The following is a 144,179-nucleotide window of genomic DNA, read 5'->3' on the forward strand; positions in this document are numbered from 1 at the left end:
TCGGGGATAGGCTACAACCCTGTCTCACTCCCTTCCCAACCACTGCTTCCTTTTCATGCCCCTCGACTCTTATAACTGCCATCTGGTTTCTGTACAAATTGTAAATAGCCTTCCGCTCCCTGTATTTTACCCCTGCCACCTTTAGAATTTGAAAGAGAGTATTCCAGTCAACATTGTCAAAAGCTTTCTCTAAGTCTACAAATGCTAGAAACGTAGGTTTGCCTTTCCTTAATCTTTCTTCTAAGATAAGTCGTAAGGTCAGTATTGCCTCACGTGTTCCAGTATTTCTACGGAATCCAAACTGATCTTCCCCAAGGTCAGCTTCTACTAGTTTTTCCATTTGTCTGTAAAGAATTCGTGTCAGTACTTTGCAGCTGTGGCTTATTAAACTGATTGTTCGGTAATTTTCACATCTGTCAACACCTGCTTTCTTTGGGATTGGAATTATTATATTCTTCTTGAAGTCTGAGGGTATTTCGCCTGTTTCATACATCTTGCTCACCAGATGGTAGAGTTTTGTCAGGACTGGCTCTCCCAAGGCTGTCAGTAGTTCCAATGGAATGTTGTCTACTCCGGGGGCCTTGTTTCGACTCAGGTCTTTCAGTGCTTTGTCAAACTCTCCACGCAGTATCGTATCTCCCATTTCATCTTCATCTACATCCTCTTCCATTTCCATAATATTGTCCTCAAGTGCATCGCCCTTGTATAGACCCTCTATATACTCCTTCCACCTTTCTGCTTTCCCTTCTTTGTTTAGAACTGGGTTTCCATCTGAGCTCTTGATGTTCATACAAGTGGTTCCCTTATCTCCAAAGGTCTCTTTAATTTTCCTGTAGGCAGTATCTAGTATAATGCAGATAATACGATGAAATTATATGGGATATTGCCAAACAGGAGCCTGGACAGCCAGTGAGTGTACACGATTAAGTGAGAATCGAACTACATGACAATGTTGTGACTGATAATTAAGAATTTTCAGATACTTTAACACTCACTTTCGGAATGTAGCAGCAAAAATAAGATTGAATGTTTCAGCAGAAGATGCAAGACAATATATTAAAATGTCATTCCACAAAACTTTAAGCAACCAGAAGTAGCAATAACATCCTTCACCAAAATTAACAGAATTATTAATATTGTAAAAAACAAAAGCTCATATGGTGTCGATGGAATTTCCGACAGAATTCTGAAAAGCTGTTCTAACTTAAGAAGTAATGTTCTTAGTGATACATGCAATGCTCCACTGGCACAGGGAATTTTTCGACACAGATTAAAATAAACAGTTGTTAAACCTCCTCATAATAAAGCTGAAAAGTAAGACTGAAATAATTACTGTCCAGTTTCCTTACAGATATCTTTTACCATAATATTCTAAAAAGTAATGCACTCAAGAGTAATCTCACATTTTCGTACAAACAATTTACTTACGATATCACAGTTAGCATTCCAGACGGGCACCTCGACTGAGAAAACTATTTATACATTCAGTCACACAATATTACAAGCCTTAAATAGTTAAATTCATGTTACACTCTTAGAAAAACTCAAGTTATATGGAATCGATGGCTTCACACACAACTGATTTGAATCTTACTTAAGAAACAGAAAGCAAAAAGTTGTGCTTAATGATTCAAAGAATGTTGGAATGGTAGAAAATTTTAGTAACTGGGGAGAAATCATAAAGAGAGTCTCACAGTGATCAATTTTGGGTGCACTCCAATTCCTTATATATATGTGAATGACCTACCACTTAAAATTCAACAAACAGAATTGGTACGCTTTGCAGACGATACTAGTGTTATGATAAACTTCATATTACCGAGAAAACACACAAGTGATTTTTAATGATATTTTACAAAGAATTAAGCGTTGCCAATAAAATTCTTCTGGGTTTGGGACCGCAATGTCAACTAAAAAATTGCAAGACACCTTCCCCAGGGTGTATGTCTTGCAGTTAGCAATACACCCTGAGGAAGGCGTCTTGCAATAGTCGCCGAAACATCGGAATTTTATAGTTGACAATGCGGTCCCAAACCCAGAAGAATTTTATTGACTGTGACAACGGCCGCGGAAGCCTACGTTTACAATTACGATGTTATCTGAAAATGGTCCCTCCCTAGAGTTCAAGAAAACACACTAAACTCTACACAACAACTGTTCGTACCAATAATAATTGATGTATCACATGAATAGTAATCAGTAAATAGAATGCTCCAAATTTTTTGGGTGTACATACCTTGGAAAACTTGAACTGCAAGAAGCAAATTACTCGGCTTGTTAAGCAGATAAGTTCAGCTACTTTTGCTCTTCGTATTATTGCTACTTTTTAGAGTAAACTAATCAACCTCCATATATTTTGTGCATATTTCTACTTAATAACGTCCTATGGAATAGTTTTATGGGGTGACTCACTTCTTAGAAAGATAGATTTCAGAAGAGCGAAGAGGTTGTATACGTGGAAGAGACCTGGAGACATCGCAAGGTTCCATGTTCGTTATATAACAGCAAGATTTCGGAACCAGATTTTAAATTGTAAGACATTTCCAGGGGAAGATGTGGACTTTGACAACAATTTAGTGGATATGAAGGGTAGTTTAAAACTGAATAAATTGTAAAAAGCAGAAAATTAAACAGATGGGGTAAAACACAGGGATCAAAATGCTATTTACAGCTTATACAGAAACCAGACGGCAGTTGTAAGAGTTGAGGGGCAGGAAATGGGACAGTGGTGTAGCTTATCCCCTGCGTTATTCAATCTGTAGATTGAGCAAGCAATAACGGAAACAAAAGAAAAATTTGGGGTAGTAATGAAAATTCATGAAGAAAAAATAAAAAGTCTGAGGTTTGCCGATTACATTGTAATTCTGTCGGAGACAGCAAAAGACTCAGAAGAGCAGTTGAACGGAGTGGGCAGTGTCTTGAAAGGAGGATATAAGATGAACATCAACAAAAGTAAGACGAGGATAATGGAACGTAGTCGAATTAAATCAAGTGATGCTGACAGAATTAGGAAATGAAACACTTATAATAGTAGATAAGTTTTGCTATTTGGGCAGCAAAATAACTGATGATGGCTGAAGCAGAGGTGATATAAAATGTAGACTGGCAATGGCAAGAAAAGCGTTTCTGAAGGAGAGAAATTTGTTAACTTCGAATATAAATTTAAGTGTTAGGGAGTCGTTTCTGAAGGTATATGGAGTCTAGCCATGTATGAAACTGAAAGATGAACGGTAACTAGTTTGGACAAGAAAGGAATACAAGCCTTTGAAATGTGGTGTTACAGACGGAGGCTGAAGATTAATTGGGTAGATCATGTAACCAATGAGGAGATACTGAACAGAATTGAGGAGAAGAGAAATTTGTGGTGCAATCTGACTTGTAGAAGGGACCGGTTGGCAGGACATGTTCTGAGACATCAAGGGAATACCAGTTTCGTACTGGAGGGAAGCGCAGGTAGTAAAAAACGTAGGGGGAGACCAAGAGATGAATACAATGAGCAGATTCAAGATTCAGAATGATGTAAGTTGCAGTAGTTACTCGGAGATGATGAGGCTTGCACATGATAGAGTAGTATGGAGAGCTGCTTCAAACCAGTCTTCGGACTGAAGACCGCAACAACAACAAGAATAATATGTGGTGTCCACCTGCGGTCATCATGTAGGTACCTCTCCAAGGAATTAAGTATTTTAATTGCACCGTCGCAGTACGTAGGTTCGGTAATGATATTCGTCATAAATAATCCATCACGATTTGAGAAGAGCAGTAATGTCCATGCCTACACACTAGAGGAAAAAATGACCTTTATTACCATTGTTAAAGAAGTCAGCGGCTCAGAAAAATTTTTGATCATTTGCGCAATAACATAAAATGTCTAACTGGTGGCAAAGTAAGTTCTAATTCTAACCTAAAATCATTTCTCCTGGCCATCTTATTCTATTCCATGGACAAATTTCTGTTTAAAAACTGTTAGCCTCGATAAAACCCTTGGTTTTAAGTGTCGATGAGTGATTAGGACTAAAAAATTGTGTGTTCATTAATTTTAACACTAATTACGTATACATCATTTATAAACTGACTCGTTCCACATCAGTTCGCTGAAATAATCGTTCATATGATCTGGACACTGCTTTGTGGCCCCGTCCAAGTGGGTAGTGGTCTAGAGACATTGACTCTTGTAGTTATTGCTTGTGCTTAGAAGTCTTGAGCAGTATGTCAGCGGATCTCTTATTGAATGCCAAACAGCATAGTTTCCCGCAGTCACAAAACCACTCTGCCCCAGAGTATAACAAAATTTGCTATCAGCTTTGACTTGGGTCTGACAACGCAGCTTAGCAGCACTTCACCTCGTCAGTCGAGGGATTCGTTAGCAACTTTGTTGTCGGCGCGTAACGCTCTCATTTCCCATACTGAAAAGAAGCAATGACTTGCTTAGAATGTTCGGTTCTAAAAGCATTCCACTTATCACAAGTGTTTAATTTGCCTCTGTCTATTGGAATCTGCAAAATTTATGTTATGTCACTTTTTTTTAAATCGTTAAAGTATCACCTTCGTTCTGCATTATCTCTCGATTAACAGAAGGGAGGGATCTCTATTTATGAAACAAGTGCTTGGGTTGTGTACGTATCTGGGGTTCATTGTCTCTAGGTATCACTTGGGACCGCTCCCCCCCCCCTCCCCCCTCCCCCCCTCCCCCCCTCCAGACACAGTATAACATCAGTCACTTGGTTTAATGACGATAGCGTTGTTATTGGAGTTGGACGTTCTGGGCTTCACATTTTTTTTAAGTCAGAGAAATATCGTTAACGTTCGTGTAGACACATATACTGCGACTACATATAAGACGTTTCTATACTTCTGTTGGACATTTCTACGATTCTGTTGATGCAAAAGTCATCTTCCTTGGAAATAATGATTGTCAACAATGAATTTCTCTGGTTAATTGTTAACAGGTAAAGATATCTCCGTCCTTGATTGGCCTGGGAGGTTATCTGTTCTCATTTATGCAGAGAATGTCTCGAGTACGTACAGAAGACGAGCTACAGCCCATAAGCTTTGTGAAGAACTCTCTCTGACACGTGTGCCTTTCTCATTAAATAAAAGTGATCGACTACAATACAAGAAAGAAAACTATTATCCATTGTCCCATGGACAACGGCTACATTAGAGACAGAACACAAACTCGGATTAGAGACTGGTGTGTAAGATAATCGACTGCGCCCTTTTCTATGGACTCATTCCAGTATTCGTCTTATGTGAGATAGGGAAGCCACAGAAATTCTCAATCTAAGTCCTCAGATGAGTATTTTACCCCCAGTTCTCCTGACTGTCAATTCAGTGTCTTAACCGCTAAGCTATGTCTCTTCATTGATTACCAGCAGAGCTCTTCAGCCACCACGTAGAGAGGTCATTATGCAGTGTGTTAAGCTGTACAAGCAGCCATATTCCCTGATAGTAGGTTTGTTTCTGTGGTAGAGATTTTTTGGTTTTGTTAATAATTGATCTATATTTTCAGTTTAAGAACAGTCGTATTTTTGATGATTAGAGCATTGCTTTGCACTACATTCTCTGCGATTAAGCTCTAATTTGTTCTGTAGAGGTCTCAACATGCTGCTTAAGTATACGCTCTCATTTCTTGATTATGTCTAACATTTAGACACTAATCTGGCCCTGTTCATCTCGATGTTTTTATCTGCGAAAGTAGTTATGGAAGGCGCTTCACGTGTATCAGCTTCAATAGAAACGCAGGCACCTTCGAACTCAGCCTTTCGTATCTTAACCATTGAAAAAGATAAAATACACTACTTAAAAACCGTCACTAGCTTTGGCTGAACTACTCTTGGCGACGAACTGAAAAACACAAATAATTTTATGACAGCACAATGTTTGTTTGTGTACTGGCACCAATTTATTACGGTGGGACAGTAGAAACGGTAGAGAAGCGGAGAGAGATACAATAATAAGCCCTGAACAGTTCATTCTTCATAGCCTAAGGCGGAACCTTGTGGTGTCACCGCCAGACACCACACTTGCTAGGTGGTAGCTTAAATCGGCCGCGGTCCATTAGTACGTGTCGGACCCGCGTGTCCCCACTGTCAGTACTTGCAGACCTAGCGCCACCACATGGCAGGTCTAGAAAGACGGACTAGCACTCGCCCCAGTTGTACGACGACTTTGCTAGCGACTAGACGTACGAAGCCTTCCTCTTATTTGCCGAGAGACAGTTAGAATAGCCTTCAGCTAAGTCCATAGCTACGACCTAGCAAGGCGCAGTTAATCATATCTGGAGAGAGTCTTACTTGTATTCACCATAAACGATGTATACCAAAAGGATGGATTAAAGTTAAGTATTCCCAAAGCAACGTACTTTTCTTATTAGCAGTCATTGAGCATCCTGTTTCAGACTTCACGATATTCTGGGTGAGCTTATAGCGTGCATAACGGCCCCCTCAAAATAACACTGTGTCGGCACTTCTGTCGACACATAACAAACCTGATGTAGGAACATTCCAAGTAGGGCCAGTCTACAGCCCAAGTATTAATACCAGAGGTAAGGGTAAACAGCAGTCCAACATTTCACTGTGAAGATTCTGTAACTGGTGTAGGGAGAAGACAGCATTCGCGTTAAACACAACACTGGCGTGTCAGATATGGATTCGAACTTTTTATGCATAGAGCGGAGGCAGAAGTGCTGCTCACGGAATGCCATGAGAGCGTCCCTTGAGAAGTTAAAACCATCGTACAATATGCATTAGATGAGTATGCGCCAAGCAAGATCGTAAGAGATGGAAAAAGGCCACCGTGGTACATCATCCGAGTTAGAAAACTGTTGCGGAAGCAAAGGGAACTTCACAGCAAACATAAACATAGCCAAAGCCTTGCAGACAAACAAAAATTACACGAAGCGAAATGTAGTGTGAGGAGGGCTATGCGAGAGGCGTTCAATGAATTCGAAAGTGAAGTGCTATATACTGACTTGGCAGAAAATCCAAAGAAATTTTGGTCTTATGTCAAAGCGGTAGGTGGATCAAAACAAAATGTCCAGACACTCTGTGACTAAAATGGTACTGAAACAGAGGATGACAGACTAAAGGCCGAAATACTAAATGTCTTTTTCCAAAGCTGTTCCACAGAGGAAGACTCCACTGTAGTTCCTTCTCTAGATTGTCGCACAGATGACAAAATGGTAGATATCGAAATAGCCGACAGAGGGATAAAGAAACAATTAAAATTGCTCAAAAGAGGAAAGGCCGCTGGATCTCATGGGATACCAGTTCGATTTTACACAGAGTACGCGAAAGAACTTGCCCCCCTTCGTGCAGCGGTGCACCGTAGGTCTGTAGAAAAGCGTAGCGTTCCAAAAGATTGGAAAAGGGCACAGGTCATCCCCATTTTCAAGAAGGGAGGTCTAACAGATGTGCAGAACTATAGACCTATATCTCTAACGTCGATCAGTTGTAGAGTTTTGGAACGCGTATTATGTTCGAGTATAATGACTTTTCTGGAGACTAGAAATCTACTCTGTAGGAATCAGCATGGGTTTCGAAAAAGACGATCGTGTGAAACCCAGCTCGCGCTATTCGTCCACGAGACTCTGAGGGCCATAGACACGGGTTCCCAGGTAGATGCCGTGTTTCTTGACTTCCGCAAGGCATTTGATACAGTTCTCCACAGTCGTTTATTGGACAAAGTAAGAGCACATGGACTATCAGACTAATTGTGTGATTGGACTGAAGAGTTCCTAGATAACAGAACGCAGCATGTCATTCTCAATGGAGAGAAGTCTTCCGAAATAAGAGTGATTTCAGGTTGCCTCAGAGGAGTGTCGTAGAACCGTTGCTATTCACAATAGATATAAATGACCTTGTGGATAACATCGGAAGTTCACTGAGGCTTTTTGCGGATGATGCTGTAGTATATCGAGAGGTTGTAACAATGGAAAATTGTACTGAAATGCAGGAGGATCTGCAACGTATTAACGCATGGTGCAGGGAGTGGCAATTGAATCTCAATGTAGACAAGTAAAATGTGCTACGAATACATAGAAAGAAAGATCCTTTATCATTTAGCTACCATATAGCAGGTCAGCAGCTGGGAGCAGTTAATTCCATAAATTATCTGGGAGTAGGCATTAGGAGTGGTTTAAAATGGAATGACCATATAAAATTAATCGTCGGTAAAGCAGATGCCAGACTGAGATTCATTGGAAGAATCCTAAGGAAATGCAGATTGCAAACAAAGGGAGCAGGTTACAGTACACTTGTTCGCCCACTGCTTGAATACTGCTCACCTATATGGGATCCGTGCCAGATAGGGTTGATTGAAGAGATAGAGAAGATCCAACGGAGAGCAGCGCGCATCGTTACTGGATCATTTAGTAATCGCGAAAGCGTTACGGAGATGATAGATAAATCCAGTGGAAGACTCTGCAGGAGAGACGCTCAGTAGCTCGGTACAGGCTTTTGTTAAAGTTTTGAGAGCATACCTTCACCGAAGAGTCAAACAGTATATCGCTCCTTCCTACGTATATCTTGCGAAGAGACCATGAGGATAAAATCAGAGAGATTAGAGCCCACACAGAGGCATACCGACCATTTTTCTTTCCAAGAACAATACGAGACTGGAATATGAACCGTGAAAATTTAATTTCAAAATCTTTTCTTAAAGAATTTATTTTATTTACTAGCGATTCATCAAGAACATTAACACACTATGTGAGCGTGGAAGTAGTTGCCAAGGAGTAACTGATGGAAACAAATTAAATTTCAACCAATGGAAATTTTATTCATAAAGCCTTTTCAAAAACAGATTTAAAATTTATAAGCAGAAAAGCAACCTCGAAATATCAAGTTATGATTTAACATATGTGAACTTTTTTCCTAAAGCCTTTTCAAAACAGTTTTAAAATTATAAGCAGAAAGCACCCTCAAAATATCAAATTACAATTACTCAGAGGCAGAACAAAAAAAAATTTGTTACAGTAGGAGCTTCCGCTCCCTTTCAACACGGCCGTAGTCACGACCGCTCACAATGACCTCTGAAAAACTACACTGGTGCAAATCTGCACCACACCAGATTACTTTAAACTAAAATTTTTAACAACTCACACGTCACATTATCGTAAGAGGGATGGAAGTGGTACAAACACTCACACTAAGAACTTATTTTCTGCCAAAAGTGCAATTTGTTTTTAAGAGGGCTCTTACGGTAGAAGGGTGGCAACTTTATAAAAATGACTATTTAAATAAAACCTATGAAATTCAGACTTACATAAAGTGTACAACATGCTTTACATTATACAAATACCGCCTCGCAAGATGATAGGCAAGATAAAAACATATTTCAGGAATTCGGCCTTTACCTTAATTCTATAAATTCGTTACCACCGAATCCGACAAACATGACAGAGGCAGCTATTAACGTATGGCAGATTGACAGGGGGGTTACTAAACAACCCGAACCGCAGATTGCTCTAAACCTCCCCAATTCCACAAGGGAAAAACGGACCACCCAGTTCACAATAACCACCTTCCCGCAGGTGGGCAAACGGAGAAGGACGGTGGGACGACCCCAAAACAAAGCGGCTGGTGACCTCGCCAAGAAAACAAGTAGAATTTAACAAGTAAATGAAACTACATATCTCCAATCACTTAACTTCTAACTGCGATTGCTGGCGAAGACCTGGCGCAGCACCCACAACGCTCTCCCGAACCGTCCGCTGCCAGCCGCTTCAACGGACGCAGAAAGGCGCGCCGATCTCCCGTCGCACGGCGTCGCAGCTCGCCCCGGCCAGCACGATGTCGTGGTTCCGCTCCTGTTTCTCTCTTGTGAACCACGAAGCCACTACCCCTTTCTATACGGTGCTGCCCACTGAACTCACGTGGGCGCCGACGCTCAAGGCGGACAAGTCATCTCGTGTCTCAGTGCGCGACCAACCCCAACCGACCAATCCAACCGCCAATGACCGTTGCCCGAGCAACTCGAGCAGACTGGCGGCCTAACGCGCAGACTCAGATGCAGAAACTCAGCCCCGACCGGGCGACCACTAACTGAGTTCTGTTACTGGCGGAGTGCCAATAGTCTCTTTTTCTGGCTTAAAGTTTGATGCAAACGACAGCCATACTCGCACTCCGACGACAGACAGACACTGACTGTCCCACACTGAGCCGGCTGACCAACTGGCTAGACTCGCCTCGACTGACCGACTCTCCTCTACAGAGCTCATAGCGCCCCTTAAATGCACGTGAACAGGCCTTTCCGCTTTCCCGCCAGAGGGAGATACCAAAGCTGCGATTACCACTGCGGCGCCACCGCCAGAAATGGAGGGTGACTGCTTCACACAACGCGCTGCGGCGCGCTCTTCAAAACAGCAAATTTTTTACCACGACTCAACCTCCTCCCCTCAAGGTAGAACATGCGCCCGACTTCAAATGGACTCGATATTCCCTACTGGTCTGATCGCGTCTGACTAACAGGTTAACCGGCCCCAACACACGGAGCACCGTGTATGGACCTATATAGCGGGGTGTGAACTTCCCTGCTCGACCCCCCATCCTTCCGCGACCCTGAACATTCTTAACATAGACTTGATCCCTCAGTTTTCCCTGATAAGGACGCCTATTGCGGTTGTACCGCACGGCTTGACGACAATGGGCAGCCGCTATATGGCGACGAGCCCGATTCCAGTTCTTTCTAATTAACCCCGGGGATACCCGCTCAGGAAGTAAGTCCTGGATGCGCCATAAGTTACACAAAGGCGAATTAATAGGATAGGCCAATAAGAGAGAGAGCGGAGTAGTCTTCAATGCCTCATGGATCGCAGTGTTAAACGCAAAATTAATCCAGGGAAAGTTAGTATCCCACTTACTCGGTTTAACTTGACGGTAAATTATTAAAGCTGATTTTAGGTTGCGATTCACACGTTCAGCAAAGGTCCCCTGAGGGTAATATGATGTTGTGTTTATGTGCTTGATGCCGTTCCCAAAACAAAAGGCCTTAAACTTATCTAACACAAAAGCAGGGGCATTATCACTAACCAAGCTCTTAGGAGGCCCAAAGATCGAAAAAATGTTAGTAAGGTGAGAAATAGTTACGTTGGCAGTACTACTTCTACTGGGAATAAGCCAAGTAAAGCGAGAAAAGGCATCAATTACCACCAAAATATACATATTCCCTTTACTGGAAAGTGGCAACGAACCCACATAATCGATATAAAGACGATCCATCGGATAATTTTCACGTTCCGAAGACAATAGACCTCGCTGTAGGGCATTGCTAGGTTTCGCGGCCCGGCACAAATGACAACTGGTTACTAATTTCAAGATGAGGCCAGGTCACATACTGCTTAATTTTCTGAATCGTTTTACATGTGCTTAAGTGACCTCCCACCGAAGAGCAAAGATAATACTGAAATATTGGCTGGATTAATATTTGTGGCAGACAAATTCGCTCTCGACCCACTGCCCTACACAGAATACCTTTCCTCAAGCTGTAACCTTCGACTACCTCACCTGACCTAATCCACTGCTTGATGGAACCCAATTCAACATCCTGTTCCTCGTTTTCTTCGAGATTACTAAACAGTTGGGGTACTTCCCCCAAAACCAAAAGCTGACCCTGAAGTGAGCCTTGGTGGTGCTCCTCCGAACAATTGGATGGTGGGTCAGACATCCGGCTGAGGGCATCCGCGACCACATTCTCGGAACCTTTGATATGCCTAACCTAAAACTCAAAGGCTGAGATTCTCACGGCCCAACGTGCGATCCGACCGGTCTTACGTGGCCTAGCCAAGACCCAACTCAAGGCTTGATTATCGGTCTCCAGCAAAAAAGGTTTGTCCTCAAGGTAAAACCGGAACTTTTCTAATGCGAATAGGACCGCCAAGGCCTCACACTCGTAGACCGAGTACTTTGCCTCAGCATCATTCAAACGGCGCGAGGCATACGCCAAAGGTTGCCGCTGACCTTGCCATTCTTGTAATAAGACGGCTGACACAGCCACACCTGACGCGTCCGTCTGAACTACAAAAGGCTTATCAAAATCAGGGACCCCAAGCACCGGTGGATTAGCGATGGCGGTTTTGATCTGTTCGAAGGCCGCCTGCTGGGTGGGACCACAAGTAAATTTAACTCCTTTTTTACGAAGTTGATTCAAAGGGGCAGCTGAGGCCGCAAAATTCGGAACGAACCTCCTGAAATAATTTGCCATACCAGTAAACTTAGCGACTCCCCGCTTGTCAGTAGGAGGTGGGAGTGCGCGCAAGGCTTTAGTACGATCTTGATCGATCCGAACCGCATCGCCTGAAGCAATATTGCCCAAGAAGGAAATATGGGGCCTCGCGAGTGTGACCTTGGAGAGTTTAACGGTTAGACCAGCCTGCTGAAGTTTAGTAAATACTTGGTGCAAATGACTCAAATGCTCTTCAAACGACTTGCTGTATACGACAAGGTCATCCAGTTTAAATTCACCCAGTATACTATCTAAAAAGCGAGTCAAAACAGTAGCTCCGGCGGCCAGGCCAAAGGGCACCCAGTAGAATTCAAATAGATTCCAATCGGTGCAAAACGCTGTGGCATGTTTACACTCCTCTGTCAACGGGATCTGGTAATAAGACTGATTTAAATCAAGAACCGTGAACCAAGATGCGCCTGAAAACCAAGTAAAGGAATTGTGTAGATCAGGCAATGGGACTGATTCCAAAATCACCTTTTCATTTAAACAACGGTAATCTGCCACCGCCCTGAAATCACTACCCTGATCCTTGGGTACCAAGAATATCGTAGAGGCATATGGAGAAGTCGAGGGACGGATAACCCCTTAATGTAACATCTTCTGTACCTTTTCCCGCAATATTTTCATCTTAGGTGGTAAGAGACGATATGGGGACTGTCTAACAGGAATATTGTCAGTCAAACGAATATCATATTCTAATTTATTCGTTACCCCAAGCTTATCACTAAATAAGCCAGGAAAGGCATCCAAAAACTCATGGACCTGTTGGCCCTGCCGCGGAGAAAGATGACGATCAATATCATTACCAAGAGTGACTGACAAGTAATGAGGCGTGGATGTTAACGCCGCTCGACATTCACAAAATCCAAACTTCTGATTCGGCGCAAACTTAAAAGAAAACTTACCCCCGGAATAATCCAAAACTAGTTGAGTTTTAGAAATGAAATCACAACCCAGCACCATATTTACCGGCAAGCTAGCAACGAGAACAAAGGTCATTGGCCACGAAAACTGCCCTACCGTAACACTACCCTTAACCCACCCCGTCAGAGGCAACACCTGACCATTGGCCACACGACATCTCCGAAGCGAGATTTTTTTAGGTTTCAGTTTGGTAAGATTGCCAAATTCCAGAAACTAAGCCTCAGTAAGCAATGAATATGTGCTACCAGTATCTAATAAAGCGCACAGAGGTTCCTGATTCAAATTAAGACAAATATAAGGTAGACAGAACCGGGAATCAGCAGCTAGGGCACGCCCCTCACTAAACAATAAGTTACTGTTGGAAACGTGCCGCCTGCCCTCATGTCGCTTAGTACTTCTTGCCCCACGTAAAACCGGACAACTCCTAACCAAATGCGTACTAGCCCCACACCGAAAACATTTCCTGTGTACGCCTTGATAATTACTACCTGGCCGATCGCTCTCCACTCCAAAATTTTCCTTCGCTTGTCCCGGCACACTAACATTCCTAGAGTCCTCGTTTAACTTTAGCGCAGATGCTGAAGTAACAGCAACAGAGAGCTCTTCCCAGGTCTTCGGGGGTGACTTGAAAATAAAATTTATTTTCAGAATGAGATTTTCACTCTGCAGCGGAGTGTGCGCTGATATGAAACTTCCTGGCAGATTAAAACTGTGTGCCCGAGCGAGACTCGAACTCGGGACCTTTGCCTTTACGCGGGCAAGCGCTCTACCATCTGAGCTACCGAAGTACGACTCACGCCCGGTACTCACAGCTTTACTTCTGCCAGTATCTCGTCTCCTACCTTCCAAACTTTACAGAAGCTCTCCTGCGAAACTTGCAGAACTAGCACTCCCGAAAGAAAGGATATTGCGGAGACATGGCTTAGCCACAGCCTGGGGGAGGTTTCCAGAATGAGATTTTCACTCTGCAGCGGAGTGTGCGCTGATATGAAACTTCCTGGCAGATTAAAACTGTGTGCCCGACCGAGACTCGAATTCGGGACCTTTGCCTTTACGCGGGCAAGCGCTCTACCATCTGAGCTACCGAAGCACGACTCACGCCCGGTACTCACAGCTTTACTTCTGCCAGTATCTCGTCTCCTACCTTCCAAACTTTACAGAAGCTCTCCTGCGAAACTTGCAGAACTAGCACTCCCGAAAGAAAGGATATTGCGGAGACATGGCTTAGCCACAGCCTGGGGGAGGTTTCCAGAATGAGATTTTCACTCTGCAGCGGAGTGTGCGCTGATATGAAACTTCCTGGCAGATTAAAACTGTGTGCCCGACCGAGACTCGAATTCGGGACCTTTGCCTTTCGCGGGCAAGCGCTCTACCATCTGAGCTACCGAAGCACGACTCACGCCCGGTACTCACAGCTTTACTTCTGCCAGTATCTCGTCTCCTACCTTCCAAACTTTACAGAAGCTCTCCTGCGAAACTTGCAGAACTAGCACTCCCGAAAGAAAGGATATTGCGGAGACATGGCTTAGCCACAGCCTGGGGGAGGTTTCCAGAATGAGATTTTCACTCTGCAGTGGAGTGTGCGCTGATATGAAACTTCCTGGCAGATTAAAACTGTGTGCCCGACCGAGACTCGAACTCGGGACCTTTGCCTTTCGCGGGCAAGTTTCATATCAGCGCACACTCCGCTGCAGAGTGAAAATCTCATTCTGGAAACCTCCCCCAGGCTGTGGCTAAGCCATGTCTCTGCAATATCCTTTCTTTCGGGAGTGCTAGTTCTGCAAGTTTCGCAGGAGAGCTTCTGTAAAGTTTGGAAGGTAGGAGACGAGATACTGGCAGAAGTAAAGCTGTGACTACCGGGCGTGAGTCGTGCTTCGGTAGCTCAGATGGTAGAGCGCTTGCCCACGAAAGGCAAAGGTCCCGATTTCGAGTCTCGGTCGGGCACACAGTTTTAATCTGCCAGGAAGTTTCAAAATTTATTTTGTCAGCCGTCGCCATCCCTTCCAAAACTACTGCAACTAATTGTTCTTCTGATAAATCATTTAGCAAGACCTGCGAAACCACCCTTACCCTTTTCACATACGTTGACAAATTCTCACTAGCGGCCTGCACCTTCCAAATATATTGACAATCTAGATGTTTCCTAAAGCCCTCTGTAAGTCTCTCAGCGATAATCAGTTGCCTAAGTTGTCGTAACGAGAACCCCTCCGAAAGAGCTCTAGAAATTAATTCGTTACACTTCTCCTTTGCTAACGGGTATAGCAAAGCTAAAAGGGTGGAGTGAGAGATTTGAAAAGCACACGAATGCTGCTCAAAATAAACCAGTAACCATAAAATTTCCTGTATCTTCGCCAACGATTCTACACTTAAGTCTCCTACATCCTTTAACAGAAGTGCAATCGGGTTAGGTAGCTTTGCGAAAAACTCCGAGTTATACTCAATTCCGCGGTTTATGCTATTTAGTTCGCTTTCTGCCTGTGCCGCATCAACTTGGACGTGCCCACTAGATTCTTCGGAGCTAGACTCTAACCCGATTAACCTAATCTGCAACGCAGCCACCTTTCGCTGTAACTCAACCACTTAGTTACGATCAGCCTCGTTTACAAGTTGTTCTAAATCAGAGACCCGGTTAAACACGTGCACCAAATGCGCGCGTAGTCTAGCTACTTGCTTGCGACTCGGTTGATCAACACAAAACCAGTCTAAATGTTGTTGGAACTCACCGACCTCTCCTGCCGCCGCTGCCATGGCTGTCGGAAAGGAACCAATAACTTCCGGTGAAATTTGGACCGGATTGAGCAAGGTATCTTTTAAATCCACAAGCAACTCAGGAACAGAGCCTTGTTTGTTTGTATTACGAATGCGCAACTCATACAGGGTGTTTCAAAAATGACCGGTATATTTGAAACGGCAATAAAAACTAAACGAGCAGCGATAGAAATACACCGTTTGTTGCAATATGCTTGGGACAACAGTACATTTTCAGGCGGACAAACTTTCGAAATTACAGTAGTTACAATTTTCAACAACAGATGGCGCTGCAAGTGATGTGAAAGATATAGAAGACAACGCAGTCTGTGGGTACGCCATTCTGTACGTCGTCTTTCTGCTGTAAGCGTGTGCTGTTCACAATGTGCAAGTGTGCTGTGGACAACATGGTTTATTCCTTAGAACAGAGGATTTTTCTGGTGTTGGAATTCCACCGCCTAGAACACAGTGTTGTTGCAACATGACGAAGTTTTCAACGGAGGTTTAATGTAACCAAAGGACCGAAAAGCGATACAATAAAGGATCTGTTTGAAAAATTTCAACGGACTGGGAATGTGACGGATGAACGTGCTGGAAAGGTAGGGCGACCGCATACGGCAACCACAGAGGGCAACGCGCAGCTAGTGCAGCAGGTGATCCAACAGCGGCCTCGGGTTTCCGTTCGCCATGTTGCAGCTGCGGTCCAAATGACGCCAACGTCCACGTATCGTCTCATGCGCCAGAGTTTACACCTCTATCCATACAAAATTCAAACGCGGCAACCCCTCAGCGCCGCTACCATTGCTGCACGAGAGACATTCGCTAACGATATAGTGCACAGGATTGATGACGGCGATATGCATGTGGGCAGTATTTGGTTTACTGACGAAGCTTATTTTTACCTGGACGGCTTCGTCAATAAACAGAACTGGCGCATATGGGGAATCGAAAAGCCCCATGTTGCAGTCAGTCCCATCGTCCCTGCATCCTCAAAAAGTACTGGTCTGGGCCGCCATTTCTTCCAAAGGAATCATTGGCTCATTTTTCAGATCCGAAACGATTACTGCATCACGCTATCTGTACATTCTTCGTGAATTTGTGGCGGTACAAACTGCCTTAGACGACACTGCGAACACCTCGTGGTTTATGCAAGATGGTGCCCGGCCGCATCGCACGGCCGACGTCCTTAATTTCCTGAATGAATATTTCGATGATCGTGTGATTGCTTTGGGCTATCCGAAACATACAGGAGGCGGCGTGGATTGGCCTCCCTATTCGCCAGACATGAACCCCTGTGACTTCTTTCTGTGGGGACACTTGAAAGACCAGGTGTACCGCCAGAATCCAGAAACAATTGAACAGCTGAAGCAGTACATCTCATCTGCATGTGAAGCCATTCCGCCAGACACGTTGTCAAAGGTTTCGGGTAATTTCATTCAGAGACTACGCCATATTATTGCTACGCATGGTGGATATGAGGAAAATATCATACTATAAAGTTTCCCAGACCGCAGCGCCATCTGTTGTTGACAATTGTAACTACTGTAATTTCGAAAGTTTGTCTGCCTGAAAATGTACTGTTGTCCCAAGCATATTGCAACAAACGGTGTATTTCTATCGCTGCTCGTTTAGTTTTTATTACCGTTTCAAATCTACCGGTCATTTTTGAAACACCCTGTATAATATTTGCTGTTTGCGCAGCAGGCCGAATCCTGGACATTCTCCGGCCGCCATGACAACCTTTAGCATGCAGCTAAACAGTCACTTGGCCAAAGCGAAATATTACTAAATTATAAAATAAGTACAACTATAATTCCATCAGTTACTCAAAGAGTAGTAGGCAGAACGCAAACCACTGTTTGCTACCAGTGTGGGGCGGCGGGTGGAATTTAATTGTTGATATATATGTAGAATGTTATGTACAAAAGATACATTTCCTGGCTGATTAACCATATGTGGGGCGGCGGGTGGAATTAATTGTTGTTAAATGTGCCTATTATTTATGCAGTCTTTTACCGTTCTCAACACTGGCTCTCTAACTACAATATTGGCAACCAGAAAGTGATTAACAAAACGTGAAGCCTGTAATTAGAATTCCTAGCGCCCACTTCATCTGATAAATACATTTATAGCTACAGCTTATAGCTCTGAGGAATTAGGAGATTGTCTGGGATTCATAATAAAAAAAAACGATTCTCTCAAAAATGTTCACTATATTCTGAAAGTCACAGACCAAAAAGAATCCACACAATCCAACTACCACAGCAGTTCAGAGTCTAATGCGCTGATGCAACTATAACTGTTCAAACCAAATGTTTAAGAGATTGCTCGCCATAATTTGATGATAATGTTCATCAAACGCCACGCTAAATAATGGTAGAATGTCTGTCCCGCAGCGGCACGTGAAAATACGACATATTAAATTTCAACCAATGGAAATTTTATTCATAAAGCCTTTTCAAAAACAGATTTAAAATTTATAAGCAGAAAAGCACCCTCGAAATATCAAGATATAATTTATCAAATGTGAATTTTATTCCTAAAGCCTTTTCAAAACAGTTTTAAAAATATAATAATTAATGTCTTCCCAAACAATTTACGTAAACTTTACACCAAAATTGCAGGCCCAAGTGCCTACTTGAGTCAAGCAGATAGAGCAAATAAATGACTAAGCATACCGCTCGAAGGGAATACTCAGTGACTAGGCATTACAAACGGTGTTTCCTTGACTCAGTCCTCAGGTTACAATCTAGTTTCAAAACACACATATTAACACAGGGAAGTCCCTTTAAAATAATTAAAAGGTGAAATTTCATACCTTACAAAACGTAAGAGTTATCTATTAAATAAAAATTTAGTTGCTACAGGGAATCATGTGACTCTCTTGGTAAATGCCTTTCCGAGGTTGTTGTCTGAAATATCATCTGTGATACAGACAAGGGGGAGACGGAGTCAATAATTAAATCACTAAGGACTCTAATGGATATGATGGAGTGCCTAGCAGGATATTAAAGTACTGTGCTGCACATGTTAGCCCTGTATTTCGCCATATTTGTAATTTTTCCTTTCGGAACGGTCAGTTTCCTGAAACATTAAAGTACTCAGCAGTAAAGCCGCTGTATAAAAAGGGAGAAAGGGATAATGTAGACAATTTTAGACCTAACTCTATGCCATCATTGTTTGTTAAAGTATTGAAAAGGCTGTGCATATAAGGATAATTGATCATTTTATCTCACACAATTTGTTATCAAATGTACAGTTCGGCTTTAGAAGTCGTTTAACAGCTGAAAATGCTATATTCTCTTTTCTCTGTAAGGTACAAAATGTTTCGAACGGTAGGTATATTTTTTTTATTTAACTAAGGTGTTTAATTGTGTTGATCACAAAATGTTGCTCCAGAAGTTGGACCATTACAGAATACGGGGATTAGCTCACAATTGGTTCATCTCTTACTTTAACGACAGACAGCAAAAGATCATTATCCACAGTGTTGAGAATGGCTGTGATGTGGGGTCTGAGTGGGGTACGGTCAAATAGGGGATGCCCAGGGATCAGTGATGGGACCACTCCTGCTCCTTATTTATATGAATGATATGCCCTCTAGTATTGTGGGTAACTCCAAAAGATTCCTGTTTGCTGATGACACTAGCTGGGGAGTAAAGCATGTTGTGTGCAACATTGGCTCGGTTTCAAATAGTGCAGTTAATGAGTTAAGTTCATGGCTTGTAGAAAATAAACTAACTCTTAATCACAGGAAGGCTCAGTTTTAACAGTTTCTAACATACAATTCAACAAAACCCGACGTTTTAATTTCACAGAATGGGCATATGATCAGTGAAACTGAACAGTTAAAATTTTTAGGTGTTTAGATAGATAGCAAAATGTCGTGGAAAGTCTACGTTCAAAATCTTGTTGAAAGACTTAATGCTGCCATTTTTACTATTCGAACGGTATTTGAAGTAAGTGATCGTCCGGCACGAAAATTACTCTACTTTGCTTACTTTCATTCGCTTATATCGTATGCTCTTCCCATTCTAAAAGGATAATGTGGTCCAACGAGTCCTGGTTTTTCGACTTTTCAAATGACATTGAGAGGTCGCGGGGACTTGTTCCCACCCATCCACATTACCGTGGACTTCAACTAGAGTGTTTAGTTCAACATTCCCAGTGAACAGGTGCTGCCCTTTTTCCTGCATCTTCCTGATGAGCTTACTGTGGCTCTTCTGTCTTCCAAGCTACCAACTGCAGTCACAAGGCTGCGCACATACCTTCCTGGTTTGGGTAATACTCAGGTATGCTACCGCACCCCGACTAGCCTGCTAAGCCACCCGATTTTAATCCATAGAAAACTGGAGTGCAGTTTCTGAGACATTCCGTTGACAGTCAACAGCGGCGTTCAGCTAAGAGTGAACTCGCAGTGCGATTATAGTTATGAATCAGCTGCAGAATATTTCAGAACAAATTAAAGTATGTACTGTACCGCGACTCGAACCCGGATTTCCTGACGGTCGAGAGCGGTCGCCTTAAGAACTTTGGCTATCCGGGCACGCTTGCAGGAGCGGCCCAAATCTCCATTTGTCCTGGTGTCTACTCTCCCTTATGCTCGCACTACATTACCGAGGTTCCTGCACAAGGTGCGACGCTGTATCCTCTCCTCACTTCCTTGTCTCAAACACTGCATTGCAGAACTTCATACCATAGCAAGCCAATGACGAAAGAAAACAGTGTCTCATCCTGTGCAGGAATCGTGGAAATGTAGTGCGAGCACAAGGGACTTGGCGGTTTCTGGTGGAAGCGTGATCGGATAGCCGAAGTAGTTTTGGCGACATTTCACGACAAGCGGGAAATCGCGTTAGGGTACCGGTCTGGCACAAATGTTCATTTGTTATGAAACATCCCCTTAGAAAAATTAAGAATGCCAGTGCTGGTAAAACTCTTATGTTATTTGATTTTCAAACAGCTGAGCAAAACTGAACGTACCCAGAAATTTCTCTCTTTATTTATTGTGATCAACAGTAAACTGACAGCCATTTTCTTTTTCTTTTTTTATCCTTTCAATGTAATCTGCCTTTCAATAATCCCTACAAAAGAACAGCTCTGACTAACAATAACCTATACCTTTCATGAATCACTTACCTCACAACAATGTTCGTTATTCAAACTACTGCAATACAGCGTGCGCCAATACTGTCAGCTAAATAAAAGATTCTAACTACTGAAAGCACTAACTACTGATAGGCCTATATATATATATCAGTACATGACATCCGGTCTTAACAAATTTCGTTTTTCTGACGGACACACGTCCAGATCGTCCGCTCTCAAAACTCTGCCATCTCTCTCCCCACATCCACCACTGCCGGCAGCTCACCTCCAACTGCACAACGCCACGCGCTGTTCACATCCAACTGCCGAACACTACAATAGCGAATATTCCAGCAATGCCGACCAGCCACAGATTGCACACAGCGCAGTCAGTGATTTTCATACAGAGCGCTACGTGGCGTTACCAACATAAAAACCTAAAGAGCCTACTTACAATTCTGCAGCTGATGCGGAACGATAATCGCATTTCTGGGGCTATTTGCAATAGTAAAAAGCGTAGCAATGACACTCCGCAATCTGGTAGCTCTGTGAAATCTAACCATCAATGTATGGCTTCAGCTGGATATGGCATACCTCGAAGGAAATTGTGAAGCCTCTTCCTCCCCAAATCACGGTCACTATCAAAGCTAGAAGTGGTATTAACACGGTATTAGGATAATGCCTCGTGGTGGAGACTTACTGTCTTGTCCGGTGAGCTTCAATATTAAATTTAAAAAATCGAAACTTTATTGTGGATGACGCAGAGATGAACACATTAGGTCAGAATAGGATCACCCCAAACACGTCGACTGGCAATGACTACAAAAACGAAATTCACGTAGGCCCCGTCTGGCTGTAGCAAACACTTTGTCGCGACAGCTGGCTGGAGGCGGCGAGGCAAAGTGTCTGGGTTATTGCGCTCCTCAGAGGCCCACCATCTGCTGTCCGGGCCAGCTGCGGCCGCCGGCGCCACTGCCGCGCATATTGACGCGCCCTCGGCTCGCCTACCTACGTGCCGCTGGGTTCGATTAAAGGCCACTTGGGGCAGATTGCATTCCTCGGACGCGAGCCCTGGGACACAATGCGTCCGCCCCCGCCTGCCCCCACCTCGCACCCGTTATGGGACGCGCCGCCGCCACGCGCTGGAGCGAAAATTTGGCACCCAGCTGCTGCTGCTGCCGAAACGAGACGGCTAGTGGACACACGACATGGGCGCGGGCAAATTTATTATACTGCGTGGCCTGAGAGCTCGTACTTGTCTCTCAGCGACGGCCCCAACCTATTTCGCCGTTGTTGCGTTTTGTGCAACAGAGTACAACCAGACGTGAACAAGACGAGACGCACAAACACCCATCGCAGCCTAACGTCACCAGGATGAGAGCGACAACATGCAAAGACATTACAGAGAAAACATTAGCAATAAAAAAAACTACAAGAAAAAGGGATCGCAGGTAGAACAAATTGGGGAGGATGCGGATGAAGAATTGTTGAGCCTACTGGCAGTCAGCCCAATTCGATAGAGCGTGCAGTACGGCCACAACACAGTCAGTCAAAAACTCAGATATTATAGTGTAAGGAATAAAGACAAAGGCATCATGATCTCTCGAAAAAACTTAGACTTATGTGTGGGACTCGCATTCGGGAGGACGACAGTTCAACCTCGCGTCCGGCCATCCTGATTTCGGTTTTGTGTGATTTCCCTAAATCGCTCCAGGCAAATGCCGGGATGGTTCTTTTGAAAGGGCACGGCCGACTTCCTTCCCCGTCCTTCCCTAATCCGATGAGACCGATGACCTCGCTGTTTGGTCTCTTCCCCCAAACAACCCAACTTATGTGTGGAAATATTGTACGAGACTGGCAGTCATTACTACTAAGGATAACTTTTTTCCATTTTATTTTCTCGTCAGTCTGCTGACTGGTTTCGTGCGACCCATCACACTTTTCTCTCATGTGCCGATCTCCTTTCGTCAGCCGTGCGGAGTGGCCGCCCGATTTAGGTTCGAGTCCTCCCTCGGGCATGGGTATGTGTGTTGTTCTTATCATAAGTTAGTTTGTGTAGTGCGTAAGTTTAGAGACCGATGGCCTCAGCAGTTTGGTCGCTTAGGAATTCACACACGTTTGAACATTTTTTTCCTTGTGTGAGAGTAGCATGTACAATCAATATTCTCAGTTACGTGTTGTAAATCCTATTGTGTGTATTCCGCTACACTTTTTTACTCTCTCTAGTACCATACGTGTAGCATGATGGGTTTGAGATTCTACAAATGTTACAACGCAGACCCAGCATTCGTAATCCTGTTAGTGTTAACACAGGAGGGGCGTTCAAAAACTAATGCGACACATTTTTTTCCACGGAAAATTTCGACTGAAAACAATGCAGAATTCGTTATGGGACATCGTGGAGTATTCCTGCTTCAGCCCCTATAGTTTCATGAAGTTCCGATACATTAAGTTACTATACGATACTCTCCAAATTGCGTCTTTAACGGAGGTGCATTCCAAGCAGAGAGATGTCACTCAGTTTCTTTTGGTGAAAAGATATCCACAGGCGCTTGCAGAATGCCTGCGGTAGCCTGGCAAAGAACAAAAGCACGGTGAGTCGTTGGGCGAGGCGTCTGTCATCATGGCAAAAAGGTCGCGCAAACCCGTCCCATCTCCCGCGTGCCGGCCGGCGGGACACAGCTGTGACCCCTGCAATGTCGGAACGTGTTTGTTTTGTTTCAGGGTGCACGAACAACTGGAGTCATACGCGCCCAAGTCAAAACTATAGAACTCGAAGAGAGAGAGGAGGTAAAAAACAACTATACGTCAGTCCCAATTGACGTAAGACAGCTAAAAACAGGGAAGTGGAGAAAGGGCTACAAAAGACACCGTATAGAAATTGAGGTCCAAAACTAAAAATTAAATGGCCTTTACCATATTGCTTAGATGGATAAAAATTAAACGCGGTCGAGAGCCCGTGCGTCATTTGCTAGAACGGTCGATAACTCAGACGGCAAACACATGCAGGAACGTAAACGGTTAAAAAATAGGCATTCCGTCAGGAAGTGGTGGACAGTTAAAACTTGGCCGCAATGTGTACAAAGTGGTGAGGGAGCGCCACTTACCAAATTGTTGTTGTTGTTGTTGTTATTGTCTTCAGTCCTGAGACTGGTTTGATGCAGCTCTCCATGCTACTCTATCCTGTGCAAGCTTCTTCATCTCCCAGTAACTACTGCAACCTACATCCTTCTGAATCTGCTTAGTGTATTCATCTCTTGGTCTCCCCCTACGATTATTACCCTCCACGCTGCCCTCCAATACTAAATTGGTGATCCCTTGATGCCTCAGAACATGTCCTACCAACCGATCCCTTCTTCTGGTCAAGTTGTGCCACAAACTTCTCTTCTCCCCAATCCTATTCAATACTTCCTCATTAGTTATGTGATCTACCCATCTAATCTTCAGAATTCTTCTGTAGCACCACATTTCGAAAGCTTCTATTCTCTTCTTATCCAAACTATTTACCGTCCATGTTTCACTTCCATACATGGCTACACTCCATACAAACACTTTCAGAAATGACTTCCTGACACTTAAATCTATACTCGATGTTAACAAATTTCTCTTCTTCAGAAACGCTTTCCTTGCCATTGCCAGTCTACATTTTATATCCTCTCTACTTCGACCATCATCAGTTATTTTGCTCCCCAAATAGCAAAACTCCTTTACTACTTTAAGTGTCTCATTTCCTAATCTAATTCCCTCAGCATCACCCGACTTAATTCGACTACATTCCATTATCCTCGTTTTACTTTTGTTGATGTTCATCTTATATACTCCCTTCAAGACACCATCCATTCTGTTCAACTGCTCTTCCAAGTCCTTTGCTGTCTCTGACAGAATTACAATGTCATCGGCGAACCTCAACGTTTTTATTTCTTCTCCATGGATTTTAATACCTACGCCGAATTTTTCTTTTGTTTGCTTCACTGCTTGCTCGATATAGAGATTGAATAACATCGGGGAGAGGCTACAACCCTGTCTTACTCCCTTCTTAACCACTGCTTCCCTTTCATGTCCCTCGACTCTTATAACTGCCATCTGGTTTCTGTACAAATTGTAAATAGCCTTTCGCTCCCTGTATTTTACCCCTGCCACCTTCAGAATTTGAAAGAGAGTATTCCAGTCAACATTGTCAAAAGCTTTCTCTAAGTCTACAAATGCTAGAAACGTAGGTTTGCCTTTCCTTAATCTTTCTTCTAAGATAAGTCGTAAGGTCAGTATTGCCTCACGTGTTCCAGTATTTCTACGGAATCCAAACTGATCTTCCCCGAGCTCGGCTTCTACTAGTTTTTCCATTCGTCTGTAAAGAATTCGCGTTAGTATTTTGCAGCTGTGGCTTATTAAACTGATTGTTCGGTAATTTTCACATCTGTCAACACCTGCTTTCTTTGGGATTGCAATTATTATATTCTTCTTGAAGTCTGAGGGTATTTCGCCTGTTTCATACATCTTGCTCACCAGATGGTAGAGTTTTGTCAGGACTGGCTCTCCCAAGGCCGTCAGTAGTTCCAATGGAATGTTGTCTACTCCGGGGGCCTTGTTTCGACTCAGGTCTTTCAGTGCTCTGTCAAACTCTTCACGCAGTATCGTATCTCCCATTTCATCTTCATCTACATCCTCTTACATTTCCATAATATTGTCCTCAAGTGCATCGCCCTTGTATAGACCCTCTATATACTCCTTCCACCTTTCTGCTCTATCTTCTTTGCTTAGAACTGGGTTTCCATCTGAGCTCCTGATGTTCATACAAGTGGTTCTCTTATCTCCAAAGGTCTCTTTAATTTTCCTGTAGGCAGTATCTATCTTACCCCTAGTGAGATAAGCCTCTACATCCTTACATTTGTCCTCTAGCCATCCCTGCTTAGCCATTTTGCACTTCCTGTCGATCTCATTTTTGAGACGTTGGTATTCCTTTTTGCCTGCTTCATTTACTGCATTTTTATATTTTCTCCTTTCATCAATTAAATTAAATATTTCTTCTGTTACCCAAGGATTTCTACTAGCCCTCGTCTTTTTACCTACTTTATCCTATGCTGCCTTCACTACTTCATCCCTCAAAGCTACCCATTCTTCTTCTACTGTATTTCTTTCCCCCATTCCTGTCAATTGTTCCCTTATGCTCTCCCTGAAACTCTGTACAACCTCTGGTTCTTTCAGTTTATCCAGGTCCCATCTCCTTAAATTCCCACCTTTTTGCAGTTTCTTCAGTTTTAATCTACAGGTCATAACCAATAGATTGTGGTCAGAGTCCACATCTGCCCCTGGAAATGTCTTACAATTTAAAACCTGGTTCCTAAATCTCTGTTTACCATTATATAATCTATCTGATACCTTTTAGTATCTCCAGGGTTCTTCTATGTATACAACCTTCTATCATGATTCTTAAACCATGTGTTAGCTATGATTAAGTTGTGGTCTGTGCAAAATTCTACCAGGCGGTTCCCTCTTTCATTTCTTAGCCACAATCCATATTCACCTACTACGTTTCCTTCTCTCCCTTTTCCTACACTCGAATTCCAGTCACCCATGACTATTAAATTTTCGTCTCCCTTCACTATCTGAATAAATTCTTTTATTTCATCATACATTTCGTCAATTTCTTCGTCATCTGCAGAGCTAGTTGGCATATAAACTTGTACTACTGTAGTAGGCGTGGGCTTCGTGTCTATCTTGGCCACAATAATGCGTTCACTATGCTGTTTGTAGTAGCTTACCCGCACTCCTATTTTCCTATTCATTATTAAACCTACTCCTGCATTACCCCTATTTGATTTTGTATTTATAACCCTGTAGTCACCTGACCAGAAGTCTTGTTCCTTCTGCCACCGAACTTCACTAATTCCCACTATATCTAACTTTAACCTATCCATTTCCCTTTTTAAATTTTCTAACCTACCTGCCCGATTAAGGGATCTGACATTCCACGCTCCGATCCGTAGAACGCCAGTTTTCTTTCTCCTGATAACGACATCCTCTTGAGTAGTCCCCGCCCGGAGATCCGAATGGGGGACTATTTTACCTCCGGAATATTTGACCCAAGAGGACGCCATCATCATTTGATCATACAGTAAAGCTGCATGCCCTCGGGAAAAATTACGGCCGTAGTTTCCCCTTGCTTTCAGCCGTTCGCAGTACCAGCACAGCAAGGCCGTTTTGGTTATTGTTACAAGGCCAGATCAGTCAATCATCCAGACTATTGCCCTTGCAACTACTGAAAAGGCTGCTGCCCCTCTTCAGGAACCACACGTTTGTCTGGCCTCTCAACAGATACCCCTCCGTTGTGGTTGTACCTACGGTACGGCTATCTGTATCGCTGAGGCACGCAAGCCTCCCCACCAACGGCAAGGTCCATGGTTCATGGGGGGGAATAATGATGGCTAAAAATGCAGTGCCCAATACCCACCCTGGTTGAAATGACCTCCTCCAGGCGTGAGAGCCACTGGTAGAGGCTTAATAATCCAGAGCTTATTCCCATAAAGGGAAGACCAATGGCGATGCCAAAGGGACACCACCTCCTGACAGACGGCAACACAGAGATCATTGGAGAGAATACACGGACGAGTGGCTGAGGTACGAGGACTGCAGCCTTGGCAGCAGCATCAGCAGCCTCGTTTCCTGGCAGACCAACATGACCAGGAACCCACATAAGCATCACAGTGGCTCCACAAAGAGTGAGCAAGTGACAGTTTTCCTGGACCCCTTGCACTAAGGGTTGGGCGATGTTCAGTGCACACAGACTTTGAACGGCGCCGAGAGAGTCTGAGCAGAGGACACAATTGAAAGGGTCTGTGTCGCCGAATATACTCCATGGCCTGATACAGGGCGAAGAGCTCGGCTGTAAATACTGAGCAGTGTGCCGGAAGCCAATGTCGAAAGACGTGGTCGCCAATGACGAAAGCACACCCGATACCACGGGCAGTCCGAGAGCCATCAGTGTACTATCGCGAAGTTCCATGCGGAGGTCGTCAATCTGAAGGCAATAGAGCGAGGCTGGGGCAGTGTCCTTAGGAAGTGAATGAAGGTCAAGGTTAACATGGGCCGCTTCCCGAAGCCAAAGTGGTGAATCGTTCACACCCACCCGCAAAGGTGCAAGTAGTGTGAAGTGAAGCCGCCGGAGCAAGTGCCGAAGGCGGACTCCGGGAGGTAACAGAGAAGAGGGACGTGCCCCATACTGGCAATCAAAGCAACCATCGAAGAAGGAGACATACGACAGGTGGCCACACATGGCAGACAAACGGCATGCATACATGCTCAAGAGAAAGTCACGGCGGTAGGGCAGTGGTAGTTCAGCATACAGGGTCTAAAAAATGGTTCAAATGGCTCTGAGCACTATGGGACTTAACGTCTGTGGTCATCAGTCCCCTAGAGCTTAGAACTACTTAAACCTAACTAACCTAAGGACATCACAAACATCCATGCCCGGGGCAGGATTCGAACCTGCGACCGTAGCAGTCGCGCGGTTCCGGACTGAGCGCCTAGAACCGCTAGACCACCGCGGCCGGCATACAGGGTCTCACCCGGGCTAGTGTAAAAGGCGCCAGCGGCCAAACGGATGCCACGATGGTGCGTAGTGTTGAAACGGCGTAAGAGGGACGGACGTGCAGACGCATAAACAACATGGTCTAGCTTCGAACGGCACAAACGGAGGAGGGTGGTTCGATCTGCACCCCAGGAAGTACCATGAGGACACGTAGGACATTGAGTGACTGCCAGGTAATACACATGGGAGGACGAAGAGTGTTTCCCATCGAGCATGAGCCCCACGAATTTCGTAGTTCCAAGTTACGGAAGAGCAACAGGCCCAAGACGTAAAGATGGTGGGAGAAACCAATTGCACCCGCCAGAAATTCATACAGACGGTTTTGTCAGTGGATAAACGAAAGCCATTGTCGGTGCCCCAGCTCGCCTCTGTCGCCAGTGCTGCCGCACTCGTCCACCAACTGAAGTACTCAAAGGCGTGTCCCGGCGGGTTCCTCAGCACCTAACAGAAGACAATAAAGACCAACGAAGGACCGTCTGTGCGGAATCGCTTGCGCATTGCGAGGCTGACCGTCACAATATTTTGTCGAACATCGTGACAGGCGATGAAGCACGGGTTCATCACTTCGAACCGGAAACAGATGTTCACAGCCGCATCCTTACCCTGTAAACTCATGGCGATGGTTTTCTGGGACTCTGACAGTGATATTCTATTTGACGTCCTTCCTTATGATGCAATTATCAACTCTGAAGTATATCGTGCCATTTCAGCGTATCGGTTGCCCAAAAAATGTACACGAACTTCCTAAATGACAGCACAAGGCCTCACATGAGTCTGTGCAACCGAGAGGAGCTCACAAAACTTCACTGGACTGTTCTTCCCCATCCATCCTACAGCCCGGATCTCACACCTTCCTACTTGTTGTGGGTTGGCAGGAGAGCCAACACCGGGTTATTAGAGGAAGCCGAAAGGCACGCGTTTTAGCTCACGCAGGCTGGCGTGAGGTCTGGAACAGGACAAGGAAATTAGAATTTAGAAAAAACGGACGTAGCTGGTGGAATACTTAACTTTAATCCATAAATGGTGCACGTCGCTCTTGACGGTACATTATTCATAATATCAATAGTAACTGAACATGGCGCCTTGCTAGGTCGTAGCAAATGACGTAGCTGAAGGCTATGCTAACTCTCGTCTCGGCAAATGAGAGCGTATTTTGTCAGTGAACCATCTCTAGCAAAGTCGGCTGTACAACTGGCGCGAGTGCTAGGAAGTCTCTCTAGACCTGCCGTGTGGCGGCGCTCGGTCTGCAGTCACTGATAGTGGCGACACGCGGGTCCGACGTATACTAACGGACCGCGGCCGATTTACAGGCTACCACCTAGCAAGTGTGGTGTCTGGCGGTGACACCACACTATTCCCATCTGTTTGGTTCAATGAAGGATGCACTCCGTGGGAAGCAGTACATGGATGATGGTGACGTTACTGATGCAGCAACGTGCTGGCTGCGACATCGACCAGTAGAGTGATGCCATGAAGGCACACAGGCCTTTCCAGTACGGTGGCGTAAGGCCGTCGCATTGAACGGAGATTATGTTGAAAAATACGGTTTTGTAGCAAAAAAGCGTGGGGAACAGTATAGTGTATTGGAATCCCGAATAAAACCAACCTGCTTTCAGAAAAAATGTGTTGCATTACTTATTGAACGCCCCTCGCACCTTTGTACCCTCTCTGATCAACTGCTTTGGATCTTGCTTTCAACTACCAACGGCGCTGCCCACTGCCAGTTGGTACTAGTACGAGGAAGACTACCCTAGGTAACCAATCGTAGGAGCACACTTAGGCACTTACCGAAAAGGAACACCTGTGGCCAGCGCTCACGAGGGCCGAATATGGTGGTGTCCTCCAGCTTAGCGAAGTCACACTGCTCCACTGCATCGTGGGCGTCGGCATCCATTCAGTGATAATCGGGTCGAACTATAGCCCAAAGAAAGGCTGTTGTTGGTGAGATTTGCTCACTTTCGAGACCAGGTTCCCTTTGACTCATCAGGTTTTAGCACAGTTACAACCATGTCCCCCTGAGGTCTCAGCCAAAGTGCCCTCAAATACATTACTACTCTTGTAGGTATGACGTCTCCAGCCATGTCTCTGTCTCAAAACGCATATTACTCCAGAAACCAAGGGCAATCACTGTACAGTCCGTTGAGGGGCTACCTTATATACAATGATTCCCACGCATAACCCAACACATCAAACGCCCCATGACTCCCTTCTCAAGAAAGTAATCACTTCGGCGAGATTCCTTTCACCACTGAGGAAGCTTATGCAGGCGTCTACCATACATTTTGCTCTGCCGAAGAATGCCTGTTGCTCTTGCAATGGAGAAGGGTATGATGAAAGAAAAATACCGACGTCAGGACATTGAAATAATTCGATGGTGACAAATGAAAATCTGTGCCGGATCAGGACTCGAACCCAGATATCGCACTTTTAAATGAGTAGTCCCCTTATCTGTTTCGGCTATCCAAGCACACTTCACGGCCTGCTAAAATTCTCAACTTGTCCCAGACAACTTCCTTAGTGACCTCCTGCCCACCATCCTTTATTGTGTGCATCAAGTTGAGAATTTGGGCAGGTCGTGAAGTATGGTCGGATAGCAAAAATGGTCAGAGAGACCGATAGGGTAACGTAGAAAATGCAGATTCCAGTCCCGGGCCAGCACAGATTTTCATTTATCGCCCTCATGCGGCTGACGTCGATATTTCTCTTTCATCAGGTATATATACGGCCGCGGAATCATGAACGTGTAATATCAATTCTTTCGGACATGTCCCTCCAATAAATTATTCTCTGATCTCTTAAGACATCTACAATCATTCTGTCAATTCTTTTAGTTACTTTTTTCTCACTTATCACTATCATCGAGAATCCTAAGTGAACCTCGTTTCCTCTCAACACTCTTAATTTTCATGATCTTCGTTTGACACGAAAACACAACGCCCCAAACACTGATTCTCTTATTTCCCAGTTTCCGCTCCATACACTATCACTTCTACAAAATGCTGTACTCCAGATGTGCGTTCTCTGAAATTTGTAGACTTTTTTTAGCAAAAAAGGCTGTCTTCCCTTGTGGTTATGGAGAGTATGTTCTTTCATACAATCTGTAGAAAATCCTCAGCTCTGACATCAGAGCCGCGCGGGGTCGCCGCACAGATTGCTCGGCCGCTCCTGCTAGAGGCTCGAGTTCTCCCTCGGGCATGGGTGTGTGTGTTGTTCTTAGCATAAGTTAGTTTAAGTAGTCCACGGGACCGATGACCTCAGCTGTTTGTTGAAAATGTTCAGATGTGTGTGAAATCCTATGGGACTTAACTGCTAAGGTCATCAGTCCCTAAGCTTACACACTACTTAACCTACATTATCCTAAGGACAAACACACACACCCATGCCCGAGGGAGGACTCGAACCTACGCCGGGACCAGCCGCACAGTCCATGAGTGCAGCGCCTCAGACCGCTCGGCTCATCCCACGCAGCAGCAGTTTGGTCCCTTAGGGATTCACACTCACACTCTGCCATCAGATACAATCGCCTTTCCTCTAATAACTTGATTTTCTAGCCTCCTATCGCTTACCACAATATCTAATATCTTGTCGGTCGTTGATATTTTTAAAAGAGAATTCCAAAGTACTAAATTCCGATTTTCAAGATCGTCGAAATGACCATGGGATGCAAAGTCGGCTAAAATTGATCAATAGAAGAAAGCTCAGTTTAATAGTAGGAGGAGGACTAATAATTTGACACCGTACATTGACATTTAATGCATATAATAATGCTGATACTTAGAAATAAAAACAGCATTCTGAAACATTTGAAGTAGCTTATGAAAGCTGTATGAAATATCACATAATGAGGATAACAGTTGTTTGATGACCAAAGAATAACCAATTGCATTCAAATTACAGCACTCTTCTATAAGTTCTTTATAAATTTCAACAAGCAGTTTACACAAATTTTATATTTAACCCATTCAGACAAGTAGTAAAGACCTGCATTAGAGTTCCAAAATCGCCTGTCTTCCGGCGACAGCATCGTGAAATCTCCTGGAAAAATTTGTTGAGGATATTTAGAACGACTGGGTTTAATATAATCCGCGATAACACCAAATTTTAACAGTCGCCATCCTCTTCTAGCAGTGACTGAAAGGAATAGTTCAAAGCACCGAAAATTTCCTCTGAGTACAGAACTTGCGATAGGCATTCATCTCCACGACTTAGATTAGCAACTACCATTTTTGCTTGGTGTTGGTAGGGTTTGGTATCAGTTAATATATGTTTCCCCCAACCGTATCAGCAATGGAATAGCTGTAATTTCCAATACATATTATTTTCTTTTACGTCCCAGTACGCATAATACAGCTCGTTCATGAGCAGAGATACAGAATGCATGATGATTCTTAAGCGAAGGTGCTGGTGGCAGGGTACGAAATTTTTCGTAGTTATATTTAAGATTTTTTCCTCAATTGTCAGAGGTGCGACGTTTTCAGCACCATCGTCATCTAAAAATGGGTAAATGTGTTGTTTATTATGCTATGTTAGAGGGCCTGTTTCAAATAGAGCACAGGTGCGTATTTTTATTCATATGACGTTGTGAGTTAGTACCAGTGTCTGGTTATACTTCTTTGAGGTACTGCATGGGCACTGTTCGGCAGTTGGAGTTTCCCAAAAGATGCATTCATCATACTGCAAGTACATCATGGAGTGTCCACACCGCACGGACCCAGTACGTTGTCCTCGATGGTGAGTGTTCATCGGAGGTGAGGGTATCATCTGGAGTGCCCCGGGGAAGTGTGGTAGGTCCGCTGTTCTATTCTATCTACATAAATGATCTTTTGGATAGGCTGGATAGCAATGTGCGGCTGTTTGCTGATGATGCTATGGTGTACGGGAAGGTGTCGTTGAGTGACTGTAGGAGGATACAAGATAACTTGGACAGGATTTGTGATTGGTGTAAAGAATGGCAGCTAACTCTAAATATAGATAAATGTAAATTAATGCAGATGAATAGGAAAAATAATCCTGTAATGTTTGAATGCTCCATTAGTAGTGTAGCGCATGACACAGTCACATCGATTAAATATATGGGCGTAACATTGCAGAGCGATATGAAGTGGGACAAGCGTGTAATGACAGTTGTGGAGAAGGCGGATAGTCGTCTTCGGTTCATTGGTAGAATTTTGGGAAGATGTGGTTCATCTGTAAAGGAGACCGCTTATAAAACACTAATACGACCTATTCTTGACTACTGCTCGAGCGTTTGGGATCCCTATCAGGTCGGATTGAGGGAGGACATAGAAGCAATTCAGAGGCGGGCTGCTAGATTTGTTACTGGTAGGTTTGATCATCACGCGAGTGTTACGGAAATACTTCAGGAACTCGGGTATCAGCGTCTAGAGGAATGGAGGCGTTCTTTTCGTGAATCGCTACTGAGGAAATTTAGAGAACCAGCATTTGAGGCTGACTGCAGTACAATTTTACTGCCGCCAACTTACTTTTCGCGGAAAGACCACAAAGATAAGATAAGAGAGATTAGGGCTCGTACAGAGGCATATAGGCAGTCATTTTTCGCTCGTTCTGTTTGGGAGTGGAACAGGGGGAGAAGATGCTAGTTGTGGTACGTGGTACCCTCCACCACGCACCGTATGGTGGATTGCGGAGTATGTGTGTAGATGTAGATGAAGGAGAGAGCCTCTGAACAAGCAATGTTAATCTTCATTTAAAAACAGTCATCAGCAATGAACATGTCCACCGTTTTGTAAAATATCAGCAGATCTTGTGTAGAGGGTGTTAACGATGCCGCCACACTGACATCACATTGTATAATGAGTGTTTAAATGAAAATGTACGAAACGTCGTAACAACCAGACCGACTGAAATTTGTAGCTTGCATATGTTTGTTTGGGATAACGCACTGAGATGCCTACGGAAGCGAATGTAGCGTCTTCACCTCTCCTAAAATATTGAAAGCTGTGCTCTCAGCAGACAAAGTGATACTCACCGTGTTTTTCGACGTCCGAGGTCCAATAGTCATCGAATCACTCGAGCACGGAAAAACCATTGACAGTGCCGTGTACTGTGAGACACTCCGTAGCCTACGAAGTCCATCAAAAACAAACGGTCTCGGCTGTTCATGGAGGGAGTGATTCCGCTCTGCGACACCGCGCGTCCACGCGAAGTGTAACGGCCAAGTTCAAGTCGGAGCAGCTCGTATATACGTTCGCCCCACAGCACGGACAAGTCGCACTGCGACGTCCGTGTACTCGCTCCGCTACACAAATAAATAAATAAATAAATTCTGGAAACAGGGAAACCTCTGACCCGTGAAACAATGGGACAGTTGTCCTCATGCTTCTGGCGATTATTTCGGAGTAATGACTTCAGCTATGCCCACAGTGTGGTTTCGTACCTTTTCTTTTGAACATCCCTCATATATGCACATAATGTACATGCTTATAAAACCCAGTGAAAACATATTTAAAGTACATAGGAGAGAAAGTAAATAACTAATATCTTGTCGCAGTCTCAGTTCGAAGACCATTTTTATGCAGTTCTCCACACTACTCTATCCTGCACAAGCCTCTTCATCTCATAATAACTACAGCAACGCAGATCACCCGTCTCTTGTTCTCACTCCACAATTCTACCCCCACCCTCGATCAAAAAAAAAATTATAGTTATATATTCAAACTAAATACACTTCAGTGTTATTATTACGATTTTGCCGCCCGGAACCCTGTTATGTGGCGACACTGGAGTAAGATACGAATCTGGAAGGAAAAAAGTTCGCATTGAAAATTAAAATACAAGACGAAACTAAATAAGAACAATTCTACTGCAATTATTTATTATGTATCAGGTCAGCACATACGCTACTGTGTATGAAGAGAGGATCGGCAGCTAAAGGATTTCGGTTCGAAGAATAGTGGAAAAGAAAAAAAATGTATGAAGAAAACTCAAACATTTAAAAGAGAAGGAACACTCTCTACAAAAATACTTTTTTTACGACTGTCTTACTCAACGTCTTTACAGCCAGTACCGCCATTAGACTGTTGTTTATTTACAGTGTTACATTTACACTTACACAGTCATGATTTCAGCTTCAAAGTATCATTGTTTGTTGTTGTTGTGGTCTTCAGTCCGGAGACTGGTTTGATGCAGCTCTCCATGCTACCCTATCCTGTGCAAGCTTCTTCATCTCCCAGTACTTACTGCAACCTACATCCTTCTGAATCTGCTTAATGTATTCATCTCTTGGTCTCCCGCTACGATTTTTACCCTCCACGCTGCCCTCCAATACTAAATTGATGATCCCTTGGTGCTTCAGAACATGTCCTACCAACCTCTCCCTTCTTCTGGTCATGTTGTGCCACAAACTCCTCTTCTCCCCAATTCTATTCAATATCTCCTCATTAGTTATGTGATGTACCTATCTAATCTTCAGCACTCTTCTGTAGTACCACATTTCGAAAGCTTCTATTCTCTTCTTGTCTAAACTATTTATCGTCCACGTTTCACTTCCATGCATGGCTACACTCCATACAAATACTTCCAGAAACGACTACCTGACACTTAAATATATACTCGATGTCAACAAATTTATCTTCTTCAGAAACGCTTTCCTTGCCATTGCCAGTCTACATTTTATATCCTCTCTACTTCGACCATCATCAGTTATTTTGCTCCCCAAATAGCAAAACCCATTTACTATTTTAAGTGCCTCATTTCTTAATCTAATTCCCTCAGCATCACCCGATTTAATTCGACTACATTCCATTATCTTCGTTTTGCTTTTGTTGTTGTTCATCTTATACCCTCCTTTCAAGACACTGTCCATTCCGTTCAACTGCTCTTCCAAGTCCTTTGCTGTCTCTGACAGAATTGCAATGTCATCGGCAAACCTCAAAGTTTTTATTTCTTCTCCATCCATTTTAATACCTACTCCGGATTTTTCTTTTGTTTCCTTTACTGCTTGCTCAATATACAGATTGAATAACATCTGTGGGAGGCTACAACCCTGTCTTACTCCCTTCCCAGCCACTGCTTCCCTTTCATGTCTCTCGACATGAAGTGTTATAAATTACCTAAGATGGCATACTGTCGTATTAAAATACACTGACACATTGTCTAATAGTGTATTTTAATACCTACTCCGAATTTTTCTTTTGTTTCCTTTATAAAACTTAAAACACTTGATACTGGCACTTTGAAGCCGACATCATGATTGTGTAAGTGTAAATGTAAAGCCGGCCGCGGTGGCCGAGCGCTTCTAGGCGCTTCAGTCCGGAACCGCGCGACTGCTACGGTCGCAGGTTCGAATCCTGCCTCGGGCATGGATGTGTGTGGTGTCCTTAGGTTAGTTAGGTTTAAGTAGTTCTAAGTTCTAGATTACTGATGACCTCAGATGTTAAGTCCCATAGTGCTAAGAGCCATTTGAACCATTTTGTAAATGTAACACTGTAAATAAACAACAGTCTAATGGCGTTACTGACTCTAAAGAAATATATTATGGCTGTGGCCCCGCATTATGAAAAAATTATTTTGTGTTACTCAAGATTGAAGAATATTTCACTGTTTCTGTGTGAAACGTGTGAATACGAATTGCTAATTGCATGTAGCATCATTACGTAGACGAGAGCTGTCACACAGTGAATAAGACGACTAGGTCACTTCATGCAATAAAATTAACTTCACTCTTTGCAATAACTTCGAGTGAAAAGTGTGTATCAAGATTAAACTTTAAGTAACGTTTGAAGCGAATTAAAGGAGTAATTGACGTTTATATTGAAGACTGTGATTATGGAGGATTATTTATATATTTACGATAATTACACCACAGAAGAGGTATCGTTATGTGCAAACGGTAAAGGCTAATTACTTACGTCAAGAATTCATTCAGTGCACTGAAAACAGTTTTTAAATACTTATTATTCTCTGCAAAGAAGAAATAAAAGCTGATTTTTCTTGACAACATAGCTCAAAAAGCTATTATCAAGTAAACCAACAATATGACAAATACGCCATTAGAGTCTATCAGGCGACTTTTGGCCTCCAACAGCAATTACAAATAAGATTTTAAATACGATCAAGCGATTATACATTGCTCTCAAGAAAAACTTAATCAAATATTGCATGTGAGAAGCAAATACAGAATATCTGCATGCACTGTGAGTTCATCAAAGGTTAGATGAATCTGCGAGAAGATTAGTTCAAAAAAGGCAATGGCAGAGTATGCAGCAGGTGGGCTCTACTAATTTAACGTCGGTTGGCAGCCAGCGATCTTCTGTCCGCAACTTCGGGGATGAGTCGGCCAGGCGGTGTAGAAAACACAGCAGCTACAAGCGGTGGGGCGTCGCAGATGACACGCAGCAGGTGATCTGCATGCACTGTAGGGGCAGCAGACACAGTCGGCGCTTAGCATACGACATCCCAGCGGAGTCCACGTTATTAAAATCCGGTGGGTTCAGTTCCTTTAAGATAAATCGCACTGTCAAGTGAGTTCTCAATTGCAAATAATGTAATCAGTTAATAGAGACAAGAGGTTATGTGAATACTTAACTACAATGAAGAGCCGAAGAAACTAGTACACCTGCCTAATATCGTGCAGGGCTCCCGCGAACACGCAGAAGTGCCGCAACACGACGTGGCGGGGACTCCACTAATGTCTGAAGTAGTGCTGGAGGGAATTGACGCGATGAATCCCACAGGGCTCCTAACACCATTTTTCGATTGTGAGCAATTGGTACAGCGTCATTTCATTATGAAGTGTTTATTCTGTATGAGTTAAGATCTCTGAATTTGCGGCGCGGCACGTTACTTTTTACTGTCCTGCCAGTGTCCAGCAATGTTAATTTGTCTAGCTAAAAGCTGTAGTAGAAAATACTAGACCACTACTGTCTATTGCAGGTCAAAACATACATATAATTGTCTGGTAAACGGGATGTGGCTAGGCTAGCTACTGAAAAAAAAGTTTTAACTTGGCAATGTAAATTTTCAGGTGTATTTTTACGATAAAGATCACAGTTAATACTGCCAAGTCCGTACTAAGTGGCAACACAATGTAAAGTTCACACGCGCACTACAATCACACACGTAGCCAGCTTATGGTATTTACACCCGTTACCGAAGTTAATAGAGTTCACCGGATCGAATGGTTCTGAGCGCTATGGGACTCAACTGCTGTGGTCATAAGTCCCCTAGAACTTAGAACTACTTAAACCTAACTAACCTAAGGACAGCACACAACACCCAGCCATCACGAGGCAGAGAAAATCCCTGACCACGCCGGGAATCGAACCCGGGAACCCGGGCGTGGGAAGCGAGAACGCTACCGCACGACCACGAGATACGGGCCACCGGATCGTTTAGTTATGAAAATGCTCCCTCTAATGTTGTGCACTCTGCTCTACACGTAATACCTGTTACAGTCTTAGATCGCACAACACGCCACGCGGTTTTAATTAACAGTCAAAAGCAATAATTTTGATATTCCGTCCGAAATTCCACACGACTTCCTCTATACCGTTCACTTAAATACACTTTTTTCTACTTTGCGAACTCGTAATTAGCATTTTTCCGCGATTTTACAGTTATTTCGTCGGAGCTGCTTTCAATGATATGTTACTAGTTCGAACCCTCAGCCCCGACCCGCCTAGATCACACCAAAGGCTTTGTTCCCAGCATAGATTGGCGCGAGCCTACATTTTTCGGATTGGCTGATATCACAAACAGCAAATCAGGTTGCAGTATTATCCCGCGCTAACCCGTGCTTTACTTCAATGACCAATCATAGTAAAACATTTCTTTCTATGGCAATTGCTAAATAAATAAATTTAGAAAAGTATCAAATATAAAATTACTCCTTCTGAAATTACCGATTAATTTGTGTCCTACTCACGATTTATTAGTACCATAAACTGACTGCACATTTAACTATAGTAAATCCCCTGTATAGTTTAACTGGTACTTCGTGAATAAACAAAACAATTTTCATTTACTTCTGTTCTTCTTCACTCATACAACACTCACACTGCTAATTACTACACATATAAAACAATTATAATTATGTAAATATATTAAATATTAATCAAACATAACTTTACAACATTGTTTTGACTACGACTGCTAGCACTGCCCGTCAACTGCTGACCTCTGCCGCCTACTAGTACAACTACGTGCAGCTTTGTAACTCAGGTCCATGTCAGCTGGTGACATCTGTCGACCACTCATGCCTACAACGATATCGACAGTTATTTCGTCGGAGCTGCTTTCAATGATATGTTACTAGTTCGAACCCTCAGCCCCGACCCGCCTAGATCACACCAAAGGCTTTGTTCCCAGCATAGATTGGCGCGATGCGAGGGCACTACGCCTCAAATTGTTGGGGGGAAGTGGAAATTTGCGATGTATACTTTGTAAATATTTAGCGGTGAGTTTAAATAGTAGAATTTTATAAAATATGTCTTTTTGTAAAAGTAGAATTGCATGTAGGAAACTGGTTCATACTTAGGGATGTTGTATTCTGATATAGAAAAGACGTAGAGAACCCCCTCCGCAACGGAAGGGGTTGGCGCGCGGGAAAAGGTGGAAGTGGCGGTAAATTTGGGCGGCAAGAGAGGGAGCACGTGAGGCAGTAGTGATGGGCTAAACTGCGATTTTCCGATATCAGTGATTTCTGTGAATGCTACTTTTGAGTATCTGTTATTCTTAATTGTGATTTGTCGCAGTTAAGAGTCGCAGTTAAGGAACATAGGTCGTGTATCCCTCCGCCACTGCTATTTCTGCGATTTCTGCTACTTCCGCGATTTCTGCTACCTCTGCGATTTCTGTGACTTCTGCTACTTCTGCGATTTCTGCTACTTCTGCGATTTCTGTGACTTCTGCTACTTCTGCGATTTCTGTGATTCCTGCGATTTCTGCTACTTACCACCGTATGAAAAAGTTACATCTGTCAACACAAAAAATTGCATCTCAACAAACCTGTCATTGGCAAGTATGTTTTACGTTTTTTCTTCCGTTGGCTTTAATTTTGTATTAAAGAAACAACTGTGAAAATATTAATAGTGTAATTAATACAGGGTGTTTCAAAAATGACCGGTATATTTGAAACGGCAATAAAAACTAAACGAGCAGCGATAGAAATACACCGTTTGTTGCAATATGCTTGGGACAACAGTACATTTTCAGGCGGACAAACTTTCGAAATTACAGTAGTTACAATTTTCGACAACAGATGGCGCTGCAAGTGATGTGAAAGATATAGAAGACAATGCAGTCTGTGGGTGCGCCATTCTGTACGTCGTCTTTCTGCTGTAAGCGTGTGCTGTTCACAACGTGCAAGTGTGCTGTAGACAACATGGTTTATTCCTTAGAACAGAGGATTTTTCTGGTGTTGGAATTCCACCGCCTAGAACACAGTGTTGTTGCAACAAGACGAAGTTTTCAACGGAGGTTTAATGTAACCAAAGGACCGAAAAGCGATACAATAAAGGATCTGTTTGAAAAATTTCAACGGACTGGGAACGTGACGGATGAACGTGCTGGAAAGGTAGGGCGACCGCGTACGGCAACCACAGAGGGCAACGCGCAGCTAGTGCAGCAGGTGATCCAACAGCGGCCTCGGGTTTCCGTTCGCCATGTTGCAGCTGCGGTCCAAATGACGCCGACGTCCACGTATCGTCTCATGCACCAGAGTTTACACCTCTATCCATACAAAATTCAAACGCGGCAACCCCTCAGCGCTGCTATCATTGCTGCACGAGAGACATTCGCTAACGATATAGTGCAGGGGGTTGATGACGGCGATATGCATGTGGGCAGCATTTGGTTTACTGACGAAGCTTATTTTTACCTGGACAGCTTCGTCAATAAACAGAACTGGCGTATATGGGGAACCGAAAAGTCCCATGTTGCAGTCCCATCGTCCCTGCATCCTCAAAAAGTACTGGTCTGGGCCGCCATTCCTTCCAAAGGAATCATTGGCCCATTTTTCAGATCCGAAACGATTACTGCATCACGCTATCTGGACATTCTTCGTGAATTTGTGGCGGTACAAACTGCCTTAGACGACACTGCGAACACCTCGTGGTTTATGCAAGATGGTGCCCGGCCACATCGCACGGCCGACGTCTTTATTTTCGTGAATGAATATCCGAAACATACAGGAGGCGGCGTGGATCGGCCTCCCTATTCGCCAGACATGAATCCCTGTGACTTCTTTCTGTGGGGACACTTGAAAGACCAGGTGTACCGCCAGAATCCAGAAACAATTGAACAACTGAAGCAGTACATCTCATCTGCATGTGTAGCCATTGCGCCAGACACGCTGTCAAAGGTTTCGGGTAATTTCATTCAGAGACTACGCCATATTATTGCTACGCATGGTGGCTATGTGGAAAATATCGTACTATAGAGTTTCCCAGACCGCAGCGCCATCTGTTGTTGAAAATTGTAACTACTGTAATTTCGAAAGTTTGTCTGCCTGAAAATGTACTGTTGTCCCAAGCATATTGCAACAAACGGTGTATTTCTATCGCTGCTCGTTTAGTTTTTATTGCCGTTTCAAATATACCGGTCATTTTTGAAACACCCTGTATGTAAGTAGCCGTACAGTACCGTAATAGTTCGTATTTAGAAAATGAATTCTAACATATTGTTATGTTCACAGGTACCTGAACTACATTTCAGTCACTCAGTAAAGTGATAACTCAAAATATCATTGTCAACAGATCTGAAGAAATTGCCACTGCGTCTTTAGACCGTTTTCGTCAGACGAGAGGTTAGTTTCTAAGCGTTTCGATGGACTTAATTACTTCAGTGAGATCGTTCTTGCAAATGTGAAATTCATCATAGCAAATATTAGCAATCTACTCTGTCAATTATATTGCTAGTAATTAATGACAGCAAAAATTGTTTAATAATCCTTGTGTTTTTGCAGACACAGTTCTGACTCTGATTACTGGTTGCTGTACGTATCTATCCACATCAAGGCTGTTTTTGAGAGAGACTCGTGAAGATTCAAGACAGTTCTTAGAGGATTTGCAGTTTAAAAGTGAAGTAATTGTGAAATAAGTGTGTGAATGATTAAACTGTGCTTTATTGAAGTTGTTGTGCGATTTTAAAGGAATAATAAATGTCAAATACAGTGAGTGAATAGTAAAAATATCATTTTCCACATGTTTAAGCCGTCCTATACCCATAATTTTCCGCCACTTACTTATTGGTAAACACTTGTTGCAGAGTGACATGCCGCCCCCCCCCCTTTCTCCACAATATTGGTGTGACACTGACCTGTAACTTATCCCGAAGTCTACAATATGCATTTTGAGGCTGTTGATATGAAAGTGGGAAGTACAGTTCTTCCAGTTAAATCAGGAATAGCTTAAGTGCATTACTTGAAAGTAACACAGGAAAAGCTTACTTATGTAGGTGGTAGTAGTGTCGGCAAAAGGTTCTTGTGTGTGAAGTTGCCATGTAGAACACCAGGTGTAAAACTTTTCTCCTGAGTCTTGAACTGTGTCGGAACAAAAGTGAGGCATTCATATGACTGTTTTCATTTCTCTACACTTATACAGATGTCTGAGTTCTGCTGTGTTAACATTGCAAAGTCCTGTAGGCATGTGGAGTATTAACCAAAACTGTCATATTGGAAGCAGAACCAACACATTTGTTACGTTACTTGATATTTTCAGGAGAAAAAGGCAATGTTGTTTCTTATTCATATAATACATTCAGAGTCACAGCAGTATTTGACCAACCATAACTGATGCTGAATGTGCATGTCGTCATATAATATGAAGGGCTTATTTCAATAGTGGTACAAGTCCATTACCTCCACTTTTCTGTCTATAATGCTTCTGAAATTAGTGATCCAAACAAACATAAATAAAGGTTCATCTCTAGCAAGAAGCCATATGCTTGAATATTTCTAGTATCTCAAATGCAGATTTGTCAGTGCTCATTTAACTTTACGACTCTGTATCTCGAAATGAACAAAAATGGACTTGTACCACTATTGAAATAAGCCCTTCATATGCACACACAGCACATCGATCTCGTGAGGCACAAGGCTCTCATAACGAAGTACGTACGTCGGTCAACAGATGACACTAGGAAAAGTATGTTAACTGCACTTTTTAGTTGCTACTTGCGACTCTTAGTTGCGATTTGTCACAGAAATCGCAGTTTGACTCGGTAGCGAATAGCGTAGTATGAACTTTGCTCAACAGATGGCAGTGCTAACTGCGCTTTTTAGTTGCTACTTGCGACTCTTAGTTGCGACTTGTCACGGAAATCGCAGTTAGACTCGATACCGTATCGCAGAGATGGACGTAGTACGAACTTTGGTCGACAGATGGCACTGTTAACCGCGCTTTCTAGTTGCTACTTGCGACTCTTAGTTGCGACTTGTCACGGAAATCGCAGTTAGACTCGATACCGTATCGCAGAGATGGACGTAGTACGAACTTTGGCCAACAGATGGCACTGTTAACTGCGCCTTTTAGTTGCTACTTGCGACTCTTAGTTGCGACTTGTCACGGAAATCGCAGTTGGACTCCATAGCGTACCGCAGAGATGGACGTAGTACGAACTTTGGCCAACAGATGCCACTGTTAACCGCGCTTTTTAGTTGCTACTTGCGACTCTTAGTTGCGACTTGTCACTGAAATCGCAGAAAGCAGTGCTAAATTCGACCAATAGATGGCTCACGTCTTTGAATATGAAATACTACTTGCGACTGCTAACTGTGACTGAAATCGCAGTTAGATTCTGTAAACTTGCTACTGTGATATCTGTGACTTCTCAGTCACTGTGATTTCTAACAGATACGCGAATTCCTGCCCACCACTATGAGGCAGTCAGTGTCCAGCAGTTGTGCAGTCAACACCGCAGGGGCCGACTGAGGCATTCAGAAACCGAATTTATGATGGAATGGCCTCGGGTGTGGTTCCGGCTGTAAAATGGTGCTCACACATTTGGAAAGGCTCTAAAGACGAGGAATACGTCGCCAAGAAGAATTAAATAGAGCTTAAAACCGCCAGAAGGAGACCTGATAGCCACCACGTGCTTGCCACCTTTATTGCGCCACTTTTATTTATTTATCGTATGATGATACAGAGCTTGGATCAAATACATAATTTTAAGAGTATACAGTGTAAGAAATGACAAGCAAAATAGAGGTACAGAACCAAATGTCCAAAGTATTATGCTAAATTATGTACACATTACACAAGTTCTTAGGTTTCTAAGTCCGATCTGTTGATCCAGTTGAGCCCTTCAGGTGACGCATGGTGGATTTATTGATCCCCCGAAGGCTCGTTTCGGACATTCACCAACAATGTGATTTATGGTGTGCAGGGCAGCTCCACAGTCACAATCTGGAAGATGTTGCCCAGCCCCATTTGTGCTTCAGATATCCGCAGTTCCCTTGTCCTGTTCGGATGCGGTTGATGGATCTTCACTGGCGTCTGGGAAGTGTGAAACCAGTAACTCGCACGGAAAGCTTTTCAACCAGATGATCGTTGAACACTGACGATTCTTCCCACTGACTTCTCCATATTTCGTTGATTTTAAAGTCGGAGGCTTCAAGATGTTGTGCAGTTCGCCAAGGTGGTTTTCCTTGACTTAAGACGCTGATGTTCTGCAATCTATCTACATAAATGATAGGTTGGATAGCAATGTGCGGCTGTTTGCTGATGATGCTGTGGTGTACGAGAAGGTGTCGTCGTTGAGTGACTGTAGGAGGATACGAGATGACTTGGACAGGATTTGTGATTGGTGTAAAGAATGGCAGCTAACTCTAAATGTAGATAAATGTAAATTAATGCAGATGAATAGGAAAAAGAATCATGTAATGTTTGAATACTCCATTAGTAGTGTAGCGCTTGACACAGTCACGTCGATTAAATATTTGGGCGTAACATTGCAGAGCGATATGAAGTGGGACAAGCATGTAATGGCAGTTGTGGGGAAGGCGGATAGTCGTCTTTGGTTCATGGTAGAATTTTGGGAAGATGTGGTTCATCTGTAAAGGAGACCGCTTATAAAACACTAATACGACCTATTCTTGACTACTGCTCGAGCGTTTGGGATCCCTATCAGGTCGGATTGAAGGAGGACATAGAAGCAATTCAGAGGCGGGCTGCTACATTTGTTACTGGTAGGTCTGATCATCACGCGCGTGTTACGGAAATACTTCAGGAACTCGGGTATCAGCGTCTAGAGGAAAGGAGGCGTTCTTTTCGTGAATCGCTACTGAGGAAATTTAGAGAACCAGCATTTGAGGCTGACTGCAGTACAATTTTACTGCCGCCAACTTATATTTCGCGGAAAGACCACAAAGATAAGATAAGAGAGATTAGGGCTCGTACAGAGGCATATGGGCAGTCATTTTCCCCTCGTTCTGTTTGGGAGTGGAACAGGGGGAGAAGATGTTAGTTGTGGTACGAGGTACCCTCCGCCACGCACCGTGTGGTGGACTGCGGAGTATTTATGTAGATGTAGAATTAATATATCGCTGTGTACTGGTAGCTGGGGGTTCTTCTGAATTTTTCTCCAGATCAACAGGAGAGCATCTGATCTTCGTAGTGCTGGAGGCTGGATGTTACTTAAAACTGGTAGCCATGCAGTTTGAGTGCTACGTATGCAGCCTGTGATAAGTCGCATTGTCTGGTTGAGTTGCACATCTATCTTGCTACGGTGAGCACTGTTCATCCAAGTTGGACAACAGTATTCAGCGACAGAGTATGATAGTGCCAAAGCAGTTGATCTTAGGGTTTGAGCGCTGCAACCCCAGGAGGTACCAGCAAACTTTTGAATGATATTATTACATGTCTTTACTTTTGCGGCCACGTTGGAGAGATGTTGTCGGAAAGTTAGGGACCTATCGAATGTTATTCTGAGGTACTTCGATGTGCTGCAGTACTTCACGGTTTGTCCTCGGAGTTTAACGTCTGGCTTGTAGTCAGAGTGTGTGTTCCGTAGATGGAATGCTGAGGTAACAGTTTTCTGAGGGCTTATGCGGAGGCACCATTTCCTGAAGTATGTGTCCAGGATTTCCATGTTGGCGGTTAATGTGCTTTCAGCAGTGGTGAAACTGGAGCTCTGGGTTACCAAGCAGATGTCATCAGCATATATGAATTTCCTTGAGGTTGTAGTTGGCAGGTCATAAACGTATAAGTTGAAAAGGAGATCCTTGAGGTAGTCTGACACTTACTTTGAGGACTTTGCTTCTGTCGTTATCAAAGTAAATCTGGAAAAGTCTGTTGCTTAGCATGTTGCTAAGTAGGATTGTGAGTTTCCGACACTGAATGATGCTCACAAATTTTAAGAGAAGGCCTTCTCGCCATACGGTGTCGTAGGCGGCGGATAGATACGAGAAAGCAGCTATGCTTACACATTTCTCCTCATATCCATTTTCAATATGGGTTATTAATGCAAACGCTTGGTCATTACACCTTCTACCAGGCCTGAATCCAGCTTTGTCTATGGGTATTTGTTTATTAATTGTTTCATAGATCGCCGGCCACGTGTGGCCGAGCGGTTCTAGGCGCTTCAGTCCGGAACCGCGCGCCTGCTACAGTCGCAGGTTCGAATCCTGTCTCGGGTATGGATGTGTGTGATGTCCTTAGGTTAGTTAGGTTTAAGTAGTTCTAAGTTCTAGGGGACTGATGACCTCAGATGTTAAGTCCCATAGTACTCAGAGCCATTTGAATTTGTTTCATAGATCCTGTTGCAGATGAGTCGTTCAAGTAGTTTGTAAGTAACGCTTAACAGGGCTATTGGGCGTTAACGTTCTACTTTTGTTGGGTCTTTGTTCGGTTTAAGGATTGCTATTAGCCTGGTTTTCTTGAATAATAGTGGGAGATTTCCAGTGGAGAAAATGTCTGAGAAGAATTTAGAAAGCCATTTGATAGCTGCTGGTCCGCAGTGTGTGAGAAATACGGGGTGTATCCCATCGAATCCAGCTGGGATGTGCCCTGAATTTCTCACACACTGTGGACCAGAAACTATCAAATGGCTTTCTAACTTCTTCTCAGACAAGGGGGCAAGGTTACTCGCGTCCGTGACATACCCTAAGTCACACGTGCCTCCTGAGTGGTGCTAAATGAGTAACAACAACAGGATGAGACCGAACTGCCGGAAAAGGCCTCCCAGTCGTAGAATGCAGAGCAAAGAACCAAAAAGTCCTTCTCAGGACGCACAAGTTCGTAGAATTGGACCATCTATTCGCCGACTTAACATCGAAGGAATAAGCAGGTCGAAATGTGACTATCTATACAAACTATCGAAAAACCATGCTGTCGATGTCATTGCGCCACTGCTTCCCCTAATTTGGGAAACAGATATGTATGCCAGTATGAATCAGTGTGCATTGTGTGCTTTTGCAATAATAATTCAAAAGTTGCAAAATTTCTGTTTGAACTTTGAAACTGTCCTCTTCATGATACCAAGTAGGGTCCTATCCTAAAAGTGGTAAAGACCGAGTATCATCTTTATGAAGAAATACAAATTTGTTTCTATTTAAATGTGCCTAAGTTTCAGTTTGAAAGTATATAAAAGTTGCTAGTTAAATCGTTTGTTTCATAGATAAAGAGAGAGGCACATTATTTGGCTCTGAATTGCTACTACTTTGATTGTGCCAAAGTTTAGTGCTAAAGGATATAAATGTTGTTAATTAAAATCACTTGCTTCTCAAGTAATTAAAAAGACACATAATGCTAAACCTATTCGAAACTTTACTTTACCTTGAATTTATTTCCGAAGCTAAATAAGAATATTGCTAGTGTAAATTGTTATAAAGCATTCAGGGCTAAATAATCTTAAGTGGGATTGTAATTCAGCATTTATGTGATGCAAATCGTTTCTGAAATATGTGCATAGCTTGCTTATAAACGAAGGGACAGTTTAAGGGTCCCCACTTTAATCTTTGTTAATAGGAAAAGGTTAATTTCAATTCCGTTTTTGCTGTTGAAATCTGAAACATTTCTACAGTGAAATGAATATGAAATGTGATATTATAGTGTTATTTTATTGCATTTGTGATGTGTCTGTCTTGGTCAAAATTGAACTCTTGTCTGGTGCCACTTAGTGCTGAATTAGTTAAAGGTTGAGCTAATGACTGTTGTTAATAAGGGGAAAGTCTCATTTATATTGCTGCAACTGATTATCTGATAACTACTGCTACCCACCGTGCAATTCGGCTGGTTGTTGTGTGTGTGTGTCCATTGCACTTTACTAAGAAATAATTTGTGAAAGTCCCTTTTGAAAGAATATATATAGAGGGTGATCAAGAAATCAGTATAAATTTTAAAAATGAATAAATCACGGAATAATGTAGATAGAGAGGTGAAAATTGACACACATGCTTGGAATGACATGGGGTTATATTAGAACCAAAAAAATACAAAAGTTCAAAAAATGTCCGACAGATGGCGTTTCATCTCATCATAACAGCAATAATTAGCATAACAAAGTAAGACAAAGCAAAGATGATGCTCTTTACAGGAAATGCTTAATATGTCCACCATCATTCTTCAACAATAGCTGATTCGAGGAATATTGTTGTGAACAGCACTGTAAAGCATGTCCAGAGTTATGGTGAAGCATTGGCGTCGGATGTTGTCTTTCAGCATCCCTAGAGATGTCGGCCGATCACGATACACTTGCGACCTCAGGTAAGCCCAAAGCCAATAATCGCACAGACTGAGGTCCTGGGACCTGGCCGCGCAAGAGATCTTTCACGCGTCTAGCAATATGGGGTGTAGCGCCATCCTGCATAAACATCGTACGTTCCAGCAGGTGTTTATCAGCCAGGCTCGGGATGATGCGATTCTGTAACATATCGGCGTACCTCTCACCCGTAACGGTAGCAGTTTTGCTGTCCAGCGCCATTTGTCGGACATTTTGTGAACTTTTTTTGTTCTAATAAAACCCTATGTCATTCTAAGCATGTATGTCAATTTTAGCTCTCTATCTACATTATTCCATGGTTTATTAAGTTTTCAAATTTACTCTGACTTTTTGATCACCCGATATATTCATTGAGATCAAGGTTTTCACCTTATTATGCCTAATTAGGTTGGCGGCCGTTTCTTTTTGTTTCATTTACGTAAATTTTTACTACTTTCATTATTTTCTAAATTATAGACTTTCTGCTGTCTACTAATTACCACAATACGAATTTCACGTTTGATACCCGCTGACCGTTAGGTTAATGCACGGTCAAACTTTCCAAAATTCCTCCCAGAGGGTAACGCTTACTGAATATTAAGGTCATATTTGGCATTTTACATTGCGCGATAGTGTTATACTTGGCTTCCCCGTGAAAAGAAAAAGTCAGTTACTCGGTAGAACCTTTTTGCCAGACAGCACGATAGCGTTATAGGCTGTCCATAAATCCGTAAGAGTACGAGAAGGTGGAGATCTCTTCTGAACAACACCTTGGACGGCATCCCAGATATGCTCACTAATGTTCATGTCTGGGGAGTGTGGTGGCCAGCGAAAGTGTTTAACCTCATAAGATTGTCCCTGAGCCATTCTGTACTAATTCTGGACGTGTGGGGTGTCGCATTCTCCTGCTGGAATTGCCCAAGTCAGTCGGAATGTACAATGGACATGAATTGATGCAGGTGATCAGACAGGACGCTTACGTACGTGTCACCTCTCAGAGTCGTATCCAGACGTATCAGGGAACCCATATCACTAACACTGCACCCGTCCCACGCCTTTACAGAGCCTCCACCAGCTTGAACAGTCCCCTGCAGACACGCAGGGGCCATGGATTCTCCAGGTTGTTTCCATAAACGGAAACGTCCATCCGCTCGATACAATTTGAAACGAGACTCATGTTGCCAGCCATCAACAGTCCAATGTCGGTCGGTGTTGATGGGCCCAGAGTAGATAGTGAAATGTATGTTCTACCCCACATCTTGGAATCGATCATTTTTTATCAATTTTTATGCTATTTTAAGGCCATTTTATATCAAAATTGACTTTTTGATCATTTTTTGGTGTTAACTACATCTGAAAATAGGGAAATGCCAAAAAGTGTCCCAAATAAGTTATAGGCCTATGAAATGATTAATCTAACACAAATATATACAATGAAAGAATATATACAATACAACATATACTATTGTAATATACATACAATATATTAATGAATAATATCTATAACAATATATACAATATGATATATGTACAATAAACAAATATAAAATATATACAATATAAAAATATATACAATATCTATAATATACAATATCTATGATATACAACTATGTAATCTGAATTAACATATACTATAATGTCCAAGTGGTAATGTATTTATTCCATCACCTATAATATGCCTTTTATCATCATGTGGACTTAATGCTATCTTATTTAGTTCAACTGTATATATTTCATGTTTAATGGTTCTAATTAAATTCATAGTTCTATATTGCTCATTCTTATTGAATAAGCAATCTTTATAGTCATCAAATGTTATTCTATTATTTACAACACATTTCTTAACACCTTTAGCTTTTTAGTTTCTTTTTCATTTACTTTATATGCATACATTTTAGATCTCAATCCAATAAATTCTTTCATAATTTTACCATTACATTCATCTTTCATTTTTCCTAATACCTTTTTGTTCATTTGTGGTATATTGTACACATTATTTGTTGCATAATCACTTGTATCAAAATGTTCAATCATATTTTTCATATCCTCATAAAAGTCATCTGTTTTTTTATTGTATATATAACTATCTGTATCTTGATAACATAATTCAATATTTGTATCATATTTAGGTTTCATTACATTCTAATGGAAATTATACATTAATTCTTTTGATAAATCTAATATACTCATACCAATATATATTGGTTTATTAAATTTAATTTCAGTTTTATTCATATGAATAGCTACTAGATTTTCATTAAATATTGTTCTATGTTTAAAATTAGGTTTAGCTATTAATTTATCATTTTCTACCATCTGATACTAATTTTATGTTAACTCTATTACGTATATTTTCCATTGTTTTTCCAAACACACTATTATTCATTAGTTTATAGAAATCTTTTTCAAATTCATTTTTTGCTTTTTTCCTCATTTCTGTATTAAAATCAATATATTTTTTCAACCAATCACTTTGATTAAATTTTAAAACACGATGTATCTTTTTTAATTTCATTCCTAATGATAGATATTGCTTTAAATTTCTATAGTGTACAACATATTTTGTTTTATCATATAATGTAGTTAATAGTTTACCCATGTTTTCTGGTGCTAATGGTACATCTTTATGTTTATCATGTAATTCAATTGGATATTCTAAATCTACTTCTAATATATATCCAGTATCAGAATCAACTTTCATATTCATTATAAATTTATTCCAATAGTTTATATAAAATTCAGGATAATTTAACCATTCAAAACCACCATAAGGTAGATATTGTGACATGGCATAACCATATAGATTATTAGCATCTAAATACATCAGATAATTTGATTCTTTATTTTTATCATAATCATTTAGATATTTATTATTTGCTTTTATATATCTTTTACAACATTGTGATATACCACCTCTTATTCCATTTTCAACCATTAAAATCATATCATAATCATGTAATAATTCTAATGGTTGATTCGTCATTTTTAACATTGAATCCCATGATAAACCAGGTGCTGTATAATACCATGCTGGATCTAAATCATATGATTTCATACATGTATGTCTAAAGTTTTCAAATACATCAGCTAATAATAACACATCTGTTTTTAGATATAAATCATGATATTCACCTAGATTTTTAATATTGAATTTATTCCATACTAATTGTGCATGTTTATAATCATCATTAGTTATATTACACTCATTCAGTTTATTATAGAATTCATTTTTAGATGGTAATTGTGTTTCATTAAATTTATTCCAATCATCCATATAATCATATGGGTACACACCTTTTCTAATAACTAAATCTATTTCATCATCATTAAAGAATTGTTTAATATTAAGCATTTTATCTTTTGATAAATTAGATGATAGTTTATCTAATGAAGATGCCATAAATCTAAATGTATCAATTAACCTCATTTTTAACTTATTTGTTTGTTTACCAAAACTAATATATTTTTCTTCATTATTCGGTATCAAATCAATATCTTTATTATCGTAACCAAGTTCTTTAATAAATAAATGTGAATCATAACCAGTTAGATTGTGTAAGAATATTGGTACAAATGTTGGTTGTTGAAGTTTAAGATTACATTCATTACACAATGGTGCTATATAATTACCAGTTAAATGATCATGATGATGTACTTTTTTATTATCTGGTGTATATACTGATTTACATAATGTACAATTTTTAGATTCATTATGTATTTTTATTTGTTCCTCTGTTAACTTATTCATTGGTTCAATTTGTGAATATATTTCACCAATTTCATCAACTTCATTTTTAATTGTTTCTATGAATGTTTTAGCTGCATTTTGTCCTCTATATACAACTGGATCTTTATAATGACCATGTATATATTTCACATAGTAACAAAATCCGGATGGTTCATGTTTTTGATATTTCACTGTATATGATTTATTTTGGTTTGGTGTAGAGTTATCCATTTTCAATAATAAGCTTTCAAAATCAGCATATATAACAAAAGGAACATGCATGGTATGATTATAGTTTTTGAATGTTATATATTCACCTTTTTGAGGTATAATAATTTTAGATGATTCATGTTTTGAACAATCGATTTTATGTATATTTAATTTATCTTCTGATCTGTAATACTGTAAACACATTTTACATATATAAATATTTTCAGTATGTTTTGTAAATTGAGATCTAACTAATCGTGATAAATTTTTAATCCAACAATAATGTGTTTGATTATTATTTTTCATGTATAATAAATCAACATGTTTTGGTTTTTCATCTTTAGTTGTCTGTAATGGATATATTTCATATTTTTCATTATATGCATATACATTAATAGTTATATTGAGCTTATTTGCATATTTAGGTATGTTATCAATTTTAACTGGATAGTCTATTTGACCAATTTTAGTTTCTAATTGTTTCATACATTCTATATAATTACTAGTTCTATCTGGGTTTTTACATTTTGTAGGGTCAACTGGATTTAATGCTGATGCTATAGACCATAAAAAGCATTTTTGATCATTATTTTTAACATTTATACATGCTTTCTTATTTCGTATTTTAAGTGGTAATTCCATATAAGATGAACCACGTAATGGTGTATATTTGTTAATGCCTAATTGTAATCCAATTATTCTATTTAACATCCAACCAGATCCTCTATCTTGAAAATCATACATACGTTTTAACATTTCACGTTTACCATTTGTATAAAATTTATTTAGATCTTTTTCATTTGTGATTGTATAGTTGTATGTTGAGAATCTAAATTCTTTCATTTCATTAGTAGTATTCAATTTGAATTCACAATACAATATTAAATTAACTTTTAATCCATTGTATATTTTAAGATTATCTTTTATTAACTTATGTATAATAGGTTTAGCTGATGTCATAATATGTTGTGGGTCTTTAATTTCAATATTGTTTTCAATGTTGTATGTTTGTAGCCTATTTTGGAATGCTTTTTCAATTGAATGATATTTATGTGTTTTTCTTTCTTTAGGTTGTTCAAATATATCTGTAGCAAATGGAAATGTTGTTTGACTATTTTGAATCAATTCTAATAGATTACTTTTACGTAATTTAGAATAGCCTGTAAGCTTTAAATGTTTAGCTAATGCTTTAAGTTCATTAACATTCATTGATGATGGATCATTATTTTCAATATTATTCAACTGTACTGTTTTAGTTGTTCTTTTTCTTTTATTATGATTGTTATCAAACACATCTGTAGTAGATGGATACAATAATTGCATCAATTCATTTTTACGCATTTTAGAGTAACCTTTAAAGTTTAAGCTTTTAGCGATAGCTTTAAGCTCATTAACTTTAATTGACTCCATTTATTAAGGAAGAAAACTATTATTTTTGTTGTCTGTATTTGTTGTCTATTTATGTATATAATTATTATTAAGTATTTTTAGTAGCTGTATTTTCACAAATAGATACAGATATATCTATTTATTGAGGATGAAAACTAAAATTTTTGTTGTCTATTTATATAGACAATATGTAACAAATAGATACAGTTAAATATATCTATTTATGTATATAATTATTATTAAGTATTTTTAGTATCTATATATATTCAGATTTATTTATGTATATTATTATTATTAAGTATTTTTAGTAGTTATATATATTCAGATTTATTTATGTATATAATTATTATTTAGTATTTTAGTAGCTATATATATAAATACTATTCAGTTATTTTCACAACTATTTATGTATATAATTATTATTAATAGTTATATATATTCCGAACTATTTATGTATATAATTATTATTCAATATTTTAGTGTCTATATATTCAGTTGTTTTCACAACTATTTATGTATATAATTATAATTCTGTATTTCTAGTAGCTATATATTAAATTAATTTCTGAACTATTTATAATTATGTATTTTAATACCTATTTGTATTCATTTGTTATCACAACTATTTATATATATTTTTATTAGTTAGTATTTTTAGTGTCTGTATATTCAGTTGTTTTCACAACTATTTCTATATATTTTTATTATTAAGTATTTTTAGTATCTATATATATTCAGATTTATTTATATATATATAATTATTATCAATAGCTATATATATTCAGATTTATTTATGTATATAATTATTATTAAGTATTTTTAGAACTATATATTCAGAACTATTTATGTATATAATTTTTAATAGCTATATATGTTCAGTTGTTTTCACAACTATTTATGTATATAATTATTATTCAGTATTTTTAATATCCATGAGTTTTTTATGAATTAATGATTTTTCATGCCTTTTAAGATAACATCTACATAAATTTCTACCACATTCACATGTTACTATTTCATATATCTTATCTTTAATATTTTCTATATACTGTCTAGTATAAAATATAGCACATAGGTTGCATGCATTACGACGACCATCTTTTCTATATTTGTCAAGATAAAATTCATTAATGTTTTTTAGATTTTTCCATCGACTGCACTTTTTGATGTATTCCATTTATTAGGTATAAAAAACTCAATTTGGTAAAAATTCAATTACATGTACTTTTTTATCTGATCTGTCAATCATTCCTTTATATACAATATTACAACCAATTATAGTTGTACAATCATCCCAACCAATCATTTTTGCATATCTATCTGGTAGTATTATATTAAATTCATTATCAAGTTCAATAAGTGTTTTAAAACCTAATTTAGTATTTTTGATTTCTACATTTGTAATATGATACACTTTATCCACTTCAATGTCACATAATTTCACCAATGGTGTATTTTTATTAACACTATTAAGTCTAGTTAATAGTTCCATTTATATAGAAGAAAAATGTTTTAATTGTTGGATTGTATTGTTTAGTACAATTATTAGTTCTGATATTAACGAAGATGATTTAATACAGTCTATACCAAATAGTGATAAATCAAATATACCATACTTTACTACTTTTTTGGTGAATTCATTATATTCGTAAAAAGCATCATCTCTAAAAAAGTACAACATACCATTAATGTACCTATATACTGAATTTATACCAGTTGGTAATCCAGAATATTCTCTACTTATAATACCACGTACTTTATATTTAAAATTACATTCATCTATTTCAGCATAGAAAAAGTCATTAAAGAAAATAAATGTTCTACCAGAATAAGTGTTCACTATACCATTTAATTTGAAATTATTGTGTAAACCAGTACTAGATAGTGGTTTTTAATATCCTGATATCAATTGTAATGTATGTAAATGTATCATATATATCATATTATTGAAAAATATAACAAGTTCACCACTAGGCCTCTGATATATACCATCTATATGGTTTACATCATTTTGTAAAAATGTTAACCAATCAGTTATTAATTGTGATTTTGGTATTGTATTTTGAATTATCCACACCCATTTCTGATAAAAAACATATAAAATCCCATTCATAAATAATATGTGATCAATATGTTTAGTTTGACATAATGATATAGGTTCTGATTGTAAAGGTGGTGAAATTGGTTTAATTGGTAATTGTGTTGGTTGTGTTGATTGTTTACCATATAAACTTTGAATAGCATCAATATCATCTTGAGATAATTCTAAATGCGATCCATTATAGTATGCATACATTATTGAACCATAATCATCTGAATGTCATAGACCTAATGAATGACCAATCTCATGTATTAATACTTCAAATAGATTTGTTTGTCCTTTTGGTGTATTAGTATTCATCTCTAAATACCATATTTCATCATCATCCATATGTATTTCTACAGGATTATTATTCATATCTGGAAAAAATGCATGACCTAACACATTACCTTTACCATCTAAATCCTTTGAACATTGAATATTTTTATCAATTTCAAATTTATGTTTACGTCTTTTATTTGTAATTAAGATTTCAGGATTATTGCTATCATGTTTAAACTGAATATCTATTTTATCTTGCCATATTTTAAATGCTGCATCAGTTAATTGTAATACTTTTTTAGTAGCACCTTTATAATGCCATTTAATATGTTTCTTATTCCATTTATATATACTAGTACTATAGCTACCAAATTCATCTTTTACACCACATCTAGGCTTATTCATTAAATTTATAGTATCATCATTTAATTCGCCATTTATTTCTAAATTATATGTTAATTGAAATAACATTAATGCTTCTCTAAATGTATCATCACTAACATGAGTATTATCATTAACATTTGTAATATCTAAATATTCATAATCACTTAAATATTTTATTGCTTTACTCTTATCATTGGCATATATAATTTTAAACAACATTAAGAATATTATTGTTTTCATTTATGTACACTTAAAAAATTCAATCTTTATATATTCATTATCATCATTGAAATATAAATCAATAATATGGTTATCTATAGTTGAAGAAAAATCCCAATCAGATGATGTAATTGATTGTTTAAAATTTAGAAATACCTTTTCATCATAATTATAAATAATGATTCTATAAGTTGTATACAACCTTTTTTCATGTTTTATATAACCAATTCTAAGATTATTATGTAAATAGAAATCTATGTTATATTCTTCAAGTTTAGATATGATATCTATCAACCTCATTTATTTATACTAAAATGTATTCTGTTTCTTAAAATATTCATAAACAATACATACTTCATCACCATTTAGATCAAAAAGATAATTCAAACTATTATCAGTTAGTTGATTTATGAATACAGATACATCATCATCAGGATAACATACTGACAGAAAAAATGATATAGCTAATTTTATTAGGTTAGCCATTTATATATAAGAAAAATAATAAGACCCTCCATTTTGTCGGGTCTAACATACAATTTATATTAATAAATATGGTTTAAATCAATCAATATGACCATCTATAAAATAATTTTATTTTTACTAACCCAACTATTATGTGAATTATCAAATCCTAACCATTTCACATATACTTTATCACCTTTCTTTCTTAATACTTTTTCAACTAGATATACATCAGGATATTTTGTTTTTAGTAGTTCATGTTCATAAAAATTACCTTTTATATCTTTTAATTTATAGGTAATTGGATCTGAATATATAACATCTTCAATTTCAAATAATTCTGTTGACCAATTAGCAGTATATCCTTTTTCAAATATTCCTTTTAATTTACTTATTCTAACTTGACCACCAGTAGAATATTTAGCTTCATATGGATATATTACAGTAGCAGATGGTTTATAATTTTTATCATTAACATCTATAGGACTCATTTTTATAGTACTATGTTTAGTATTATTATAGTCATTTACTAATTTTATATATATATCAAACCATTTATAGTTACCTTGAAAATTAAATTGTTTCCACATTTTTTCTTTTAATGTTCTATTAAATCGTTCTACAACTGATGCTTTAATTTCAGTAAATGTAGAATAATGATTAATATTATTTTTTTCCATTAAGTCATTAAATATTTTATTATAAAATTCTTTTCCATTATCAGTTTGTAAATTAATTGGTTTCCTATCTTTTAATATAGACTTAAATGCATTTGCTACACTATCACTTGATTTATCTTTAACTGGAATAGCCCATGCATATTTAGAATATACATCTATAACAGTTAATATATATTTATAGCCTTTATTTACTTTAGAAATACCTTTTAAATTACCTGAATCCATTTCAACTAAATCAGCCTGCCATAAATCATCTATTCCATATGTTATTATTTTTCTTCTAATAAAATTTCGCCTAACTGGTTTATGTAATTCATTTATAATACTTTCTTTAGTTACAATTAAATTTTTTTAACAAATTTACTTTTTTTAGATTTACATACGGTACATATACCTTCTAACCTATTACGACCATTTTTAGTTATTGATCTATGTAAATTATATGTTTCAGTAAATGTTTTACACTTTAAACAATATATATGATCATTCATTTATATAGCTAAAAATTATTCTTCATCAATTTCACCAAATATTATTAATTTAACATCTACAGGTACAGTTTTAACTGTATCTTTTAATGTTATAGTTAGAAAATTTGATTTGTGTACAATTATTGATTGATTACCATTATTTACTTCATATAGTTTATCAGCTACACTTACCATAATATTAAAGTCATCAAATTTCAATTCTTTGTTTATATTCTTACCAATAATAATTATTTTTCTAAGTGTAAAATCATATTCGAAATTATACACTTGTAGTTCATCACCAGTTAAGAATGAAAACTCAATTATTTGTTTATCACAGATTTTATTTTCAAGATTATTTATTTTATTTATGTATGGTGATAAATCTGACTTTGAGAAATAATCTCCTTTTTTGTAAAGAAATTCTTAAAAGTGTTGTAGTTATCTTGTTGAATCTGATTAATTTTTTCATTAAATTTTGTATTGGTAATATAGTTATTAAATTGTGTTAAAATAGACATGTATTCAGGTTTCGTAACATATTCTTTTTCTAAGTATCTTTTTGTAACAGCATCATAGTCATTAACTGGGTCATTTATATTTACTAACCGTTTACCTTTAAAACTAATATATTTTTTGGTAATCTCAAAAATCGTAATCAGTTCTTTTTCAAATTCATGAATTACATTTTGAATTTTTGAATCCAATATTGAGTTTAGTTTATTAATTTGTTTGTTTTTTATATTTTCTGATTTTATTTTATTTCCAAATATGTCCATTTATTAGATTTAAAATATCACTGAATTTATAACCATCTGATAATAATTTTAACACAAATATACATAGATGGCCACATATTATTTCATCATAATTTTGTATTCTCAATGCATTATAATATAAATTATTTGATCCTAAATAATTAACTAGTTGATACGGTATATTACCACCAAATGAATCAAATACATATTTGTTATCATTCTTTTTATAATAACTAATCCAATGTGTACCAACATGATCAGATGTGTCTAAATTTACTATTCCACATTCATTATTTTTAGGTTTATTAGATAATTCATCTATCATAAAACACCTTTAAAATGTTTAATTTTTAGTTTTTTAGCTATTTTTTCTAAATCAATATTACTCAATGCTTTTGGATACATTTTCATTATTTTTTGCATCGTTTTTTTAACCCTGTACCTTTTTTCTCCATTTCCATATTATGCCTCTTTAATTCAGCTAATTCTTTATCACCTTTATTTTTATTTATTATTGCATTTGCTACAGTAGCTGTTCCACCGGCTAGTGTACCAATAGCAGTTAAATATGGCAATGCAGCCAATAATAGTGGTAAAAATCCACCTTCATGTTGATTTAAACCAGAACCATGTTTCTTTTTTGTTAGATATTCAATAATCTTTTTCACAACTGGAATACTTAATGTTATTAGTAAATTACCACCAATTTTCTTATCTCTTTTTCTTTTTTGTGCATCAGTTAAAAATGTATCAATAGCATTTAATTGATCATTATTTAGTTTAATTTTAATACCTTTAGCTTTAATTCTACCATTAGGTAGTGTTTTATAATCAATAATGAAGTTATTCATTTATATACAATAAAAATGTTACAAACCAAAACCATTATCATCAACATCAATACCCAAACCTAATTTTCTTTTACTATACATTATGCCTCTAACAGCAGTAGAAGCTAATTTTTCACCTAATGATGCATCTGAACTATACATTCTTTCTTTTGCTACATTCTGTAATATTTTATCAGCTATATGTCTCTTTTCTATATCTTTATTATCTCTATATGAAATATCATGTTGTTTACATGCTTCATCTAATGGATTTATACCTTTATCACCTCTAGATAACCTTTCATCTAATTTTGTACCTGGTCCTCAATAATTATAACCAGGTAGATGCATTTCAAATGGTAATTTATTGATTAATGTATTAATTAATCCCTTACCATATTTTTCTAATTTCCAAAATGTATGTGGTATATTATTCAAAAACCTAATTAAATATGGAATACCTTTTGGATCATTAATTATAAAGTCATTAAATTTATTTGTTAACATTTTAGTTATTCCTACTTTTTCATTGTAATAATTATTATTACCAGCCATTTCTTCACCATGAATTACTACTAATCTATAAATTAGTTGTCTAACATCATTCATCCTTACATATTCAATAGGTTTGTTATTATATTTTTTAATAAATCCTGTACCTGTTTTTTTATTATTTTTTATATCATTCCACATTGGTCCTAATATATCCATCCATTTATAACCTCTACTGGATTTTACTTTATTACTATTAGCATCATATTTATCATATATCAGATTTGTGTTAATTGCTATTTCTTTATAGTTATTTAAATCATCTTCAGTATAATCAGTATCATTCAATTCTTTTTGAGTTAATAATTGTAATAAACCATCTGCACCAATATATTTTTTATCATTAATAATTATATCATCATAATCAAATGTAATCTTTGTATTTCCAATAAAATAATCATTATTTTCAGGCCTAATACCAAAAGTATTATCTTTAACATTCATAAGATATTTCTTTAAATTTGGTCCAATATGTACTATATTTGGTGAATCTGATAACTGACCTTTTTTAATCATTTTATCTTTTTCTTTTTGTTCTATTTCTTCTAATTTCTTTCTGTTTATTGGTGTATCTACAGATGATGATTCATTATGAAATAGCCTTTTTTCAAATGATGATTCAGTTGGTGTAGATGGAATTGGAAATAAATCATGATATGGTATTAGTTGTTTTTCAACTTTTCTGTTTTCCTCAATTGCTTTTATTACATTATCACCAAACCCACCAATTTCTTGTTTTACGTCTTTAATTGCATCAATTACAGGTTGATCTTCTTTTTTATATTTTTCATATTCTGTATGTGGTTGTTTTTTCCATAGTTTAAATTTTTGATGTAATTCATCTACTTTCTTTCTATTTCGTTTAGCTTGTTTTATTACAGCTGGATCATATTTTGTAAAAATTTATATAACAGAAAAAAGTGTTTGTGTTTTGTGTTTATGTTTCTGTTTGTGTTTTGTGTTTATGTTTGTGTTTATGTTTCTGTTTGTGTTTTGTGTTTGTGTTGATAAATGATTTAATTTTGTTTCTATATTTTCCGTCATTAGATTTTCTTGTTATATCTATTGTTATAAAACCGAATTCATCATTCCAACAATTAGAACATAATTCTTTAAATTCATTAAATTTTAAATCACCACCAACAAATTCATGATAAATATGGTTTAGATTTGTATCATCTTGTCTGAATACATTTAAGAAATTGAGATTATCTCTAACTAATTGTTTTGGTATTTTTGAATATGTTTGAGCTAAGTAAAAACAATCTATTTCTTTATGTCTTCCTCTAGTAAAATAATCACGAACAATATTTTGATTTTCTAATATAAAATCATCAAATATTACAACTGAATTATCATCACAATCATCTAATGGTACAATATCATCATTGTTACTAATAAATGTGGCTAATGAATGACCTATGATATCTTCAATTTCATTACATTTTTTAATTAGCTGTTGATATTTCGATTGATCTAAACTTTTAGAATAAATATACACATGGTTTATTTTATTCCAATTTAACCATCCTGGTGCTAATAAATAGTTATCTATCATTAATGTTGTTTTACCACATCCACTTGGTCCAATAATACCACATCTAATTGAATTAGGTAATAGTTTACCATGTTTTTTAATTATTTTCTTTTCTTTTAATCTTATTTTTGGTTCCCAATCTATTTTGTTCATTTAATTACTAATAAATGAGTAGAATATTTCAATTAAGTGGTAATTCATCAGTACTTAAAAAAAGACTAAATGTACCTATTAGAAATGAATATAAACATGTTGCATTAGTTGGATTTTACACAACATTTTTAACACCTAATATAACATCTAAAAATAATAAATTATATTGTGATAATGAAACAATTGTATTTCCTATTGGTCAATATAATTTAAAAAATATAGAAAAATTTATTCATGCAAAAAACCCTAATATAAATATTAAAGCAGATGAAATTTTAAATAGGGTTGTTATTGATAGTGATAAAAAAATATATATGGATATACAAAAAGAAGATAATATAGCACCTCTGTTAGGTTTTAGTAATCAAACAATTAATCCAAAACAAAGAACTGTTGCTAATGATGTACCTAAAATTATACCATTTGAATTAATTAATATTAATTTTAATTTAGCTGATGGTATGTATATAAAGCATAATGATCATTTTCATAGAGAAACTAATATTATTGCTTCTTTTAAACCAAATGTTGAATTTGGTGCACCAATAATATATAAGTAACTATAACTAATGACAATGATAATTTAATTGATTTTAATGGTGCACAAGTAACAGTTATTTTGGAAATGAAATGATGTATTTTTGTTCTTTATAAATGAATAAGATTGAAAGCTATCAATTTCAATCATTTCCAGTAAATGATAAAACAAAAAATAATCTTTGTGTTCCTAACAAGGTTACTGAAATTAATATTCATGTTGGTGATGGTTGGTTACATCCTAATCATTCACAATTATATATGAGTTTTAATATTGTTAAATCAGATGGAACTGATTATCCAACATACGATGGAAAATCAAATAAAAAACTAATTGATAACTATGTTGCTAAATTATTTGATATTATAACTATAAAAAAAGGAAATAATATTTTATCAGTAATAGAACATCCATTTATTTCATCATCTGTATTAACACGATTAACTTCATCACTTCTAGATAATATATGTATAGAAGGTCATATAATTAATAATGGTAAAATTAAAAGTAAGAAAAATGAAGTACTATATCCGTTAGAATTATTTGGTGGATTTTTTAAAGATTATAAAGAAGTAATTTGGGAAGGTGATTTAACTATATGTTTTACATGGAGTTCAACTGCTAATGATTGTATATTTAGATGGTCTGATTACAATGATGCTGGTGTTGAAATAAAAGATACACTTCCAAATGAAGGTAAAATTGTAGTTGATAATATGGAAATAAGAACACCAATTGTAAAATATGAACCTAATTATGAAATTGAACAAAGAGAAAATATGTTAAATAATCCTAAAATACCAATATCATTCTATGAATTACAGACTGTTGAAATAGCTGGTTTAAATGGTAAGAAAAATATTGAACTAGATATTACAAATTATTATAATTCAGTAGAATTTGATATGCCTTATTTTATATTTGTTGTATTTCAAACTAATCGTAAAAGTAATCAGTTGATTGATTCATCATTATTTGATCATGTTAAACTACATAATATTTATGTGAAAAATGGACGTAATGAAATATTTCCAGAGGAAATGTGGAATATTGAACCACCAAATAATTATCTTAAAGCATATGATGCATTTCGTGAATTTAAAAGAATTACACAATTAAAAGGTGATGTTGATGTTAATCCATATAATTTTATTAGTAATTATCCTATATATGTTATTAATATGACTCGTAGAAAAAATGTAGTAACAGTACAAAAAACAACAATGAAATTATGTGCTACATTTAATGATAAAATACCAGATAATACATTTGCCTATATAATTATGTATGTTAAGAAAAATCTAACATATGATACACAACACAGAATATTAACTGAAAACTTTTAAACATATGATCCATCTAAATTTTCTAATCTAATTTTGTTTGGTTGTACATATATTGTATTAGCTTTAATTTGTGCTTCCATGTACTCATCATATTCATTTTGTTTTTGAATAATTTCAAATGGTTTCATATCTAAAAATTGTTTCCATAATTTAGTATTATGTTTTGTATTACTTACTTTTAATTCATGTTCAATATTTAACAAATCAGCTATTTTAGCAATAAAATATATATATGGTAGTGCTTTACCTTTATAAAAATGGTTGAATATATTAAATAATTCTTCTATACGATCCATTTCATCTGGTTTAAACATAAACACATATACTCCATCACTATCATACTTATACAAATTTAGTAAATGTTTATGAAAGTATTTAGTTCTATACTCTTTATTATTATGAACACTTAATTTATTAGGATAACAATTATAGCAGTGATTATTATAACTACACCACTGATAACAATTCTGACAAAAATCAGGTTGGTTATATTCATCTGGTATACGTTCATCAGGTATATCAATTTGAACTGCTTTTTGAAATTGCTCCATCATTTATATATAATATTTTATTTAAGGATGATAAATTTAATTAGAACCATTAAACATGAAATATATACAGTTGAACTAAATAAGATAGCATTAAGTCCACATGATGATAAAAGGCATATTATGGGTGATGGAATAAATACATTACCACTTGGACATTATAGTATATGTTAATTCAGATTACATAGTTGTATATCGTAGATATTGTATATTATAGATATTGTATATATTTTTATATTGTATATATTTTATATTTGTTTATTGTACATATATCATATTGTATATATTGTTATAGATATTATTCATTAATATATTGTATGTATATTACAATAGTATATGTTGTATTGCATATATTCTTTCATTGTATATATTTGTGTTAGATTAATCATTTCATAGGACTAAAACTAATTTGGGACACTTTTTGGCATTTCCCTATTTTCAGATGTAGTTAACACCAAAAAATGATCAAAAAGTCAATTTTGATATAAAATGACCTTAAAATAGCATAAAAATTGATAAAAAATAGTCGATTTCGATAACTGAGGCAGAACATACATTTCCTATCTACTGCCCAGGCGAGGCGTAAAGCTTTGTGTTGCTCAGTCATCAAGGGTACAAGACTGGGCCTTCGGCCCCGAAAGCCCATATCGATAATGTTTCGTTGCATAGTTCGCAAGCTGACACTTGCTGATGACTCAGCATTGAAATCTGCAGCAAATTGCGGAAGGGCTGCACCTCTTAAATCGTCATTGGTCCCGTTCTTGCAGGATCTTTTTCCGCCCGCATCACGTCGGATATTTGATGTTTTACGGGATTCCTCATATTCACGGTACATTCGTGAAATAGTCGTACGGGAAAATCCCCGCTTCATTGCTACCTTGGAGATGCTGTGTCCCATCGCTTTCAAACCCACTTAAATCTTGTAACCTGCCGTTGTAGCAGCAGTAACCTACTAACAACTGCACCAGACGCTTGTTGTCTTGTATAGACGTTGCCGATCGCAGTTCCTATTCTGTATGTTTACATATCTCTGTATTCGAATACGCATGTCTACACCAGTTTCTTTGGCGCTTCAGTGTATAAAACCCATCTGTCAACCAAAGTTTAATTTAGAATTAAAATTCGTCAAGGAATTTTAGGTCATTACCGAAATATACAAAGTAAATCCAAATATTTTCTACATTAACGTTCGTTAGAATACTGGTATAACGATTCATATAGAAGGAGTAGTAACAATAGCACAGATGAGTGTAATGCAATCAGTAGAGTTAAGACAAGCAGTCAACAGGAATTAAAGAAAAAATGAATCACTAATTTGCAGAAATAAGTAGCAAATTATCTCAGATGGAGAAAGCACTATTCGAGAAAGGTTCTAAATTTTCATGAAAGAATAGGAAAACAAAAAAATATATATATTTAGGAGAAAACCGGATACAGGATTTCGGGGATCACTTATATTTAATGGAAGATAGTGGAAGCTATTCCAGTAAATGAAGAACAAATAGCGGTCTACGGTGCTGCAGTCATGGACTGTGCGGCTGATCTCGGCGGAGGTTCGAGTCCTCCGTCGGGCATGGGTGTGTGTGTTTGTCCTTAGGATAATTTAGGTTAAGTAGTGTGTAAGGTTAGGGACTGATGACCTTAGCAGTTAAGTCCCATAAGATTTCACACACATTTGAACATTTTGAAGAACAAATTTTAGAAACAGAATTATTAGGAACTAAGAATCAAAGACTGTTGCTATTTTTCAAACTGAAAGGATCCTGCTTTGGATCTCTTGGTAGAGGCCAAACTGACTATAATGACAGTTTTGTAGATATAAGGCATTTTCTTCAATTAATACTGATAACATAATAGATTCAGTTACTAGTGACAAATTGTTACATTACAGTACTTCAGTGAGCTTTCTGTCACCGATTAGTACTGAGAATTTGCTGCCTTTGTTACTGTTGATAATTTACTGGAATTTATTGATATTTTTTAATGCTGATATGTTACTATCTTCAGTAATTACTGACATTTTATCTTTGTCTGTCATTCCTAGTAACTTAATGCCTTTAACAGCTATTAACATATTACTGTATAATGTTATTACTAAGAGTCTTATTACACAGTTTGGAGATATTATTACTTACATCAGCTTCGATTTTATTAAATTATATAAGCAAACAATTATATGATTTATACTTCGCACACAAAAACTGTGTGCTCCATGCGAGGAAATATGATTACTTTATATATTAAAGTTTAGTCTTGTGAACAAAACAGTGAGAAATTGTAGTCTATATCATATCATGACAACAGTTATTATATTTGGGCATTTTATGAGGGTGTGCAAAAAGTAATGCCTCCAGACTTTTTATTTTGTTCCAAGGTTGAGGTATTACATGTCATGCATATTACTCGTTCAACTTTCCCTCCTTGCTGATGCAAATTGCAACCCTCTGCTCGCTATAGGGCTCCGCATTGCAGCATATAACATGGCAGAGCGTAATGTAACTATGTCAGTGCGTGAGAAAAAACGTCTTGTAATCCAGTTTCTAACGGTAGAAAACGTGCCTGCAATTGAAATCCAGCGAAGAGTGAAAGCTCTATGCGGTGATTAATGTATCGACACCGCTAATGAGCGACGTTGGATTATTCGTACTTGTTATGAAGAAAATGGTAATGTTAACCTCAGCATGTGTGACAGAAAGCTTGGAGTGGATGACCACATATGGCAACCACCGAGGCTCATCGAAACTAGGTTGGTGAACTTACCAGAGAAAATCGTTGGATAATACGGACACATTCTCAAGTAAGTGTGGCATATCACGAGCGTGTGCACAGGCCACCATTGCAGAAAATTATGTGCATGATGGATCCCTCGAATGCTGGCTCCTGACATGAAACAGAGGGGATTGAGCATCTGTCAACAATTTCTTTTGCGGAACATCGAAAAACAAGTCCAAAGTTGCAAATTTTACTTTTTTATTGACGTGATGACTAGTATCGGACCGGGACCGCTTTTCAAATCATCGAAACGCAGTCAAAAATGGTATATATATATATATATATATATATATATATATATATATATATATATGTGTGTGTGTGTGTGTGTGTGTGTGTGTGTGTGTGTGTGTAATTATGAATGATTTGCGCCCTAGCTAGGGGGTGGCATCTATAAGGACTCGGTTGTTGTTGTTGTGGTCTTCAGTCCTGAGACTGGTTTGATGCAGCTCTCCATGCTACTCTATCCTGTGCAAGCTTCTTCATCTCCCAGTACCTACTGCAACCTACATCCTTCTGAATCTGCTTAGTGTATTCATCTCTTGGTCTCCCCCTACGATTTTTACCCTCCACGCTGCCCTCCAATACTAAAATGGTGATCCCTTGATGCCTCAGAACATGTACTACCAACCCATCCCTTCTTCTGGTCAAGTTGTGCCACAAACTTCTCTTCTCCCCAATCCTATTCAATACTTCCTCATTAGTTATGTGATCTACCCAACTAATCTTCAGCATTCTTCTGTAGCACCACATTTCGAAATATTCTATTCTCTTCTTGTCCAAACTATTTACCGTCCATGTTTCACTTCCATACATGGCTACACTCCATACAAATACTTTCAGAAATGACTTCCTGCCACTTAAATCTATACTCGATGTTAACAAATTTCTCTTCTTCAGAAACGCTTTGCTTGCCATTGCCAGTCTACATTTTATATCCTCTCTACTTCGACCATCATGTTATTTTGCTCCCCAAATAGCAAAACTCCTTTACTATTTTAAGTGTCTCATTTCCTAATCTAATACCCTCAACATCACCCGACTTTATTCGACTACATTCCATTATCCTCATTTTGCTTTTGTTGATGTTCATCTTATATCCTCCCTTCAAGACACCATCCATTCCGTTCAACTGCTCTTCCAAGTCCTTTGCTGCCTCTGACAGAATTACAATGTCATCGGCGAACCTCAAAGTTTTTATTTCTTCTCCATGGATTTTAATACCTACGCCGAATTTTTCTTTTGTTTCCTTTACTGCTTGCTCAATATACAGATTGAATAACATCGGGGAGATGCTACAACCCTGTCTTAATCCCTTCGCAACCACTGCTTCCCTTTCATGTCCCTCGACTCTTATAACTGCCATCTGGTTTCTGTGCAAATTGTAAATAGCCTTTCGCTCCCTGTATTTTACCCCTGCCACCTTTAGAATTTGAAAGAGAGTATTCCAGTCAACATTGTCAAAAGCTTTCTCCAAGTCTACAAATGCTAGAAACGTAGGTTAGCCTTTCCTTAATCTTTCTTCCAAGATAAGTCGTAAGGTCAGTATTGCCTCACGTGTTCTAGTATTTCTACGGAATCCAAACTGATCTTCCCCGAGGTCGGCTTCTACTAGTTTTTCCATTCGTCTGTAAAGAATTCGTGTTAGTATTTTGCAGCTGTGACTTATTAAACTGATTGTTCGGTAATTTCACATCTGTCAACACCTGCTTTCTTCGGGATTGGAATTATTATATTCTTCTTGAAGTCTAAGGGTATTTCGCCTGTCTCATACATCTTGCTCACCAGATGGTAGAGGTTTGTCAGGATTGGCTCTCCCAAGGCCGTCAGTAGTTCTAATGGAATGTTGTCTACTCCGGGGGCCTTGTTTCGACTCAGGTCTTTCAGTGCTCTGTCAAACTCTTCACGCAGTATCGTATCTCCCATTTCATCTTCATCTACATCCTCTTCCATTTCCATAATATTGTCCTCAAGTACATCGCCCTCGTATAGACCCTCTATATACTCCTTCCACCTTTCTGCTTTCCCTTCGGATTCGGTATAATGTATTTTAAAGTGTGAAAACTCATGAAGAGTTGTCGTATTAATCAACATGTTTGTCTAGGAACCGATTTCCTTTTACCATTAGGGGAGAGAACCAATGTAATGTACTTTAATGAAGTGTGAAAGGATGGTGACTCATGTACAGTCTACCAATATTTAACGTGTACTCAGCATCGATAGTCTTCTGAGCAAGAAACAACCCTTTCTTTGCTTGCTGTGGGGAAGTACCGTCTTATTGGTACTTTATGTGGTCTTTGTAGAATGTGCAGGGAAACTATTTTTCCCCACCACAGAGAAATACCAGTTCATGGCTGGAATTTTCTCAGATAGGAGAGTCCACCAGAAATGGTAATGTTGGTAGTTTGAATGTCTGAGGAAATAGAACATCCTCTAACTCTTTCAGTATGAGAAATGTCAATCACATAAGAAGTTCAGATTAAGATAATTGTCTAAATTAAAGATTATGTCCCTCTCATTGCATGTTATGAATGAAGACTTTATAGAACATAATTTAGTGTATTTTACTTTATTGGGGCGGTTACCTTAAATTTAAATAATCAAGGTCATCTCTTATCTTAACTCAACTAAAGGATTTATGTGGCTTATGATCTGTTAAAGTATTACCGTAGGGTGCAGCTAAATTTTCGGCGTATAATGACTCTACACCCCTGTACTCTGATTTAATTTTGGTATCCTTTTATCGTCTTTTACTGCAAGTGGCTGGTCATGCCTGCAACACTGCATGATTCTCCCACACCCTTGAGTGGCTTTCGTAGTGTCTCGCTACAAACTTACAATGAACAATAAATTCACACTTTGAGGTCGGTTTTGCTTTAAACTGCATTCTTTTAACAGTGTATAAACCTGTTTGGATAACATTTTGCTATCGTTTTTTTTTCTGTAGCGTTTCTATTGACAAGCAAATTTGAGTATTTCACTTCCATTCCTTACCTTTAAATATCGTTTTGATATTTAATATTCGTACTAAGGCACAGCGCCTTTACTCAGAGATAAGCCAGGAACCAATATTAACTCAGTTTAAAGAATTTTCTTCTGAAAATGAATGTTTCTACTTTCCATTTCCGGTCGCCAGTCCTGAAGGGACAAAGTTTGAAAATAATTCTGTTCATCAGACATCAAGCTTTTAATGATTTTTGCTTTGAATAAATGTATTTTTAACTTTTAGTACCAGAATGAAACTCACAAAATCTTTAACGACTTCTTTCTACAACGATCACTTTAAGAATTTTTTCAGTAAAAATGAAGTTAATTATTCTTACCAGAATGAAAGTAATTTCGTCTCGAGAAGTTACGCAAATGGGTTTAATCAAGGGCTGTTACAAAATGACCCATCGAGGTTTCATGTCTCTCCTTTCTTATTTAATGAACAACATAAAGATAATATTAAATGCAATGACTTTTCCGCTTAATAATTAGTAACTTTGAGACAGAAATTTAGCAGAATAGGTGTAAGGTGCTTGAAATAAAAAGGCAACACTTTCGGTAGTACCTGTTTCTGTATTAATCGAGCAGCACTGTCACCACAGTTATTGTTAACACTAACCTGGCTTTCCTTTACATGAATAATTACGTAATAAGTTGTCTATATCTCGGACAGAAGTTACCATTTTCATTGCTGCTCTCCTCACAGGCTTTCAATAGTAAGGCCTTGGAGCCAATTTTCATTGCCTGCAGGGGTGAAGCTGCCGATGTCCATTCCATAGGATTCACAAAAATCTCTATCCTTTAGCCCACAAGTGAAGTATCCCCCAGGGGGTGGGGATACTGGGGTACGGGGTGGGAAGGGTGTCTGCCTCTGAGGTCTGTCTTCTTTCTTTCATAGGTTCTAACATTCTTAGTCCTACTTTTCCTTTCTTACTTCCCCGTCAGGGTACCGTTCTGTCCCTCATTCGACATTCCATAGTTCCATTTAGTGAACCTTCTCTTGTCTCTATACTTAAAACTGTTCTCACAGGATTGACCAAGATGTAGCAACACTCAGGTAGCTTTCGGATAAAATATTTTAATGTCTCAGCACCAAAAGGGATTTTTGCACTTTTTAAAATTTATTTTGAAAAGAATAATTAAGGGCGTGATGTAATTAAAATAGACGATGTCAATGCACTATGCTCTACTGCTATTATAAGTAAAAGATCGTGTTGGGCTTGAGGTGAGAGGTACCTTGAAGTAGGATTTGTATTCTTTAACTTCTATAATGAAGCAAGGATGACAATAAGTAGGTGTATATCCATTCACGTTGACGTCTTGACCACAAAATTCACCTGATACAAACATACTTGGGACGCTGGTGGACGTCAGCACTGCTCCAGCAATTTACGGGAACTGCATAATCATTTGATTCCACATACTTCCGGAAACCTTTAAAGGGCTTGTCCAGTCCTTGTCACGAACAGTCACCACTGTATTGGGTACAATAGGTGGATCAACTCGATATTAAGCAGGTGGCCTTAATGTTTTCGCCCATCAGTGTACGTCAGTATTGATATTCTAGAAGTATAGACTTTGATCTTGACTGCTAGTCAGTGCATACTAATCCTACACATTTTCAAATTCCTCAAGTGCCTCTAAGGTCTCGTGACTATGGTGCAAAGTAAGGTTTGCCCACAAACGTCCAGCAGACTTTGGAACTTCCTGCCAATGGTTTTACGTTGCCTACAAAAGACAAGGATCCAGGTTCGATTCTCGATGCGGCACACAATCTACATCTACACCTACGTGTCTACTCCGAAAATCACACTTAAGTGTGTGGCAGAGGATTCATCGAACCATCTTCACAATATCCTCTCTTATTCCATTCTCGAACAGCGCGCGAAAGAAACGAACACGTATATCTTTCCGTACGAACCCTGATTTTCATTATTGTGATGATCGTATCTCACTATGTATGTCCGCTTCAACAAAATAATTTCGGATTTGGAGGAGAAAGTAGGTGATTCAGATTTCATGAGAATATCCCGCCTCACCGAGAAACGCCATTGTTTTAATGTTGTCCACTCCGAATTCCGCATCACGTCCGTGATACTCTCCCCCCTATTTCTCGATAACAAAAAACGTGCTGCCCTTCTTTGAACTTTCTCAATGTACTCGGTTCATTCTATCTGGTAAGGTCCCACACCGCGCAACAGTACTTCAAAAGAGAACGGAGAAGCGTAGTGTTGGCAGTCTCTTTAATAAATCTGTAGCATCTTCTAAGTGTTCTGCCAATAAAACAGACTCTTTGGTTCGCCTTGTCCACAACATTATCTATGTGTTCTTTCCAATTTAATTTGTCTGCAGTTGTAATTCCTAGGTATTTACTTGAATTTAAGGCCTTCAGATTTGATTGCTTTATCATGTAACCGAAGTTTAGTACTCACGTGGATGATCTCATACTCTTCATTATTTTGGGTTAATGTAAATTTTTGCACAATACGGACGTCTTTTCAAAATCTTATGCAGTTTGTTTTGACCTTCTGATGACTTTACCAGACGATAAATGACAGCATCATCTGCAAAAAAACCTAAGACGGCTACTCAGATTGTCTCCTCAATCGGTTCTATAGATAAGGAACAGCAAACACCCTATAGCGCTATCTTCGGGAACGCTAGAAATCACTTCTATTTTATTCGATAATTTCCCGTGAATTACCACGTACTATGACCTCTCTGACAGGAAATGGAATCCAGTCGCCTAACTGAGACGATATTCCATAAGCACGCAATTTGATAACAAGCCCTTTTTGAGATACCGTGGAAATCTAGAAATAAGGAATCAATTTTAAATTCGTTGTTGATAGCACTCAGCACTTTGTGTGAATAAAGAGCTATTTGTACTTCACAAGAACGATGTCTTCTAAATCCATGTTGACTGTGTATCAGTAGATCGTTCTCTTCAAGATAATTCATAATGTTCGGACACAGTGTATGTCCCAAAATCCTGATGCATATCGACGTTAATTATAAGGGCCTGTAATTCAGGAGATTACTCCTATTGCCTTTCTTGAACTGCTGTGACCTACGCAAGTTTCTAGTCTTTAGGTACGGCGGTTGAGTATGATTGTTAACTAAGGAGGTACTGCATCAGCATGCTATTCGAGTTTGCTATTCGAGTGGGCTCATTAACTAACTACCCGAAATAATTTTCAGAGAATGCGTTTAGCACGAATTTATACGATCTTTTATACGGGCGTCAGGTCTTAAACATCTATTTTCACCAACATATCAAGCATAAATTGAAGTCACCGTCAGCTAATTGTATGAGTTGGATACGTGTGTGAAATAAGGCTAAGGTCTCCTTTGAAGGTTTCAGCAGTTCTATAACCTGAGTTCGGAGATCGGTAAAACGATCCAATCATTATTTTATTCCTGGTGCCAAGAATGACCTTTACACATACTAACTCACAGGAACTATCTACTTCAATTTCGCTACAAGACAAGCTACTTCTAATAGCAATAAACACACCATCGCCAACTGTATTTAGCCTATCCTTTCTTAACACCATTAGGTCCTTCGCAAACATTTTGGCTGAGATTATCTTCGACTTTACCCAGCTTTCAGTGCTTATACCGATTTGAGCGTCACTGCTTTCTATTAGGCTTGGAGCCCTGGTACTTCCCCAACACAGCTACGACAATTTACAACTGTTATGCCGAATGTTCCTAGATCTACGTTCTTCCTATTTTCGACCTGCATCCTTTGAGACTGAAGCTCTTTTTGTGTTTCCCCGAGATCCTTTATCCTAAAAAAGCGCCCTGTCCACGCCACACAGCCCCCCCCCCCCTACCTGTGTAGCTGCCTCCTGCGTGTAATGGAATCCTGGCCTATTTAGCGGGATCAGAAACCCCACCACCCTATGGCCCAAGTCGAGGACTGTGCAGCCTACATGGATTTAGAACCGTCTGAGCCTCTGATCTGGACCCTCCACAAGGCTCTGCACCAGAAGTCCACAATTAGTCCTGTTGACTATACTGCAAATGGTGAGCTCCGATTCAGTCTCACAAGCAAGACTAGAAGCTTCACCACTTCAGACATCTGCTCGAAACCAGAGAGAATCTCTTTTCATCCAAAGGTACGTACATTATTGGTACCGACCTGTCTACACCCTGTGCTCTTCATGGCATCCACATGGGCCCATTCCACGTCTGAAACGACTCCACCCGGTATGCACAAGGAGTGCACATTCACTTTCTTCACCTTTTTGGTATTCACATCCCTAAGCGGCCCCATAATGCACCTAACGTTGGAGCTGCCGACTGTCAATAATCCCACCCTCTGTGAATGCCCGGATCTTGCAAGCTGAGAGGTTTCCTCCGAAACAGGACAAGAAACTCCATTTGACTGAGCGACAGAGTTAGCCACAGACAGCACTTGGAACCTGTTTGTCAGACTAACTGGAGAGGCCTTACGTTAGGATCCCCAGGAAGTCTATCGCAATTTACCACGCCCCAAGGCGACCTCCAACTCAAACACGGATGAGGGGCCAACCTCAATGCGCTCAGTAACTGGGCTGGTCACCAGTGAGGAACGATCGGCGGACTCTTTGGTCGTCCTGGACGTCCGTTAGATCTCCGTGGCCAGCCCGCAATAGTGACGTCCAGCCGCTGAAGCCTCAGTCTGTGAAACCGAAGCCACACAGCCTGGAGCTGAGAGCGAAGTGTCCCCAACATAACATCCACATACAGCTGTCGCAGCCCCTGTCTATGCTAAAGACTGTGGAAAAATACCCTAAACAAACAAACGACTATCGACACACATTATGGAACTTTACTGTGGACACTGACGAAATGCAACAGCTGTACCTAATAGTCCGCCTCTGGAGCATAGAGGTAGCATTACCGCCTACCATGCAGAGGGCCCAGGTTCAATTCCTGGAAGGGTACTGTGTGTTGTGTGTACTTCGTCATCATTTTCATCATCATCATTAACTTACAAGTCGCCGACGTGGCGTCAACTAAAAAGGACTTACAATACCGCTGCCGAACTCCCTCGAATGGGGCCTCCCAGCCTACCAAAACACACGGGTGAGACTAAATAATTCACTGCTTGTTAGGAACTGGTAAAATGTCACGAAATCGGTTAGTTTCTGACACAAACCGAAAGCGCGAGAACTACGTCAAGTAAATATTAATTCACACGCAGAAATTCAAAAACTAAGTTACCAAAGCGTACAGATGAAACTACATAATTCCCTCCTAATTAGGAAATCGTAAAATGTCTTAAAATCAGTTACTTCCCCGTTGCTGCTGTTACTCGACCAATGGATACTGCCTGAGTGACTACTGACAATGATCTACCACTAGCTTTCAAAAAAACGAAAAAAACACTGTTCATGTGCCCAACAAAACTCTACTGTAGACACTGACGAAAACGCAACAACTCTGTCTAATAAATTAGACATGTAGAAATTCAGAAACTTAACTACCATAGCACACAGGTGAGACAATACAATTCGCTCCTGGTTAGGAACTTGTAAAATGTCACAAAATCAGTTACTTGCCTATTGCTGCTGTTTCTCGGTCAACGCCTACTGCCAGTTCACGTTGTGGGCGTAATCCCCTGGAAGCTCAACATTACCCGACCAGGAAAGCTGCGGATTGGCAGCGTGGTATAGGGCGCCATGTCACGGATTGCGTGGCCCCTCCCGCCGGAGGTTCTAGTCCTCCCCCGGGCATGAGTGTGTGTGTTGTTCTTAGCATAAGTTATTTTAAGTTAGTTTATGTAGTGTGTAGGTCTAGTGACCGATGACCTTAGCAGTTTGGTCCCTTAGGAATTCACACACATTTGAACATGTGAAAGCCGTGAATCACATTTTTTGAACGTGTGCCTCTGATATTAAACTTTACCAAATGCCTCATCCTTACAAAATAACACAATCTGGTTATTCTAAGATCTGAAAAAAAAGAATGTTAGGAACTGATCTCAGGAAAATGCATACGGAACTTGCTTGTCAGTCATCTATTAACTGGTGGCGACACTGTTTGGCATTAAGACGTAATAATGTCAGTAGAGAGAAATAATTTATACAGTAAACTTGGCTACATGAAGCTCTTCAAGGACTGACGACATTTAGATCGTTAGCGACGTTTGTCTCAGACAGATGATAGTATAAATTAGTAGCGACATTGACATAAGTTACGCTGTGTAAGAGTTTATAACTTTGGTTTTCAGATAAACTCCGGAAGGAATGCACACTCACTGTAAACACTAGAATATCACAAATCAAAGATGACAGCCGTCGGAAGTTATCCTTAGTGAAATTAATAATCGACGGGTAAGGTAGCATTAACTCTGACACTCCGTTTTTTTTTTTTTTTTTTTTTTTTTTGACAAAGGAGAGAGCAAGATTCCATGTAAAATTTAAACAGAGCTCACCATCTTCGTTTATAAGGTTACATGCTAATTTAATTTCAACAGCTTCCTTAATAACACTATCCCAATAGCTGGAAGTGCATGTCAGAATCCCCGTGTAGCTATTTTCCGTAGGTTGGCCAGTGCCAGAACAATGTTCTGCGGGTTTGCGCTGCTGTTGTCAGCGTGTGTGCCGCTTATGCTCAGCAAACTTGCCCACCACAGTCCTGATAGTCTGACGGACATAGACACACCACAACTGCAAGAAATACCGTAGCCATCCGTCTTTACAAAACCTAAAATGTCCCTGATCTTAGAAGGTGGTCAAGAAAACACACTTCGCAATACCGTAAAATACGACCAATGCTGTCAGAAATGCTTCCTGCGTAAGGTAAAAAAGGCGGCAGACTTTGGTGCCACACCGGGAATATCACCACTCACTCGGTGCACAGTTGGTCGATAGCGCAACCCGCGTCTGATCTGTCTTTTACTATAAACTTCCTGACGAAAGATGAATTCGAAATGGGCTAACTCAGCTGACTCTGGAAAGTTGTTCAAATTCTCACTGCCAGGAGGCCAAACAATGAAATCATCGTCTACATATCTGAAACAACACCCAGATTTCAAAGCCGGCGACTCCAAGGTACGTTCCTCGAAGTCTTTCATAACCAAATTGGCAGTAATAGGTGACAACGGGCATGTCATCGCAACTCCATCTGTCTAGTCGTTTACTGAAATGTAAGTGGAGGTCAACACATGTCGAAATACATTTGTTAGTTCTGCACCAAACATAACCTCAGTCAACCGTAAAGAATCAGACAGAGGAACACGAGTGAAGAGAGACCACATCGAAATTTACCAGAATGTCAGAGTCATCCAAACGCATTCTCTCTAATCGATGTTTTACATTCCCCTGCACAACGCTTACTTGCTGCAGTTATGCCTTCAAAATGCCAGGCTGTGCTACTGTCGAAATATCGGCGGCTGTCGACAAGGTCACACGGCTGCATTCCCCTAAGTTATATGAACATTGTATGCCCTGGAAGAAACTCAGGTCTCACAGCGGTGACATAGTTGAAGGGACCACTTAGTCGTTCACCAGAAATGGCTTAGAAATCCTGTGAAGAGTTCTAATGTCTATGTGAGCCTAGAAAGTGCATCTCCAGCAAAGTTTACTTTAAAACACGGGTCTAAGAACTGAAGGATGGAGTTAAATCATCAACACATCCGTTGTGAGTTCTGACACGTGTTCGGCGCTGTTACCAAACGAATTCTTAACTCCCATACCGTCAAACTCGGAATGGTGTTTATTGATGTTGTTCCACCCCAACCGGTGACAGTGATCTGGGGCATCATCTGTACTCCTGGCCCATTCACGCCTAACCAGAATACATTTAACATGGTAATTCAGTAGAATTGCAAATTATATTACTGTCACCTGCCAGAAGTATAACTACTAATTTCCTCCTGTCCTGTGACCTGTGTTGCTCTCCAAGAAACATGTTTCACTGACGACCATTCTCCAACTCTTCGAGATTACCATGCATCACTGTCAGAATCAGCAACCACATTTTATTTCGTTCTCACCAAAACCTACATACCGCAAAAGTCAGTGTTAGGTACACCTATCATGGTATCATGGACACTATACAGCGTGTTACAAAAAGTTACGGCCAAACTTTCAGGAAACATTCCTCACACACAAATAAAGAAAAGATGTTATGTGGACATGGGTCCGGAAACGCTTAATTTCCATGTTAGAGCTCATTTTAGTTTCGTCAGTATGTACTGTACTTCCTCGATTCACCGCCAATTGAAGGAAGGTAATGTTGACTTCGGTGCTTGTGTTGACATGCGACTCATTGCTCTACAGTACTAGCATCAAGCACATCAGTACGTAGCATCAACAGGTTAGTGTTCATCACGAACGTGGTTTTGCAGTCAGTGCAATGTTTACAAATGCGGAGTTGGCAGATGCCCATTTGATGTATGGATTAGCACGGGGCAATAGCCGTGGCGCATTACGTTTGTATCGAGACAGATTTCCAGAACGAAGGTGTCCCGACAGGAAGACGTTCAAAGCAATTGATCGGCGTCTTAGGGAGCACGGAACATTCCAGCCTATGACTCGCGACTGGGGAAGACCTAGAACGACAAGGACACCTGCAATGGACGAGGCAATTCTTCGTGCAGTTGACGATAACCCTAATGTCAGCGTCAGAGAAGTTGCTGCTGTACAAGGTAACGCTGACCACGTCACTGTATGGAGAGTGTTACGTGAGAACCAGTTGTTTCTGTACCATGTATAGCGTGCGCAGGCACTATCAGCAGCTGATTGGCCTCCACGGGTACACTTCTGCGAATGGTTCATCCGACAATCTGTCAAACCTCATTTCAGTGCAAATGTTCTCTTTACGGATGAAGCTTCATTCCAACGTGATCAAATTGTAAATTTTCACAATCAACATGTGTGGGCTGACGAGAATCCGCAAGAAATTGTGCAATCACGTCATCGACACAGATTTTCTGTGAACGTTTGGGCAGGCATTGTTGGTGATGTCTTGATTGGGCCCCATGTTCTTCCACCTACGCTCAATGGAGCACGTTGTAAGTAGGCTGTTTAGGTTCTTTTATTGGTAACGCCGCTGCCACGTAGCGCTCTCTGTATGAAAATCACTGGTTGTGCTGTGTGCAGTCTGTGGCTAGTTTGCATTGTTGTCTGCCATTGTAGTGTTGGGCAGCTGGATGTGAACAGCGCGTAGCGTTGCGCAGTTGGAGGTAAGCCGCCAGCAGTGGTGGATGTGAGGAGAGAGATGGCGGAGTTTTGAAATTTGCAATACTGGATATCATGAACTGCTATATACATTATGACTTTTGAACACTATTGAGGTAAATACATTGTTTGTTCTCTACTAAAATCTTTCATTTGCTAACTATGCCTACTAGTAGTTAGTGCCTTCCGTAGTTTGAATCTGTTATTTACACTCCTGGAAATTGAAATAAGAACACCGTGAATTCATTGTCCCAGGAAGGGGAAACTTTATTGACACATTCCTGGGGTCAGATACATCACATGATCACACTGACAGAACCACAGGCACATAGACACAGGCAACAGAGCAGGCACAATGTCGGCACTAGTACAGTGTATATCCACCTTTCGCAGCAATGCAGGCTGCTATTCTCCCATGGAGACGATCGTAGAGATGCTGGATGTAGTCCTGTGGAACGGCTTGCCATGCCATTTCCACCTGGCGCCTCAGTTGGACCAGCGTTCGTGCTGGACGTGCAGACCGCGTGAGACGACGCTTCATCCAGTCCCAAACATGCTCAATGGGGGACAGATCCGGAGATCTTGCTGGCCAGGGTAGTTGACTTACACCTTCTAGAGCAGGTTGGGTGGCACGGGATACATGCGGACGTGCATTGTCCTGTTGGAACAGCAAGTTCCCTTGCCGGTCTAGGAGTGGTAGAACGACGGGTTCGATGACGGTTTGGATGTACCGTGCACTATTCAGTGTCCCCTCGACGATCACCAGTGGTGTACGGCCAGTGTAGGAGATCGCTCCCCACACCATGATGCCGGGTGTTGCCCCTGTGTGCCTCGGTCATATGCAGTCCTGATTGTGGCGCTCACCTGCACGGCGCCAAACACGCATACGACCATCATTGGCACCAAGGCAGAAGCGACTCTCATCGCTGACGACGACACGTCTCCATTCGTCCCTCCATTCACGCCTGTCGCGACACCACTGGAGGCGGGCTGCACGATGTTGGGGCGTGGGCGGAAGACGGCCTAACGGTGTGCGGGACCGTAGCCCAGCTTCATGGAGACGGTTGCGAATGGTCCTCGCCGATACCCCAGGAGCAACAGTGTCCCTAATTTGCTGGGAAGTGGCGGTGCGGTCCCCTACGGCACTGCGTAGGATCCTACGGTCTTGGCGTGCATCCGTGCGTCGCTGCGGTCTGGTCCCAGGTCGACGGGCACGTGCACCTTCCGCCGACCACTGGCGACAACATCGATGTACTGTGGAGACATCACGCCCCACGTGTTGAGCAATTCGGCGGTACGTCCACCCGGCCTCCCACATGCCCACTATACGCCCTCGCTCAAAGTCCGTCAACTGCACATACGGTTCACGTCCACGCTGTCGCGGCATGCTTCCAGTGTTAAAGACTGCGATGGAGCTCCGTATGCCACGGCAAACTGGCTGACACTGACGGCGACGGTGCACAAATGCTGCACAGCTAGCGCCATTCGACGGCCAACACCGCGGTTCCTGGTGTGTCCGCTGTGCCGTGCGTGTGATCATTGCTTGTACAGCCCTCTCGCAGTGTCCGGAGCAAGTATGGTGGGTCTGACTCACTGGTGTCAATGTGTTCTTTTTTCCATTTCCAGGAGTGTAGCTGGCAGTAGTGGCGCTCGCTGTATTGCTGTAGCTTGAGTAACGAAGATTTTTGTGAGGTAAGTGATTTGTGAAAGGTATAGGTTAATGTTAGTCAGGGCCATTCTTTTGTAAGGATTTCTGAAAGTCAGATTGCGTTGCGCTAAAAATATTGTGTGTCAGTTTAAGCACAGTCATGTATAAATTTTTCTAAGGGGATGTTTCATATGTCGACCCGTAGCCGAGGATACCTTTCTGGAATCTTCTGATTTTTTTCTTGTAGTTTGTGTAATTAGTGTAGATTTTGTTTCTTGCTAGCGCGTAATTGTAGAGAGAATCTCCTTTGTAGTTGCAGCCTTTCATTGTTGTACAGTAAAACAGTTGTGGCATGCATGTAGATTTGCACCAAGTATTTCGCAGCTGCGCTTGCAATTAACTACATATTATTTTCAGTGCTATGTTAATGTGTTCTCTTATTTTTGCTCTTCAAATTGTGTTTTCTGTCTTATCGTGTGAAATATTGTGACAATAATGGCGTGTGAAAAACGTAAAACTAGGCTCCAAAGTAAACTGAGAAATGACAGTGTAGACGAAAGCAGTGTGTTAGCGCCACCGAGTAATGAATTAACTAATGTTCAAAGTAGTAATTTGGTATTTGTACATAGGGAAATGGAGCCAGCTGCAAACAATGGTGTAGACAGTGAAACAATTAGTGAACAGGGAAGCATTATCGATAGATCGGTCGGCAACAGCTTGCCTCAGGAATCCGAAATGACAGAACACAATCTTGCAAATACTGTAGATTCAGGTTTTGCGTCCTCACTCTTTTCTCAAATAAGTCAAGACACATTTTCTGCTTTTCAAACTGCGAATATTGCCAGTTCAAATGCATTGCCGAAAAGCACTGAGGAACATGTTTCAGACACCAGTGCATTGTTATTACAATTAATGCAACAAATGAGACAAAAGCTTCAAAAGTTAGACACAATGGAACAAAATCTTCAAAAGTTAGACACAATGGAACAAAATCAGAGACAAACACAGCAAAAGCTTCAAAAGTTAGACACAATGGAACAAAATCTTCAAAAGTTAGACACAATGGAACAACACCAGAGACAAACACAGCAACAGTTAGACACAATGGACAAAATCTTCGGAAGTTAGACACCACACTTGAACAAACACGTGAAGATTTAACTACTGAGTTACATAACTTTGAATCGAAATGTCAAAAAGTCTGCAATGACGTAAAAACACAAATTTGTGAGCATTTTCAACCTATTTTTTCGCGGCATGAAAATACGTTACAGAATCACGAAGCAGCCATAAATGAACTGCAAACCATTGTTCATGAAAATCATGAGACCTTGTGGGCTAAAATTGACTCAGTTGCATCTACCGATTCGGTTACGCAACTTGCAAAAACTCAGGAAAAGTTAAAGGACACAGTAGTTTCGATTTCAACACAAATGGACACTCTGAAACTTGGTTCAGAAAAACACACTGAGGAAATGTGTTCACTATCGGAGAAAGTAGCCGAACTTTCGGATCAGGTCACTAACTTATCTACAAAGGTAGATGATGATCTGAATGACACAAGACCCATAGCCTTCACTGACATAGAAGAGTACGAACAAATTAGAAAATTCAAACAAAATCAAAATCAAATCAATACACAGTACACAAGAGAAATCCGGGAAGTACAAGATCAGTTGACGCAGGTAATTCAAGAATTACATACAGTATTTCAGAGGACACTCGCACTCCAGTACGGGAAGAGGGACATAGAAATACGGAACAACCACAAAATAATAACACGGGACACTTCGGAAATTATGAAAGAAATTGGCAAGGCGCATTGGATTTTGAGATGGAACCGCCAAAACGAAGTAACAATGAGCGATGTGCGACTCGCCGACACGATGATTTCGACTATAAGCTGTTCATTACTACACGTAAATTCAAAACATTTAAGAATTCTGACAACGACATTCATCCACAAGCATGGCTTCATCAATTTTCTCATTGTTTTCCTCCCAACTGGTCATTGGAGCACAGGTTAGAATTTATGTGTAACTACTTGGAGAATGAACCAGCTGTAAGAATGCGATCGGTCATTCACGATTGTCACAGTGAAGGAGAATTTTATCATGCTTTCCTCTCAGCGTATTGGTCTCAAGCTACACAAGACCGAGTAAAACATAGCATCATAATGATGAAACGTTTCGAACAATCTGAATTTTCCAGTCTTATGAAATATTTTGAAGACATGTTGCATAAGAATCAGTATCTTTCAAACCCATACAGCCCCTCAGAACTCATCCGCATTTGCTTAATCAAACTGCCTGAACATTTACGACATATTATTTTAGCAGGACGTTGCAAAGACGACATTGAAGCTTTTCAGGGGCTCTTACAAGAATTAGAAATTGACACCGACAATCGCGGAACGCGAAAACAGGAACACAACAATTACAGGTCACATCGGTCGCAATTCCGCGATGAAAGAAATAATAACTGGACACGACAAGGCTATTCTTACAACACAAATCGTGACCAAAACAGACACCACCCATATAACAACCATTGGCAGAGTAGTAATAATTACAGAGAAAGATCACATTTCCGTAGTAATGAATATGACAGAGACAATCATAGAAACAGACAATATGGCAACCAGAACTATTACTACCACGGGAGACAGAATAATTTCAGACGCAACGGTCCACCGTGCAGTGATAATTCAGGGAGAAACTACAGGAACTACCGACATGACGACAGACGATATATTCATAACGACAGACGTGAATTTCATCAGAACTGGCGGGATTCTAACAGAGCTGGGCCCTCTCAGCAAGGCGAATTTGTAGAAGTTAGGTCTCCTAATCCCAGTAACGACGCGCGCCAACAAAGAAACAGACAATGACTCGCACCGCAGGCAGCCACGTGCGCCCGCTGGCTCAGAGAAAAATAACATAGACACTAACCTTGAGAAAAATTTTAGCACTCCTCACCGACGTATACCGCATGATAATTCCATTCAAGTTGAAACTCTGAGTACTAGGAAGAGTAAAGGACTGCACCACGTTTCTCATGTAAAACCGTTTATTGAGAGATAATCTACTTTTTAACTTAGTCTTTGCCATAAAACTTTTCACTTCACGCTACTAGTACAATTTGTCACACTGAGAAACTGTTAACATGCAACAACCGTTGGCAGAGTAGTAATAATTACAGGGAAAGATCACCTCTCCGCAGTAATGACTATCACAGAGACAATCAGAGAAACAGACAATATGGGAACCAAAATAATTATTATCAAGGGAGACAGAATAACTTTAGACGCAACGGTCCAGTGCGCAGTTACGACTCAGGGAGAAATTCTCCACCACGTGACCGACAAGAAAGAAACTATGGAATCTACCGACATGACAACAGACGATATGATCGTAACGACAGACCTGAACTGCATCAGAACTGGTGGGATTTAAACAGGGCAGGGCCCTCTCGTCACGGTGAATTTGTAGAAGTTAGGTCTCCAAATCCCAATAACGACGCGCGCCAACAAAGAGACAATAGGCAATGACTCACACCACTGGCAGCCACAAAACGTACTTATGAAACTGACGACGCAGCTGCCGTAGCTAGTAATTACGTAAAAATGGAAGACATTAGGGACATCTTACTCCAGGAACACGACGTAAAACTTAACAACATTGCATATCCTGTGATTCACATTACTGTAAATGATGTAAAATTTACGGCAGTACTTGACTCTGGCAGTCCCATTTCAGTAATTAGTGAAACAGCTTTTAGCAAGTGCAACAAATCGAACGATTGCCCCACACTTCCGTTACGTAAGATTAAATTACAAGGTGCAATCTTTGGAAAAAGTGTAGATGTACGCCAACAAACCAATTTAGAATTCTTTTGTCAAAGCCACAGCTTCTCTATGAACTTTCTTAGTGTTCCATTATTGTCGACGGAAATTATACTGGGAGTAGACTTTTTGAATGAATACAAAGCAATCTTAAGCTAAGCAATGGAACAAAATCTTCACACCACCCTTGAACAAACACGTGAAGATTTAACTACCGAGTTACACAAAATAGAATCGAAATGTCAAAAAGTCTGTAATGACGTAAAAACACAAATTTGTGAGCATTTCCAACCTATTTTTTCGCGTCATGAAAATGCACTACAGAATCACGAAGCAGCCATAAAAGAACTGCAAACTATTGTTCATGAAAATCATGAGACCTTGCAAGATAAAATGGACTCAGTTGCATCTACCGATTCGGTTACGCAACTTGCAAAAACTCAGGAAAACTTAAAGGACACAGTAGAAAGACACATGGAGGAAATTAGTTCACTATCGGAGAAAGTAGCTGAACTTTCGGATCAGGTCACTAACTTATCTACAAAGGTAGATGATGATCTGAATGACACAAGACCCGTAGCCTTCACTGACACAAAAGAGTTTGAACAAATTAGAAAATTCAAACAAAATCAAAATCAAGTCAATACACAGTACAAAAGAGAAATCCGGGAAGTACAAGATCAGCTGACACAGGTAATACAAGAATTACGTATTTCAGAGGACACTCACGCCCTAATACTGGAAGAGGGACATAGAAATACGGAACAGCCACAAAATAATAACTCAGGGCACTTCAGAAATTATGAAAGAAATTGGCAAGGTACACCGAATTTTGAGATGGAACCGCCGAAACGACGTAACAATGACCGACATGCTACTCGCCGACACGATGATTTTGACTATAAGCTGTTCATTACTACTCGTAAATTCAAAACGTTTAAGAATTCTGCCAACGACATTCATCCACAAGCGTGGCTCCATCAATTCTCTCATTGTTTTCCTCCCAACTGGTCATTGGAGCACAGATTAGAATTTATGTGTGGCTACTTGGAGAATGAACCAACTGTAAGAATGCGATCGGTCATTCACGATTGTCACAGTGAAGGAGAATTTTACCATGCCTTCCTCTCAGCATATTGGTCTCAAGCTACACAAGACCGAGTAAAACATAGCATCATAATGATGAAACATTTCGAACAATCTGAATTTTCCAGTCTTGTGAAATATTTTGAAGACATGTTGCACAAGAATCAGTACCTGTCAAACCCATACAGCCCCTCAGAACTCATCCGCATTTGCTTAATCAAATTACCTGAACATTTACGGCATATTATTTTGGCAGGACGTTGCAAAGACGACATTGAAGCTTTTCAGGGGCTCTTACAAGAATTAGAAATTGACACTGACAATCGCGGAACGCGAAAACAGGAACACAACAATTACAGGTCACATCGGTCGCAATTCCGCGATGAAAGAAATAATAACTGGACACGACAAGGCTATTCTTACAACACAAATCGTGACTAAAACAGACACCACCCATATAACAACCATTGGCAGAGTAGTAATAATTACAGAGAAAGATCACATTTCCGTAGTAATGAATATGACAGAGACAATCATAGAAACAGACAATATGGCAACCAGAACTATTACTATCACGGGAGACAGAATAATTTCAGACGCAACGGTCCACCGTGCAGTGATAATTCAGGGAGAAACAACAGGAACTACCGACATGACGACAGACGATATATTCATAACGACAGACGTGAATTTCATCAGAACTGGCGAGATTCTAACAGAGCTGGGCCCTCTCGGCAAGGCGAATTTGTAGAAGTTAGGTCTCCTAATCCCAGTAACGACGCGCGCCAACAAAGAGACAGACAATGACTCGCACCGCAGGCGCCCGCTGGCTCAGAGAAAAATAACATAGACACTAACCTTGAGAAAAATTTTAGCACTCCTCACCGACGTATACCGCATGATAATTCCATTCAAGTTGAAACTCTGAGTACTAGGAAGAGTAAAGGACTGCACCACGTTTCTCATGTAAAACCGTTTATTGAGAGATAATCTGCTTTTTAACTTAGTCTTTGCCATAAAACTTTTCACTTCACGCTACTAGTACAATTTGTCACACTGAGAAACTGTTAACATGCAACAATGTTTGAAGTTAACTATCCAGTCTAGAACCTAGGGAACATTTTTAAACAGAAATTACGAATGCATTGTTATAGTGAACAGACATCACAGTGTTATTGTGTGTGTACATTCTTGTTTGTTAGTTGCACGATTACGTAACGACTATAAGGCTTACATACTTAGAACATATACTGGTACTGCTAATGAGATTTTGATGCAACATTTTGGTTTACTTGAAAATACATTCTGGATTTAAGGTACTTTCAGTGAGATACCAGATGACATAGTGGTTAGTTTGTGTGACAGCTACACGATTTTATCACGACGCTACTAATGAGTGACAATTTACAATGTTGCTTTTGCGGTGTTTCTGTTTCATATCTGCACAGTTTTTCTGTATTATTCTGGAAAGTAAAACATGTTTTAGTAGTAACTTTTGTGGTATAGCTACAAGGAGACAGCTTTTTCCGTAGGACAACAACACGTTACAGCACAGTACTTTCATCATCACAACAATAAGCGTAATAACTAAGATATATATACGCAAAGCATTTCGCTTTTGTTTATCATGAGGTAAGTACATTGGCTTCTGCAGAACTTAGCTTTCGGAGGAAAATAACTACGACACTTCCACAGAGATTATCTTACAACAAGACGCACATTTAGCGCTACAGGACATGCATTTCAGTGATTAATTTTGTACTTAAAACATTTATTTTTAAAGATTTTTGAATTACAAAGAAAGTTTTCCGTGATACATTTCATTCCATTGCTGTAATCTGTAACACCTGAGGGTATAATTACATTAATCCTCAGGGGGGTAAACGCCTACTTTGTGTACCATGTGTTTGGCAAGCACAAGGAGCCCTAGCTAATATGGTATTTGCTTATACAACTTTACACATCAATACCATATTTCTCTAACACACAAATTACACAGCTATCTGATCATTTAACTAAGAGATAAACTTTTTTTTACATCAGTGACACATGTTTACACAATTACACAGTTGGATAACTTCACACTTATGAAACTGTATTTTGTCTGTACTGTGTGAACTGTTCATATTTTTTCGGAACCATTGTTATACTATGAGGACTTTGAATGATATATTTGGTATGAGATCATGATTTCTAAAGTACGTTTGAGGTAGTTGACACTATTGAAATGAGCAGAGAATTTTCTTTAGGTTTTGAAATTATTGCAGAAAGCTACAACGTTTTTGAGATTTGACTGAGATGTTATGATGTTATTATTACAATGACGATGTGTATTATGCTGCTGAGGTATGTTTATGATTAATAGGCTGATGCTATATGAGTTATTTGATTAGGCTACGTATCTGTTATGATGCAATATTGAAGAAGTGTCGACGAATATGTATATGTGTAATAAGGTAAGGAATAATGAGTAGTGGTTAGGGATGCTGATTTGTGAAAAAGGTTGTTGGAAACCAAGAATCGTACTTTAAGAGTTATGAAATGTATGTAAATGTGTGAATGTATCACAATGCCGACGAAAATTTTTTGGACACTGTTATATCAATAGCACTTTGTTTCTACAGATTTGTAACGCAAATTCTTCACCTGTGAAATATTTTTGTATGAGACTGTCACTGTAGCGAAAACAGCTGTCGTAAATATTTCCGTAAGAAAGTTAAGTGACCACCTGCACGTAATGCGTCGTGGGCACCCAGCTACGTCAGACGCCTGGAGAAAAAGCCATTAGTGTGTGCCTTTTCAGAGGCACAGGTAGAAAAAAAAAGGGGAGGCCATTATCCTCGCTATTGACATTTCCTTGTTGAAAGCATACTGTGGAGCTCGTAATTTATGATATTTACTAAAATGCCTAATGAAATGATGAGAAACATTTTACATCTATTGTCTTTGTAGTTGAGAGATTGCTCATTTTGTTTAATATCTGGTTTCCAGCTGTGTTGCAGTATTAGTTTTATAAAATAAACTTAGATGCATTTGCTAATGTGAACACTTTCTGTCAACAGATCTATTAAATAATTATTTTATGATCCACATTTTTCGAAAAAGGACCATAAGAAGGGACTGATAGCAATAACTGCATATATAATTTTCTTTTCAAGTACTTGGTAATTTTTTGTAGAATTAGTTTTTGTGGTGCACCACTTTAATTATATAGACATTAAGATGTAAATATACATTTCCCTTGTCTGCATTATTGTCTTTAGTGTAATGTTTTTTTCTGCTTGAGCTATGTCATGTTTAGATATAAGTTATTTCATTTGCTGCTGCTGTTTGCCAGGCATAGTGTTACTGAATTTGACTTTGTGTTACTCTTCTAAGCCAGTTTACTACTGATTTATTTTTCTTGTTTGCTGCACATTGCCTTATATTAGTTGTAATATTGCAATTGCTTTGCTAATTTCTATAATTCTGCTTGCTTCGCAAATCTTCATTTTTTTATTGCTGTTTGCGTTAATTGTTTTGTGCTGCTGCATTGCCTCATCCCTTAGTTTAGCATCTGAGCTCAGTAGATTTAAGTTAGCTTAAGAGGGGGTAGCCTATAAGAGAATGAGTTGCGATGAATTTGAAGAAATGCACTGAGAGGTTATACGAGAAAAGTACAGAAAGCAGGTATAGATAGGACTTTTGGAAATAATGAAGAACGAAGGGAGATCTCCGAGGATGTGAGAAGTTGGGACTGTTAGTGTTTGCACGTGTGTTACTAATTCAGCAAGGGACTGGCTAACAGCATTGCTGGTTCTAAGGACAATTCCAAAGACTTCGTGAGTGTACAAGTGGTGGTTTATGGACTTGCTATATTGTCTGCAAGACTTCTAAGGACAATTCCAAAAACTTTGTGCGTGCACAAGTGGTGGTTTATGGACTTGCTATCTTCTCTGCAAGACTCTTCGATGGTGATTGTGCACTTGCACAGTCGCAGCAGATGGCTGTTGGCCATCTCTACAAGGACTACAGTGGGTCTGCATCTTTGATGACCCACCAATACCATTATTTCTACAAGGACTACAGTGGGTCTACACCTTTGATGACTCACGATTACCATTATTTCTACAAGGACTACAGTGGGTCTGCAGCTCTGGTGGCCCACCAATACCATAATCTCTACCAGGACTACAGTGGGTCTGCTCTGTGATGACCTACCTACCAATCTTCCTCAAAACGTCGAATGACTCTGCTGTGATGATGTTTTGGTTTGTGGGGCGCTCAACTGCGTGGTGATGAGCGCCCGTACAATTCCCCAACCTTTGCTCAGTCCAATTTCGCCACTTTCCTGGATGATGATGAAGTGATGAGGACAACACAAACACCCAGTCATCTCGAGGCAGGTGAAAATCCCTGACCCCGCCGGGAATCGAACCCGGGACCCCGTGCTCGGGAAGCGAGAACGCTACCGCGAGACCACGAGCGGCGGACGACTCTGCTGTGAGTTTGCTCTGTGTGGCCCATTACCTGTCAGCATGTCAAGAGTCAGCACTGTCTTTCCGTTGGAAGGACAACACTACTTCTTCAAGACTGCATGGAAATCCACTACTTCTGTGTGCAATTTCTTTTACTAATGAGACTTTGTGAAAAAAAACTGTAATTACTATTATGATGAATGATTAGGACTATCTTTATGGACTGTGAGAAAATTTTAGCTTTTGACCAACATTGTATCAATAAGTGTGTGCATTTGATTTCTTTGTTCTTGTAATTACGATTATGAAAAATTTTAACAAATATGTATTGCCCAGTGCCCAAAACAATTTGTAAAATTTTTTGTGGGGAGCATGGGGGCTATGTAAGTAGGCTGTTTAGGTTCTTTTATTGGTAATGCCGCCGCCACGTAGCGCTCTCTGTATGAAAATCACTGGCTGTGCTGTGTGCAGTCTGTGGCTAGTTTGCATTGTTGTCTGCCATTGTAGTGTTGGGCAGCTGGATGTGAACAGCGCGTAGCGTTGCGCAGTTGGAGGTAAGCCGCCAGCAGTGGTGGATGTGAGGAGAGAGACGGCGGAGTTTTGAAATTTGCAATACTGGATATCATGTACTGCTATATACATTATGACTTTTGAACACTATTGAGGTAAATACATTTTTTGTTCTCTACTAAAATCTTTCATTTGCTAACTATGCCTACTAGTAGTTAGTGCCTTCCGTAGTTTGAATCTGTTATTTAGCTGGCAGTAGTGGCGCTCGCTGTATTGCTGTAGCTTGAGTAACGAAGATTTTTGTGAGGTAAGTGATTTGTGAAAGGTATAGGTTAATGTTAGTTAGGGCCATTCTTTTGTAGGGATTTCTGAAAGTCAGATTGCGTTGCGCTAAAAATATTGTGTGTCAGTTTAAGCACAGTCATGTATAAATTTTTCTAAGGGGATGTTTCAACGTTATCATGATTTCATACGGGATACTCTATCTGTGCTGCTAGAACATGTGCCTTTACAAGTACGACATAACATGTGGTTCATGCACGATGGAGCTCCTGCACATTTCAGTCGAAGTGTTCGTATGCTTCTCAACAACAGATTCTGTGACCGATGGATTGGTAGAGGCGGACCAATTCCATGGCCTCCACGCTCTCCTAACCTCAACCCTCTTGACTTTCATTTATGGGGGCATTTGAAAGCTCTTGTCTATGCAACCCCGTTACCAAATGTAGAGACTCTTCGTGCTCGTATTGTGGACGGCTGTGATACAATACGACATTCTCCAGGGCTGCATCAGCGCATCAGGGATTCCATGCGATCGTCGCTAACGGAGGACATTTTGAACATTTCCTGTAAGAAAGTGTTTGAAGTCACGCTGGTACGTTCTGTTGCTGTGTGTTTCCATTCCATGATTAATGTGATTTGAAGAGAAGTAATAAAATGAGCTCTAACATGGAAAGTAAGCGTTTCCGGACCCATGTCCACATAAAATATTTTCTTTCTTTGTGTGTGAGGAATGTTTCCTGAAAGTTTGGCCGTACCTTTTTGTAACACCCTGTATACCTGTAATCCCTCCCCCCTCTTCCAACCCACATCCCAACCCATGAGCCACGGACCTTGCCATTGGTGGTGAAATTTGAGTGCCTCAGGGATACAGATAGCCGCACCGTAGATGCAAGCAGAAAAACGTATGGTTACTGAAGATGGGCAGCGAACTTGTCAGTAGTTGCAGGGGCAACAGTCTGGATGACTGAATGATATAGTCTTGTAACATCAACCGAAATAGTCTTCCTGTGTTGGTTCTGCAAACAACTGAAACCGAGGGAAAACTACCGTCATAATTTCTCCCGAGGGCAGTTTTACTGTACAGTCAAATGATGGCGGCTTCCTCTTGGTTTAAATATTTCGGAAGTAAAATAGTTCTCCATTCGGATCTCCTGGCGTTGACTACTCAGGAGGATGTAGTCATCTGGACAAACAAAACTGGTGTTCTACGAATCGGAACGTGGAGTGAGAGATCCATTAGCAGGGTAGGCGGGTTAGAAAATTTAAAAAGGGAAGTGGATAGGTTAAAGTTAGATTGGCGGGAATTAATGGAGTTTGCTGGCAGGAGGAACTGGGCTTCAGGTCGGTGACTACGGGGTAATAAATACAAAATAAAATGGGGTAATGTAGGAGTAGGTTTACTGATGAATAAGAAAATAGAAACGCGGGTAAGCAGCTGTGAACATCATAGTGAACGCATTATTATAGCCAAGATAGACAAGAAGCCCACACCCACCATACTTTATATGCCAACTAACTGAAGAGGTGAGGCGATTGTAGAAATGAATGACCAGATAAAAGAAATTATTCAGATAGTTAAGGAAGACCAAAACTTAGTTGTGATGGGGGACTGGAATTGGATAGTAGGAAAAGGAAGAGAAGGAAAAATAGTGGGTGAATATGGACTGGGGGGAAAGAATGAAAGAGGAAACCGTCTGGTAGAATTTTGCACAGAGCATAATTTAATCATCACTAACACTTTTTCCCCCCATGAACCATGGACCTTGCCGCTGGTGGGGAGGCTTGTGTGCCTCAGCGATACAGATGGCCGTACCGTAGGTGCAACCACAACGGAGGGGTATCTGTTGAGAGGCCAGACAAACATGTGGTTCCTGAAAAGGGGCAGCAGCCTTTTCTGTAGTTACATGGGCAACAGTCTGGATGATTGACTGATCTGGCCTTGTAACATTAACCAAAATGGCCTTGCTGTGCTGGTACTGCGAACGGCTGAAAGCAAGGGGAAACTACAGCCGTAATTTTTCCCGAGGACATGCAGCTCTACTGTATGATTAAATGATGATGGCGTCCTCTTGGGTAAAATATTCCGGAGGTAAAATAGTCCTCCATTCGGATCTCCGGGTGGGGACTACTCAGGAGGACGTCGTTATCAGGAGAAAGAAAACTGGCATTATACGGATCGGAGCGTGGAATGTCAGATCCCTTAATCGGGCAGGTAGGTTAGAAAATTTAAAAAGGGAAATGGATAGGTTAAAGTTAGATATAGTGGGAATTAGTGAACTTCGGTGGCAGGAGGAACAAGACTTTTGGTCAGGTGATTACAGGGTTATAAATACAAAATCAAATAGGGGTAATGCAGGAGTAGGTTTAATAATGAATAAAAAAATAGGAGTGCGGGTTAGCTACTACAAACAGCATAGTGAACGCATTATTGTGGCCAAGATAGACACAAAGCCCATGCCTACTACAGTAGTACAAGTTTATATGCCAACTACCTCTGCAGATGATGAAGAAATAGATGAAATGTATGACGAGATAAAAGAAATTATTCAGGTAGTGAAAGGAGACGAAAATTTAATAGTCATGGGTGACTGGAATTCGTCAGTAGGAAAAGGGAGAGAAGGAAACATAGTAGGTGAATATGGATTGGGGGGAAGGAATGAAAGAGGAAGCCGCCTTGTAGAATTTTGCACAGAACATAACTTAATCATAGCCAACACTTGGTTCAAGAATCATAAAAGAAGGTTGTATACCTGGAAGAATCCTGGAGATACTAAAAGGTATCAGATAGATTATATAATGGCAAGACAGAGATTTAGGAACCAGGTTTTAAATTGTAAGACATTTCCTGGGGCAGATGTGGATTCTGACCACAATCTATTGGTTATGAACTGCAGATTGAATCTGAAGAAACTGCAAAAAGGTGGGAATTTAAGGAGATGGGACCTGGATAAACTGAAAGAACCAGAGGTTGTAGAGAGTTTCAGGGAGAGCATAAGGGAACAATTGACAGGAATGGGGGAAAGAAATACAGTAGAAGAAGAATGGGTAGCTCTGAGGGATGAAGTAGTGAAGGCAGCAGAGGATCAAGTAGGTAAAAAGACGAGGGCTAATAGAAATCCATGGGTAACAGAAGAAATATTGAATTTAATTGATGAAAGGAGAAAGTATAAAAATGCAGTAAATGAAGCAGGCAAAAAGGAATACAAACGTCTCAAAAATGATATCGACAGGAAGTGCAAAATGGCTAAGCAGGGATGGCTAGAGGACAAATGTAAGGATGTAGAGGCTTGTCTCACTAGGGGTAAGATAGATACTGCCTACAGGAAAATTAAAGAGACCTTTGGAGAGAAGAGAACCACTTGTATGAATATCAAGAGCTCAGATGGCAACCCAGTTCCAAGCAAAGAAGGGAAGGCAGAAAGGTGGAAGAAGTATATAGAGGGTTTGTACAAGGGCGATGTACTTGAGGACAATATTATGGAAATGGAAGAGGATGTAGATGAAGACGAAATGGGAGATAAGATACTGCGTGAAGAGTTTGACAGAGCACTGAAAGACCTAAGTCGAAACAAGGCCCCGGGAGTAGACAACATTCCATTTGAACTACTGATGGCCTCGGGAGAGCCAGTCATGACAAAACTCTACCATCTGGTGAGCACGATGTATGAGACAGGCGAAATACCCTCAGACTTCAAGAAGAATATAATAATTCCAATCCCAAAGAAAGCAAGTGTTGACAGATGTGAAAATTACCGAACTATCAGTTTAATAAGTCACAGCTGCAAAATACTAACGCGAATTCTTTACAGACGAATGGAAAAACTGGTAGAAGCCGACCTCGGGGAAGTTCAGTTTGGATTCCGTAGAAATGTTGGAACACGTGAGGCAATACTGACCTTACGACTTATTTTAGAAGAAAGATTAAGAAAAGGCAAACCTACATTTCTAGCATTTGTAGACTTAGAGAAAGCTTTTGACAATGTTAACTGGAATACTCTCTTTCAAATTCTGAAGGTGGCAGGGGTAAAATACAGGGAGCGAAAGGCTATTTACAGTTTGTACAGAAACCAGATGGCAGTTATAAGAGTCGAGGGGCATGAAAGGGAAGCAGTGGTTGGGAAAGGAGTAAGACAGGGTTGTAGCCTCTCCCCGATGTCATTCAATCTGTATATTGAGCAAGCAGTAAAGGAAACAAAAGAAAAATTCGGAGTAGGTATTAAAATTCATGGAGAAGAAGTAAAAACTTTGAGGTTCGCCGATGATATTGTAATTCTGTCAGAGACACCAAAGGACTTGGAAGAGCAGTTGAACGGAATGGACAGTGTCTTGAAAGGAGGATATAAGATGAACATCAACAAAAGCAAAACGAGGATAATGGAATGTAGTCAAATTAAGTCGGGTGATGCTGAGGGAATTAGATTAGGAAATGAGACACTTAAAGTAGTAAAGGAGTTTTGCTATTTAGGGAGTAAAATAACCGATGATGGTCGAAGTAGAGAGGATATAAAATGTAGACTGGCAATGGCAAGGAAAGCGTTTCTCAAGAAGAGGAATTTGTTAACATCGAGTATAGATTTAAGTGTCAGGAAGTCGTTTCTGAAAGTATTTGTGTGGAGTGTAGCCATGTATGGAAGTGAAACATGGACGATAACTAGTTTGGACAAGAAGAGAATAGAAGCTTTCGAAATGTGGTGCTACAGAAGAATGCTGAAGATAAGGTGGGTAGATCACGTAACTAATGAGGAGGTATTGAATAGGATTGGGGAGAAGAGAAGTTTGTGGCACAACTTGACTAGAAGAAGGGATCGGTTGGTAGGACATGTTTTGAGGCATCAAGGGATCACAAATTTAGCATTGGAGGGCAGTGTGGAGGGTAAAAATCGTAGAGGGAGACCAAGAGATGAATACACTAAGCAGATTCAGAAGGATGTAGGTTGCAGTAGATACTGGGAGATGAAGAAGCTTGCACAGGATAGAGTAGCATGGAGAGCTGCATCAAACCAGTCTCAGGACTGAAGACCACAACAACAACAACAACAATACTTGGTTTGAGAATCATAAAAGAAGATCGTACACTTGGAAGATAGCTGAACACACCAGAAGGTTTCAGATTCATTATGCAGTGTATCCCTGAAAAACACCGACAAATATTAGGAACAAGTTCCTTAGACAAAGACAAGAAAAAAAATATTCAGTAAACAAGGGCTCTAAAGCACATACCTTAAGAGATATGAGCAATTGTTCATCTTCGATACTATGAAACACATCTCTTCTATTGGATTCTCTTTGCTTTTCATATTTTGAAAGAAGGTAATACGGACCAAAGCAAGAAAGAAAAGTCCAGCAAACACGGGCTCTAAAGTGCATACTATACGAGCTATGAGCTTGTTCAGAAGAAAAAATATGTTTCGCACTAACACAAAAGAACAAGTGCTCATAGCTCTTAAAGTATGCAATTTAGACCCCATGTTGATTAGCCTTTTTTTCTTGTTTTGGCCAATATATGGAAAACAAAGGCACTGCAGCAGAAGAGATCTGTGTTCATAGTATCGAAGAAGTGCACCTACCTCTTAGAGTATGTATTTCAGAATCCATGTTTACTAGACCTTTTTTGCTTACTTCTGTATCAGGAACCGCCCCCAAAGTTTGATGGCTTTTTTTTAGGACATTATGTATAGCGGTAAGACAGAGAGTTCGGAACCAGATTTTAAATTGTAATAGATTTTCAGGGCGTCAGAGACAACAATTTACTAATTATGAAGTTAAGGTTAAAACTGAAGAAATTACAAAAAGGTAATAGATGGGACCTAGATAAGTTGGAAGAAGCAGAGGCTTTCGAGAATTTCAGAGGGAGCATTATGCAATGATTAACTGGATTAGAGAAATGGAATACAGTAGGAGACGAATGGAGACCTTTGAGTGATGAAACAGTGAATGCAGCAAAGTATCTACGAGTTAAAAAGACAAGGACTAGTAGAAATCCTTGGATGAGACGAGAGATATTGACTGTAACTAATGAAAAGAGAAAATATAAAATGCAGCAAATGAAGCAGGTGAAAGGGAATACCAGCGTCTAAAAAATGAGACTGAAAGGAAGTGCAAAATGGCTAAGCAGGAATGGCTAAAGGACAAAAGTAAGGATTTAGGAGCATATATCACTAGGGAAAGATAGATACTGCCTACAGGAAAATTAAAGAGGCCTTCAGAGAAAAGAGAAGCGACTGTATGAATATCAAGAGCTCTTATGGAAAATCAGTCTTAAGCAAAGAAGCGAAAGCTGAAGGAGTATACAGAGGAGCTATACAAGGGAGAGGTACTTCAGGGCAATATTAAAGAAATGGAAGAGGACGTAGATGAAGATGAAATGGGAGATATGATGCTGCGAGAAGAATTCGACAGAGCACTGAAAGACTGCGACAGTACCTAATGGCTACTGCTGAGTACTTTCTCTGTCTAACAGCATCCCATACGAGCAAACCAGCTGCGTCTTTGCCTATGGCTACCCTTACTTCAGGTTCTTGGGCTACGCACGGCTCTGTTTGAAAAGAATAGCTCGTTGTGTTCATAAGGTCGAACTGCGCACGTCTATTTTCATGCTCCGCAGCTAATTCCTGCAAATAATAATCTTTAGCTGTGATCCTGCAATCGAATAGACTATGCCTTGGCTAGAATTGCAAGTTAATAAAATACACAGAAATTCGAAATAAAAGTTCAATGAATAATTTAATAACAAGAGTTCTAACGTCTGTTATTGATGCAGACGACAGAGAATTATGCTGAATAATGTTTATTCAAGAAAGTATGTCTCAAATAAACGGGAAGTGGTCCTACGATATTCAGTTAAAATGCAGGCAGAAAATACGTTTATCAAATGCAGTAAAGTTTCGTTGAGAGCTATACGAGAACGGTAGCAAAATCTCCAAACAAATAATCATCAAACACTCGCGAAAACTAAGTCCATTTCGTGATCATAATACACAAAAGATTCATCAGCTCAATATAGGTCATAGTTCAACGTGGTGATTCACAAGTTAAGACACGCGATACAAAGAACAGAAACTTATACTCTGTCTGTCTTCAGTTCCTTAATACAAGCGGAATAAGGTATAGTTCCACTACGGAGACCTCTCCAAATATGAAGTCTCCTTAAAAGTTGGAGTATTGCGTGGCCGTTCACCGCCTAGAATCAATCACCTATACGACCGAACCACGCACGTTACCCCAGGCAGGTCTGCCTTCTTCAGTAACTCGACATAAAGTCCAGAATAGCTCCCTTGAGCTCTCTCCTCGAAAAGTTCCAGTCTCCACTTGACTCCAGTACTGTTCCGCCTCTGTCCATCTCTCACTGGCTGAAAGCCATCCCTACCGAAATACGTCGTTCTCAAGCTCCAAGCTCTACAAACATCATTTGACTCACTTGACCACTTTCATACCCTAAACTAATATATTACAACAATATTTAAACAAAAGAAATGTTATAAACATTCGGTTACAATCAGACCATTTACAATAAATGTAAGTAACAGTTGGTTCATAAATAAATAAGCCAGCACTCTTACGGAAATGCTCTCAGGTTAAATGACAACGGGTTGTCGCTAAATACAGTTTCAACTATTATTTGGGCCTGCTTATCAGAAGTGTCATTTGGTATTCTTTTGCAAAGGTGGCGTCCGCTAACACAAGTGATGACCACTTTTACATTAGCAACGTTTTTTAATACCAATTGCAACAAACACTTAAATAAAGTACCGGAAAAATCGTAAATTATTCATTAAATAGAAGCACAAGTACGACAAAATACTAGGTATTCATGCTTCATTCATTTGCTGTGTAAATATGGAAAATACGATGTTCTGACAAACATTTGAGAAATGAAAAATACACTACTGGCCATTAAAATTGCTACACCAAGAAGAAATGCAGATGATAAACGGATATTCATTGGACAAATATATTATACTAGAACTGACATGTGATTACATATTCACGCAATTTGGATATATAGATCCTGAGAAATCGGTACCCAAAACAACCACCTCTGGCCGTAATAACGGCCTTGATACGCCTGGGCATTGAGTCAGACAGAGCTTGGGATCGAATGAAGGGTAGAGCCACGGGTCGTAACACATCTGAAATGTAACGTTCACTGTTCAAAGTGCCGTCAATGTGAACAAGAGGTGCCCGAGACATGTAACCGATGGCACCCCATACCATCACGCCGCATGATACGCAAGTATGGCGATGACGAATACACGCTTCCAATGTGCGTTCGCCGTGATGTCGCCAAACACGGATGCGACCATCATGATGCTGTAAACAGAACCTGGATTCATCCGAAAAAATGACGTTTTGCCATTCGTGCACCCAGGTTCGTCGCTGAGTACATCATTGCAGGCGCTCCTGTCTGTGATGCAGCGTCAAGGGTAACCGCAGCCATGGTCTCCGAGATGATAGTCCATGCTGCTGGAAAAGTCGTCGAACTGTTCGTGCAGATGGTTGTCGTCTTGCAAACGTCGCATCTGTTGACTCAGGGATCGAGACGTGGCTGCACGATCCGTTACAGCCATGCGGATAAGATGCCTGTCATCTCGACTGCTAGTAATACGAGGCCGTTGGGAACCAGCACGGCGTTCCGTATTACCCTCCTGAACCCAGCGACTCCATATTCTGCTAATAGTCATTGGATCGCGACCAACGCGAGCAGCAGTGTCGCGATACGATAAGCCGCTATCGCAATAGACTACAATCCGACCTTTATCAAAGTTCGAAACGTGATGGTACGCATTTCTCCTCCTTACACGAGGCATCACAACAACGTTTCGCCAGGCAACGCCGGTCAACTGCTGTTTTTCTATGAGAAATCGGTTGGAAGTTTTAAAAAATGGCTCTGAGCACTATGGGACTTAACATCTGTGGTCATCAGTCCCCTAGAACTTAGAACTACTTAAACCGAACTAACCTAAGGACATCATACACATCCATGCCCGAGGCAGGATTCGAACCTGCGACCGAAGCAGTCGCTCGGTTCCGGACTGCGCGCCTGGAACCGCTAGACCACCGCGGCCGGTTGGAAGTTTTCCTTATGTCAGCAGGTTGTAGGTGCCGTCACCGGCGCCCACCTTGTGTGAATGCTCTGAAAAGCTAATCATTTGCATATCACAGCATCTTCTTCCTGTCGGTTAAATTTCGCGTCTGTAGCACGTCATCTTCGTGGTGTAGCAATTTTAATGGCCAGTAGTGTATGTATGATACGTCGTAAGTCAATAAATAAAATAGATAAAGATACGTAGCTTTCAGGGATATCTATAGTGCAATGCTATCATCTGAAACGGCGTTTGTTGAAATCGCATGAAGCGATTAAAAGTTGTTAATTCAGAGATGCATTGTGAAAATGTTTATTCCCTGTGAGACATTAACTACTGTAGTCCTAAAGATCTAGAGATATTATTGTGTCATTGGATGAACCTTACTTTTCTGAGATCGCATGTATTCGCATTTGCGTTAATATTTTATGTGAGTTATTGTCGAATCCCAAAGAGCTGTAAATTGGTCATGTTTAAGTGTGTCTGACACTCCTCCATTTCCTAAGGCATATTCTGCACAAATGCAATGCGAGCAACAGCCGTCCCAATTCCCAGCTCTGAGATTTACCTGTTTCTAGCGACGCTGTCATTGTCTCTGCACCTGAGCTCGCCTGGGGCGGAAACGGTCAACTAGCCAGACTGGTCACGGTGCGCCCTTAGCCCTCGGCTAGCTAGCGTGCAGCCGTGCAACAAGTGGACATCACCTCATAGCAGTTCTGGGCGGCGGATTATCTCGCCTACATACGCATAATGTTATAATACCTAAGTCGAAAGAAGCCTTGGAAGTAGACGACTTCCGTCAGAACCACTGGTAGCCTTTGGAGAGGTAGCCATGACAGACCTCTTCCATTTGCGGTGCAAGATGGGTGAGACAGGCGAAATACCCTCAGACTTCAACGAAAATATAATAATTAAAATTACAAAGAAATCAGGTGCTCACAGCTATGAATATTACCGCACTATCGGTTTAGCAAGTCATCGTTGCAAAATAGTAACATGAAGAATTCTTTACAAATTTTCAAATGTGTGTGAAATCTTATGGGACTTAACTGCTAAGGTCATCAGTCCCTAACCTTACACACTACTTAACCTAAATTATCCTAAGGACAAACACACACACCCATGCCCGACGGAGGACTCGAACTTCCGCCGGGACCAGCTGCACAGTCCATGACTGCAGCGCCTTAGACCGCTCGAGAATTCTTTACAGAAGAACTGAAAAACTGGTAGAAGTCAACTTCGGGGAAGATCAGTTTGGATTCCATAGAAATGTAGGAACACGCGAGGCAATACTGACCTGCGACTTCTGTTAGAAGATAGGAAAGGCAAACCAATGTTTATAGCATTTGTGGACACAGAGACAGCTTTTCACAGTGTTGACTGGAATACTCTCTTTGAAATTTTAAAGGTAGCAGGAGTAAAACACAGGAATTGAAATGTTATTTACAACTTGTACAGAAACCAGGCAGCAGTTATAAGAGTCGGGGCGCATGAAAGGGAAGCAGTGGGTGAAACACTCCCTGTTTAACCCGCCATTATTGGCTAGGGAATTATAGCCTAACAGTTTACAATAGTTTGGCCGTGTGCAACTAATAAAGACTGATCGATTAATATTTGCACGGGAGTTACACCGTATCAAATCCAACAAAACTAATTAGGATGTCAAGTAGCAATAATCGGTATATATTTGTCGTTAATGTTCTGTAACTTTTGTCTAACCAGCGCAAATGAGGCAGTTACTCCCTTCGTCTGACAAAGTAATAACGGTTAATTCATCACAGGTCGCCTATTAATGTCGTGACACGCCAATACTCTTCATGTGGCACTGAATGCACAATCCTCACTGCAATCCAAATTTTGGGTGTCCGGCGCGGTTGTCGCTTAATCACGGTGCACTTATGAACACTTAAACACATCAAACAAATCACTCAGTTAACGCCCTTTAAGTATTTGCTGGAGGTCAGGCCCACGGCTTTGGGTGGCACACGCAGCCGTCAAACAATTGTAAACGCCCCCTGCTCGCTTAGCAGCCAACAACTTACTTGCTGCCGGCCGTGGTCGCCGAGTGGTTCTAGGCGCTACAGTCTGGAGCCGCGCGACCGCTACGTTCGCAGGTTCGAATGCTGCCTCCGGCATGGATGTGTGTCATGTCCTTAGGTTAGTTAGGTTTAAGTAGTTCTACGTTCTAGGGGACTAATGACCTCAGAAGTTAAGTCCCATAGTGCTCAGAGCCATTTGAACCATTTGAACTTACTTGCTCTGAGTCTCGACACTGACTACCGTCTGCCACACTGAGCGCTCGGGTGTCGATAATACTTAACTGCGACCTGCACGAGGTAAAGATACATCGTTCTCAATACGCAATGGACGGTTGTCCCTATACACGGTTCAGAAGGGAGTGAGACAGTGTTCTAGATTAGCCCCGAAGTTATACAATTTGCACACTGACAAGGGAACCTCCTCATCGCACCCCCCTCAGATTTAGTTATAAGTTGACACAGTGGATAGGCCTTGAAAAACTGAACACAGATCAATCGAGAAAACAGAAAGAAGTTGTGTGGAACTATGAAAAAAATTAGTAAAATATACAAACTGAGCCGGCCGGAGTGGCCGTGCGGTTCTAGGCGCTACAGTTTGGGACCGGGTGACCGCTACGGTCGCAGGTTCGAATCCTGCCTCGGGCATGGATGTGTGTGTGACGTCCTTAGGTTAGTTAGGTTTAATTAGTTCTAAGTTCTAGGCGACTGATGACCTTCGAAGTTAAGTCGCATAGTGCTCAGAGCCATTTGAACCAACCATACAAACTGAGTAGTCCATGCGATGATAGGTAATATCAAGGACAATGGTAGTCAAGGAGTGCCGTGGTCCCGTGGTTAGCGAGAGCAGCTACGGAACGAAAGGTCCTAGGTTCAAGTCTTCCCTCGAGTGGAAAGTTTAATTTTTTATTTTCAATTTATGTGACAAACTCTTTTATTTTAATCACTTTTTTGGTAGCGATTATCACGTCCACAAGAAGACCTAAATCGGGCAAGGTAGAAGAATCTTTTTACCCATTCGCTAAGTGTACAAGTTAGGTGGGTCGACAACATATTCCTGTCATGTGACGCACATTCCGTCACCAGTGTCGTATAGAATATATCATATGTGTTTTCCTGTGGAGGAATCGGTTGACCTATGACCTTGCGATCAAATGTTTTCGGTTCCCATTGGAGAGGCACGTCCTTTCGTCTACTAATCGCACGGTTTTGCGGTGCGGTCGCAAAACACAGACACTAAACTTATTACAGTGAACAGAGACGTCAATGAACGAACGGACAGATCATAACGTTGCGGAAATAAAGAAAGTAAAATTTTCAGTCGAGGGCAGACTTGAACCAAGAACCTCTCATTCCGCATCTACTCACGCTAACCACGGGACCACGGCGCTCCGGAGTTCGTATATTCCTTGATGTTGCATATCTTGCACATGGACTACTCAGTTTGTAAATTTTACTAATTTTTTTCATAGTTCCACACAACTTCTTCCTGCTTTCTCGATTGATCTGTGTTCAGTTTTTCAAGGCCTACCCACTGTGCCAACTTATAACTAAATCTGAGGGGGGTGCGATGGGGAGGTTCCCTTGTGAGTAAGCAGTAAAAGAACCAAAGAAACATGTGGAGTAGTTATTAAAGTCCAAGGAGAAAAAATAAAAACTTTAAGGTTTGCCGATGGTATTACAATTCTCTCAGAGACGGCAAAGGACTTGTAAGAGCAATATGAAAGGAATGGAAAGTGTCTTGAAAGGACAATATAAGAGGAACATCAACAAAAGTAAAACAGGGACATTGGATTGTAGGCGAATTAAATCAAGTGATGCTGAGGGATTAGGATAAGAGACACTTAAATTAGTAGATGAGTTTTGCTATTTAGGCAGTAAAATAACTGATGATGGCCGAAGAATAGAGGATATAAAATGTAGACTAGCAATCGCAAGGTAAACGTCTCTGAAAAGAGAAATTTGTGAACATCAAAAACAGATTTAAGTGCCAACAGGTTTTTCAGAAAGGATTTGATGGAGTGTAGCCGTGTACGGAAGAGAAACATGCAAGTTAAACAGTTTAGACAAGAAGAGAACATAAGTTTTTGCAATGCGGTGCTACAGAAGAATGCTGAAGATGATGTTGGAAGATGACGTAAGTAATGAGTTACTACTGCATTCGGGAGAAAAGATATTTGTGGTATAACCTGATTAGCAGAAGGGCAGAAGGGATCAGTTGATAGAACCTGTTTCTGAGACATCAAGGAATCACTAATTTAGAACTGGAGGGAAACATGGGGGGGGGGGGGGGTAACAATGGCAGAGCATGTAGGTTGCAGTAGTTGTTCGGAGATGAAGACTGTTACACAGGATGAAGTAGCATGGAGAGCTGCATCAAACCAGTCTCCGGACTGAGAACGCAACAATACACATACACTGAGATGACAAAAGGCATGTGATACCTCCTAATCTCGTGTCAGACGTTCTTTTACCCGGTGTAGCGGAGCAACTCGACGCGGCCTGGACTGAACGAGTCGTTGGCAGTCCCCTGCAGAAATACTAGGCCATGCTGCTTCTACAGCAGTCGTCAATTGCGAAGGTCTGCCGGTACAGGATTTTGTATGCGAACTGACCTCTCCATTATGTCCCATAAATGTACGGTAGGATTCATGTCAGGCGATGTGGGTGGCCAAATTATTCGCTCGAATAGAGCAGAGTGTTCTTCAAACCAGTCGCGAACAGTTGTGGCCTACTGATATGGCGCATTGTTGAAACGTCCCCTTTGAACAATTATACAAGACTGTGCTTAAACTGACACATAATATTTTTAGCGCAACGCAATCTGACTATCAAAGATCCCTGCAAAAGAATGGCCCTGAGTAACATTAAACTATACCTTTCAGAAATCACTTACCTCACAAAAATCTTCATTACTCGAACTACTGCAATACAGCGAGCGCCACTACTGCCAGCTAAATAAAAGATTCAAACTACGGAAGGCACTAACTACTGATAGGGATAGTTAGCAAATGAAAGAGATTAATAGAGAACAAACAATGTATTTACCTTAATAGTCATAATATATATAGCAGTTCATGACAAATTTCAAAACTCCGCCATCTCTCTCCCCACATCCACCACTGCTGGCGGCTCACCTCCAACTCCGCAACGCTACGCGCTGTTCACATCCAGCTGCCGCTGCCCAACACTACAATGGCAGACAACAATGCAAACTAGCCACAGACTGCACACAGCACAGCCAGTGATTTTCGTACAGAGCGCTACGTAACGTTGTCAATAAGAAAACATAAACAGCCTACTTACATAGCCCCCATGCTCCCCACAAAAAATTTTACAAATATATTATGACTATTAAGGTAAATACATTGTTTGTTCTCTATTAATATCTTTCATTTGCTAACTATCCCTATCAGTAGTTAGTGCCTTCCGTAGTTTGAATCTTTTATTTAGCTGGCAGTAGTGGCGCTCGCTGTATTGCAGTAGTTCGAGTAATGAAGATTTTTGTGAGGTAAGTGATTTCTGAAAGGTATAGTTTAATGTTACTCAGGGCCATTCTTTTGCAGGGATCTTTGATAGTCAGATTGCGTTGCGCTAAAAATATTGTGTATCAGTTTAAGCACAGTCTTGTATAATTGTTCAAAGGGGACGTTTCATTGTCATCCAGGAAAATTCCATTCTTATTCGGGAACATGAACTCCATGAATGGCTGCAAATGGTCTCCAAGTAGCCGAACATACCTATTTGCGGACAATGATAGATTCAGTTGGACCAGACGACACATTACATTCCATGTGAGCACAGCCCACTCCATCATGGAGCCGCCAACAGGCTGCATATTCCCCTGTTGACAACTTGGACTCATCTGACCAGGCCACTGTTTTCCAGTCGTCTAGGGTCCAACCGATATCGTGAAGAGCCCAGAAGAGGCGCTGCAGACGATGTCGTGCCCTTAGCAAAGGCACTCGTGCCAGTCGTCTGCTGCCATAGCCCATTAATGCCAATTTTGCTGCTCTCTCTCTCTTAATGTACACGTTGATCGTACATGCCATATTGACTTCCGCGGTCACTGCACGCAGATATCTTGTCTCTTACCACTGACAACTCTATGCAAACGTCGCTGCTCTCGTTCGTTAAGTGAAGGCCGTTGTGCACGTCGAAAAGTAATAACTGAAATTTTGTATTCTCGGCACACACTTGACACTGTCGATTTCGCAATACTGAATTCCCTAACGATTTCTAAAATGAAATGTCTCAGGTGTGTAGCGCTAACTACCATTCCGCGCTCAGAATCTGTTGTTTCCCGTCGCGCGGCCACAATAACTTCGGAAACATTTTAACACGAATTATCTGAATACAAATGATAGCTCCGTCAATGCACTGGCCTTTTATGTCTTATGTACGCGATACTGTTGCCATCTGAATATGAGCATATAGCTATCCCGTAACTTTTGTCACCTCAGTATATGTTAAAGAAGTAAATGTATGGTGCATTTAGCAGCTGTCTAAGGGTTATATTCTCCAATTTCATCCCTACCATTTCTACAACACTGGAGTAATAGTATGACACCAAGAGGATTACTGGAAAAATTGGTAAGGAAGCACAGGAAACCTTCCTTCGCTGAAGAACATGGTATTACCAATGTTGGTAAATTTCGGGCCTGCGGCCGCATAAATTCTGCTTCTGTTTCGAATATTTCAGCCTTATACAATTCAACCAGCTTCAGAGTGAGCCAGATGACTGACGCTCCGCCCTTTTAAACTCGAGAAATGCGCCACTGCGCATGGAGTCGCAGATACACAGGCGACAGACAGGTTTATCGGCGGCAAAGAGGTACACATGTGTATGAATTTGGTATGTGGCTACGCGGTTGATCCACGCTGGAAAGTCGATGTCTCACTGTGACCTGCACTGCGATGACGCCTTTGCAAGTTTATGAAAGAAAACGCAGGATTCCATGACTTATTACTTATCCACATGACTTATCTACATTAATTAAATTTGTCATCAAACGAATTTCAACAGTTTCTATCAACAAAGAGTCCCAAAAATGTGTAGTCAACCCAAAACTTTCGACGTTTTCGTACAATACAGAATGACAAATTGTACAATAAGGGATGACCAGTATCAGAACAGTGTTCTGACACTGCCGATTTCTTGAGGTGCAATAGCCGGCTGTACCTACAGTACGATGTGCTTCTTTCATGGACTGTATGTATCGTCTGTCCGACCTATGAAAGGCCACATTCGTAGAGGAACCTTTAAACCCTAGGATTCCGTAGAATCAGATCGCCTTTAACGGAACACAAGAGTGCTGCAGTCTTCGGTGGAGAGCGAAAAATGACTGTTACTTTGTGCTTGCCGGGGATCAGTTCTATTTTTGACGTTAGATTTCCCTCATGTGGCAAGAAAGCCATGGTTTTAAATATTTATTTGTCTTCTTCCGTATTCCTTGTGTCAACCTCGGGCCTTACACTTTTGCTGTGGGAATGCCCGTTGGCTTCAAAAACTCTTGTTAAGTGTAGGAGCTTGTCCTGTAGACTGCTCTTGTCAGCACTGATCTGTTCTCTGCGAAACAAAGTTCTGAGACGATGGCAGCTATCTGTACGTAAATATAAAAATAAATGCGTCTGTCTCCCATATATGCATGTCCCAAAGTGCTATCATTTTTCCCCGAACAAAAACATCCAGAAATGGAAGTCGTCCCTTCTTCTCTATTTCCATTTGAATGTGGATTTGACCATGAGTGGAATACAGATGGATTAATAATTCTGTAATTTATCCTCATCATGGGACCACAGTGCAAATGAAACGTGGTATTTACTGGTATTAAGGAAAACGTGGAAGGGAGGACCCATAAATGTAACTTTCTTTTCACACAACCTGTTTATTTAACAACAAATATTCACAAATTTGTTTTCTTTACAAATTAACAAATTTGTGAAATGAATAAACTTCTACAAGAGAAATCGAAACAAGAACAACATGATAATAATTACAAGAGCCCAAACCTGCAGCCCGCCCGTTATTGGGTGAAACAGTGGTGTTTACTACACCGCTGCACGCAGTTTCTCTTATTAAATGCCCTTCTGCAACACATGAAAACATAAGTAATATTGATGACAAGAGTGTTTCAATTACTCAAACACATGACGTAAAAAAAATCTCATTTTTTAAAATTTGGAAACTGTATGTCGCAAGGTTCAGGATTAAGATGCTCACCTAAGCTTAAAGGTTAAACAAATTAGGAAAATACTATGACAATAATAAGGCTTGCTTCAAAGCAAGCAACATTTTCATTTCCACCAGCAGCAAAGTGCGATTGGATCCCAGCTCGTTCCTTTTGAGAATCGTATTCTGACTAAAGCCCTGGTGACAGTTGGCTGTTAATATGTCAAAAGTTAAATTGCTTCTCAGTTATGAAGGCCGCTCTGAAGGAACGTTTTTAAACATTACGTATGACCACTTGTTACAAGAGAACAAGATAGAGTTAAAAATACACCAATAATTCCCCGGTCTTTCAAAGACAGGCACGCACAGCTTAGTGCAACAGGTAGTTCAGATTATCTCAAATACCATTACAATCAAGGAATTGAACCGGTTAACATCTAAATCTAACTACAAGAGCCCTGTTTGTTTAACGGCAACCTGTACCTTGGTACAATTGTTCCGACCGTATTCCGACCAGGAGCTGATTCATTAAAACATTAATGATCGGGTATGAACTAGAAAGGAAGGGCAATATAAAATCAGAACAAATTTTCAAACAACTAGTGTCTAGTACAGGGCTTAACAACTGGCCGGTTTTCAGCGCGAGTACTCGCATCTGCTCAGGCACGTGCTCGCGAGCAGCTTCACGGTCGCGGAGTAGGGTGGGAGGGGAGGGAGGGGAAATGCGCGCGCACGTTTGAATAGGGCCGCAGCGTGCCTATTGAATCCGCGCCGACTGTGTAACGTTTAAAGTACTACGATCAGCTGTTAACAGTCACTTCGCTGGTTAAGAATCATGCGAAGTCACCGTTGTGTAACCCCAACCATGCTTTCGCAGTTCAATCCCCATTGGGAGGAATTGTATCTGTTTACAGAAAACGATGGTGTTGCAAAATGTTTAGTATGTCACAAAACGCTGAATTCTTTTACGAAATTTAATTTGCAGCGACATTATATGTCGTACCACGCGAAAGACCACGGACGTGGAAAATGTGATGGACCAGATCGTGCACAGGAAGTTATTAAACTTAAAAGGAAGCTATCCGAAGAAGATCTGAACGACGAAGAAAAATCAACTGAGGTAGCTCTCAGAGTGGGTTACAAAATTGCTTTGCTTTTAGCAAAATTCCTGCGCCCCTTAACTGATGGCGATTTAATAAAAGAATGTTTGGTAGTTGCAGCGGAACATTTGTGTCCATCTCAAGTTGAACAGTTTCGGATTGTGCCATTATCTAACATGACCATTATGCGTCGCATACAGGACATGGCAGACGACATCCAGAGCCAGCTTGCAAATATCTGTAAAGATTTTATGGCGTATTCTCTAGCTCTGGACGAAAGTATTGATATCCCTGGAACAGCGCAGCTTGCCATATTTATTAGAGGTGTTAATAGAGATCTTCAGGTGAGGGAGGAGCTCCTCGATGTAGTAGCCATGAAGAACACTACAACTGGAGGTGATATTTTAAGTAGTGTTGAAGAAAGTGTTGAAAATATAGGATTGTCGTGGAATTCTTTAGTTTCAGTGTCTACTGATGGTAGAGGCATACACTAAGCTAATAAAATTATGTGGCACGTGTACATTCTCCTTTATTTGTTTCATTTGTCGCAGTAATAATTCGTGAGTGATATCCCTGCAGGTGGCCGCGGATTTACATTGACTGGCGGCAGCTGTTGCGTGCCCCACGTGACTCTCCCCACTCTCCGCTCTGGTCCGGTAGTGGGGGTAGCGTGCTTGCGCTGCTCCGTGCTCGCGCCTTGCTGCTCACAGCTTGCTCCGCGAGCACGTATGTTGTAAAGCCCTGGTCTAGTACAACACTACGGTATATATTTGCGACCAAAGAGCCGACCGAGTAAAACTCTGAGGGTCGGGTACAAACCAGAAAATAATAAAGAAAGGTAATACAGTAACGGGCAAATTTTTAAACGACAACCAGTGTCTTAGTACAATACTACGTCCTATATTTACGACAAAAGAGCCGACCGGGTAAAACTCTGAGGGTCGGACACAAATCAGATATTAATTAGGAGGTCGGCAATCACCAAAACCAGATATTAATTAGGAGGTCGGCAATCACCACGAGGATTACAGAATGTTACTCCCCTTTATCAGCAAGTCCACGGTGCGTCGCGGCGGTTACTGAGTGGTGCCGATGACAGGTAGGTAGAAGAGGGCAGCCAGGCCACGAGCGGTCGTCCGACACAAATGTTGCCAACCAATCAACGGGATGTCGGCCTGCCGCTTGTAGCCGACTCTGACCCCGGTGAAGTATTCCGGTATCTTTCTTTCCTTTGTGCAGACCCTCCTTGCGTAACTCGTGGCTTTGGCCGCTCGGACCTCGTGACCGCCTCTTGTCACGACGCTACCACCAATCCCTAAACCTGGTGCCTCCTCCCTCGTGCCAGCGAACCCGTATATATACAGGCAAGCAAAGAGCTTCTGAGGACACAACCCACAGATACCAACTCTTCCTCACAGACATCGGCAACGGGGCCGCAAGAGGGATAGTTGATACTACCCTGAGCTAGTGGCGCCAGACAGAACAGTTTCCTAACTTAATGGCGCCACGGCTCAGTGTCGCCAACGTACCTCCAAAATGCCGTGGATTTCAAGCTATCAGATTCTAGCGTCTTTTCCTCGAAGTCCTCCGCAAATAAAATGGCCACGAGCGACAAGGGACTACCCGTGGCTACAACGTAAGTCTCTTCAAAAAATTCGTTAATAAACAGTACAAGGTCGTAACAAGTTCGAGAAAAGCTAAATCTCTTTATCATAACATAAGGATTCTGAAAGGGAAACCTCTGTGAATAAGGATACAACAGCAAAGCAGACTAACAGATCAGAAGTGTTCAGTTACAGTGATTTTAGTTTGCCAACGAATTCCACAGAGTTGCGTATGTATTGCATACATTTTCCAATAAGAGACCTTAATAACGACACTAATTGTTTGGCATAGTCATAGTTTGGAAAGCCAGTGTTGCTCACTATTTGCTGTATAAAAAAATATTTTCTGTGGATCTTTGGAAGTCCATAAAACCTCAGAGGAATCGCATCCCTTGATTTCAATCTTCGTACAACTTCTGGAGGAGAAAGGGAGGCGTTCAAAACAGCAGCAGTATTCCTTACCATCTGGTTAGTAGTGTTTTCACTGATCTGATATGTGCTATCACCCAGTAAACTGCACATTTTGCCATGATAGTCGTCAGAAGACATTAAAACAGTGGCAGTACCTATATCAGCTGGAAGAACCACTGTCTGGGATTGTGGTAAAGCTTATATATTACCGTCCTCTCTGCCACAGATGCCGCCCGGAGTGGCCGAGCGGTTCTAGGCGCTACAGTCTGGAACCGCGCGACCGCTACGGTCGCAGGTTCGAATCCTTCCTCGGGCATGGATGTGTGTGATGTCCTTAGGTTAGTTAGGTTTAAATAGTTCTAAGTTCTAGGGGACTGATGACCTCAGAAATTAAGTTCCATAGTGCTCAGAGCCATTTGGACCATTTTTTTTTTTCTGCCACAGATATACAGCCTTCATAACAGCCTGACAAGGTTCACATCTTGTTTCATCTGCTGAATCCTTGGAGAGTGGTCAAACAGCTTCTTCATCAGCTGTGAGGAATTCAGGCACTGACAAGCCTTTGGCATGGGTGGGAAATTCAAAAGATCATCGTAGCGTCGTCCAGGTCTCTACACGCCAATTGAGAAACGAAATTCGTTGTTACAACAACAGAACTTTCTCTTGCAATTCCTGAATGTCCGACAAAAACCTGGGACAGCATCAACCACATACACATCTTGGGCCCTATTGATGAGATGATCTATGATTGCTTCTAAATGAAAACTTCGCTTGTGAGATTGAGTAGTGACAACTAACAGCATAACATTTTCCTGCACATCAGAAAGCAATGTTTTGCAATCGTCTCCATGGCGATATTCACCAGACGACTTAATGCAGCCCGCAATCAGTGACTTAACTCAGTGCCTTTCTCTGATTTGTTATGAATCTGTTAACTCACACTGTAGGCAGTTTTTCCTCTGATGCGGCAGCCTCATGACGCCTCTTGTTCCCATGCTCACGTACTCTGAAAAAACAAGCAGAACAACAGTTACCGGAAAACACTGCTTGTATGGAAATGCCCACCCGCCAAATTACCACATTCTGCTATCACTGAAATGCTAAGGATGCAGGGATCTAGAATTGGTAAGCTGCCCAACCCACATTCAGCAAAATTAAATTTCACAATTTATTTCATAACAGCAATTTTACATAAAGCACATATTGATAAGCTGAGCATACTTGATTATTAGATTAAACACTCATAACATAATTACTGAATTGTTTGAAATCACTAACAAGAAAATCAGATACCTTCAGTGCTCTGTCGTCCGAACAAGACACAGACAGGACAAAAACACCACAGGCGCAAAGATGGGAGTACCATAGAGACTGGCTACTTTTGCGAGTTCCACCAGCACCACGAGCGGCGCTGAAGATAAAGATATCAACTTTGCCTCGACCAGTTGCATGGGGGCTTAATTAAAATAAAGATATAAGAATTCAATGCAAATACTTTTTAATTTTCTGTCGCTGTATGTCCGATTACGCTGTTTCGTAAACGGCTGGCCCTGACTAGTATTAGTACGCAATCTGACTGCATAGAACAACAACAAAGAATGAAATGAAAATTTCAGTTAATACAATTAATTAATTAAGTCCCCAGCAACTATAAAATCTACGAAGCCAACAAAGCACAAGTGTAGCTGTTCTGTGTGGTAGTGTGACTCAACGCACATCTGGCACGGTTCTTCTTCAACAAGACAAGAAATTTTAAATACCATTTATACTGACGTGATAAAAGAAAATTAGAAATACTATAATTGTGCAAGAAAACCAAAATTACACTCTAATACAAGAACACACGCCAGATGCTTTGTTGACTGAACCTGTAATGACACATTATTCAGGTCACTGAAAGAATAAAAGAATTAAAGAAAATACCTCCATATATATTGACGAAATGCACTCTGACCATTACAATATCTCCATTAGAACAACATCTGCTATCTCTCCCATCAAACCACTGCATAAAACATGGAACAACACTCTCCACTACCACATCTCACTCTGACTTCACAACAAGCAGTGTCCACCACAACTTCTCGGTAAGAACTGCTTGCCGCTACGTCTCAATAATCACTGCCAGTGGAGGCGGCAGAACAATACTCTCTGGCGCGATCTTTGGCGCTGTGGCTCAGTGTAGCCACCTTTCACAGTTACCGGCTGAGTACAGTTATAAATTGCATTTGCTATGTACTATGAGTCCGCCACTCGTGGTCTCGCGGTAACGTTCTCGCTTCCTGAGCACGGGGTTCCGGCTTCGATTCCCAGCAGAGTCAGGGATTTTCACCTGCCTCGAGACGACTGGGTGTTGTTACGTCGTGTTCATCATCATCATTCACCCCCATTACGGTCGGAGGAAGGCAATGGCAAAACACCTCCATTAGGACCTGGCCTAGTACGGCGGTGCGGGTCTCCCGCATCGTTCCCCTACGCTCTGTCAAGAAGCATGGGACTTCATTTCCATTTCCATGTACTGTGAAGTTTACCTACGGTTATTTGCACTAAGCCATTGAGGGCCCTTCTTGTGTTATATTACATGGTGTGTAGCAGAGTTCATTATTCAACAATTCACAAAGATAAGTAAACCTTTTTAACTCAACTGTGTGACTTTGCTACTAATTTGTTAGAGTGTTGTAGGCCCTTCATGCTCTCGGAATGCTTTCTTTCACTTTTTCAAGTAATGTCAAGGTTTTGCACTTCCCAAATGGGTTCAAATGGCTCTGAGCACTATGGGACTCAACTGCTGTGGTCATAAGTCCCCTAGAACTTAGAACTACTTAAACCTAACTAACCTAAGGACAGCACACAACACCCAGCCATCACGAGGCAGAGAAAATCCCTGACCCCGTCGGGAATCGAACCCGGGAACCCGGGAGTGGGAAGCGAGAACGCTACCGCACGACCACGAGATGCGGGCTGCACTTCCCAGAAGATGGAGAGTAGAATGTATACCGAACCGGGAGTAGAACACAGAACCGTACCTTTCGAAACCAATCCTCTTACCGACTGAACTATCCAGTCACGATTCACGGCACACCGTCACGATTTCAGTTCTGCCAGTATCGTCTCCTACTTTCCAAACTTCAGAGAAGCTTTCCTAAACTGCTTGCAGCACTAACATTCTTGGAAGAAAGCCTATCGCGAAAAAATTCCTTAGCCTCACCTTAGGGCTTGTTTCCAGAGTGAATATTTCACTCTGTCGTGGAGTCTGTGCTGTTTTGTAGATAGATCGAAAGTGTGTGCAGGATTATGATTCGAGCCCCGAACCTTGCCTCTCGCGGGCAGTGGTTTCACCGGATGAGTTATCCAGACATGATTCACATCCACCTACTCCCCTCTCTTCAAGGACGACTTCATAAAACAAGCAGTGGATTGTCGAAATCTCATAGACCAATGGGTGGGTGCAAGCTGTGTTCCACTGTACGCCCATATTGATCCCTAAAAACTTTAGACATCAGTTCCCATACCAGTTTGTATCACAAAACAAATTAAAGTGGTCAGAAACACATAATTTTACATGATTTTAGTTAATGTACTGTTTTGGCTCAAGTGGCTCTGAGCACCATGGGACTTAACTTCTGAGGTCATCAGTCCCCTAGAACTTAGAACTACTTAAACCTAACTAACCTAAGGACATCACACACATCCATGTCCGAGGCAGGATTCGAACCTGCGACAGTAGCGGTCGCGCGGTTCTAGACTGTAGCACCCAGAACCGCTCTGCCACCCCGGCCGGCCATGTACTGTTTTTATCACTACTTTTATATAATTTGTGACGGTTTTGTTCCCTAAAATACACTCATGCTCATAAATTAAGTATAATGCTGACACATGGTGAAATAACGCTCTGGTGGGCGGTTTGCGTGTTTAAATCACCTCGGAATATGACTATGCGGTGTCGGCCAGAGTGGCCGAGCAGTTCTAGGCGCTACAGTCTGGCAACTCGCGACCGCTACGGTCGCAGGTTCGAATCCTGCCTCGCGCATGGATGTTTGTGATGGACTTAGGTTAGTTCGCTTTAATTAGTTCTAAGTTCTAGAGGACTGATGACCTCAGAAGTTAAGTCCCATAGTGCTCAGAGCCATTTTTTGAGCCATGCGGTGCATTTGACCTGCGGTCGTTGCATGGTGCCGCTGGCAACAGTCCACATACGTAGAGGTGGCTTGGTGCATGTCAGAGTACGGTGCAGCGAGTAAGTGTACAGGGTAAGTGTGCTAATGGTGACTGTGTGTTGAAAATTGCTTAAAGAACACATATTGATGATGTTATGAGGGGTAGAATACTAGGGCAAATGGAGGCTGATCAAACACAGCAGCTCGTAGCACGGGCCCTCCGTGTGCCACAAAGTGTGAGCTCTAGATTATGGCAACAATTCCAGCAGACAGGAAACGTGTCCAGGCGCTACAGTACGGGTCGTCCACAGTGTACAACACCTCAAGAAGACTGATATCTCACATCAGTGTCCGCAGACGGCCACGGAGTACTGCAGGTAGCCTTGCTCGGGACCTTACCGCAGCCACTGGAACAGTTGTTTCCCGATACACAGTCTACAGACGACTGAACAGACATGGTTTATTCGCCGGGAGACCTGCAAGGTGCATTCCATTGACCCCTGAGGACAGGAGATCCCGTAAAGCCTGGTGTCACGAACACAGTACATGGTCATTGGAAGAGTGGTCCCAGGTTATGTGCACAGACGAGTCCAGGTATAGTCTGAACAGTGATTCTCGCCGGGTTTTCATCTGGCGTGAACCAAGAACCACATACCAACCCCTTAATGCCCTTGAAAGGGACCTGTATGGAGGTCGTGGTTTGATGGTGTGGAGTGGGATTATGATTGGTGCACGTACACCCCTGCATATCTTTGGCAGAGGAACTGTAACAGATCAGGTGTATCGGGACGTCATTTTGCACCAGTATATCCGCCTTTTCAGGGGTGTAGTGGGTTCCACCTTCCTCCTGATGGATGATAACGCACGGCCCCACCGAGCTGCCATCGTGGAAGAGTACCCTGAAACAGAAGATACCAGGCGAATGGAGTGGCCTGCCTGCTCTCCAGACCTAAACCCATCGAGCACGTGTGGGATGCTCTCGGTCGACGTATCTCTGCACACTTCAGGAGCTCCGACAGGCACTGGTGCAAGAACGGGAGGCTATACCCCAGCAGTTTCTCGACCACCTCATCCAGAGTATGCCAACCCGTTGTGCGGCCTGTGTACGTGTGCATGGTGATCATATCCCATACTGATGTCGGGACACATGCGCAGGAAACAGTGGCGTTTTGTAGCACATACACTCCTGGAAATGGAAAAAAGAACACATTGACACCGGTGTGTCAGACCCACCATACTTGCTCCGGACACTGCGAGAGGGCTGTACAAGCAATGATCACACGCACGACACAGCGGACACACCAGGAACCGCGGTGTTGGCCGTCGAATGGCGCTAGCTGCGCAGCATTTGTGCACCGCCGCCGTCAGTGTCAGCCAGTTTGCCGTGGCATACGGAGCTCCATCGCAGTCTTTAACACTGGTAGCATGCCGCGACAGCGTGGACGTAAACCGTATGTGCAGTTGACGGACTTTGAGCGAGGGCGTATAGTGGGCATGCGGGAGGCCGGGTGGACGTACCGCCGAATTGCTCAACACGTGGGGCGTGAGGTCTCCACAGTACATCGATGTTGTCGCCAGTGGTCGGCGGAAGGTGCACGTGCCCGTCGACCTGGGACCGGACCGCAGCGACGCACGGATGCACGCCAAGACCGTAGGATCCTACGCAGTGCCGTAGGGGACCGCACCGCCACTTCCCAGCAAATTAGGGACACTGTTGCTCCTGGGGTATCGGCGAGGACCATTCGAAACCGTCTCCATGAAGCTGGGCTACGGTCCCGCACACCGTTAGGCCGTCTTCCGCTCACGCCCCAACATCGTGCAGCCCGCCTCCAGTGGTGTCGCGACAGGCGTGAATGGAGGGACGAATGGAGACGTGTCGTCTTCAGCGATGAGAGTCGCTTCTGCCTTGGTGCTAATGATGGTCGTATGCGTGTTTGGCGCCGTGCAGGTGAGCGCCACAACCAGGACTGCATACGACCGAGGCACACAGGGCCAACACCCGGCATCATGGTGTGGGGAGCGATCTCCTACACTGGCCGTACACCACTGGTGATCGTCGAGGGGACACTGAATAGTGCACGGTACATCCAAACCGTCATCGAACCCATCGTTCTACCATTCCTAGACCGGCAAGGGAACTTGCTGTTCCAACAGGACAATGCACGTCCGCATGTATCCCGTGCCACCCAACGTGCTCTAGAAGGTGTAAGTCAACTACCCTGGCCAGCAAGATCTCCGGATCTGTCCCCCATTGAGCATGTTTGGGACTGGATGAAGCGTCGTCTCACGCGGTCTGCACGTCCGGCACGAACGCTGGTCCAACTGAGGCGCCAGGTGGAAATGGCATGGCAAGTCGTTCCACAGGACTACATCCAGCTTCTTTACGATCGTCTCCAGGGGAGAATAGCAGCCTGCAGTGCTGCGAAACGTGGATATACACTGTACTAGTGCCGACATTGTGCATGCTCTGTTGCCTGTGTCTATGTGCCTGTGGTTCTGTCAGTGTGATCATGTGATGTATCTGACCCCAGGAATGTGTCAATAAAGTTTCCCCTTCCTGGGACAATGAATTCACGGTGTGCTTATTTCAATTTCCAGGAGTGTATGTTTCGTGACGGTTTTCTCAACTTCTCACCAATACCGTGGACTTACAGATGTGTGTCGTGTGTGTTTCCTATGTGCCTATGCTATTAGCGCCAGTTTCGTGTAGTGCCACGTTATGTGGACCACATTCTGCAATTATCCTTAATTTATGAACATGAGTGTACATGACAGCGCAACACAGTTTATCAAATGGTTCCAATGGTTCTGAGCACTATGGGTCTTAACTTCTGAGGCCATCAGTCCCCTAGAACTTAGAACTACTTAAACCTAACTAACCTAAGGACATCCATGCCCGAGGCAGGACTCGAACCTGCGACCATAGCGTTCGCGCGGCTCCAGACTGTAGCGCCTAGAACCGCTCGGCCACTTAGGCCGCAGTTTATCACTTGTCGTCTTTTTTCATATCTGAAGCTTTTAATTTTGCAGATCTGAAGACGGTTTGTTTATGCTGTTATGTTTGTCAATCAAATTAAGGAACGTGGAGGGGAAAATTATGTTGTGGTGTATTCTTCTTTCTGCATTAGATCTGAGCAAAGACAGCAGATTTAGTTCGAAGTATCGCTGACAAATTAATTCACAATTGTCTCGATCTGATTTCGTGGACATATGACAGCTGTAGGTTTCGGTTCTTCTGAGTCATCATCAGAACCAGTAACTTCTTAACAAAGTAATACGTCCAATAGTCATAGGAACTTGACTTCATGTGCCCAGAATCGGCACTAGATGGCTGTGTGACGTAAAGTGACACTGGTCTGACATAACATGACACTGGTCATGACTGGTAACTGTCATAGAGCCATAAAATCCGATAAACATAATTGTGATTGAAGAAGGCATATTTTTCAAAACATATCGCATGCAGCATTTTGTCGATGTCAGATTCCGTTTGTGATACCTGTGGTGACTGGCATCGACAAATTACGGTAAAATGTGGTGTCTGTCATTTGAAACTGAGTCATTTCACGCCTTCCCAAGATACAGTGCAGTCTGTTTCATTACTGTTGTAGTCGTATCCGACACGTTGAACATTCAAAGCTGCCTTTTCGTAAAGTTCCAGTTAGGCAATTAGGGGGATGTTGTTTTGTTGTTGTTGTGGTCTTCAGTCCTGAGACTGGTTTGATGCAGCTCTCCATGCTACTCTATCCTGTGCAAGCTTCTTCGTCTCCCAGTACCTACTGCAGCCTACATCCTTCTGAATCTGCTTGGTGTACTCATCTCTTGGTCTCCCTCTACGATTTTTACCCTCCACGCTGCCCTCCAGTACTAAATTGGCGATCCCTCGATGCCTCAGAACATGTCCTACCAACCGATCCCTTCTTCTAGTCAAGTTGTGCCACAAACTCCTCTTCTCCCCATTTCTATTCAATACCTCCTCATTAGTTATGTGATCTACCCATCTAATCTTCAGCATTCTTCTGTAGCACCACATTTCGAAAGCTTCTATTCTCTTTTTGTCTGAACTATTTATCGTCCACGTTTCACTTCCATACATGGCTACACTCCATACAAACACTTTCAGAAACGACTTCCTAACACTTAAATCAATACTCGATGTTAACAAATTTCTCTTCTTCAGAAACGCTTTCCTTGCCATTGCCAGTCTACATTTTATATCCTCTCTACTTCGACCATCATCAGTTATTTTGCTCCCCAAATAGCAAAACTCCTTTACTACTTTAAGTGTCTCATTTCCTAATCTAATTCCCTCAGCATCACCCGACTTAATTCGACTACATTCCATTATCCTCGTTTTGCTTTTGTTGATGTTCATCTTATACCTTTCTTTCAAGGCAATGTCCATTCCGTTCAACTGCTCTTCCAAGTTCTTTGCTGTTTCGGACAGAATTACAATGTCACCGGCGAACCTCAAAGTGTTTATTTCTTCTCCATGGATTTTAATACCTACTCCGAACTTTTCTTTTGTTTCCTTTACTGCTTGCTCAATATACAGATTGAATAGCATCGGGGAGAGGCTACAACCCTGTCTCACTCCCTTCCCAACCGCTGCTTCCCTTTCATGTCCCTCGACTCTTATAGCTGCCATCTGGTTTCTGTACAAATTGTAAAGAGCCTTTCGCTCCCTGTATTTTACCCCTGCCACCTTTAGAATTTGAAAGAGAATATTCCAGTCAACATTGTCAAAAGCTTTCTCTAAGTCTACAAATGCTAGAAACGTAGGTTTGCCTTTCCTTAATCTTTCTTCTAAGATAAGTCGTAGGGTCAGTATTGCCTCAGGTGTGGGGATGAGAATATGAAAATGGAGCCTAAGTATAAAGCCAATGCAGCCTCACGGTGCAGAATGGGCAGGTAATAAGGTACAGAGCAAGTTAACGTCGCCTGACCTGCCTTCACGCACGACCACACGACCCCGCCCGCAGCGACCCACGGACCCCAGGAGCACGCCCTGTTTGGCACGCACCCTACCCTGGCAGGTACCGATAGCTGAGCTGACTTTACCCAGCAGGGCACGGCGTGATTGGGAGACCCACTTACAGCATCCGTTAAACACCTTGTAACACTACCGCCCTGCCGGACGTGCGTTAGCTCAATAAAGCCTGTACTGTAATAAGTTCACGGGCTTCACCTTGTAAACAAGGATTTAGTACCTAAGTTGACCGCGTGTACCTAATGGAAGCAATTCGGACTTATACTCAGTCAGTAACTACAGTGATGCGTCAAGTAAATGTAAAGTACAATTACGCGTTCGCATGGACAAGAAGTACACACAGCAGATACTACCAATAATTAATAGTACGGTCGCCAGCCTAATTAGGCATTGAGTGAGTTTTTCCCTGTACAAGTAATAGCATATTCAAGCATAGTGAAACGTAGTAATGTTGCGTTTATAGCAAAATTTAGAAACAGAAAGAATCTACTGAACTAAGGTTTTCTTCTTTTGTACTAATTTGAATGAGCTAAACTTACACAACACCACACAGCAATGATTACTACGAGCTGCACTTTGCATATTGATCAAAATGAAATCGGGCATAGATTACCCTAGAATCAGCAATTTTGAAAACACACATATAATGTCACTATTAAAGTTGGAAAAAACACTAATACACTTAGGTTTAATATAGAAATTAATTTTACTGTTCAATTCTGATCAGTACACTTCAAAATGTGCAAGAATAGGCAAGAGAATGGGGGGGCCCTGAAACTGTTACGGTCGTTATGCTGAAACTAGTAAGTCCTGAAGGTACATTTACACTCAAAATTATCAACCTATGGATTGCTATTCTTTTGTCACGCTTCTGGAGTAATTGACTAACATTCTTTCAGTCTCAAATGAACTAAATAACATCGCTAGCTCAATTCAAAATTTATCTTTCAATTTAATCACACTGTAGTTCTTTACTAACATTTACATTGGCACTCCTAACTCTCAAACTGCTTTATAGCTTAAATTGGTCTGCAGATAATTTAGTAGTAACTGTAACTTTCAATTCAGGATACTCGGGTTGCACAATATAAGGTAAGGACCCTGTCTAGGTCAATGATAAGGATAAGTGACGGCTAAAGCAATTCTGGTAAAAGTCACGTTATTATTGAACAGTCAAGACAGTTTCAACACTGGTCCACACAGATACACTTCTAAAGATGAAATAAATGTTTGACCTGTGCACGTCGGTGCGGCGGATGGCGGGCAGCGAGATAGCGGGCAGCACAGCACACATACAAGCACGGCTAAGGCTCTCACAGTATCGGCACTTTCATTCTTCTTGGCGTCGTAAACTTTCCAGTTTTGTGCCTGAGAATATAGCCATGCCAAGTAGTCGTCGGTATCGGACCATCCGAGGCTCAATGGAATCCACTTTTCCTAGATAGCCTCCTCGGTACAGTACATGTTCCTCTGACCGATGCCCAACTCCGACTGTGTTACTGAGCCCGTTGTGCCGAACCGCGCCAGTGTGCGTTTTCCCGCGCTCGCCTGCATCCACCTTTTCCCGCGCCCCTACAGGTAGGGTATTCACCACAGGTTTTCTACTACACATATTCTAATACATTACCTACGTATGGACCAAGTGTTTAAATTACAATTTACACATTTTACAATAGTTTTAACATTAAATACATTTTCCTTTGGTTATCAAATTGCTTAAAATCTAACATAAGTAATGACATTCATTTCAAAAGTTGTGTACAGTTTCTTTAACATGACACGAAAAGAAAAAATTTAAAATAATATTTACATTATTTCACATAAATTCAGAAAGAAACATTTATCTAAATGCATAAAGAAAAAAAATTATTATAGGTACATTATTGTTACAACCTGACTCAGTCGCGTACGTCAACTTCAATGACGCGGAGGGCGGGGATTAAAAAAGACAAATCGAGAATTAGCGATAAAGATTGGCGCGAACCGCTCTACCCCACTTCGCATTTTTAGCGGCTTTTATATCCCGGAAAATACTGCCGCAAGAGCTATCCAAATGGCGATTAACTATCGCCGCCTTTTGTACCGAGTGAGAACATGCGTTTTATTTCAGCAATTACATCGAACGTTGGGTATTGCAAAGGACATAACGCAAAGAATGTAGACTCACTTTCAGTATATATTTTCAGACTTTTCATGTACTTCTCAAGAAGTTGCAGGACAATTATTTCTCGCATGTTTTCAAATTACTGACGTCCATGTAGAATGAGTACCTGCTTGCAGTTTGAAACTAAATCATAACACATGCTGAATTAAAAGTATCACATATTGTACATAAATACACTGACGGAAAAAAAATCGCAACACCAAGAACCAGTTGTGTGACGTAAACGAAAGATGGTGTATATTCTTATTTCCAGAATGAGATTTTCACTCTGCAGCGGAGTGTGAGCTAATATGAAACTTCCTGACAGATTAAAACTTTATGTCGGACCGAGTCTCGAAATCGGACGGTAGGAGACGAGGTACTGGCAGAATTGAAGCTGTAAGGACGGGTTCTGAGTCGTGCTTGGGTAGCTCAGTTGGTAGAGCACTTGCTCGCGAAAGGCAAAGGTCTCGAGATCGAGTCTCGGTCCGGCACACAGTTTTAATCTGTCAGGAAGTTTTATATACATATTTCTCACCAGTAGCATAAGAGTGGCGCTAGTAGCGCCATTATGAGGATGCAAATAAGGTTTGCTTTAAATACACGCTGTAAGGGTCGTGAGTGTTAGTTACCTTTGAGATTGGATGTGGTGAGCTGATGTTAAGTCAAGAAAGCCTTTATGGCGACAAACGCACCCTTCTCAAGACCTCACTGAGTTTGAACGAGGTCGTGTAATAGGACTACGAGAGGCCGTATGTTCCTTCTGCAACATAGCAGAAAGCTTTGGCAGGAATGTAGCCAGTTTACATTACTGACGGTAGAGGTGGTCAGGGGAATGTACGGTCACAATAAGACCGGGCACCGCACGGCCACGTGGCAATACCAAGGGAGAAGACCATCGAGTTCGCCGCATGGCTCTGGCGTATCGTACTGCGTCTGCAGCAGCAATTTGGGCAGCAACTGGCACCACAGTGATATTTTTATTTATTCATTTACCTGCCATTTCCTTTTAGTCTGCCATCTAAATAAAAAGAATCAAACACAATGTTGCACATGAATTGGCATGAATAAAGCACATAATTAACATAATTTTAAGTGTGTTAATGACAACTAGCATTCCGCTATTTAAAGGTGGGGAGGGAGGAATCAACATAAAATAACTATACTGAAACAAAAAATAATAATACTAACTAAAAAAGTCTGCATACTACCATTTGGCGATCTGGCGCACAGATATCGGTTCATCCAGAATCCAGAAGGCACACAATAATGGTCTGTTACGCTATGAGGCATTGGTGTATAACAAATTTTGTAATTTATAATTCTGGACAACACTACCACAACTCTATACTGCACAGCTCTACGCTACACAACACTACGCTGTACTACTGTACTTGGATTAGAACCAAGCTCGATCTGTCATTTGGATGGTTAGCCCCCGGCGCACTGAGGTGCAACTCAGGATTTTGTTGTAGACGGGTGTTCTGCCGTGGCGTGTCTCGTTATCACAACATAAGGCATCTTCTCGGTTATCTCTTAGCCATGTCTGCTTGCTGTTCATCAGCCGATAGCTCTATGCGAGTTCAGCTTATGCCACAATTCCTCATTCCTTATTATATTACAGACCGTTGCGTTTACTGTCCTGGTATGTTACATCTTGTCTAAGAGCAAACTCCCAAACGATCCGGAGTAGCGATTGCTCCACATTCACAAGTGTCTGTGGAGCGCTGTCGTATTTTTAGTAAGTAGCTGGGATACGGACCACGTCCCGAGAAGTAGAGTATGGCTCCCTTGGTCGAAAGGAAGTATGCCATTCTCGTTCTTTTATGTTAGGAAGAAACTGGTTAAGTTCTCCTCTGTTTCTTCCCTGTCCCAGATTTCTTGCCATTCTGTATCAATGCATGCTTTTATTTCCTTATTCGACATGATTCTTGTTCCCAGTATCTCCTCTACATTATCATACTCGCGCTTTATGAGCCAATATTGTGCACCTTTCTTTCTTGCTGCTAGGTCTGGAGGTAGCGAGCCTAATATCACAAGCAGCGCCTCAGTCGGTGTCGTTCTATACGCATCTGTCAGGAGCAGGGATATGCTCCTCTGTACTCGCCATAGAACCTGTGCTGTCCTTACCTTTCTGGATAGATGAGCGCAGACGCTCGAACCGAAGCCCACAATAGCTAGCAAGAATGTGTTGTGGTACGTTGTTACTGCACTTAGTGGAAACTGAAAACTTCTTTGGCCAACTGTTGCTAATTTATTTAGGGTTTTCAAAAATGGTTCAAATGGCTCTGAGCATTGTGGGACGTCTGAGGTCATCAGTCCCCTAGAACTTAGAACTACTTAAACCTAACTAACCGAACGACGTCACACACACATCCATGTCCGAGGCAGGATTCGAACCTGCGACCGCAGCGGTCGCGCGGTTCCAGACTGTAGCGCCTAGAACCGCTCGGCCACACCGGCCGGCTATTTAGGATTTTAATGTCTCTCTGGCAGACGATTTCTACAAGTGCATGAAAGTTGTGTTTTGCGTCGATCTTAATTCCAAGGTACGTACATACTTGTTTCCTTTTCATAGGTTGGTCATTTATTTTTATTGTGGGTTTTCTCGTTCTTGATAATGTTCCTTTTAGTAACATATAGATTGTTTTTGCGCTATTATCGTTTGTTTTCTACGCACCAGCTGCTTAGTCTTTCAAGAACTACCCTACTATTTTTCTCTAGCTTGTGTTAACAGAGACTATAATTAGCAGGTCGACTGCGTAGGCGGTTCAGCCTCTAGTGTTTGTTATACCCTGAAGTTGGTTCCGTAATGGCTCTGTGCCAACATCCCAGAACTCTGGACGACAAACAGAGCCCTGTGGGCAATCTCTGATGATGTCTTTCACAGTCTTCTTTCCAGGACATGCTGACTGCACCTGCCTGTCTGCGAAATGGTCTCGTAGACTGTTATAGAGACATCTTGGACAGTGCGTCTGTTTCGGCCTTTTGAACAGGGTAGGCTACCACCATGAATTATCAAATGCCCCAGCAAAGTCAATCATTATGCCTATAACATACTTGTCGACTGAGGTATACACAGTATACATTGCGAGATTTAACGCGTACTTGATGGAATTCGCTTTCCTGCAATCGCACTGAAATGGGCTCATGCCTACTAACTGTCTGTGGTCCTTCAGACGGCGCTACAGAAGCTTTTTCTGTACTTTGTCCAGACCATTTAGCAAGAAAATCAGCCTGTAATATTTCGGTTCTCTTGGTTCTCGTCTTCCCCTTTTTTTAGTATAATGATACTCGAGATTTTCCAGATTCTGGGCACCCGACCCTGCAAAAGACATTCTTTAAATAACACTGTTATATATGGCACAATCTGGTCTATTAGCTGATGCAGCACTTCTGCCAGTATTCTATCAGTTCTGGTGCGTTCTTCTTCTTTTACTTCATTATTACCTGTCTCACTTGCTCCTGGGAAAATAGAATCACAACAGTGTTATTCACTTGCTGGTCTAGTAACCCAGAGCGAAGATGCTGAAAAACTCTGTGACTTCGATTGTTGTATTATCCGCCTACAAAGTTCTCAGGAGGCACTGCACTGATGTCTCCCAGCCTGTCGTCATCGTGCCGTCGGATCTTCTTAGGTATGATAATACAGTGGCTGATCGAACCTTATTTGTTTCAGGTTTGTATGGAAAACCCCAAAAATCTGTTACCATTTGGTCCTTAACGTACGCCTTCCATTTTTGGTGTAGTTTTTCTTCGTATCGTTGTTTGACTTTTCGATAGAAAATCAGCCTTATTTATCGTTCTGCTTCCCCTAAAGATATTTGGTAGCATCCCCTCGCTTGTCTTCCACTACGTCTTAAGGACTGTAGGGCGGGACTCCAGGGAATTTTAAATCTCTTGACTTCCCAACAAATGTTGGGATCACTTTGCTTGCGCCGTCTGTAGAGCTCGCACCAATCCGTCCGCTTTGACGTCAACATCAAATCCGCTTCCTTGCAGTGGTTGTATCTTGGATTCTGCCTTTAAACGTTCCCAATTCGCTCTATGTAGATTTTGTAGTCGCTCTAGCTGGAGAATAGCGTCTAAGTCATTATCTGCGTTTGTAATTCTGAAGTAGTGAGTCACTTGTTGTAAGTCCATCATAGACCTTCCAGTTGGCAATGTGGTCACTGACTTTCGAGTATGCGAAGGTGATATCTGTACTTGTCGCCGTACCTTAGCGGTTTCGAAGGTAGGAGGGTTGAGTAGCCTATTCATGACATGAAGGTCAAGTTCTTGTGTAGTGTTCCGAAGGCAGAGTCCTCTTTCGCTCGTTACTCTGCTACGCGATAATGTTGATTTCGCGTTTGCGTCAGTTTCGAAAAAAGGAAATGAGCGTACGGCATTGAGGGCCTGGAGTCCCCCATTCGGGGAAGTTCTGCCGCCGAGAGCAAGTACTTATTGCATTCGACGCCATATTGGGATGAAATGATGACGAGGACAACACAACAACCACTCCCTGAGCGGAGAAAATCTCCTGCCCCAGCCGGGAATCGAACCCGAATCGTGGCATTCCGGCGCTGATAACCACGCAGTTGAGCGCCCCACAAACCAAAAATCGTGGCATTCCGCCGCGCTGACCACTCAGCTAACAGGGGCGGACGCCAGTTTCGAAAATGCACCTGTCGTGTCGGCCTAGTATTGCCAATTAGTTTTCTATGTGTGGTTGTCTCTCCTGAATGTATTTGAAAATATTGATTAGTTACGTAAAATTTTCCTAAGGCTGTCATTATTTCTATTGTCACCGTGTGTTCGTCACAGAGCTGATATATCTTTCTCACTGTTATATCTTTATCTGTTACGAGAATTGCGGCCATTGTATGTTGATGTTATGGTTCAAAATGGTTCAAATGGCTCTGAGCACTATGAGGTCATCAGTCCCCTAGAACTTAGAACTACTTAAACCTAACTAACCTAAGGACATCACACACATCCACGCCCGAGGCAGGATTCGAATCTCCAACCGTAGCGGTCGCGCGGTTCCAGACTGAAGCGCCTAGAACCACTCGGCCACACCGGCCGGCCCTGATGTTATGATTAGTGCTGTAACTAGCATGTGGGGTAATGCCCCATTTCTGGAATATGGCTCCTGTGTACGTAATATGTGTAGGACCAACTCCTCTAAAACTTTTCCGAGTTTTTGCATCATCATGGCACTGTGCATCGCATTTATCTGGACGATTTTAATCATTTGTCTCTGTTCATTTGCCGTTGGGGTGCGATTTGATTTTAAGCGAATGCTACGGGAACCTAGTGAGCATACAGCTATGGGGCCAGTGTAACCTTTTATCATACATAGTTCGGCCATGTGTCATAGCTAATTGCCTGTACAGATGCTCAATATCAAGTGTCTTCTGTCTCCCCTTAAAGACGACGTCAAGAAGAGTCTTTCATTCCCTCGTATTTGTAGGCAAGTTGTTTTCACTGAGCTGAATATGATGAAGTTGATGGCAGGAAAATTTATGGTAAAGCCTTTGGATGACTGTGCCTAACCAGGTGTCTTATTGCTTTGTTTAACACATGCGTATCTTCTAATTTAGCCAATCTCATTGCATTGTCATACATTTAGTAAACAGGCTGTGAGTGATGCCATAAACTTCTTTCATTTTTTATGACATGTGCATCATTGTTTGTATCCTTTTCCTAATTCCCGTGGTCATCTGTAGGTTCTGTGATCTGTGTATTGTCATAATCTTCCTCTATTAGATCTTGCTATCACACTCTGCTACGGCAACGTGTTGCATGCTATCACGCCTTGCATATATTACACTTTCAATTTCTTCTGGATTTGATAGTATATCCATATTTAAGTCTTCCTTGTCTTGAGTTAGGCAAGCTGTCCGCTCCTTGTTTTCCTTTCTTATCGACCATTTCCAGAAACTCCACTCCTTCTCTCCATTGTTTTTAATGTCCGTTTCGTTATCGCCCTTGTCTGTATGGTCAGTCACATTTTCGGTTTGTGTCGCTATTTCTTCTCTCGTTGTGCCCTTGACACTGGACCAGATTATTTTGGCTCTTTTTGCGCCTCGCTTTCTTTTCGATGGAGGTTTCCGTTTCATACAGAAATCTCTGGTAATATTATAATCCATCTGATCAAAAGGCTCCGGTTTACTAGTTTTACGTGATGCTCGCCAGCGCATTACACAATGATTGAAAATCCATATCCGATTCTTTGAATTTCGCGCTCGAAGAACATTTGGTACGTCGCACAGTGTTTTCCTCATTGGCTGCCAGATTTCTTCCTTTTGTAACATGGAATGTATAATGCAGCTCACTTGATATTTTTACAGTTTTTTATGGTTACACTCTCCACAGTGGGAGCATGTCGATTTGTTTTCCTTACAGTACTTTGCAAGCATTTGATGACTGCAACGTAGTACTTCACAGTGGTTGATCGAAATCCAATGTAAATTCTTTTCTGAATTTAGGATTTACCTCCAGTACATAATTTACTGTGAGCTTCTCCCGTGGGCGTGTTTTAAACCTGCCTTTTGTTTCTTCCAAGAATTGCTTCCTACTTGTAGTTCCCTCCAAGTTCTTTTCGTAGAGTAACTCAATTAATTCACTTTCTGGCAAGGTAACTGGGACGTCATACACTATCACTTTCGGCCTACGCTTCCTAGTTACCTGCCGTATTATTTCTTTATATAGCTCCGAATTTTGTTTCAGTTTCCTCTTCCATTTCTATTTCAGCTATGACTACATTGTTTGCTTTTTTTCATTTTCACGATTCTTTTCTTTTCTTTCTTCGGGTTAATTAGCTCTGTCACACGTGTCCGTGTTTCTTTATACATTTCTTGTCCATGGATTTGGTGAATAGTGTGCTCTCAGTATTTGATGTTGCGGCGACCGTCTGAACGAGTGGAGCGGTGGCTGCCACACTAGCGAAAGAAAGGACCTTCTTGTTATTGTTTTATTCCCTAAGCCTGGCATTTTCTAATTCTAATTGTTCTATACGCACTGTCGTTTTTGCGTGTGATAGTGCCCAATGATCGAGTTTGTATTTCAGGTCTAGTACTTTTGCAGCAGTAATCTTTGTGATTAGACGGAATTCCTCATCAGTGTATTGTCTTATGCCCTCATGTTCGTCCTGCTGCATATTACTTATCTGAGTGCTCTGGAGTTTTTGTGGGAGGCTTTGCTGCATTCTCTGTCTCGTTGCCTCATCCATGTATTATAATATGTTGCTGTGTTGGTACTCACGTCTACGTACAGACGCCGGTGTTACTGACGCTTCTGCTGTCTTCGCAGTCGCCGACGTCGCACGCCTGCTCCGCCGCCCCCGATACCGCTGTTGTAAGCTGTGCTCCACTTGGCCTGAACGCTGACGCCTGGGCCGCGGAGAGCGACTTGAAACGTCCCCTTTGAACAATTTATACAAGACTGTGCTTAAACTGACACACAATATTTTTAGCGCAACGCAATCTGACTATCAAAGATCCCCGCAAAAGAATGGCCCTGAGTAACATTAAACTATACCTTTCAGAAATCACTTACCTCACAAAAATCTTCATTACTCGAACTACTGCAATACAGCGAGCGCCACTACTGCCAGCTAAATAAAAGATTCAAACTACAGAAGGCACTAACTACTGATAGGCATAGTTAGCAAAATGAAAGATTTTGATAGAGAACAAACAATGTATTTACCTTAATAGTGTTGAAAAATCATAATATACATAGCAATTCATAATATCCAGTATTACAAATTTCAAAACTCCGCCATCTCTCTCCCCACATCCACCACTGCTGGCGGCTCACCTCCAACTGCGCAACGCTACGCGCTCTTCACATCCAGCTGCCGCTGCCCAACACTACAATGGCAGACAACAATGCAAACTAGCCACAGACTGCACACAGCACAGCCAGTGATTTTCGTACAGAGCGCTACGTAACGTTGCCAATAAGAAAACCTAAACAGCCTATTTACAGACTATTAGACGTAGACGAATACACGAAGGGTATTTATACGCTTATTATTATCACAGTAACGTCCGCACGGATTACAATCACTCGCAGTGAAACTGATGCCATTACGTGTACTCGCTAGCCGAAGGCGAACGTTAGTGGAGTCCGTTTTCCACCGCACATACGTAATACGAACGGAGCAGACATTAACCTACTACCGACACAGCTGCCATCTTGGATACCACTGTGACACAACGAACTTTTACGAATCGGTTACTTCAAGGAGAGCACGGCTACGCCGCGCGGCTGGTTTTAATTCATGTTACGTATGTTAAGCACATAGAAAACCTAAATCGTCCATTACATTGTAAACGATAAGCTACATTTTATTTTAATTGACTCCGAAGAACAAGTTATTAATTTGAAACTGTTATATGTAGTAATTACTTAAATTAATTTGCTTTTAATCACATTCGGCCACATATAAACGCAAATCTGGTTCCGGAAAAAGGAAAAATAAAAAACGATCGAATTACAAACAGCGCAAATCTGGTTCCGGAAAAAGGAAAAACAAAAAAAGATCGAATTACAAACAGCGGCTTCGACCCAAAGCAATGCAAGCTTTCTGTCAAGTCTACATATCAAGAGCTTGAAGATCCGTAAATTCGGAACGAATACGGAACCAGGTTAATAAATTAGATTTTTAATACAGTTGCTTTTTTCTGATTTAAAAAGTGCAATTTATAGTTTGCTAGCAAAATATTCACCCGTGGTTTCGTTTTTGTTTCCCTTTTATCTTCAAAATTAAAACGTTTGGAAACCGTTAAAATTATCTGTTTTAGACGAAAGTTAGGTCTATCTAAAAGTAATATTCACGAATTGAAATTTATGTCTCACTACGTCTCATAAGTACCATATAAACAACAAATACTGAAAATGCTGATTTGTATTGTTTTTTGTAAGCTGGTGGAATTAATATGAAAATAATTGGTTTGGTATTAATTCTAGCAGCTTACAAAAAACAATAGAAATCGGCATTTTCAGTGTTTGATGTTTAAATACAGTTTATGCGACATAATATAAATTTCAATTCCTGAATCTCATTGGTCTAGCGGTAGGATATTTTTTTGACTCCGTAAACCCTGAGGTGCACCCCAATCTTTTCACGTTATCCTATTGAAAAATGCTACGTGATATAACTGTGTGTGAAATCTTATAACTGTGTGTGAAATCTTATGGGACTTAACTGCGAAGGTCATCAGTCCCTAAGCTTACACACTACTTAACCTAAGTTATCCTAAGGACAAACACACACACCCATGCCCGAGGGAGGACTCGAACCTCCGCCGGGACCAGCCGCACAGTCCATGACTGCAGCCCCTAGACCGCTCGGCTACTCCCGCGCGGCGTGATATAACTAAGATATATAATAAGTTCACCATGATCATCAATATCGCAGTCAAACAAAAACATTGTGTACTGTTCCGCATAGAAGCAGTTAAGAGCAGAGCATGGCAGCGGCGGCTGTTGTACAGGTCAGTCATGCCACAGCATAAGAAACAAATGCCTGCGTTTCTAGTCCTAACGAAACAATTCTCCCAGTGTCTAGCGATACCGGAGCTGGTGAAAATATTGACAGCGTCGCGCCAACGCCTCTTGTATTGACAGACGAAGGTTACAACGAAATTCAAAAACTTCCCGATTTCGCTCAACTAAGGAAAAATACTGCCACTGGCAGAGAAATAGAGTTTCTTGTCTGTCTCCTTTTCCCAGCCCCCAGGTGATAAAAACGCCATGCCTTTCGATGGAAATATAGTTTACTACAAAAGTTACCAACCGGAGCTTTAATTCGACGAAAATCTGCCTCTTATTATTTAGAATTAAATTAGATATATTGTACTACCTACATGTATTTTGTGTCTGACGATACGAAGAAACAAGAAGAAGGAAAATGTCAATTTATTGACGGTGTTACTCCGTAAAAAAATATATGTATGAACAATTCATAAAACACGAAGGAAGACACACTCGTCAATTAGCCATGGTCGCCTTGCTAACAGAAAAAAAGTAAATGTTCAACAACATCTAAGGCGAGAAAACGTGCAAGGAATTTCCAAGAGGCATCTGGTTCTGAAAAGAATCGTGGAAAAAGTGAGACCTTGTACTCATTGACGGATATCACTGACGTCCAAAACCAGAATCACGGAAACTTTCTAAATTTGTTTGTCCTATTATCCAAGAATGCCCCAGTTAAAACCTACATATCCGAGGCAGTTACTGAAAGTAAAAAAAAGAAACAGTGACAAAAAGGTAAGGATAGAGGTAGTCTTATTACCTTTTTGTCAAAAATAATTATAAATAAATTAATAAATATATATGCACGTCATGTTTAACAAGAGATCGTCAAAGAAATCTAGGTGCCTAAATATTTTAGCCTGAATGTGGATTCTTGCCAGGATGTTGGCATCGTTGATCAGACTGTAATTTGCTCACGCTATGTTAAGAATGGAAACCTACAAGAATGGGCGATCAGCATGGTTCCTGTTCGGAAATGAAAAAGACAAGCTTAGCGAGCTCTTGTAATTCATGAATTAGCCCAGATCTTACTAACGTGTCTTTTGATGCCGCAGGAAATATGGCAGGCAGGTATATTTGTCTTCAAGCGACACTGAAGGGAGAAGCGTCAAAATTAATTAATGCCCTGTTACGCGCATTCTTTAAATTTAGTGTTGTGAGTCGCGACGTTAAGCTCTACTGAAGCAGAGAATTTGTTTGGACTCTTGAAATCTGCCAGTGCACTTAATCACGAATCATTAAGCGCACGTCTTTAGGTGGACAAAATTTGCGATATAACAGCTGGTCAAGACAAATTGAGACGATTACAGAACATCTAGAATATGAGATGGTGAGCTAAAGACAGAGCTTGACCGCTATTTTGGAGCAAACACGACACGTCGCATTGATAAAAACTGGAAGTGCCATGTCTTCGAGCATGGAGTTCGAGTTTGAAGTGAGAACGTTGATGGATCCCTTTTTGAAAACTGAAACTGCCCTGACAACCTTCGCATTCGAGAAAATATTTGACCTATCAACCCCAGTAAGCTAATATCTCCAAACTCCTACATTAGAGTACCTTAAAGCTTGGTGGCTTATCAAAAGTTTGGAGATAAATTTGCGTGAACAATTAGATAATTTTGACGAACGTATCAGAGCTGCAAGTTTGTTTATATCCCAGGTTCAAGGGTTAATACACGCCGAGAATATTGATATCGACGTACAGACGACGCTGCCATTACGAAGAATATATAAAAGAAATAAATAAAAGAACACGATGAATTACGCCAAAAACGAGGTGGCATCACTATCTACGGACCCAAAGATATTTTGAATGAAATTACAATGAAATTCAGACCATTAGCAGCTTACAGACGTTAATAAATATCAACGGAGACAGCTGAAAATGTGTGCCCCGACCGGGGTTCGAACCTCTGGATCTCCTGCTCGCATGGCAGGCGCTTCTATGCGTCGTCTTTTATATTTCTTTTTTTGTAATCACATTTTGTTCGTGAGTGGTCGTTCTATTTGTTCGCGGCAGACGTCCCATGACGGTTTGTTCAAGTTTCACCGTTCATTAACTCAGTTTTTTTATTACAGAGAGCGGCTACCTCTGACCGAAAACGCTGAGCTACCGTGCCGGCATTGAGCCATCGATGACACAGGAGATTGTGCGACTGCAGGGACTTATCTCTGGCACGCTCCCCGTGATACCCCACATTTCCAACTTACTGTCCACACACTACATTTGTAGTGCCCCTGCCCACTATATTCATTACTCGCGGCAGTCAATCTACCGATCCCGTTAGAGTTCGAGCAATGTGAGTACATCCTCACTGAAGAAGATCATTGGCCGGGACCACCCCCCCCCCCACCCCCCCCCCCCCTTTCCGACATGTCCGAAAGAAGAGATATCATCTTCATATATAAAGAGATTCTATTCTATTTCCTTTAACCTTAAAGTCCTTTTAATCAGCTTTAGTTAAGACAGACACAAATTCGATTGCTAGGAACATTTAATGAAGGTTCCCAACGTGCTGTAGAAAAACTTTCAGCCGACCGTAACACAAAATAGATTCCTAATGACGCACATTAGAGTTTCTCGCTACAACTGCAAATGTCGATCGAGAATTGCTGTCAAAGAATTAGATTCTTTAGCAAGAAATTTTAAGGAACAGTCTAAAATTCTTTGAGATGAATACGTTCCAGGCAACAAGACTTGAATGGATCATATCTCAGAGTGAGGAAGAAGACGACGAACGTAACGAACCATTTCTTAGACCACCACCCACTTGCCAAGCGCCACTTCTCTGCCGAAGCGGTTCAGGACGCTCATGCAAAAAGTTCATACAACAAAACCCCCCACAACAAGTCAACTTAACATGCTTACTTTCGTTCATCGCAAGTGACTTCTGGCGATTTTCTGGGCTGAAATACGTTAACCGACAAGGCTTCTGGTCTTTACTGGCGCAAGTGACCTTCTGGCCGATTTCTGGGCTGATCGTTATCTTAAACACCGAATCGGATCTAATGAAGGCTGACGAGAATAGCAACTTCTACGTTCGATTATTGACAGCTTATGCTCTTAAAAGATGTTGAAGAGAATTTGTTACTCATTGTAAGTAGTTAGAATTATATTTGTCTAATATATTATATCATTGAAATTAATAATTTTTATATGTTATTATATTCCGAATCATCCCAACTAACACCATACTGCAGGTTCTGAACCACAGAGCCCTATCCTCCCTCAGTCCATACCTTTGCTGGTGTGCAGTCACCAGAGGCCTAACCCGCGCAGTCCCAACTTGAAATTCCGGCGCCGACCAATCAATAGCAGAGTTGCTCGTTCGCTATTGGTGGAAGGCACGCTCCGAAGAGGTTTGATTTGACTGTTGTCAACTATATAAACTGTGTTTAAGTTCAATAAGAAGTCATATTAATGCATTCTCATTACCAAGTGTGAGTTTATTTACCTTTTTCACTTATAAATAAACAAAATTATAGTAGATTCCTTAGTTATTTACGAATTTATTTACAGAAGTTTTCGTGTTATATGTTCTTTTGGTGTCTGTTTCAAAAGTCTGACTTAGTTACTTTCATTACGTTTTGGAAGTAAAGCGGGTTTCTTTTCTACATCTACATCTACATCCATACTCTGCAAGCCACCTGACGGTGTGTGGCGGAGAGTACCTTGAGTACCTCTATCGTTTCTCCCTTCTATTCCAGTCTCGTATTGTTCGTGGAAAGAAAAATTGCTGGTATGCCTCTGCGTGGGCTCTGATCTCTCTGATTTTATCCTCGTGGTCTCTTCGCGACATATACGTAGGAGAGAGCAATATACTGCTTGACTCCTCGGTGAAGGTATGTTCATCCTCTACATCTACATATATACTCCGCAATCATGTTCTCGAAACTTAAACAAAAGCCCGTATCGAGCTGCTGAGTGCAAAGTATACCTGTGAGAACAGTTTTCTTCACAAGGAGAGGAATCAGGTTGTGGCTATTCGAACATTGTCCCGGAGCCCTCGAGGTTATCATAATGGTAACAAAAACAAATAAAAATTAAAGTGCAAAATTTACTAAAATCTATCAACCAAGTGGTTCTTCCTTACGTTAAAATAATTAAAGTTGGGTTTGGAAATTGTATGGAGGAAAGGTATCCGTCCCATTAAACATCTTTTCAGAGGTCAAACATCACTTTCCATCAGGACTCGAAAATCAATTAGCTGGAGAAAAGAACGAATGGGATTAGAAGTGGACAGTTGCGGGATTGAGTTTACTGCGACACACAGCCTGGAATTATCTACACAAGACACTTGGTATGAATAAAAATGTAATGTACTCTTGTAACAGACGCAGACATCCTACTTTGAAAAAAGTTATCCTAAAATATTAACCCCTGTAAGCAGACAATACGTTCCTAAATCCCAGGTAACCATCAGAATCCGAATATCATGCGGAATAACCTTCAATTGACTTGGATGATGATGATGATGATGATGATGATGATGATGTTTGGTTTGTGGGGCGCTCAACTGCGCGGTTATCAGCGCCCGACTTGGATGATTACATTAGTAAATCATATTACAGTTTAATTATAACATTCTAATAAAAATCATGACAGAATCAGAATGTTTGCGATTTCAAAAAAGGAAGGAAGATTATCTTTTTAACATCACGACGATTGCGACGACCTCATTGGAGACGGAGCGCAGTATCGAACGGGGTGACAGATGAGGATGGGGTCAGGGATTCGAATAACAGCCCTCCAGACGTAAAAAAAATTCCTTCGGCAACAGAAAAATTATATGGGATAGGGTAGAAAAAGGAGTCAGCAAGATTACGAAATTCCTTTGAAGGCTAGTAATGAACTGAGTAGGGATAGTCAGAATTGTAGATGCTTTCAATGAACTTTGTATATAAGCAACACATAATTTTAGTATGAATCAGAAAAACGTTCCAAAACAAATTTCATAAAATTCAGTTTAGCTTATTAGCCAATTATGCAGTTTTGGTAAAAGTTTGCGGATAATTTTAGGTACTGAATTTCCTGACAAAGAGATGTTCGAAACAGTTGTTGACATCGCTTCGTAAATTGCTGTATTCGTTTCTGACGTGGTCGGCGAGAGAAACCAACTGCAGGCGATATTGATCCCGAGATTGCCAACTATATATCACCCGTATGAGAGAGTGTTAATGGGTTCTCGACGCCATGAGGCCCAAAAAATGGAAATTTTATATATAATAAAATTCTGTGATTCTTCTTGATTCTAAAAATGTGTTCTTTATGTATAGCATCTCATTATTTTCGTGTTTAAATGTGTCTGTAAACCAGATGTGGCGCGTAAATGCCTAGCTGTCACACTACTGTCAAACACAAAACCTTGGCTAAAATGTCTCGTTATTTAATTTTGGTGCCGCTGTTTCCACTGAAACGATCTTACTGTCGATACAAGTAGATTATTTGAGTTTACTTACGTTTTTCGCGTGCATTCATGTTGTAAACTGTTGTTGTGACTACGTATTCCTATCACTTTACATCGTAAAATGTCAAAAACGAAAAAGTCTTATTGCTGACGTAAATTTTTTGGTGTTGTTGTTGTAAACCGTAAAAACGAAGAAATAAAAATGAAGAAACTGTAACACTGCAGCGAATGGATATTAAATAGCGAAAATAACGGTTACATTTTAATTAGTAAGCGCAAGTTGTCAGAACTGCTTTTGTCTGTTGATAAATGTAAACACTGTAACAGTGAAAAATTCCATACGTTTACTGACGACGTAAGTGAGAGAAAAGCCTATCCAGCAAAATCGTAGTGGAATGTCAAGTGTGTAAAGTAACGAAAAGTGCAATGAAATCTCCTTTAGAATGCACAAAATATAGTCAAGCGAATATTCGCCTTGCTTATGTCATGACTGTACTGGGAAGGGAAGAAAAGCAGCCCAGATATTCTGTGCTATGATGGATCTCTTATCGCCACCTGTCATATCTGAGACGTATTACGAGTATAAAGGTTTGCACAGTGCCCTAGCAGAAGTCAGTGAAGCATATATGCAGAGGACAGCGAAAGAAACTGTAGACATTTGTCAATCTACTGATATTGTTCTTGCTTTGGACAGTTCCTAGTAGAAGAGAGGGCACACATCGCTGAACGGAGTTGTTACAATTACCTCTGTAGGTACAGGCAAAGTACTGGAATATGACTGTTTGACAAAACGTTGCCAAGTTTGTGCCAGTACGGTAAATGAACACAAATGTAACAAAAACTTTGAAGGTTTGAGTGATGTGGGAAGCAAGGGCGCAGTCTCTATTTTTAGTATATCGATTGCTAGACGGGGTGTGCGATACACTCACTACTTCGGTGATGGTGGCTATGAGGGCTTAAGTAGTGTTGTGGCTGCTAAACCATATGGTGAAACTGAAATTTAAAAAATAATGGTATGTATAGGGTATGTGCAGAATAGAATGGGGGGCAAAACTTCAGAAACTCTGCAAAGATAAGTTATGAAAAAAGTCTCTGCTGGTAAAGTCGTTGATGGATAAAGCAGACTCCGCAAATCACAAATAGAAAACCTCACAAAATATTATGGTCTAGCCGTCAGGAGAAACAGCGAAAACGTCAGTGAGTTGAGGAAGCCAATTTGGGCATCTCTGTTTCACAGAATATTCACTGATGGGCATCCACAGCACGGTCTCTGCCCAAAAGGAAACAATTCATGGTGAAATTATAATAGGTGTGAAGCAAATGGACAAAAACAAACTCATGGGCAGCCGATGCCAGAAACTTTTAAGGTAGAACTAAAGCTAATATATAGACATCTCAACTCCGGAAATTATGTTTACGTGGCAAAACACAGAATCGATACAAAGCTTCAGTAGTTTCATTTGGCAATGCTTGCCAAAAACTGTCTTTGTTGGCATGTCAGCATCTCAGATTGAAGAGATGGATGCGATAATATGTTTTAATGATGGAGCAACAGGAAGATTAAAAACCATGAGCAGACTAGGCATCAAAACTAGGGACAACATGAGAAATGGGCTGCTACGAGAGAACAAACATGTCGCTGAAGCTGAAAACCCTGTTCAAAGCATGACACAGAAGGCCTGAATAACAAAGGAAAGAAAGAAAACTAAAGAAGATGAAAATGACATTCATAATCAAAAATGTTATGGAGCTGGAAGGTTTTGACGTGTTATCATTAAGAAGAAAATGACATGCAATTCTTTAGTCTCATTTTCCCGTTAGAAAAGTTATTGAATACTTAGGTACATTTATCTAATTCAGTACTAAAATTACAAAAACAAATTTTGTGTGAATAATAATACAGTGCTTGCCTACACAGTGAACCACATTAATCAACAATGTCTTAAGTATTTTAAGCTGGAACACATAATACGTTCTTAAATTACTAGAAGAAAAAAACAGATCTCTGAAGAAACATTTTATTTTAATACTCAGAAAAACTTGCTAAATATTCCTGGTTTACTGTTTCAACAAGTTAATAATTAAAAGAATAAAATTTGTTTTGACTGTTTATATTGAATATTATGGAAGCACAGTGCACACAGAGTAAAAATTGCTCATAATTCGGTTCGTAAGATAAAATTCAATATTCCATAGTTTTTAAATTTTTCACATAGAGGTCACAATGAACTATTTATTTGGTTAAACTTTCATTCAGTGACAAAACTGCTTGATTGTCAGCTCATGGTGTAAGAGGTCATGAATAAATGACACTTACGTTAATGACTTACTTATCAGTGAAATGATACACAAAATTAATCAATGACGATAATAGTATCAGGACCATTGTGCACGGTATCATTTGATCGCCAAAGTTGGCAGTGAGAAGAAACAACGTACAAACAACTCCAATTCCAGAGATTAATACTGATTACATTCTAGGGAGACAGAAAAAAAGAAAACGCAGATACGCTATACTGAAATTGGAGAAACGAAAAACGCCTTTGTTTTAATGATTACTAAGACAGATTGAGCATAATATGCGTGACACTCTCTCCCCTGTTTCGTGATAGTAAAAAACGAGCTGCCATTCCTCGGACTTTTTCGATGGGTCCTGTGAACTCCATCTGGTAAGGATCCCATTCCACCAAGCAAATCTCTAGCAGAGGAAGGACAAGCAGTCTCTTTAGTTGAGGTTTTGCAACTTCTAAGTGTTCTGCCAATAAAATGCAGTCTTTGGTTCACCTTCCTGACAACACTATCTTTATAATTGTTCCAATTCAAGTTGTTGGTAATTGTAATCCTGCCTGGGGTGTATTACATGTGATAGCTATAAAGATTCATTACCATCTCACCACATTTGTATTACACAAACCACTTCAAATCTGTACACGGTGGAATACTTTCAGACTTGTTAATTATATTCAATATACATAGATTCACTTTATATTTGGTTTGAAACAGTGCAGTGCCCAGCGCAGTTAATAATTTTATTGTTTTTGTGAGGGTTGCATTTATTCCTTTTTCGCACACACTGTGGCTGCGAAAGAAGCTGTAATGTCCGAATTCATTTTTATAGTGAGTCTGTTACTCTGATAAAAGTGCCATTCGTCGATCTAGATGTGTGGTGACACTTGACTTGGACGTAGCCGTTACGAATCCTTGTGACAGAAGAAATTTTTGTTTCCGGTATTTTAAAAGCAAGAGGTGGTGTCACATAGATCACGGTCGCTGACCGGTGCGCCATTGTCTTGCAATAAACCCCATGTATCACCACATTATCTAGTGGAATGGTAATAAGTGACCAATTAGGTTGTGATCCGTTCGTTGGACAGGCAAGTTATGATTAGTTGCCCGTTGATGCCACTCTTGAGCAGTGGGATAGATGCTAGTCCTAGATTTACCTCCTTTTCATTTCCATACGTATTCACAGTACCAACCCAACGCTGTACTGCACAAGGATTCCTCGCCCACAAGCCGCAGATTGACCTTTGACACAGAAAGCTAAGAAAAGAAAATGAAATTACTATAAATTTCAGTTCATCCCATCAATATCCTTCACAGTTTACCACAATATTCAGCTTTGAACCATTATCTACGCTGCCTAGATGAAATTGTATCTAGTTTGGTGTAGGAACCAAGTGAATATTTAGCCCAACCCTAAGTTTCTGTTAAATATCGTACAGGATGATTTGCTGCGTCGATCAGCGATGAGACGATATGATAGTACGTAGTTTCAGTACGACTGAGAATGAGTAACTCGTACTTATCGGGAGTGGGCAATCGAAAAAGAAAAGTTTCCTTTAAAACAAAAATCATCTTGATGAAGGAATAAAGTACAGCGGAAGGGGAAAGAGAAATATGCTTTGTAGGTTAACGCTTTTCAGAATGGCCTCTCGCTCACTAAAGTTGGGAATATCGGTAAATCTGTCTCGAAGGAATGGTATTTAGAAATTTCGAAACAAGTATCTTCAAGCAAAAGCAATTCCGCTGCCCTATCGAACCCGATGCTGATTCCAGTTCTGTATGGATTTCCGATAAATGGCATCCGTGCACACCAGTCCCTTTTGCTCCGAAGCATGCTCATAAATTTTCCGCTTCTCTATCAAAAACATTTTAAGCGTAACGTTTGAGAGGAGAGAGCGGGTATTGTGTATCCGAAATCGATATCGCCCGCCCTACTGACGAAGACGCAACGGCACAGTAAGGAAAAAGCGGCCATTTCGTTCCTACGTTAAAGACGGGCCTGCTTATAAGCTGGCAGAGGTACACAAGGACCGTTACACAAGTTTTTATTGCGTTCATGGCAGATATTTCTCTATTTTTGTAACATAAAGGCGCATAGTCCTTTAAGCCATTGGGAACCTTAACACGTTCCCAGAAACAGCCTTTCATGAAGTTGCTGGTAAAAATTAAATAAATTCACGTGATTTATATTCCCCGTAGGCAAAAACGAACATCTGCTATAAGTAATTCTCTCTGCAAGCCAACCGCGCCTTTGTTAGCAAGTCCGTCACCAACATCGGAGTTGGCTTAGCTACCACAGTACTTTACCAAGTTTCCAAATGAATAATGGAAGCATAACACCATACCACTTGCAACACAGTGATTCAGTTGTGCAGTAGGCGAGATGACTCGCGAAAGTTTGATGTATTAATGAGGATCGCACCACGGCTGTTTCTGTTGGTTCTCAGAAGGTTTGCGTTATGACTTCATTTTCCCCTCCGTTGGGCTCCGAAGATGTCTGGTGGACAACATTTCACCCTAAACACGTTATGACGTTAGACTAGAGGGTCTAGTCATACTGTATAAGAAGAAGATATATTCTTTATGGATATTGGGCTGCGGAGCGCAGGACAAACTGTAAGTAGGCTGTTTAGGTTTTTATGTTGGTAAAACCACGTAGCGCTCTATATGAAAATCACCGGCTGTGCTGTGTGCAGTCTGTGGTTGGTTTGCATTGTTGGAATTCGCTATTGTACGAGGTGCATTCAAGTTCTAAGGCCTCCGATTTTTTTTTTCTAATTAACTACTCACCCGAAATCGATGAAACTGGCGTTACTTCTCGACGTAATCGCCCTGTAGACGTACACGTTTTTCACAACGCTGACGCCATGATTCCATGGCAGCGGCGAAGGCTTCTTTAGGAGTCTGTTTTGACCACTGGAAAATCGCTGAGGCAATAGCAGCACGGCTGGTGAATGTACGGCCACAGAGAGTGTCTTTCATTGTTGGAAAAAGCCAAAACTCACTAGGAGCCAGGTCAGGTGAGTAGGGAGCGTGAGGAATCACTTCAAAGTTGTTATCACGAAGAAACTGTTGCGTAACGTTAGCTCGATGTGCGGGTGCGTT

Source organism: Schistocerca cancellata, chromosome 2 (assembly GCF_023864275.1).
Source record: "Schistocerca cancellata isolate TAMUIC-IGC-003103 chromosome 2, iqSchCanc2.1, whole genome shotgun sequence".
Taxonomy (NCBI): Eukaryota; Metazoa; Arthropoda; class Insecta; order Orthoptera; family Acrididae; genus Schistocerca; species Schistocerca cancellata.